The 139,277-nt window shown below is 39.0% G+C and overlaps 18 protein-coding genes and 1 long non-coding RNA gene across 22 annotated transcripts; 9 read left to right on the plus strand and 10 right to left on the minus strand.

Annotated features, from left to right (window-relative positions):
* Positions 1 to 857: 857 nt before the first annotated feature.
* On the minus strand, positions 858 to 7,241 carry LOC131298771 (AP2-like ethylene-responsive transcription factor SNZ). Its single transcript, XM_058324241.1, has 3 exons — positions 7,204 to 7,241; positions 6,104 to 6,184; positions 858 to 1,779 (listed from the first exon to the last, which is right to left on the minus strand). Exons 1-3 carry the CDS (start codon positions 7,239 to 7,241, stop codon positions 858 to 860), a joined length of 1,041 nt encoding a protein of 346 aa, XP_058180224.1.
* LOC131335364 (flotillin-like protein 4) lies at positions 7,111 to 10,999 on the minus strand. The gene is made up of 3 exons (XM_058370689.1): positions 10,213 to 10,999; positions 8,986 to 9,381; positions 7,111 to 7,812 (listed from the first exon to the last, which is right to left on the minus strand). Exons 1-3 carry the CDS (start codon positions 10,741 to 10,743, stop codon positions 7,297 to 7,299), a joined length of 1,443 nt encoding a protein of 480 aa, XP_058226672.1. The 5' UTR covers positions 10,744 to 10,999; the 3' UTR covers positions 7,111 to 7,296.
* Positions 11,000 to 12,398: 1,399 nt separating this feature from the next.
* LOC131335370 (uncharacterized) lies at positions 12,399 to 14,457 on the minus strand. Of its 2 annotated transcripts, XR_009202505.1 has the most exons (3): positions 14,184 to 14,457; positions 13,012 to 13,132; positions 12,399 to 12,886 (listed from the first exon to the last, which is right to left on the minus strand). It is a non-coding gene; the product is annotated as an uncharacterized LOC131335370 (long non-coding RNA). The 2 variants fall into 2 exon arrangements; XR_009202504.1 differs by lacking the exon at positions 14,184 to 14,457 and having other exon boundaries at positions 13,012 to 13,605.
* Positions 14,458 to 16,295: 1,838 nt separating this feature from the next.
* On the minus strand, positions 16,296 to 20,103 carry LOC131335365 (flotillin-like protein 4). The gene is made up of 3 exons (XM_058370690.1): positions 19,329 to 20,103; positions 17,983 to 18,378; positions 16,296 to 17,086 (listed from the first exon to the last, which is right to left on the minus strand). Exons 1-3 carry the CDS (start codon positions 19,857 to 19,859, stop codon positions 16,571 to 16,573), a joined length of 1,443 nt encoding a protein of 480 aa, XP_058226673.1. The 5' UTR covers positions 19,860 to 20,103; the 3' UTR covers positions 16,296 to 16,570.
* A 1,979-nt stretch (positions 20,104 to 22,082) lies between these two features.
* LOC131335368 (3-isopropylmalate dehydrogenase 2, chloroplastic-like) lies at positions 22,083 to 27,687 on the minus strand. Its single transcript, XM_058370693.1, has 11 exons — positions 27,345 to 27,687; positions 26,713 to 26,842; positions 26,515 to 26,626; positions 25,849 to 25,924; positions 25,637 to 25,725; positions 24,013 to 24,099; positions 23,328 to 23,444; positions 23,103 to 23,210; positions 22,915 to 22,968; positions 22,657 to 22,809; positions 22,083 to 22,469 (listed from the first exon to the last, which is right to left on the minus strand). The coding sequence occupies exons 1-11, from the start codon at positions 27,559 to 27,561 to the stop codon at positions 22,395 to 22,397; spliced, it is 1,218 nt and encodes a 405-aa protein (XP_058226676.1). The 5' UTR covers positions 27,562 to 27,687; the 3' UTR covers positions 22,083 to 22,394.
* Positions 27,688 to 38,444: 10,757 nt separating this feature from the next.
* On the plus strand, positions 38,445 to 42,963 carry LOC131335366 (pentatricopeptide repeat-containing protein At1g80550, mitochondrial). Its single transcript, XM_058370691.1, has one exon. The coding sequence runs from the start codon at positions 38,549 to 38,551 to the stop codon at positions 39,977 to 39,979; it is 1,431 nt and encodes a 476-aa protein (XP_058226674.1). The 5' UTR covers positions 38,445 to 38,548; the 3' UTR covers positions 39,980 to 42,963.
* LOC131335361 (putative UPF0481 protein At3g02645) lies at positions 41,149 to 42,963 on the plus strand. Its single transcript, XM_058370686.1, has one exon. It carries the CDS (start codon positions 41,149 to 41,151, stop codon positions 42,823 to 42,825), a length of 1,677 nt encoding a protein of 558 aa, XP_058226669.1. The 3' UTR covers positions 42,826 to 42,963.
* A 4,064-nt stretch (positions 42,964 to 47,027) lies between these two features.
* Positions 47,028 to 52,411, plus strand: LOC131335362 (uncharacterized). Of its 2 annotated transcripts, none has more exons than XM_058370687.1 (9): positions 47,028 to 47,374; positions 47,517 to 47,686; positions 48,904 to 49,085; positions 49,180 to 49,464; positions 49,544 to 49,602; positions 49,690 to 49,726; positions 49,860 to 49,931; positions 50,826 to 51,153; positions 51,867 to 52,411. In XM_058370687.1, exons 1-9 carry the CDS (start codon positions 47,242 to 47,244, stop codon positions 52,248 to 52,250), a joined length of 1,650 nt encoding a protein of 549 aa, XP_058226670.1. In that variant the 5' UTR covers positions 47,028 to 47,241; the 3' UTR covers positions 52,251 to 52,411. The 2 variants fall into 2 exon arrangements, with proteins under 2 accessions (XP_058226670.1, XP_058226671.1); XM_058370688.1 differs by having other exon boundaries at positions 47,523 to 47,686.
* A 13,635-nt stretch (positions 52,412 to 66,046) lies between these two features.
* On the plus strand, positions 66,047 to 66,904 carry LOC131335371 (uncharacterized). Its single transcript, XM_058370695.1, has one exon. The coding sequence runs from the start codon at positions 66,190 to 66,192 to the stop codon at positions 66,769 to 66,771; it is 582 nt and encodes a 193-aa protein (XP_058226678.1). The 5' UTR covers positions 66,047 to 66,189; the 3' UTR covers positions 66,772 to 66,904.
* An 11,115-nt stretch (positions 66,905 to 78,019) lies between these two features.
* Positions 78,020 to 83,472, plus strand: LOC131335373 (protein NUCLEAR FUSION DEFECTIVE 4). Its single transcript, XM_058370696.1, has 3 exons — positions 78,020 to 78,574; positions 80,941 to 81,842; positions 82,583 to 83,472. Exons 1-3 carry the CDS (start codon positions 78,251 to 78,253, stop codon positions 83,046 to 83,048), a joined length of 1,692 nt encoding a protein of 563 aa, XP_058226679.1. The 5' UTR covers positions 78,020 to 78,250; the 3' UTR covers positions 83,049 to 83,472.
* Positions 83,473 to 85,326: 1,854 nt separating this feature from the next.
* On the minus strand, positions 85,327 to 86,635 carry LOC131335374 (uncharacterized). Its single transcript, XM_058370697.1, has one exon. The coding sequence runs from the start codon at positions 86,326 to 86,328 to the stop codon at positions 85,726 to 85,728; it is 603 nt and encodes a 200-aa protein (XP_058226680.1). The 5' UTR covers positions 86,329 to 86,635; the 3' UTR covers positions 85,327 to 85,725.
* Positions 86,636 to 89,742: 3,107 nt separating this feature from the next.
* On the minus strand, positions 89,743 to 94,409 carry LOC131335375 (amino acid transporter AVT6E). Of its 2 annotated transcripts, none has more exons than XR_009202506.1 (2): positions 92,361 to 94,407; positions 89,743 to 90,126 (listed from the first exon to the last, which is right to left on the minus strand). XR_009202506.1 is itself a non-coding variant. In XM_058370698.1 (2 exons), exon 2 carries the CDS (start codon positions 94,090 to 94,092, stop codon positions 92,614 to 92,616), a length of 1,479 nt encoding a protein of 492 aa, XP_058226681.1. In that variant the 5' UTR covers positions 94,093 to 94,100; positions 94,192 to 94,409; the 3' UTR covers positions 92,182 to 92,613. The 2 variants fall into 2 exon arrangements, 1 of the variants encoding a protein (XP_058226681.1); XM_058370698.1 differs by lacking the exon at positions 89,743 to 90,126 and having other exon boundaries at positions 92,182 to 94,100; positions 94,192 to 94,409.
* A 3,950-nt stretch (positions 94,410 to 98,359) lies between these two features.
* On the minus strand, positions 98,360 to 100,029 carry LOC131335376 (triphosphate tunnel metalloenzyme 3-like). Its single transcript, XM_058370699.1, has one exon. It carries the CDS (start codon positions 99,302 to 99,304, stop codon positions 98,708 to 98,710), a length of 597 nt encoding a protein of 198 aa, XP_058226682.1. The 5' UTR covers positions 99,305 to 100,029; the 3' UTR covers positions 98,360 to 98,707.
* Positions 100,030 to 103,231: 3,202 nt separating this feature from the next.
* LOC131335378 (protein SRG1-like) lies at positions 103,232 to 105,664 on the plus strand. Its single transcript, XM_058370701.1, has 4 exons — positions 103,232 to 103,492; positions 103,781 to 104,028; positions 104,765 to 105,086; positions 105,210 to 105,664. The coding sequence occupies exons 1-4, from the start codon at positions 103,232 to 103,234 to the stop codon at positions 105,444 to 105,446; spliced, it is 1,068 nt and encodes a 355-aa protein (XP_058226684.1). The 3' UTR covers positions 105,447 to 105,664.
* A 4,399-nt stretch (positions 105,665 to 110,063) lies between these two features.
* LOC131335377 (jasmonate-induced oxygenase 2-like) lies at positions 110,064 to 112,615 on the plus strand. The gene is made up of 4 exons (XM_058370700.1): positions 110,064 to 110,443; positions 110,733 to 110,980; positions 111,716 to 112,037; positions 112,161 to 112,615. The coding sequence occupies exons 1-4, from the start codon at positions 110,183 to 110,185 to the stop codon at positions 112,395 to 112,397; spliced, it is 1,068 nt and encodes a 355-aa protein (XP_058226683.1). The 5' UTR covers positions 110,064 to 110,182; the 3' UTR covers positions 112,398 to 112,615.
* Positions 112,616 to 114,190: 1,575 nt separating this feature from the next.
* Positions 114,191 to 118,475, plus strand: LOC131335380 (uncharacterized). The gene is made up of 3 exons (XM_058370703.1): positions 114,191 to 114,420; positions 114,968 to 115,037; positions 118,019 to 118,475. Exons 1-3 carry the CDS (start codon positions 114,231 to 114,233, stop codon positions 118,251 to 118,253), a joined length of 495 nt encoding a protein of 164 aa, XP_058226686.1. The 5' UTR covers positions 114,191 to 114,230; the 3' UTR covers positions 118,254 to 118,475.
* Positions 118,315 to 119,426, plus strand: LOC131298772 (jasmonate-induced oxygenase 2-like). Its single transcript, XM_058324242.1, has 3 exons — positions 118,315 to 118,371; positions 118,498 to 118,586; positions 119,147 to 119,426. Exons 1-3 carry the CDS (start codon positions 118,315 to 118,317, stop codon positions 119,424 to 119,426), a joined length of 426 nt encoding a protein of 141 aa, XP_058180225.1.
* A 1,244-nt stretch (positions 119,427 to 120,670) lies between these two features.
* LOC131335379 (pyrophosphate-energized vacuolar membrane proton pump-like) lies at positions 120,671 to 127,625 on the minus strand. The gene is made up of 8 exons (XM_058370702.1): positions 127,204 to 127,625; positions 123,969 to 124,543; positions 123,508 to 123,887; positions 122,879 to 122,965; positions 122,467 to 122,797; positions 121,675 to 122,085; positions 121,257 to 121,316; positions 120,671 to 121,158 (listed from the first exon to the last, which is right to left on the minus strand). Exons 1-8 carry the CDS (start codon positions 127,451 to 127,453, stop codon positions 120,952 to 120,954), a joined length of 2,301 nt encoding a protein of 766 aa, XP_058226685.1. The 5' UTR covers positions 127,454 to 127,625; the 3' UTR covers positions 120,671 to 120,951.
* Positions 127,626 to 134,345: 6,720 nt separating this feature from the next.
* On the minus strand, positions 134,346 to 138,163 carry LOC131335381 (glycerol kinase). The gene is made up of 4 exons (XM_058370704.1): positions 137,744 to 138,163; positions 137,348 to 137,569; positions 135,335 to 136,301; positions 134,346 to 134,757 (listed from the first exon to the last, which is right to left on the minus strand). The coding sequence occupies exons 1-4, from the start codon at positions 137,875 to 137,877 to the stop codon at positions 134,512 to 134,514; spliced, it is 1,569 nt and encodes a 522-aa protein (XP_058226687.1). The 5' UTR covers positions 137,878 to 138,163; the 3' UTR covers positions 134,346 to 134,511.
* Between the last annotated feature and the right edge of the window lie 1,114 nt (positions 138,164 to 139,277).

The following is a 139,277-nucleotide window of genomic DNA, read 5'->3' on the forward strand; positions in this document are numbered from 1 at the left end:
TTCTTGAAATAAATGTATTCACTTTGCTTGGTTCAATTTTTTGAAAGTAACTTTTTACTCTCAGCACAATTTTCAATAAATCTCTTTCTATGTCTCTCCACTCATTATTCCTCTTTACTCTCAAAATAACTTTTTAAATTGTAAACCAAATAAAGTGATAATTTTTGAGTCGTCGTTTTGCAGACCGGACAAATATTTTGGAACGAAGGTAGTAGTTGGGATCATTGGACCAATGGTCGTGAAATTTTACATGCAGCCACAGAAAATAAACACAAGATTGAGACAATAATACTAGCTAGGGAATCATCAAATACACTTATACGCAAAATAAAGATGGCCCCCCCCTAAATACGTCGCAGCGTTCCGTGGGATTTGAGTGCGAGAGGGCGGGAGAGAGTACTGCATGACTATGCGTGAGTTGCATAGTTTAAGTATTTTTCGTTTTCAAAGTACTTTGATTCGAACTCCTAGTAATTACTAGTAACACGCATGAGACTTGGCACAATCCGTGAACAATTCAACATGAAAAGAAACCAAGTGGGAGAGGAGAGAGAAAGAGAGCATCAACATCAAAAGATACTACAAAATACAAATCCATAGCAGTAGTAGTACTACTGCATGTGTCGTTTTCCATGCTATATCAGCAGCTGCCAGGATTTTCCATGTACTGTAACATGGAAGTACAACAACAAAAAAACAATTCTTTCCTCCCCATGCATGTTCTTCTTCATACCCATCTCTCTCTCACTCTCTCTCTCTCTCTCTCTCTAGATATATATATACTATATATAACAAAAAGACACATATTCGTAGTTGTAATTAAAGAGTGATCATATATATATGTATTATAAGCCTACCTAGCAGAATGCATCACTAACTTCACCACTGAAATCAACAGCTCCAAGCTTCAAGTCCAGCTCCACATTATTAACCTTGCCAATACCACCAGGACCATTTGAACTGAAAAGCTGAGCAACAGAGGTCACCACGCAGGGCTTCCCGTTATTCACCGCCGTCCTCTGCTTCTTGTTCTTCTTCTCCGCCCCGGACGAAGAAGTCGGAGGAGAAGTACCCGGCGAGAACGTCGGCACCACGATCTCGAAGTTGGTGCGCGCCTTGGACCCCCTCAGCCGCCTCGCCGCCGAGTCGTAGGCGCGCGCCGCCTCCTCCGCCGTGTCGAACGTGCCGAGCCAGTGGCGGCACCGCCCTACCCGGTCGCGTATCTCCGCCGACCACCGGCCCCACGGCCGCTTCCTCACCCCCCTGTAGCTCCTCTGCACCTGGACCCCTTGCTGGCCCGGCCCTGCCCGATGCGTGGCCGGGTCAGGACCCGGTTTCGCATTGCTCCCAAAGAGCACGTGTTGGCCGACAACGGCGGCGATTCCTTCTAGAACCGGTGGGTTTTCAGCTTCATTAGTCTGCGGGACCAAAGAAGTACTCCATGACGTGCGGGGAGAAACGGGTGCAGGGGTCGGTGGGTCGGGTGGGGTTTGGGTTGAGACCCGAGAGAGCGAGTGAGGGGAAGCGAAGAGTGGTGGTTGGTGGTAGAAGAATTGAGGAAGAAATTCGTTTTGAAGAGGGAATGGGTGGGTGGGTTTGAGGATGAACGGGTCGGGTCTTTGCATGAACGGGATTTGTTGGAGTAACAGTTGGTGGTGGGGGCGGTGGTGGTGGTGGGGGTTCATTGTGTTGTGTTTTTGTTCTGTGGAATTAAGCTGACCGGAGGTGGGTGGATTTAAAGGGCATTCATGGGGGAACAAAGAAGGCCCACTTCCAGTACTTATATAAGCAGAAAAATAATTAGTAACTTAAACTTAAACGAGGCAAGCGACTTTGTTTGGTTGATAGTTTAATTTAATTTAGTTTTGATAGTGCATAGAGAAATAAATATGGTAATAATTAGAGAGAGATATAGAGAGAAATGAAATTAATAATTGGAGATATATGGTAATGATTAGAGAAAGATATAGGGTAATGATTGAAAAACAAAATTAAAATTAAAGATAAATGGCAACCGAACACAGCGGCTAATTTTATGAAATATGAATGTGGAAAATAAGAGTAAGAGCTATAGCGACTCACACTATTGAATAAATTGTATCAAATTGCATGTTGTTCACACTAATAAATAAATTGTACATTTTCATTTTTTTCAATCACAACTTATTCATTAGTGTGAATAATTTGTGATTATGGATGACTAAGATAGTATTTTCACTAATATTTTTGGTTACCAAATTTGCATGTTGTTCACGCTATTGAATAAGTTGTGCATAGAATTAGAGATGCACAACTTAAACTCTATGCACAACTTATTCATTAGCGTGAACGCCTAAGGGTGATATAAGATGTCAGGTCAATTTGTGTGCACCTCAACTATTTAGGGATCCCGAAATTAAATATGAAACGAGTCTTTCAATGACCATAAAGTTTGGAACATTTGACCTCTATTATGTGAGTATTTTGTTTAATCAAAATATGAGGGTATTCATTTCATTCTTTATCTATGAGAAGTACCAAAACTCTTCCATTCAAATAGAGGAAGATTTGGGAGATGAGTTGGAAAGAAATGATACTTAGCCCCGTTCCAGAACACCTTCTAAAAAAAATAAGTATTTATTTCACATTTTTAAACTCAAAAATAATGTAAATAAATTTTTTTTTATATTTTTTTTGCACCGTATAAAAGTTCTCGATAAGATCTATTAAATAAAATTCATATTGCTAGAAAACTTATTTGTGTAAACACATTATTTTTTGAGTTTAAAATTACCTTCTTAAAAATAAGTACTTATTTTCAGTTCCGGAACGGGGCCTTAAGAAAATTAAAATATATAGTGTAAACATAAATGGTGAATTTGCAAAAATTATTCAATGCTTAAGGACTATGACATCAAGTTGGCTAGTTTTGATAAAACACATACGCCTCTATCCATTTTAAAGTGTCTATTACGGTTTTGCGTGTCATTTTTAATGACTTATATTTCTCGACGTATATTATGTTTTTAAAATTATTATTTTATAGAAATAATTAAAATCTATCAAACAATTCATAATGTATATTTTTAGCAATATACATTAAGAAATATAGACAATTGAGAATGACAAACAAAACAAAAAACTGTAGTGAAAATTTTAAAAGGGACGGAGAGAATATTACAGTATTTAGATACTCTCAAACCAAGAAATGACTAAAATTAATAATACTCCAAAATTGAGTATTGGATTCGAAATGCCCTAATAGCAGCCCCATGCAATTTTGGGTAATCAATACAGTATTTGTAGTACTTCGTACAAGATACTCCTATGGGACAAATAAGATATCCCTGTCAGACTCGATTGGACCGCAGTCCCTCAAATTTTAGATACATGCTCGATCTGCAGTTTGCAGGAGGGATATACTCGTCACACTATTATTAAAAGTCTAAACTAGCCCCAAATTAAATCATATCTCCAAACAAGAGTTAACAATAAACACCATTTCGCTAGCTAAAATAAATAAATATTTTTTAAACAAATATTTATTGTTTGAATTAAAGGTGATGTATTGTGAGAAAATGATCTACTTCATAAATAGAAAATAAGTACTTAAAGAATATGAACTTTAGCAAAATGAGGCCTAAATGAACCGAAAACCCAAGAGCAGTCATCGTTGAGACATGAAACTTTGGAGTAAAAAGGTTTTGTATTCTAAGCTTTTCAGGTGTTGTCCACTCTTTTGAGATTAGTTCATACAAAGTTTTAATTTGTTCCGGCTTTAATTAAGCTCTTTAAAAGTAGACAGTAAGATTAATCCAAAATTAATTAAAATGCGTGTAAATTGACATGAATACATAAAAAAAACAACAAATGATACATTGGTGCCATTTCATTGAACAATACAGTATATTATTATTGGGTAATTTGGTACATTTAATTACTCAATATTAAAAGGGTGGGGTTTGCATCATCTGAAGGATTTGATTGATAGCCGTTGGATTGCGTGACTTGTACTACTCCCAGTACTAGTTGTAGGCCAGTAGGGACCGTCACGATTGCGTCAAACGGAAAAGATTGTTTGACTGCTAACCACCCGAGTGTTTATTAGAGGGAGTACTATATTACGGAATAAATAAATAAATAAATGAATCTAATCGATTGCATCGTTTTGTACAGGAATAAGTTTGGGTGTTGCCGTGGTGCACGGTTATAACCGTGGGGAGCAGATTGAACTGTTGTGCAAGAGGAGGATGGCTGCCCTGCTTTGATCTGATGAGATTTTAGGCGTGGGTCAGTGGCGTGCATGGGAACGTAAAGGGTTCTGATCTAATCAATCACCACTCTCCATTTTTTTGCTTGGTCCCATTGAGAGGAGAGAGAGAGAGAGAGAGAGAGAGAGAGAGAAGAGAAGAATTTTGTGGGGGGAAAATCTTTTGGGTGCTGTAAGAAGGGGATTAGTGACCCCACTGTGATGGGGCATGGGTCATGTTAACGTGGAGTGTGTTGGAGGAAACTCTTTCGTGACGTGGAGGTTGGTGATTGGTTGTTTCTTCGGTGCTTTCCAATTGGTTTTGCTCGAAAGCAGTACAAAAATTTCCGTTTGACAAAAAAAAAGAAAAAAAAGATAAGAAAGCAGTACAAATTCCATCAAAAGATATTCGCTTAGCACGAACGGTTTTAATAAGTTTTTTTTTTTCACTTATTACTCAAATCTCTTTTATTCTATTTCTCTTCGCTTATTATTCTAAAAACTTTTACCAAACAAGCTTGCAAATGTATTGTTGAACTCGTTCGAAAGATTATTTGTTAGGAAGTCCACTTGTTCCTTTTTATTTATACTGGCGTCTAGGCACAAGTAATACGTGTATAAGTTAACTTCAAAATTATCGTTCACACTTTATAAAGTTGTGTTCCCTTTATAAATAATGATTAGAAAGGAAGAACCTTATTAATATTTAAATCTTAATTGCGATAGAAAAATCCGACCATTTTCCTATTTGGAGACATAAACTTTTATGGGTTGTTGATATAATTTTTCTCTCAATTCGCCCCTCCAATTTAAAATCCTAAGGGGGGCCCAATTAAAATTCCTTATTAGGAGCATTGGGAAATTAAATACAAGAACTAAAGGTGTTAGAATATAATTACCACAAAGTGGTGGAATTGTTTTTTTTTTTTTTTAAGTTTGATAAAAGAAAATGATTTTCACTCATTTTTGTTTGATAAATGCACTCAATTTCTTATCTTTTAGTGAAAAATTGCTCGTAAAAGATTCACCGAATGACAAAAAATTAGAATGCATTCATAAAAAGAAAAGAAATGAGTGCGAAGATCACCGGTCTTGATAAATTGATTTCTTACAACCGCAATAAGGAAAACACAAAAAACTCCAATTAGGTAGTGAAAAAGTCGGATCATTGATTGGCATTGTTGGCTTTTTCTGGGCATACTTCAAGGTGGTGTTGGAAGTCTCCAAACTCTTGCTACATAAATAAAGAAACATTCGGTAGGAACAAAAGGGAATGTTGGTCTATAAATACACACTCCAAAAACACTAAACAATGAAATCCAGAGAGAGAGAGAGAGTGTGAGTGTTTCCCAAGAGTGAGCTGTGGAGCACGCGAGGTGTTATAGTGTTCTACACACTATTTGGACCGAGAGACCATCTCTTGTAGCCAGGAAGGAGAGAGAGAGAAAGAGAGAGAGAGAAATTGTGCTTTGGGTTTGGGAAAGATATACAGTGAGAATCCGAAGAGTAGTCTAGTTGGTTAGTGAGTTTTTGCTTTTCACATAATTAATTAGGATTCGATTATTAGAATCCGGCCATAAAATCTAATTTATTGTGAATTTTCTAATTCTAACATAAATAACTTGTCTTTGACCGGACCGCAAAAAAAAGAATCAATTGAAATACAGATAAGCCGATCCAACACCAGGAAAAAAGAAGAAGAGAGAATCCCAAAAAGAAGAAAATATACAAAGAAAGTACTCCTATGTTATGATGATATCTTTATGATCTCTGAGTTCTCATGCATTTATGCGTCCGTCAGAAGAGGAGAGTGGGACTCTCTCTCTCTCTCTCTCCGGTTGGTCTTTTTGGGGAACGTGAAGTGGCTCCTAATACCGCAATCCTTTGTATCTTTGCTGTTTGGATTTGAATAGTTCTTGATTCTTTAAAACACCTTTTCCTTCCTTTTGATGGGTACTACATAATTTACAAGCACAGATGAATAAAAAAACTAGTCCTCAAAGGTATTTTCTGAGGGTTTTTTATTTTATTTTTTTTGATCAGATATTTTCTGAGAGTTCGATCAGGAGGCTTTGTGGTCAGGTTCAAGTTGGGCTGGTCTAGAGCAAAGAGAAGCTTGGATGATTGGCCCATTTTGTAGGAAAAGTCAAGTTAATTTACTCCCACTAAATAGTACTACTAAAGATTTAATTGGGAACACCGACATATTTCTTCTTCATTAATAAGAAGCTACTCGAAACTACGGAACAGATTTGGGAAAATGACGGCCTAGGATGTGTTTTGATAATTAATATCCTCTAATGACGTGTTAAGAATAATTGTTAATGCTAAAAATGTCTTTGGCGGGTATTAATTATCAAAACATGTCATTGACCGTCATTTTCCCAAAAGATTTAAGGAAATTGAGCTAATTTCACACATACCGGGTTGGGTGTGGATCAAAGTCGATGCTCTCACAGCCGGCCTAAATATTATCTGGTTCTCTTGACCACCCATATATGTCATTGCTCCCCTAGAACCCTTCCCTGTAATGATTTGGGCATTTTGCCATCCTCAGACGAGTGGTAAAGGGACTCAAATCCCCAAAGTGGATATGAGAAAGTTAACATTCCCAACCTTGGGCCACTGGACGGTTTGTTCGGTCGTTAACTTTAAGGTCGTGAAATTAGTCGAGGTGCGCGTAAACTTCCTTGGCATCCGGTTATTGAAAAAAAAAGGGCCCCCAAAGCCTCCTCACTTGGGTAGTTTAATACACTGCCAAGTAGTTTAATACACTGCCAACACGATCACCATAGCCTTACAGATATGGGCATTCGTATGTGTAAAGATCAAGCAATTGCACGTCATATATAGAGAGAAGGGGGAAAAGAAACAGCCCAGAATTTCTAAACCAGTTTACTCATCATATACTATATTCAATTTAATTAGTGTCTCCTCAAACTACCAGCAATTCTTCTAATTACTCAGTTATAAACCTGCCCCTGCTCATATAGGCAAAAGCCCATATAGCCATTTCTGAAGAATGATTAGAAAAGCTTAACTTAACATTAAGTAATTACTAACACTTTTTAGTTAGATAAGGATTGACTGGAACTAGGCAATGTGCCAAGCCAAGCCGGTGGCAGCATCCCTGTTTGCTCATGCACTGTCTGAAACAGCGGCGGCAACATGCTATAAACTCCGGCAACTCCATTCATTCCGCCGACAGCACCGCTTTCACCACCCCCGTTAGCACCAGACCAAACACTGATCTTGGGCTGCAGCCCTTTCACTGCTTCCGCATTAATCTTTGCGATTTCTTGGAATACACCATCATTGATCATCATGTAGTCTCTGAGCGCAGCATAGTTTCCATTGACTTCTTTGAGGAGGCATTTCAAGTAGAGGCCTTGGGCGTCTGCAATGGCGGCGATTCCATCAGCTTCTTTCTGCTTGGCGTAGAGTGCACCATCTGCCACTTGCTGTTGGGTATAGAATGCGGCATCTGCGGTTGCTTTCTTTGCTTCAGCCTCCTTTTGCTGCTTGAAGAAAACTGCTTCAGCTTCTTTCTGTTTCTTGTATAGCTCCCAGTTTGCCTCTTGCACCTTTTTGTCAGGGCAACAGGAGAGAAGGATATGAACTGAAGTAAAGCAAAGAACCAAACTGGACATAAATTATAATTAAACAATGTCGTAGAGGACTGCTATACATCACCAATTCTAATCACATCACCAATTCTAATCACACTTTTAGTTTCACTTTACACAATGACAAAAGATTACTCACCTTGATTTGTAACTCTCACCGTTTTTCTCAAACATGAAACCATGCATAAACATCCAATCAAGCGTTTACTCTCGTTCACATTCGCGTCATATACCCATGGATCATGATTATGCAGTACTCTCTTAGACAGGGGGAATCTCATTTTGGTAGCAGAGACAAAATTCTCAAAAAAGATGAAAATAAACATATGGGTTGAAGTAAATTATTCCAATCCCTTGAGACACTTGTAAGACTCAGCAATATCAGTGCTCTACAATTCCTATTTTCCATTTGTTCTGATATCTTTCTTCCTACCACCCGTGGGCTTGCCCCAACGGCCCTTTCCTAGAAGTGGGCAGGGTTCGACACTTTGACTCCTCTCCGGGGCTGGTACTGCATGGCAGGTTGGGGCGGTGGTTGCTTCAGCTTGTCTGGAGGTTTACACTCTATGGGCGGGTCCAATTAGTGGCCCTCCTATGGTGTGGTTCCTTCGTCAGCAAAAAAAAAAAAAAGTATTACAAAATCTGTACTTCTCCTTTTAAGGGTTTTTTCATAAATTTCCTATTACTCTTGCATCACCTAATGCTTAATCTTTTTCATAGTAACCACTTTTCACGTTCCTATAACCCTTATTGTTTCTCTCTTTCGTTGTAGTGGCAACTACAGCCAAGCTTACGTTATACTGGAACTGAAAACATGGAATGATTGTTCAATGAATCGGCATCACATAATTTTGACGCAGTTCCTTGAATTGAAAATATAGTATAAGAGTTCAGTGTAATTGCATTGTCAATTTAAGCACCTTCATGATCATGATGAAAAAATATTAAGCACCTTCATATCGAAAAAAATATTATTTTGATGCAGTTCTTTCATGTAAAACTACTCCTTTCAAGTTCAGTGTAATTCCATTGTCAATTTAAGCACCTTCGTGATGAACTTTCAACCTACCTTACTCTCATCTAAAATGCATCAATATGAAATCAAACGCGTAATTGGATATTGTTGCATACCTTTATTTCATATTCGACACTGGCCTTGCTCAGGTGCTCAGCCTTGAGTTTCTCAGTTCGAGTCAACACATTCTTCTGCTCAACTACCCTTTGCAACTCGGCCTCCCTCAATGCCACCGCCTTGGCCGACTCCACCTCTGCCAGTTGGGACAACTGGGCCCAGCCCGCCTTCTTCTTTGCCAACTCAGCATTGGCCTCTGCCACCTCGGCCGCTCTCTGGTTCTCAAATATCTGCACCTCTGCCTTGACCCTAACCTCCTCCTTCTTCCCCTCTCCCTGCCTCTTCGTTGCAATGATCGTTGTCTCAGCGTCAATCTTAGCTGCATTCTGCGTTGTCTGGCTTTCTCTTTGCTTTGAACCAATCTCACCCTTCATCTTTGCCTCTGATACATCAATCTACACAAATTCCATTGAATCAAGTCAGAAAATTAACAACTAAATCATTGCAAATAAAACTGGTGTCTTGGATATAATGAAAAAATGGAACCAACGGCCGAACAGACCACTGTGTTGGAATTCATCAATGTAAAGATAACTAAACAGAAGGCAGCGGAGACCACGTTCGGGTGAAAGAACAATATATTCATGTAGATATCATATCGAAGTTTAAGACGCCAATTAAAAATTCTAGTTGAGATTTTCTGAATGGTGTAAAATTTTTCGACAAATTAGTTCCTAGATATGCATTACTTATTGATTCCAAATATGCATAACTTAATCATTTGAATCTGGGACGCCCCCAAAAGGACCAACACTTGGGAAAGGAGAGGGTAAAATCGAGAATAGACATGGGAACTCGCTGTCCAAAGTCATATTCGCCCTCATTAGAATAAAACTGCAAATTAAATACCACACCATAAATTTGTTACATGATCTGTGGGCCGAGCAGCAAGGTCTTCTCAAATTGCCCCCAAAGTCATTATGCAACCATCATATATTTTGATAATTAACATAAAGAAAGCTTGCAAATCAAGAATATGGAGTTTGTCTTATTATATCACACGACTTATCTTACAAGGCAAAACCTACATATCAGACTTATGTTACATGGACACAATTTTAGGGTTACGGTTTCTTCCCAGAATAGTAAGAACTCGTCACCATGATTTAGAACGATTATTGGACTTATGTCACATGGACACAATCCTAGGGTTAGGTTTTTTTCCAGAATAGCAAGAACTCGCCACTAAGATTTAGAACGATTAAAATTGAAGTTCAGCAACGTACCCTGGCTTGATTAGCAGCCTCCATCTGAGTCTTCTGTCCAAGGTAAGAGAAGTACTCATGTCCAGGCACATCAACCAACTGCTTCACATTGGCATTGTAAATAAGAAGCCCAAACTGATCCAACTCCAACTGCACCTTATCAAAAACCTCCTGCTTAAACTGTTTAGTTCCCTTAAAGATCTCCTCCATGGTCATCGATGCAGCGAGGACGCGGGTCTCACCCTCGATGACACCCTGGACGAGCTCCTTGACGTGGTTCGACAACTTGTCGTGCGGGGAGATGAGCTTGGCAAACTTGAGCATGGCCTCGTCGCTGTTGACGCGCGGGCCGATGGTGAAGACTGCCGGGAGAATGAAGGGGAGCTTTTCCGCACTCATGGCTTGGACTTGGAAGGTGTAGTTGACAGGGGAGATGCCTACTCGTATGACCTTTTGGCCTGGCCATACCCACTTCTTTTTGGCTAGACTTATGTCTGCAATTCCCCAGCCGGTGATGGCTAGGACCTCTGATGGACCTGCAACCCAATACATGTTCAAGAAAACTCCAAGAAAACTCTGTGAGCGTGGTCAAGAAGAAAGAAGAAAAACGTAGAGAGAAGAATTGAAAGACAGGCTAAGGGGACGTGTCTGTGTGTGATTTACATATATAGGGGTATGGGAAATCCGAGAACTGGTGAGGCAGTGGAATCCTAACGGGGATAAGGCAGAACCCTGGTGGGATTATAGAGTTCTACTAGGAAACGGTTAACCATCGCAAGCAAATTCCATATGGGTTTGCGTTTGCATGAGGCTAACGCAAATTACTCCCCGATGACCAATCATAATATCTTGGGCAGTATTTATGAGGTTTAATTTTTTAGTTAATCAGATTTATGAGGTGATAATTATCAAATAAAGAAAAAGATTTGTGAGGCGATAATAAAGTAATTATAGTGATACAACTATGGTTTTGGTTGGATTTCCTTTTCCCTCCTCACACTTGATGTACCTTTTCTCAAGTTTCTTAATATAACTTGTGTTGCCTATAAAAAAAAAACTATGGTTTTGGACCTTTTGGTTGGACCGGTTATTGGCAACTTTGGGCTTAATTTTACCATTGGTCCCCAACATAATAACGAAGTGGCACTTAGGTCCCCAGTAAAAAAAATTGAGTCTATTGAGTCCTCGGTGTATAAATTTTGTTTCTACATGATCCTCATAACTAACTCCGTCCAGATTGACCGTCAAATACAAGGGTATTTCTCCGTCCACATTGACCGTCAAATGCAAGGGTATTTGTGTAACGTCGGTACATATAATGGTAGCTTCTTCAACCACCAAACAGAAACCAAAGTACCCGCTATCATCAAACCCAAACATCAAAGCATCTCCAACCCTTGACATCAAATTGGAGATGTCAATTTTTTTTTGAAGGCTGATGTGGCATTTTGGCATCTCCAATTTGACATCAAAACGTCCTCTCCAACTCTTATGTCAAATTCTATTTATTTGACATCAAATTATCCCTCTTCAACCCTTATGTCAAAATACAAATGGTCATTTTTTGAAATTTGGCATGGAGGATGGTGGTTGTCAAAGTTGGCATGAGAAGGCTTGCCTTCAAATCCACGTGTATTTGGCATCAAAGAAAGATATTAGGTTGGATTGAATTTTGGTGTCAATTTTTACTGTTAAGATGTCCACGTAGGAATTGACATCTCCCATTGGAGATGCTCTCAAAGCCTCTTCCCCTAGGCCTCCTTCTCCATCGCAGCCTCCAAAGCGCACCCCCGTCGATGCAAATCTCATCTCTACCCTCTCCCTCTCTCTATGAGCCAACTCCCATGCTTCGTTGCAGCACCATCGTACCCCAATATGTGATCGCATATTTGTCATCTGTTGTTCATAGAAATTACTGGTATCTGGAATTTGAACCGATGGGGATGGAACATAATCTGATGAATTGTGATGCATATGAAGCATACCTTTTAAACATTTTTCTCGGCAGAGAAAACCAACTGGAAGGAAATACTGTCTAACAGGTACCCTTAATCCTGTATGTATGTTCTAGTTCTTGTAAATACCAGAAGTCACGATGCCATTTGAATAGCATATCAAGTTATGTTGCCTTGATAATTCAACAGAAAACTTCAAGCAACTTCAGATAAATCTCATTTTAATGGTCACTCGTTGCAATTCACCAATAAATCACAAAAAAAGATTCACAAATATGATCTAGGTTCCCCTCACGTATAAAACTTCCATTCTTTTTGGTACAGATGATTAATATTACAACATAGGTCTAGAAAAACCAAGAGTCATTTCAGCTTTGATTTAACTGCAAGACATCTCCACAGATGATTCTAAACGCTAATCTTGTCTATGGCAACTGACCATAGACCATCATAATCATCCCACAGTTTCTTTACCATGTTAACGACCTCCCCTCTGTAGAACTCGAGGTGATTATTAAAGTGCTCCTGGAGCACCGCTACATAACTAGATTGAAAAGAATATTTCATTTTTTTGTTATAGATCTCAATTAACTCCTATAAGAGAAAGGGGTTATTTGAGTAAGAGGCAGTAACCTGGCCTACCTTTTCGGTTTGAACCCAGGCAATGTAGGCATACCATTCTTCAATTACCACCATCTTTGCTTTACATATTTCCTGTTTTCTGAAAGATTCTCATCAATCTGCATGCCAAAGGAGAAAGATTTCAATGTGTTATCTTGACAAAAGAAAAACCAGTTAGTCCGTAGTAACAACAAATGGCACATGCAAATGTTGTGGTGGTTTGGGGCAGCAGCAAGGAAGATACCTAATCAAGAATTCCCTCTCAGACATTTATCCAGCTTGCTTTGCATCCTCGGCAGTTTCTGAACAGAACCTGACAGCCATCCCAACAGTTTCAGATGCTTCCCTTAGAGTTTCTTCTTCAACTTGTCCCAGTAAAACAAAATATACTAAGAGAAAGCTGAGGATATTAATCTGATAAGTAGACAAGAAATCACAATAGACTAGCAAAACCAAACACCGCATAATCTAATCCCAGCCCCAGGAACACTTTATATATATAGATTGGAGCTTCAAGTTGAATGCCAAGCTGAAGCATAAAACTAAATCCAGACTTGTTAGGTTAGAGGAAAGGAAAAGGAAACGTGAGTGTTACAGATTAAGTTTAAATTGAATGTTGCAGATTACAAACAAACTATTGGAACTGAAATCCGAGTCAATAGAACATGATTACACAAAGAGCAAGAAGTAAACATGAAGCTAAGCATCACAGAGTAGAACTACATTTTCAGCTTTACTGTTCAGAGAGCCTCACAAAATCCAGGATGCATACTTCAGTTGCAACTACCACAACTATCAGCAGCACCAGCAGAATAGTGATTCGAGTCAACCAACTTCCCATCAAACGGGTGAACATTGTTGTCTCCCCAATAATCAAGGGAATACACATTGCGTCTCCAACTCAAGGGAACAACAATATTCTGTTTCTTTCCAATGTCTCATATCACATACTTCTTTTTACCTACACAAAAATTCCCAAAATTAATTTTTTAATAACTCGGATTTCCGGGCCAACTTATGTGCACCTCGAGTCTCGACTAATACTGGGGACTAATCCCATTGTCCACTTGGGGGTTCCCAATTTAAAGCTGGGAAAAAAGCTCGTATGAACTGGCCGCAAAAAAGGTTGATACCACATGGGAAGTTTTAAAAGACTTTACGAGGAGCAAACTACTAAGTTCCAAAATTACGATGTTCAGTTCCCAAGTTTTCCTACCCTATATGTTCCGAACAAGATAACAGGCTCAAATTCTAAGGGGTAAAAAATGAATTAATTTGTTGATCAGCTAGGAACAAACCACTAATGAGACATTATCAAGTACTTCAATCCTACATCTTCTCATCAACGAAGTGAAGCATCAAAATGGCCTGTTAAATTGTTCGAGTTTAAGGATGAAGTTCTAGACCTAATCTTACGGGAAAATTCGGAAGACAATGACGCGTCGCTGTTGGGGTAGGTAGAGATGCATGCATTACGCCTCTGGTCTCTTCAAGTCTAGGGTTTCCAGAAGAGAAATGGAAGGTCTGAGTGACATTGTGGTCGGAAGGGGTGGGCTCGCCGGAATTAATGGCGGTTGTCTCCCGGAATGCGTCCACCGGCGATGCTCCAGCGGCTGGGCCGGAGCTTGTTGAGGTGGCCTCTGCCGTGGTATTGTTTTCGCGCCAGATGAAAGACAGGACAATATCATGCCCAATACAGTAACTTTTTAAAGGTATTTTTGTTCGGGAACGTTCCCCTAACTTTGGCTTTTAAATTGTCCATATTCAAAAAAATTACATTTGATTATTTTGTATTAAACTTTTGTATGTCTCGTTAGAATAAATCAGAAAAAATCTTTTAACTTTTGTGGATTATTAGTTTGTCTCATCGAAACAAATCGAAAAAGTTAAAGATTACATATTTTTTATGCAAATTTTATTTTTGAGAGTTCACGAAGCTTTGTGGTCAAGTTGGGCTGGTCTAGAGCAAAAAGAGGCTTGAATAATTGGCCCAATTTCTAGGCAGAGAGATAAACTTATTTACAGTACTACCGTAAACTTGGGATTTGCAATCCCGCTATGTGTGGGCCTCATCGACAGTTTATCGTAATATGAGATTTACACTCCCGCTATGTGTGGGTCTCATCGACAGTTTATCGCAATAATTTGAACCGTTTATCTTATAGAACCTGCAAAATAGTATACATATGCAAAAAATTAGCTTGACCTAACATTGATAGGCATATCAAAAATTGAATTTTTGTTTATAAAATCAACGACTTGGATCTTTTTAACTTAAAAAACTATTGACAGAATCCAAACTGTCGATTTTATAAACCAAAATTCAGTTTTTGATAAGCTTATCCATGTCGGGTCAAACTAATTTTCTGCATATGTACACTATTTTGGGGGCCCTACAAGATGAACGGTCCAGATTACTGCGATAAATTATCAATGGGGCTCACACATGGCGGGGGTGCAAACCCCAAGTTTACAGTAGATGAATGGTCCAGATTACTGCGATAAATTATCAATGGGGCTCACACATGGCGGGGGTGCAAACCCCAAGTTTACAGTAGGACTGTAAATAAGTTTCTCTCTTGTAGGAAAAGTCAAGTTTAGTAATTGAGATTCAATTTTTTACGCCGCCGGTGTAAACATTTGTTTTCTCCAAATCAATTATATTGCGCCACGTCGCTATGTTTTATTGATTGGGACCACTGTTTTATAACGTGACACAATGTAATTAATTTGGAGGAAACAAATGTTTGCACCAACGGTGTAAAGAATTTATTCTTTTTGTAATTAGTACTCTGTTCCAATTTAAATGTCTCTTATGGTTTTTCATGCATTTTCAAACCCCTCCAAAAATATACTTCAACATATTAATTTTTTATTTTCTTACACCAAATTAAAGTGCTCATTGAGTACTCTAATTTGGTGTAAAAAAAATTAAAAAAATAATACGCAGAAACATTTTTTGGGGGACATAGGGGACAATTAAATTGGGACGGAGGGAATACCAAATAAAAATGTAATTGGGAACACCGACGTATCTTCAATAACAAGAAGTTAGTCGAAACTAGGAAAAAAGACCAAGGATATTGAGCTAATTACCACACTGGGTCGGGTATGGGTCGGAGTCGATACTCTCACACCCGGACCAAATATTATTTGGTTCCCTCGACCACCAATATATATCAGCCCCAACCCTGTCAATGCTTCCCGAGAACCCTTCCCAGTTCCCTCCAACCATCTGGGCTTTTTTGCCATCCTCAGACCAGTGGTAATGGGCCTTAAAGCCCCAGAGTAGACATGAGAAAGTTAGTACTAAGATCCTACATGAAGTCACATATTCAAATCAGACGAAAGCCAACATTTCAAATCTAGGGTCATTGGACGGTTTGCCCGATCGTTAACTCTAAAGTTTCCTAATTAGTCGAGTTGTGCGTAAACTGCCCAGACATCCAGTTATTGAAAAAAAAAAAAGGGCCCTCAAAGCCTTCTCACTAGGTAAGTTTAATACATTGCAAACATGATCACCATAGCTTTACAGATATGGGCATTCATATGTGTAAGATCAAGCTTTCACAAGCAATTGCACCTCATATAGAGAGAGAAGGGGGAAAAGAAACAGCCCAGAATTTCTAAACCAGTTTACTCATCATATACATGTTTAATTTGTGTCACCTCAATCTACCAGCAATTCTTCTAATTACTCAGCTATAAACCTGCCCCTGCACATATAGGCAAAAGCCCATATAGACCTATTTGAAGAATGATTAGAAAAGCTTAACTTAACATTAAGTAATTACTAACACATTTTAGTTAGATACGGATTGACTGGAACTAGGCAATGTGCCAAGCCAAGCCGGTGGCTGCATCCCTGTTTGCTCATGCACTGTCTGAAACAGCGGCGGCAACATGCTATAAACACCGGCAACTCCATTCATTCCGCCAACAGCACCACTTTCACCACCCCCGTTAGCACCGGACCAAACACTGATCTTGGGCTGCAGCCCTTTCACTGCTTCCGCATTAATCTTTGCGATTTCTTGGAACACACCATTATTGATCATCATGTAGTCTCTGAGCGCAGCATAGTTTCCATTGACTTCTTTGAGGAGGCATTTCAAGTAGAGGCCTTGGGCTTCTGAGATGGAGGCGATTCCTTCGGCTTCTTTCTGCTTGGCGTAGAGTGCACCGTCTGCCACTTGCTGTTGGGTATAGAACGCAGCATCTGCGGTTGCTTTCTTTGCTTCAGCCTCCTTTTGCTGCTTGAAGAGAACTGCTTCAGCTTCTTTCTGTTTCTTGTATAGCTCCCAGTTTGCCTCTTGCACCTTTTTATCAGGGCAATATGTTAAGCAACAGAAGAGAAGGATATGAACTGAAGAAAAAAGCAAAGAATCAAACTGGACATCATTGAACAATGACGTAGAGGACTGCTATACATCACCAGTTCTAATCACACTTTTAGTTTCACTTTACACAATTACAAAAGATTGCTCACCTCGATTTGTTACTCTCACCATTTTTCTCAAACATGAAACCATGCATAAATATCCAATCAAGCGTTTACTCTTGTTCACATTCGGGTCATACACCCGTGGATCATGATTATGAGGTACTCTCTTAGATAGAGGGAATCTTGTTTTGGTAGCAGAGACAAAATTCTCAAAAAAGATGAAAAGAAACATATAGCTTTAAGTAATTTGTTCCAATCCCTTGAGCAACTTGTAAGACTTAGCAATATCAGTGCTCTACAATTCCTTCCTTCCATTTGTTCTCATATCTTTTGTATATGTGTATTAGATATTTATGTATTAGATTTTAATGGATGAAAAAGTATTACAAAATCTGTACATTTCATAAATTTCCTGTGAATCTTGCATCACCTAATGCTTCAGCTTTTCCGTAGTAACCACTTTCCACGTACCTATAATCCTTGTTGTTTCTCTCTTTTGTTGTAGTGGCAACTACGGCCATACTAGCGTTATTCTGGAACTAAAAATATGGAATGATTGTTCAAAAAACCGGCCTCATATTATTTTGACACAGTACCTTGAATTGAAAAAATAGTACCCAAACATAAAGTTCTTTCATGTAAAACTACTCCTTTCAAGTTCAGTGTAATTGCATTTTCAGTTTAATCACCTTCATGACGAACTTTCAAACTACCTTAATCTCATCTAAAATATATATGAACTCAAACGCGTAATTGGATATTGTTGCATACCTTTATTTCATAATCGACACTGGCCTTGCTCAGGTGCTCAGCCTTGAGTTTCTCTGTTCGAGTCAACGCGTTCTTCTGCTCCACCGCCCTTTGCAACTCAGCCTCCCTCAAGGCCACAGCCTTGGCCGACTCCACCTCTGCCAGTTGGGACAACTGGGCCCAGCCTGCCTTCTTCTTCGCCAACTCAGCATTGGCCTCCGCCACTTCGGCCGCTCTCTGGTTCTCAAATATCTGCACCTCTGTCTTGACCCTAACCTCCTCCTTCTTCCCCTCTCCCTGCCTCTTCGTTGCTATGATCTTTGTCTCAGCATCAATCTTAGCCGCATTCTGTGTTGTCTGGCCTTCTCTTTGCTTTGAACCTATCTCACCCTTCATCTTTGCCTCTGATACATCAATCTACACAAGTTCCATTGAATCAAGTCAAATTAATATCGTGATCAAGCGACTGATGCTGGGGATTTCCGATTTTTAGACACACAAGAATGAAAATAGTAGTCCAAGGAAAAAAGAACGAAAAGCAACTAAAGTGTAAAAATCATGGCAGTGAAAAAGTGGAAGCTACAGCTGAAAAGACAACAGTGTTGGAATTCATCAATGTAAAGATAACTAAACAGAATTGAATAGTATAGTATAATAATCCAAAATACCGCAAAATATGAGTTAAGAATCCTAGCATATACTCCCTCTGTCCCGATTGTTGTTAAAAAATGGCAGCCAAGACCACAGTCGGGTGAGAGAACAGTATATTCACGTAGATATCATATTGAAGTAAAGATGCCAATTAAAATTCTAGTTGAGATTTTCTTGTAAAAGCAATCGAAAAACTAGTTCCCAGTTATGTATGATTCCCAAATATGCACTACTTATTCATTCAAATTTGGGACGCTCCAAAAGGACCAACAATTGGGAATGGAGAGAGTTAAATCAAAAAAAGACACGGGAACTCAGCTGTCCAAAGTCATATTTGCCCTCATTCGAATAAAACTACAAATTAAGCAAGGTCTTCTCAAGTTGCCCACAAAATCATTATGCAACCATCGTATATTTTGATAATTAACAACATAAAGAAAGCTTGCAAATCAAGAATATGGAGTTTGTCCTATTATATCACACGACTTATCTTACAAGGCAAAACCTACATATTGGACTTATGTTACATGGACACAGTTCTAGGGTTAGGGATCCTTTTCAGAATGGTAAGAACTCGTCACTATGATTTGATTTAGAACGATTATTGGACTTATGTTACATGGACACAATTCTCGGGTTAGGGTTCCTTTCCAGAATAGTAAGAACTCGTTACTATGATTTAGAACGACAAAAATTTAAAGAGTTGAGCAATGTACCCTGGCTTGATTGGCAGCCTCCATCTGGGTCTTCTGCCCAAGGTAAGAGAAGTACTCATGTCCAGGCACATCAACCAACTGCTTAACATTGGCATTGTAAATATGAAGCCCAAACTGATCCAACTCCAACTGCACCTTATCAAAAACCTCCTGCTTAAACTCTTTAGTTCCCTTGAAGATCTCCTCCATGGTCATCGACGCAGCGAGGACGCGGGTCTCGCCCTCGATGACGCCCTGGACGAGCTCGACGACGTGGCTCGACTGCTTGTCGTGGGGAGAGATAAGCTTGGCAAACTTGAGCAGGGCCTCGTCGTTGTCGACGCGCGGGCCGATGGTGAAGACCGCCGGGAGAATGAAGGGGAGCTTTTCCGCACTCATGGCTTGGACCTGGAAGGTGTAGTTGACGGGGGAGATGTCCACTTGTATGACCTTCTGGCCTGGCCATACCCACTTCTTTTTTGCTAGACTTATGTCTGCTATTCCCCAGCCGGTGATGGCTAGGATCTCTGATGGACCTGCAACCCAATACATGTTTGATCTCTAGAGAGAGAGAGAGAGAGAGAGAGAGAGAGAGAGAGAGTAAAAACACTAGAAATCCCTGTGAGCGTGTTCAAGAAGAAAGAACAAGAACGCAGAGAGAAGAATTGATTTGTATAGGGATGGGGAAGTGAGAGAGTAGAAAGAAACCCTAACGGGGAATCAAGACCGAGTTTGGTGGGGATTGCAGAGTTCTAGTACTAGGAAACGGTTAAGCAATTTCCATACCACAGGTTGGCGTTTTGCATGAGGCATAGGCTAAACCCAAACGGGAAAATTGAAGAGAGAAAAAGAAGAGAGAAGAAAAATGAGAGTTAAGTGGGGGAGAAAATTTATTATCTAGTGAATTTGAATGAAATTTTTTTTTTCTTCTTTTTTTTTTTTTCTCCAACCAAATAATACTCCTACCTCCCACCCTTTCGATTATCAAAACAAAAAACAATGGAAGAGAAAATCTTTTAATTTTTCTTGAGTTCCAAACAGAGCTTTAGGTCCCATTCTGTTAAGGCTATTGTTTTTTAGGTATTTATTTTTCGTTTTATGAGACAAGTTATTCTTTTACAATTCTTTAATTCAAAAAATAAGCATTTATTTAAAAAATAAGTACTTCATTAACTTATTAGTTTTCTTAGCGGAACGGGGCCTAATATTCTTCTGGTCTTTGTAGGGACATATTTTGTGGCATTACGTGTCATTTTCCATGAAAAATAAACATGGGACGAATATTAAGATAAAATTATTAAAAGGTAATATTAATTTCGCCACTACAAATTGTAAACACGCTATTGAAAATTATATATTTTTTGAATAACCTTATTCAATTACCAATACATAGTTATCTTTTAGTATTATACTTGCATAAAATCATATCCATCCTTTTTCTTTTTCTTTTTTATCAGCAATCATATGCATCCGTATCCGTTTAAAAAGCAAAAAAATCCTATTGCCAAAAAATTAACATTATTTTATAAAAAAAAACTCTTAGTTCAACAAGCTTTGGATATCTGAAACGTGGGCGGTCGCTCGCATTCCATTAAAAATCTTACAACTCTCTTTCTAGTACAGTATAATAAAATATATTTTTTTAGATACGTTTCCCATTCCATTTTTTAAAAAAAAAATTAGCCCATAACTTGTAGTAATATTCTCCCAATCTTGCACCATGTGTCATCAATCAACCAACATACCAGCGCCATGTTCTTATGTCTATGCATTGCTTTACCATGAGCCTGAACATCAACTCTATCAAAACTTGAAGATGACATAAGAGCTAAGGCTTCCAATTTCCAACCCTTGGGTTTTTAACAAGGTTAAAATCCATCTCATTATTCTATTTTCTTTTTTTTGGCCCACAACTTTCCACTAATCCTTGGACGGCCCAATCTAGAGGCTCCTCTCACACTCCAAAATTTCGTATTCAATTCCTTCTTCTTCCTAGTCTTCTTCTTCTTCTAAGTCGGAATCTTCTGTTTCCCATTCGATTCCTTCTTCGAAGTCGATTTCTTATTGTTCCAAATCCATTTCTTCTTGTTCTTGGAGGTCGGCTTTTTCCGTTTCGAAGACCATTTTTTCCTCTTGGAGGTCGGCTTTTTCCAAGAACAAATCCATTTTTTCTTCATGTAAGGAAATTAGTTTCCCATATTCGAATAAGTAGCTTTGTTCGCTAGGCGAGTAAGAGAAATTAGTCTTTCGCAAAACCAAATTTTGAGTCATATTTTTCTCCTATGAATATAATATAAGATAAAAATATATCGATTCTATTTCTTTTATTATAACAATAATAATCTAAACTTTTTATATGGGCATTGTCAAATATATGATCGATCATTTATTTTATTATAATCAATTCTAAAATAATATGGATTCGAATCTAATCACCCTATAAAAATATTAATATACAGATTTCATTTCAATTGGAATTTGGTTATTCACCATGTACGAGGTTCTCTACTAGATATCTATAGCTGAATAGTTAAAGTGCCAAACTCATAATTGGAGCGTTTCAATTCCTACTGGATGCATGCTAATGAGACCCTCGTGACAGAAGCCAATAGACCGAACCGCCCAATGCTCCAATGGCGGGAGAGAAGTCAAACCCTTGCTTTAAGTCCTGGTTTTATTTGCCCAGCTTTCAGCAAGCAAGCTGTCTATTCCTTTCCAACTACGTACTAGGACACAATGGCTGCTACTAAATATGAGCGGGGTGAGAAGAAAATGTGCCGAAATAAGCAAATTCCCAATAGATCTGAACTATGATAGCATCACAATGTCATTGTTACAACAGTCCTTCCGGAAAAATTCTTAAATAAAACTACAGAAACTCCCAAGTGCTGCAGACAATTGCAAGGTTAGCGGTTCAGGGAAGCAAAAGGCAAGGAATTTTCGGGTATCTAACATCCCTGGATAAATATTTAGCACAATGTACTTCAATTTGACCACAAGTTCCGCCTTCTCAAAATCCTCATAGGAGTACACGAGCTATTGTTGGATGTGAATGAGCGCCTTTTTTAGGGTTCATCTTGTTCCAATTTATACTGTGGCGGGAACTTCAGTTTCTATGGACTTCAGCACCTCATCGCCCATCTCCTTGCATCCAACCAGTTTCTGAAGGAAAAAAAGAGTGAGCATACCCATGAAACCTCAATGAAAAACACACCCATTTGAAATGAGATAAGTTCAGTAGCCAGTATTTATAAAAAGAGCTCATGAAACAAAAGGTTTGATAACTGAAATGGGACAATACGAAAAATAGTTAACTGAAGTGAATGATCCACAAAAAGAATTTACATACATTTTCTCCCGAGTATATATCACCCGTCCGGAACCCCCTACTCAAAGTATCCAACACCGCAGTCTCAATTCTCAGAGCAGCCTCCTCCTCCCCCAAGCCATACTTCAAAAGCATAGCAGCACTGAGAATGGTTGCTAGAGGGTTTGCTTTATCCTGCATATTAGACCCACATGACCAATAAATGTTCACTACCACTCATGAGAACACAATAACATTTGTAACCAGCGGAAAAGAAAATAGAATTGTCATGAGTTTAACCCGTCCAGCGATGTCAGGAGCAGACCCATGTATGGGTTCGAATAGTCCAGGTCCCTATAGATGAATAATTGCCCAAAAGAAAAACGAGAAAAAACAATCATTCAACTGTATGACAGCCCAATAATGCTAAAATCAAGAATATCACAAAGAATTGTTGGAAACAAGCATCCAAAGCAAAATGCCTATACCGCTTCACCAAGACTAGCAGACGGAAGCATCCCAATACTTCCTGTGATCATAGAAGCCTCATCCGACAAAATATCACCAAAAATATTATTTGTCACGATTGTGTCAAACTGCAAGAAATTTTAGTTAGTGTTTTAAGACCTCCTATTTCATCAATGTGCTCTGGAAGAGCTGTAAAAGATGAGAAGAGAAAACAATTGCATAACTTTGCAAAAGATGAAGCAAACCTGCTTTGGATTACGAACAAGCTGCATTGCAGCATTGTCAACATACATGTGGGTGAGTTCAACATCAGGGTACTCCAAGGCAATTGCCATTACTCTTTTCCTCCAAAACATTGACGCCTGGTCAATATCACAAAATAATGAACTTCATAAACAAGGGACGAAGTTCAGAATTAGCAGCATGTATTTACCCTTATCATAAGTTTCCAGAGAACGGAAGATGAACTTCAGTACCAATGCACAAGTTTCATTGCTTTAGCTGTAGTATTCTACATGAACTTCAGAGAACAAAAGATGAACTTCAATACCAATGCACAAGTTTCATTGCTTTAGCTGTAGTATTCTACATGAAATTTTGGCATCACTTCGGCAATTATGACAACGTTTTGCTTAGGGATAGAACCATTTAACAAGAAAATCTTCTGGTGATATTGTGGTGAAATTACAGAATTCATTTAAGTAGCTTATTACTGTGCGTACTACAAAAGAGTAGAACAAACAGTCAATTATCCTATTTTTCACCCTATCTTTGGGGATGTGCTATTGCGGATGCTACTTGAATTAATAGTGCTCAGTTCCAACTTCCAAAATACCAGCTTAAATTGAAAAAGGGCCACAATCTGCAGATATGGAAAAGCTTATACATAATAAAATAGGGGGCAAAAGAATTTTATCGCTATGAAGATACCTCCAAGACATTTGCTTTATCAACAGAACAGAGTTTCCCGCGCCTCTTCTGAGCAGTCTCAAATGCAACGCGAGCAATACGATCAATCTAGCAAGAAAGACTCCCATCAAACAAAAGACCAAGTAAATAAGTAGCATACACTAAATAGAGAAAGACAAGGAGAAATGGAAGTCTTTGAGACCAAGGGACTGCTTAGAATCCTTAAATCTTTAATTAAAATAGTCTAAACACACTTATTCTTCCTTTCAAGTGTGTACCAACCTAATTAACCTATAAATTTCCCATATTCCCTAAATACTTTCAAAAGAAATGTATAAACCTACTATAGAGAGAAAAAGACAAGAAAAGATAAAGAAAGAAACACTGAAAGAAGAAACTGGGGTGCAATTTACAATTCCATAGCTGATCCAAAAATAAATAAAAACTACATAAGAGGTAGTATTATAGAAATGGTCAAACAAGAGACCGAGGTGTATTTTGAATTATGCACGAGATATTATCTTATTTCTCTTGAAGCAAAACATAGTTATTTCCCACAATATCCTGTTGTCTTACCTTCATCAGCCATCTCCATATATCATCTGCAGTGCAAAAAGCATGCAGTCCCGAGTGAACTCAAAGAGAGATTTCATTTACCAAGACCATAGGTTACATGATCCCCAATCACCCATTACGTAGCCATGCATCAAAAAGCTAAAAACAATTCACCTAATAAAAATTTCATGTGGTCTGGACCACAGTAATTGGTCATAAAACGAATGATATTGAAGACATAGAAAAACAAAAAATTATGAATGCTGTGAAAATAGCGTGGGAAGTGTACGGTCTTCTGGGAATATGGGAGCCAATTTGAGAGAGTGGGTCAGCCAGAGATTATGCTAAGTGTGTATTCAATGGGGTAATGCATGACCTCAATGATACGCCAACCCCTTTTATATAGGAGCCTTGGTGGAGGTAGAAGCCAACTTCTCATCGGTGCAATAAAATGCAGGTTAACAGGGTTTCTCTTTGAGTCTTGTGATCAAAACTTTGGTTCTGTATCATGGGACTCTCAGAGGTGGTTTAGATGATATATGGAACCCTGTATCATAGGACAGGTGGTAGGTGCAATACGGGCTCCTGGGTGCTAGCTGGTTGTGATACATCTTCTCACACACTCTCTCTCGCTATGGCCGGTCAAGATGGAGCTTGATTAATCCCACTGCTCTAGCCTCTGTGCCACATACCTCCTATGGTCCCGAGCAAGTTACCTAGGCCTTGCTCCCGGCTTAGGGTGATGTTGGAGTGGTTATATGTTATTGTGAGCTTGTGGAGCTCTAGATGTTTAGGAGTCACGCAAGGCCTAATGGAGATGAATGGTGAGTTCGCTCCCTTATGAGGTGAGTGATCGGTTGTCAGCCGCCTGGGCGACCTCGTTATTAGGGGATGAAGGTTTATCCAGTGGTATTTTATGGCGGAGGACTCTCGAATCTCTACAAATGTTCAACACTAGTTGTTTATAAATCACTTTTTATGTGTTCCTCTCCATACGCAAGCCAGGCAGGTAGTGGATTGGGGATGAAAGGAAACCTGACATTTTTACATAAAAGCCAACTAGCTATTGGAAGTTTTATCAGAAAACTACCTCATAGGTTGCATAGATCTCAGTGTTGAAACCAATCTCCTCACCATTTTCATTCATGCCAAAACCCCTTGGCTTTCCAAAATAGATACCTACATTCAGAAAGGAAGCATAACAATCCCGTAAACAAAAATACAACCGAACAAAATTACAAGAAGCCAAATACAGCTTTACAAATCCAACCGTATTAACCTCAGTTGGGATAAGACTCTAACCTCCCGTAAGCTCCCTTACAACCATGAGGTCAACACCTTCAGCAACTTCCTTCTTTAAAGTTGAAGCATCCACCAACTGGAACAGATTAAATGGCAAATTAGCTTGTAGAAGTGACGAATGGCATAGTTTCGTGTTTCATAGACTCATCATGTTACATAGATTGTCACATACAGTCATTCTAAAATATGTGAGGCTGAACGTTGAAATAAACTCAATGAGTGGCTTGTATCTCAAAACTATTACAAGAACTACATGTGCCCTAGTGATGGAATGAAAGATGGAATTAAGCCCTGAAACATCCTGACAATAAAGTTAGCACCTTTCAGTAAGCAATAGTTTAGAGCAAAAAAGGAAAAACAAAACTCACCCATTGTTAGTTTAACAATTTTCTACATACAACTCCGGCTGAACACCTTTACAGCCTATTTGTGTGACCGTACATGAGCATCAGATTAGACTATATATCTCTAGTGACCAAATCTGGTGTTTGGCTGGATAACATATATCCCAGATATATAATCTCACGAAGTGTTTGATATACCATTAATATAATCACTACTAATCTAGTAGGATTGCTCAGTCCCATCAAACAAACTGGCACTAGAGTATGGGGAAAGTCATCAGCAATCTGCAAACCTTAAGCCTAATACAACGGCGTAACATACCTGTGGTAAAACAGAAGCTGGCCTCAAATTAGCGAAGACCTTGAGACCTTCCCGCAACTGAAGTAATCCAGTCTCAGGTTTCAAATGCTTTTCGTTCTTATCCCATTTATACCTGGAAACCCAAAACCATTCATCAAAACAAAATTTTAGAACCAATGGGCTCATCACACAATTTGAAAGATTATCAAAGGCAATCACCCTCCAATTGCACCGAGAAGAACAGCATCGGATTGCCTTGCAGTCGAAAGGGTCTCCTCCGGCAATGGAACTCCAGTCAAATCCAAGGCGGCCCCACCCATAGGCATCTCCTTGAACCCAAATTCAATACCTAATATATCATCACAATCATATCCAGGTGGTAAATAAAGCTTAAACCCAGAAACAAATCAGCTTGATTTGGTTTGTAAAAAAGCTACAAAATTAGAAGCTTAAACTTAACGTTACATCCATCCCACCAATACTAAGAGATTAAAACATCACAATGGTATCCTACTGGTAAACCTTTAAACCCCAGAAAAATATCAGCTTGATTTGGTTTGTAAAAAAAAAGCTAGGAAATTTGAAACTGAAACTTATCCTTACGTGCATCCCACAATATTAGGAGATTAAAACCTCACAATTATATGCAAACTGGTAAACCATCAACCCAGAAAAATATCAGCTTGATTTGTTTCGTAAAAAAGCTGGGAGATTTGAAACTTAAACATATCATTACCTTCAGCCCACCAAGATTTTGGGATTAAATCTATAATGTCAAACTATTATTTCTTCTCTATTTTCCGAGCAACTAAAAGGGAAATCAGACATGTGGGTTTTTGAGAAGAGGGTACCTTCGAGAGAGCCAGTGAGATTGAGGACGTTCTTGGCGACAGAGATGACTTCGGGGCCGATTCCATCGCCGGGGAGCAGGGTGATGGTGTAGCGCCTTTTAGGTGTGTTGGCGGAGCAGCAGATTGTGGCGAATTTGGGGGCTTGTCTGGGTACAGAATTGGAGCGGAACTGTTGGAGTCTGAATGGTCTCAAATTGAGTTGCAGAGAAGCAGCCATGGTCGATTTACGAATGCTCAGAAAAGCGTAGTTAAGACTTGAGAGAAGCTTGCAATAGGCTATTCTCCCCTAACTTTTTGGTACGGTTGGAGATAATGCCACGATCTAAAACTCTCCTGCCACGACAAAAACTAAGAAATGCATTATTTGCCCCTTTGAATGCCGTTGGCCAGTTTCACTAACTCGACAACTCTATCACTCACCGCCCCTCTAATTATCTTTTCTCTAAACTGATACTGCGTTTACTTCTCTTTTTGAAAAATATTTTTCAAAAGATTTCTCCCACTTCCAATTCTTTTTCTCTCCACTTATTATCCCTATCCCTATCACTTTTTCATTTTTTTTTAAAGTGTTCCAAACAAAGCATGAATCTTTTGAATCTCTATAATTATCGTCAACTAGATCATCGAATCATCGACATCACGAAACAAACGCTATATCTATGAGTTTGAGTCTTCATCGTTGCTTTGCTCTTGAGATTACCTTCCTCTGAAATGGAATTATTATCGATTATAGCAGTGACTATAAATCGAATTTCTCACGTGTTGGTATGATTCTCTTCTGATTCTCTTATCTGAAAGTCTACTATGTAAAAATTAGGTAGAATCTCAAGGTATTTGACAACAAGACTATGCATGGTACTAGACTACGAGTGCTATCATTTGACACCCATCAGTGTATGCATCACGCAAGGACTTGCAACGAGCGGCAATCAAATGGGTTATAAAATTTTTAGGCGGGAATATCAGTCGTCGGTCTGGATCTATAGAAATGATAAAAAAACATGTAGAGTGAGAAAAGAAGAAGAAGAAGAAAGGTGGGTTGGGGAGAAATGGCGTGTAGAGAGAGTGAGAGAGTCAAATATAGAAGAAGAGAGAGGAAAAAGAGTGGTCATGATGAAGAAGGGCATTTTTTCTCCATTGTACTGTTGTAGTTTGTTTGAGAGAATAGCAGACGGTGGAGAGAGAGGCCTGCTGGGTCAAAATGAGTGGAAGGGGTAAATAAGGCATTCACATTGTCGTGGGAGGAGAGTTTTAGATCGTGGCATTATCTTCTTCCATTTTCCAATTCCATTATTCCTAAACTATTTGTAGGTTTTCTTAGGTTATGAGAAGTAACGAGTTACTATGATTTCGATTTCTACGTGCGTTTTACAGACATCATAGTCGACAAATGTTTATCAAGACATGTGATGAAATGAGCTGGAAGTGTCTTATCTCTACGGATTATCCCATTCTGATAACAAACAGTTATCAATTCTTACTTCTTTTGAATGAAATCAATTTTTTTTACCCATTAGAATAGCTGTTTAGATAAAAAAAAAATTAATCAATAATATTTTGTTTTTTACCACTCGAAAGAATCATATTTTGTCAAAAAAAGGACAAATTTTATTACTCCAATTCAAAAAAAGAAGAAGAGAGAATGAATTTGTCAATATAAGCCATTTTTTGCTAACATCACGTGTTGGGTGAAATACTTTTGGTGTTGGTGAAATGAACTTTGAAACTGTTGAAAAATGTATGCATTATAATTTGTGAAAATTTATATGCATCTCTATTAATTATTTTGATGATTAATTCAATGATATTTTTATTCGGCAAATACAAAATTATCGAAAAGTCGATTCCCGAATTAAATATTTTCGTGACCTTGAAATATAGCATAAAGTCTCTTGGATTCATGATTTATATTTACAAAGACTTTATTGAGCTCAATACATGCTTTAACGGTTTATTTAGATGAAATTGTGAGCCACAGGTTGACGAACCGGCTGACAAGCCGGCTGTCTGAACAGAAAGCTGTGAGAACCGGACGACCACCCGGATGTCCACTCTATCAAACGGCTAGTTTCCAACGGCTAGTTTCAAACGGCTAGTTTCCAACGGCTAGTTTCAAACGGCTAGTTTCCAACGGCTAGGAAGCATATGGATGGCTATATAAGGCATCAAGAACTCATTAATGAGTACATACACAAGCTACAACATTCCATATTATTGCAAGAGCAAATTCTCAAAAGATCAAAGCCAAAAATTCTCACTGTTCTTCCACTTTCATATTATTCTTGAGAGAAAATTTGTACAAGTCGTGAGCGATAATTTTCATACCTTCTTCACATACTTGTATTTCCTAAGTGAGTGTTTGAGTCAAACACTTGAAAGCTTAGAAGACCAAATTCGGGTTGGAATTTGGGTGTTATTGTTTTTGAGAAGTTTTCGGAGAAAATTCTTGCGGTTGTGCTAGCTCCTCGGGAAAGCTAGAGGCATTCGGTTCTTGTAAGCACCCGCAAGACTTACAAGTTGTAATCTTTTAAAGATTAGTCTAACCTTCAAGTAATTGCTTGAGGAGAAGTGGAGTAGGGCCGGACCGTGGACAAATCCGGACCGAACCACTATAAACGGGTTCTATCTCTCTATCTCTCTATTTTGATTGCATACTTATTGTTTGCATATATTGTTAGAGATAAATTTTTATTGGTAATTATTACTAGCAATCCTATTCACCCCCCCTCTAGGTTGCATAATTTGGGTAACAATTGGTATCAGAGCCTCGGCTCTTGTTTGTAGATTTAACCATCTAAGAGTTAAGATCCATGGCAACCACTAGTAATGTTTCTTGTATCGAAGGTCAATCGTCCAATAGACCTCCCTTGTTCACCGGATAAAATTACTCTCATTGGAAAAATAGAATGATGATCTTTATTCAATCCACGGATTATGATCTATGGAAAATTATCAAAAATGGTCCCATTATTCCTACTAAGAAAGTTGGAGAAGAGACTATGCCTAAACCAGATTATGAGTGGAGTCATTTGGAAAAGGCTTCAATAGAAAAGAACTATAGAGCTATGAACCTTTTTTTTTGTGCTATTACTCCCAATGAATATGATTGTGTTTCCGCATGTGAATCGGCTAAAGAAATATGGGATAAGTTAGAAATGTCACATGAAGGAGATAGTCAAGTTAAGGAGTCCAAAATTGATATTCTTGTGCATAGCTATGAGCTCTTCAAAATGAAACCGGATGAATCTATATCTCAAATGTTTGCTAGATTTGCTAGTATTACTAACGGTTTAAAAGCTCTTGGAAAGATTTACAGTCAATCCGAAATGACAAGGAAGGTGCTCCGTTCCATGCCAACCAATTGGGACACTACCACCTCCATCATCCTACAATCCAAAGATTTCTCAACATACACGATGGACAAGCTCATGGGATCTCTCATGACGGAGGAAATGCATCACAACCTCAAGGGTGAAAAAGAGAAGAAAGTTAAGGATCTTGCCTTCAAAAGTACAACAAGCAAATCAAAAAGCAAGGAGGATTCAAGCAACGAAAGTGAGGATGATGAAATGGCGCTCATCACAAAAACGTTCAAGAAACTCCTCAAAAATAGAGCATCTCACAAAGGCAGAGGATTTTCAAGAAAAGATGGAGGCAAAGAAGAAAATAGTAAAAAGGATCCAATCATTTGCTACGAGTGCAAGAAGCCCGGCCACATCAAAAGTGAATGTCCATATGCAAAAAAATATTCAAAGAAGGACAAAAAGAGAGCTATGATGGCCGCATGGGACAATAGTGACGATAGTAGCTCCGATGAGGACGATGAGCAACAAGAGGTCGCTAACTTGTGTTTCATGGCCATCGAAGAAAACGAGGTAGATCTCGACTCATCCTATTCCTTTGATGAATTATTTATTGCCTATAAAGAATTGAAAGTAGAATTTGAAAAGGTTGTTTCTAAAAACAAATTTCTTAAAAATGTTGCTAAAGATCTTTCACTAGAAATAGATGATTTAATTGAAGAGAAAGATATTTTGGAGGAAGAAAATGAAAGTTTAAGAACCTCTTTGGAAAAAGAAAAAGAGTATTTGAAGGATACTTCCAAAAACGAATCTTTAGAAAAACAAATTGATGATTTAACTAATTCTCTTTCAAAACTCACTAATGGAAAAGAAAGTTTAGACATTCTTCTTGGAAAACAAATGGTTTCTTTTCACAAGGCCGGAATTGGTTATAATCCCACTCAACACAAAAATCTTTTTGAAAAAGATGTTCCTCCTTCTAGCCATTCTAAATTGACATGTCATTATTGTGGTAAAATTGGTCATATTTCTCCTACATGTCCTATGAAAGGATACTCATCTTCTAATGCAAAAAAGGTTTGGGTTCCTAAGAACCGTATCAATGCTAACCTTCAAGGACCCAAGATGATTTGGGTACCAAAAGTCAAGAATTGATGTGCTATTGTAGGTATGCTTCAAAAGTTCTCTCAAGGAAGGAAGTTGGTACCTTGATAGTGGATGTTCAAGACACATGACCGGTGACAAGAGGGCTTTCAATTCTCTTTCGTCTAAAGATGGTGGACATGTCACATTTGGAGACAACAACAAAGGTGAAATCATAGGAATCGGCAATATAGGTAATTCTCCTATTATTGAAGATGTTTTACTTGTTAATGGTTTAAAACACAATCTTCTTAGCATAAGTCAATTATGTGATAGAGGAAATCGTGTTATCTTTGAAAAATCCAAATGTATCATTGAAAATGACAAAAGCAACAAGACACTCTTCGTTGGACAAAGATTTGAAAATGTATATGTTTTTAATCTCAATGATTTAAGTAATTGTGATATAAAATGTTTTTCCGCTTTGAGTGAAAATAGTTGGCTTTGGCATAGGCGCCTAGGACATGCAAGTATGGATGCTATTTCAAAACTCTCTAGAAAAAATTTGGTAAAAGGTCTTCCTAAAATCAAATTTGAAAAAGATAGACTTTGTGGTCCTTGCCAACAAGGAAAACAAACCAAGGTTTCTTTTAAGTCCAAAAATGTTGTTTCAACTACTAGACCTTTGCAATTACTTCATATGGATTTGTTTGAACCAACTCGCTCTCCAAGTCTTTGTGGAAACTATTATTGTCTTGTTGTTGTTGATGATTTCTCTAGATATACATGGGTGATGTTCCTAGCTCATAAGAATGAGGCTTATCCTAATTTCACTAAACTTTGTAGAAGAGTTCAAAATGAAAAAGGCTTTGTTATTTCTAACATTCGTACGGATCATGGAAAAGAACTTGACAATTCTTTATATGAAAAGTTTTGTGATGAACATGGTATTGGTCATAACTTTTCCGTACCTCGTACTCCTCAACAAAATGGAGTAGTAGAGAGAAAAAATCGTACTCTGGAAGAAATGGCCCGCACTATGCTTTGTGAAAACTCTTTGCCAAAATATTTTTGGGCGGAAGCCGTTAATACCTCATGCTATATTTTGAATCGAGTTTTAATTAGGTCTATCCTCAAGAAAACTCCTTATGAGCTTTGGAATGGTAGAATACCCAACATTAATTACTTTCATGCCTTCGGTTGTAAATGTTATGTATTAAACAATGGAAAAGATAACTTGGGTAAATTTGATTCAAAATCGGATGAAGGCATCTTTATTGGTTACTCTCTTACTAGCAAAGCATATAGAATTTATAATAAGCGCACTAATCTTGTTGAAGAATCTATTCACGTTTCCTTTGATGAATCTAATCCTTGTGCTACTAAGGATGTTGTTGATAATGATGACTTAGAGATTACACATAAGATTCATGACTTGACAATTCAAGAAAAAGTTGATGGTGATACTCAAGTAGAAAGCTCTCAAATCAAAGAAGATGAAGTAATTAATCAACCTCAAGATGCCATGGGAGACAACCAAGATCTTTCCAAGGATTGGAGATTCGTGCAAAACCATCCAAAGGACTTGATTCTTGGAGAAGTTTCAAAAGGGGTAACCACTCGCTCGTCTCATAGAAATTTTTGTGAAAATCAAGCTTTTGTTTCTCAAATTGAGCCTAAAAATTTTCCGGAAGCTCAAGATGATGAAAATTGGATTTTGGCCATGCAAGATGAGTTAAATCAATTTGAAAGGAATAAAGTTTGGGCATTAGTACCTAAGCCTCTTGATCACACTATTATAGGTACTAAATGGGTTTTTCGTAACAAGCTAGATGAATCCGGAAATATTGTTAGGAATAAAGCTAGACTTGTTGCTCAAGGTTATAATCAAGAAGAAGGTATTGATTTTGAAGAAACTTTTGCACCGGTAGCTAGATTAGAGGCTATTCGCATATTACTTGCCTTTGCATCTTTCAAAAATTTCAAGCTTTATCAAATGGATGTGAAAAGTGCATTTTTGAATGGGTTCATAAATGAGGAAGTTTATGTCAAACAACCTCCCGGCTTTGAAGATCATGTATACCTCGATCATGTTTTTAAACTCTCAAAAGCTCTATATGGTTTGAAGCAAGCACCACGTGCATGGTATGATAGACTTAGTTCATTCTTGCTTGACAATAGCTTTACTCGTGGAAAAATTGATACTACTCTTTTCATTAAAGCCAAAGGTAAAGATATGCTCATTATTCAAATATATGTTGATGATATTGTCTTTGGTGCCACTAATGATAATATGTGCAAAGAGTTTGCTAAGTGTATGCAAGGTGAATTTGAAATGAGTATGATGGGGGAGCTTAACTTCTTCCTCGGACTTCAAATCAAGCAAACTAATGAGGGGATCCTAATCAACCAAGCCAAATATGCGAAAGAACTTATTAAGAAGTTTGGCATGGAAGGATCAAAGCCAACGAGCACACCAATGAGCACATCAACTAAGCTAGACAAAGATGAGAATGGTAAGGCCGTCAATGAAAAGATGTATCGAGGTATGATCGGCTCATTACTTTATCTCACTGCAAGTAGACCGGATATAATGTTTAGTGTTTGCATGTGTGCTAGATTTCAATCATGTCCTAAAGAATCGCATTTAAAAGCTATTAAACGTATCTTTAAATATGTTGGCGGTTCTCATGACTTAGGATTGTTTTATCCACGTGGAGTTGCATTTGATTTAATTGGTTATTCGGATGCGGATTTTGGAGGTTTCAAAGTTGATCGTAAAAGTACAAGTGGGACTTGCCAATTTCTAGGGCACTCTCTAGTGTCTTGGCATAGCAAGAAACAAAATTCCGTAGCTCTATCTACCGCCGAGGCGGAATATGTAGCGGCCGGAAGTTGTTGTGCCCAAATATTGTGGATCAAACAACAAATGGAGGATTTCAATTTGCAATATGATCATATTCCTATTAAATGTGATAATACTAGTGCAATTAGCTTAACCAAGAATCCGATTCAACATTCTCGAACAAAACATATTGAGATTAGACATCATTTTATAAGAGATCATGTTCAAAAAGGGGATATTGAACTTAACTTTATTAGTACCGACAAGCAATTGGCGGACATTTTCACAAAACCCCTTGGTGAAGAACAATTTTGTTTCATTCGACGAGAACTCGGCATGTCTAATCATTTATGAAAAAGTTGTGTTCTTGATGTCAAAAGTTTTTTTTGGATTCAATGTTGAGTTGATTGAATTCGTAAATATCATACTTGATGGAGAGTACAAATGATCTTGATAAAGAAATCACCCTCCAAACATTTTATCATATGTTTCATTTTCCTGTGTTTGGTATGCAGAAAATCAGTTTTATGGTCTTTAATGCTACTCCTCTTAAACGTTTTCTGGACTTAACCTGCATTTGTCAGTCGGATGTCCAAGCGGATGTCCAACCGGACGACCGTGAGGTTGAGACTTATTCAAGCTTTTGCGTTGCTAACTCTGATTTATTAAGTCTGTTACACTTAGTTTGTATGAACTTCATGGCTTAGTGCTTAAATTGTCTCTTATATACTTCGCCGATATGAATTTCTTGTCTCTAAGCTTGCAGGGATAATCATTCTCGGTAATACCCCTCGCATTCTTTAAAAAGCTCTCTTTTAGGGGGAGCATGTATTAAGGGGACACAACAATAAACACCGGAACACAATTTTCTTCCCCTATTCTTGTCCTATTCGGCGCCGCATCCCCTATCCTATCTCTATTCGGTGCCGCATCCCCTATTATCTCTCTTTCGGCGCAGCAATTCAATCAATTCGGCGCACCATTTCAAACAATTCGGCGCACCATTTCAAACAATTCGGCAATCTCATACTCTATAAATTCAACAACACAATCTCTATCTCCTCATCTATCTATCTCTCCTTCTCTCTCGGCCTAAATCTCTCCAAATCTCTATCCTTCCAAATCGAGCAATGGCAAACTTACCGCAAGGGTTACCGTTTGAGTTTTACGAAAGAGATGCCGAACGAGCAGAGTTCAGGTTGTTTATCCAAACCATTTGGATGCAACTCTTTATCTTCATTCTGCTGTGTGCGTTACTTACCATGAGAATACCACCATGGTTCGGATGGAATGTAAATGTGGATACTCCGTGGTATTGGATTGGCATTATAGCTGCCGTTGTAGCAGCCATTATTCGAGAATACGAAAATCAAGGACGCCAAGCTCTCAATGAACGAAGATAGAGTGCTACAGGGCAAGAGCGGCATGGTGCTGGAACCATGGCCCTATTGTTTTTCTCTTTTTAGTTTTTTTTATGATGTCACAGGGGGAGAAAAAGCCAAGTTTTAATTGATCTATCTTGCCATTTTGGGCAAATTTAAAAAAAAATTTTGCTTGCTATGATCTGATGATTATTGCTATTACTCGTTGATCATAGATAACTGCTTTGGTGCATGTATTAAGGGGGAGATTGGCATAACTCCTACTTGAATAAAAACTATCATTTTGTGTCATCATCAAAAAGGGGGAGATTGTTGAAAAATGTATGCATTATAATTTGTGAAAATTTATATGCATCTCTATTAATTATTTTGATGATTAATTCAATGATATTTTTATTCGGCAAATACAAAATTATCGAAAAGTCGATTCCCGAATTAAATATTTTCGTGACCTTGAAATATAGCATAAAGTCTCTTGGATTCATGATTTATATTTACAAAGACTTTATTGAGCTCAATACATGCTTTAACGGTTTATTTAGATGAAATTGTGAGCCACAGGTTGACGAACCGGCTGACAAGCCGGCTGTCTGAACAGAAAGCTGTGACAACCGGACGACCACCCGGATGTCCACTCTATCAAACGGCTAGTTTCCAACGGCTAGTTTCAAACGGCTAGTTTCCAACGGCTAGTTTCAAACGGCTAGTTTCCAACGGCTAGGAAGCATATGGATGGCTATATAAGGCATCAAGAACTCATTAATGAGTACATACACAAGCTACAACATTCCATATTATTGCAAGAGCAAATTCTCAAAAGATCAAAGCCAAAAATTCTCATTGTTCTTCCACTTTCATATTATTCTTGAGAGAAAATTTGTACAAGTCGTGAGCGATAATTTTCATACCTTCTTCACATACTTGTATTTCCTAAGTGAGTGTTTGAGTCAAACACTTGAAAGCTTAGAAGACCAAATTCGGGTTGGAATTTGGGTGTTATTGTTTTTGAGAAGTTTTCGGAGAAAATTCTTGCGGTTGTGCTAGCTCCTCGGGAAAGCTAGAGGCATTCGGTTCTTGTAAGCACCCGCAAGACTTACAAGTTGTAATCTTTTAAAGATTAGTCTAACCTTCAAGTAATTGTTTGAGGAGAAGTGGAGTAGGGCCGGACCGTGGACAAATCCGGACCGAACCACTATAAACGGGTTCTATCTCTCTATCTCTCTATTTTGATTGCATACTTATTGTTTGCATATATTGTTAGAGATAAATTTTTATTGGTAATTATTACTAGCAATCCTATTCACCCCCCTCTAGGTTGCATAATTTGGGTAACAGAAACCATTGGAGATAGGGCTCATTTTGGTCCAAATTTCCCTTGATCCAGGTTTTTATGCGTGCGTATATAGATATGAAGATATCTTAGGGCCTATGCACATGTGTTTGTGTAATTACGGTTTGAGTTTGGGCTTAATTTTGATTTCGTTCTCATAATTGTATAAAAGCAAACCCGAACTAAAATTTGTCGATCTTTTAAAATTAAAAACTAAAGCCAAACGCATTGTTAAAAAATTGGGAAAAACCCATCTCTATCGATGCGGATCAGTTCGGATGAGATTGCCAATATAGTTTATGCTTCTCTCACATCCCTAAAAAAGGGACTGGATTGTCCACTTTGATAGTGTACTACTGTACTTGAGGGCAGTTCATTTTTTAAAGCTCGATGATTGAAACACATTTATTTTTGAGAAAAGTGAATTGAAATGCTAGATTAGAACTTATTTATCTCAAAATCAATGCATTAGGATAATGTCTTAACTAATATCTTGTTGAAATGTTTTTCTATTATGATGTCGCCACGCTCGAGCCCTTTTAATCGTTGTACACTTATTTCAGAGATCAATAATATCATGTTCTTCGCAATTCAACATAATGTTTCAATTTATATCCGAACGTGAAAAAACATCCCATTTTTACTATCTGTATATTATAAACTTGGTCCCGTGTGTATCTTCAACGACAATAATGTCAACGAAACCTAAACAAGTTCTTTAATTGATATTGTCTTCAAAAGATTTGGATAATTCTCCTTTCTATCACATTTTCAACCCACGTGCTTGGATTGCCTTTTTGAGTGAAATTGCGGGCCTCCAAGCAATTTCTTCTAATTTTAGTTTTCAAAAAAGAAAATGATTTTAAAAAATAATTATCTTGAATTGCTTTTACAAGAAAGTTGTTTTGGGCTAATTAAAAAAGTTTTGCAAGATTATTTTTGATTCCCTTCAATTGTAGGATGGAGGTAGGCCAAGTCCAATCGAGCTCAAGGAAGCTCGATTTGAAGGCCCAATTTCTCACCCAAAAGCCACCATGGATGCATGTCTTTCGGCCACATGATTCAAACTTCGCGTCCCGTAAAAATGTTGCGGCTACTTGATGTAAAAGTTTGCGTTCAATTTTTCAAAGTTTGCGGCTGAAGCTCTCGTAAAAAAGAACCGCCTCCAAAACTCACACACGCAGAGCGTCAATGGCTCATTGCTCTTCGCTCCTCAACCTCTTTCGTCGTCCCAAAGAATCAAGGAACAACACCACCAATCAATGATGCTCTCCCCTGTCCATTCCCGACGCCACTCTCTTCTCTCTCCTCACTCTCTCCTCCTCCTCCGAATCCAATCTTTCCTCACCTCCCACTCTCACCCATCTTCTTCTACACAACCCTCCAAACCCAGGTCCTATTTCCAACCAAAATCACCACCCATCTCCATTCCTCACCTCAACCCACTCCACAACCCCAAAGCCCCGCCCGACTCTCCCAGCTTCGACCAAACCGCAGTCCTCCAAACCCTCTCGTGCTACGCCAACGACTGGAAGCGAGCCCTCGAGTTCTTCACCTGGGTTTCCACCAGCTGCGGGTTCCGCCACACCACCGAAAGCTACAACCGGATGATCGACGTCCTCGGTAAGTTCTTCGAATTCGACCTCGCCTGGAATTTAATTGTTCAAATGGGAAAGAGTGCAGATTCGATGCCGAACCATGTCACGTTTAGAATACTTTTCAAACGCTATGTGTCGGCACACCTTGTTAACGAGGCAGTAAGTGGCTATCATAAGGCTCACGAATTTGGTTTGAAGGATGAGGTTTCGTTTTTGAATTTGATTGATGCGTTGTGCGAGTATAAGCATGTAATTGAAGCTGAAGAAATGTGCTTTGGGAAGAATGCTAATGTTGGGTTGTGTTTGTGTGTGGATACGAAGATTTATAATATGATTCTTCGCGGGTGGTTCAAGATGGGGTGGTGGAGTAAGTGTAGGGAGTTTTGGGAAGAAATGGATCGGAGGGGTGTCAAGAAAGATTTATATTCATACTCGATATATATGGATATACAGTGCAAGAGTGGGAAGCCATGGAAGGTTGTGAAATTGTATAAGGAGATGAAGGAGAAGGGGATTAGATTGGATGTGGTGGTGTATAATACGATTGTTAACGCAATGGGTCGATCAGACGGTGTTGAATTTGCGTTGAGGCTTTATCGGGAAATGATGGAATCAGGTTGTGAACCAAATGTTGTGACTTACAATACTATCATAAAGCTTTTGTGTGAAAATGGGAGGGTTAGGGAAGCATACAAGGTGCTTGATCAAATGCAGGTGAAGGGTTGTGCTCCGAATGTTATAACTTACCATTCTGTTTTCGGGTACCTTGAAAAGCCCAGGGAGATTCTTAGGTTGTTTGACAGGATGACGGGTAGTGGAGTTCGTCCGAGGATGGACACTTACGTGATGCTTATGAGGAAATTTGGGAGATGGGGCTTTCTTCGACCGGTATTCGTTGTGTGGAAGAAAATGGAAGAGCATGGGTTGAGTCCTGATGAGCATGCTTACAATGCGCTGATTGATGCTTTGGTGCAGAAGGGAATGATTGATATGGCTCGGGAGTACGATCAAGAGATGCTGGAAAAAGGGCTTTCGGCTAAACCAAGGGCAGATTTGGGGACAAAGCTAGTGAGTGGAGGATCTGAAAATGGTTGATGCTGTCATGCCGGTGGTTTATCAAAGGTTGGCACTTTCACAATGCATAGTTCGTAGATTGGGATAGTGGGGTGAGCTTGCCAGGATTTGGTTGTTGGGATGGGAATCAAGCAAGAGTGGCTCAGAAGTATGATGAAGAAAATTTAGTCAGAGTGGTGTTTTTGTCCATCTCAATGTTAAATTTGCAGTTTATGCTGTATGGTTTTGAAAAATGGAAGGGGTAGGGGCTCAATTTAAGCTGAAGAAGTTTGGTTCTACCCTCAGAAGTTAAGATTTTAGAGTTGGCTTCTGGTTGGAGAGACCAAAATTTGATGCAAATATGCTGAGACAAGTTCGTTCTCACTGCTGGTAAGAATTCTAAATTCCCGACCTTTTTCTCATCCCATTTATGGTAAGTCTCTGGTTCATTTGTACCGTGGTACAGTTTGAATTATTAAATATTCTTAATAAACTGATCAGAGAAAATTTCATGCTATCAGTAGGATTGGGATTATCTACATAAATTTGATCGAAATCCGAAATTGGGGAAAACGAGAGGTCTGGCTGAATTTGATTGATGCAACTAAAAATTGGTGGTGGGTTTTCGACTTCCTTACACCTAATTTGAAGTTCCAGGTTGCAAAATTGGGGTTCGGATGGGTGCAGAGATGAAACCCTTTTTTTTGGCTCTTTTTATCTCTCTCTATAAATTCTTAGTCGAATTGGATCCTTTTCTCTCTCTCTCTCTGATTTCTGGAATGTGGTATGAAGGTGGGTGTGGGTGTGTGAACAATTTGGAGTGAGGGGGGAATGAGGCAGTAGCTGGATTGTGGTCAAAATTTTCATTTTTTCCTTGAGCATTTTGCACGTATTGAACTGGAAAAATTCTTAGATGGTTCTGCCATATATGATGAAATCATTATTTTTCTCTCTTTTGAAATACATACTATATAGCACGGGTGTATTAATGGTGAGAGACTCGACATATAAACATGAAACTACATTCATGAGGCATTTATGTAGTGAGGAAGGTCCCGTAACACCTAATAAAGCTCTTCTGAAGTGTTCCATTTATGCTCTCATAAAGGCCTTATTCTCTAAACTCCACCATCATTCAATAAACAAAAACTGTCACTCCCCAAAAGAAACTTGTCCTAAAACAACACCATCTCCCCTCTCCTCAACCCACTATGACCTCCACCTCCAACTCAAGTTTTGATGAGGATCGATGGATCATTCATATGCGGCGAACCCTAGATGAAGAGCTAGAAGAGGACACCGAAATCCCCGTCAGCATTTTCAGTGTCCCTAAAAGCCTCTTAGCCAGTGATCCTGATTCTTATGTACCACAACAAGTGGCATTAGGCCCTTACCATCACTGGCGCCCTGAGCTCTATGAAATGGAGAGATACAAACTTGCTGCGGCAAAAAGGACCCAGAAACATTTCCAAACCATCAAGTTCCATCATCTCGTTGATCAGTTAGTAAAGCTTGAGTCAAGGATTCGAGCTTGTTATCACAAGTACCTTGATTTCAATGGCGAAACCATGGCGTGGATGATGGCCGTTGATGCATCCTTTTTGCTCGAGTTTCTTCAGATTTACACGATCAAAGAAGGTAAGATTCTGACAAGAGTTTCTTCAAGAATGTCGCATTTGGTAGATGTTGCAGGGAGAAAATCAGCACATAATGCCATTCTTAGAGACATGGTGATGCTGGAAAATCAAATTCCTTTGTTTCTACAGCGAAAGATGTTGGAATTCCAATTCTCCTCGTTGGAATTAGCTGATGCAATGTTGCTTTCCATGTTAATGGCACTGTGTAAAGAGCTTTCTCCGTTTAAGATGATGGAAGAATTCCCAAATATTCAAGTGCCAGAGTGTACCCACTTGCTGGACTTCTTGTACTGCATGATCGTGCCCAAATCAGAAGAAAAATCAGAAGAAATTTCCGAGATTACTGAAGTTGATGACCAAAGTGAAGGTGCGGAAAACAAAGAAACATCTTTTGCTGCAGAATCAAGTAATGTGGAAAAATTCCTTTATGAAGTTTGGAAGCTCGTCACAAAATTGAACAGAGGTCCGGTACGTACTATCAAAAGGCTAATATTGTCTAGACCGGTTAAAGTTGTATTGAAATTGCCTTGGACAATAATTTCCAGCCTTCCTGGATTTAAGCTCTTGAAACAACCTGTTGACTCTTTCTTCTTTTCAGAAGAAAAAGAAGAAATTAATCCTGGAAATGTGAAGTCCCACTCAAATGATAACTTGATTAGCAAACCTCCACTAGTAGAGGAAATCACAATCCCTTCCGTCACTGAGCTATCAAAAGCCGGTGTACGTTTCTTATCCACAAATGGTAGCATCTTGACTGTTAGTTTTGATGTTACAACAGCCACAATGTGGCTCCCTACCGTTAGCTTAGATGTGAACACAGAAGTTATCCTGAGAAACTTAGTAGCATACGAAGCTTGCAATGCATCAGGGCCATTGGTTTTTACTCGTTACACAGAACTAATGAATGGGATCATCGACACTAACGAAGACGCAAAACTGCTAAGAGAGAAAGGGATCATTCTGAATCGTTTGAAGAGCGATCAAGAGGTAGCTAATCTCTGGAATGGGATGAGCAAATCTGTTAGATTGACCAAAGTGCCCTTCTTAGATAAAGTGATTCAAGATGTGAACAAGTATTACAATGGTAGGTGGAAGATTAAGATTTTGAAGTTCATCAAGTTGTATGTGTTTAGCTCATGGAAGTTTCTAACTTTGCTGGCTGCCATTCTGCTCTTGTTTTTGACGACTCTGCAGGCGTTTTGCTCAGTGTATAGATGTGTTCGATTGATTCGTATCAACCGAACCTTGTGATTTTTCTATTGAACTACTTTTTTAATCTTTTCAGGAGGTGGGATTGTAATAATTTTTGAGGTTGGCCATTGGTGTAATTGCCTTTTGCTATGTTGTGCTTTGTTGCTGATCAACTACTTGAATGCCTTTTCAGAATGAGTCAATTGAGCATTTTCTTATTGTTAATCGGATTGGTTGTGATTTTGTTTTCTTCTTTATTTGCTTTGGATCCTCAAAGCATTAGGCATGGCGATTAACACTAATGTTGTAGCTCTTTTTTTCTTTTTTCTTTATATATATATATATCGGGGCGGTTCCGGGGACCCTTAAAAAAATCCTCCAAATCTTAATCTCATAGTTTCCGATCAAATTTTGATGATCCGAGCCGCTCAATGTGTTCAGAACATGATTTTAAGGGTGCCCGCGAGAAACTGACAAAAAAACTAACCGGGAAGGGCTTGATTTGAGCAGTTTTTTATTGAACCGTTCAATAAAGTTCAATAAAAAACTGTTCGGATGAAACCCTTTCCGGTCATTTTTTTTGCTGATTTCTCACAAACGCACTTAAAATTACGTTCTGATTCCATTGAGCGGCTCGGATCATCAAAATTCGATCGGGAACTTGAGGGTTTTTTTTTAAGGGTCCCCGAAACCGTCCCGTATGTATATATATATTGGGTGGGGGAAGGGAGGACACACTATTGTTGTAGTTTGAACTATTGCGTTTGGTAAAAAAACATAATAATAATAATTTCTTACTACGTAAATGTTACTACGCTTACGTTTGTTACTACGGAAATGTTACTACGTTTATGTAATGAGTAATATTGGGGTTTTACTTTCAACTATGTGAATCAAATAGAGACAAGTTCAGGTGAGATCCTATAAAGTTGATCTCACGTTAACCCCAATGGGTCAAGATTTGAGATTTATGGGTTTGCTATCTCCTAAGGCCTCAAGTTCGAAACCTCACTGGTATTATTATAACTCTTTTGGAGCTAGTCTGTGGAGCCTTGCTCTAGCTTTAATTGGACTCTCTGCAAGTGAGCGGTGAGATTGGTAAACTTTTGAACTATTGCGTTTGGTAAAAAATAATAATAATAAAAAATTCTTACTACGTAAATGTTACTACGCTTACGTTTGTTACTACGGAAATGTTACTACGTTTATGTAATGAGTAATGTTGGGCTTTTACTTTCAACTATGTGAATCAAACAGAGACAAGTTCAGGTGAGATCCTGTAAAGTTGATCTCATGTTAACCCCAACGGGTCAAGATTTGGAATTTAGGAGTTTGTTACCTCCTAAGGTCTCAAGTTCGAAATCTCACTGGTGGTATTGTAACTCCTTTGGAGTTAGTCTGCGGAGCCTTGCTCCAGCTTTAATTGGACTCCCTGCAAGTGAGCGGTGGGATTGGGCCCCTCAGAAATAGTCGAGGACCTTGAAGTGCGCGTAAGTTGGCCCGAACACCTGAGTTATTAAAAAAAAAAAAGTTGATCTCACGTTAGACTCCATAAACCTAAGTTTCATGAAAAGAGGAGACAAAATGGCGGATTTAGGAATTAGGACAAAAACATGAAAGGAGGAGACAAAATGGAGGATTTAGGAATCAGGACAAAAGCGTTGTCAACCTCCCTCCCAAGTTTTGCTCCATGTTCTTCTTTGTACAAATTATAAAACTCAATTTGACCAATTCCAACGAATATACCCGAGAAAATATGAAGGTAAATTGATACAAATCCTAACTATAAGGAACATGCACACGAACAAGGTTTCCATTCCCAGGATTAGTAGCTGCATAATGTGAAAATCAATCCAAACTAACGGTTCTTTTCTGTAATTTTCCATTTTTTTTATTAGGTTTATGGTTAGGTCGACAAAAGAAAAAGTCCACAATGCAATTTAGGATTGAAAATCTCATGCATCACCCACATGTAATCAATAAGGGCATGACATCTTGAAAGATTAGTCGAGACGAAACTCGGAACATTTTTAATTTTTGGTAAAAAAAAATAAAGAAGCTGAAAATCTCTTGTACGTACCAGCTACTTGTCATCGGTCAAGCCATGACACATGCATTTTGAAAGATTTGCCGGGGCGGAGCAAAAAAAAACATACAGAAATCTCTAAGAAAAATTTTACGACATGTACACCACATAATTCTCTTGATATTTTGCTGGCCAATAAACGCAAGCAGGGGTGAACTGAGGGGTGCAAGCGGGGTTCGGGTCCCCGCACACCTCCCCAATTATTGCAATATTTTTATCGTATTTTAGGTTTTGTTTGTAAAGATTATGAAAAAAGGTCCCTTCAAAATTGTATTATTATTATATGAGTATGATAGTTTGTTCTTAATTTATGAATATATGTAATTCGATCCCCCGCAATCAAAAATCGTCCGCCAGTGAACTCAAGGAAACACTGTACTTTTATGCTATTGGTAACAGCTCACACGTTTGCATACGAGTTTTGCCCTCATTATACGTTTTCAAGCTGAAAGCTAAGTGTTTTGTTTTTTTTATCGGAAGCCGAAAGCTATGTTTATGTGTAAGAAAACGAGTAGAGAAAGCGAGTAATTATTCAATAGTCAAGAAGTACCACCACGTGGTATTCTAGATCACTTTCTAACTACACATTTTTGTAGAGTCCAAACATTTAGTTGTAGGCCCCACAGAAATGTGTGGTAGTAAAGTGGTCCAGAGTATTACTTGGCGGTACTCTTGGACTATTGTATAATTTCAAAGAAAAAACGATATATACTACAATACGATGATTATTATTGATGATTCGATGTTTTTTTGTTGTTTTAGAAAAGTTGGGCCTGTTTTTTGGTTGTTTTAGAAAAGTTAGGCCTTAATGCCTTGGGCTTGAGTAATTATTCAGTAGTCTTGGGCTATTGTGTGGTGGTTTCAGACGGTTTTTTTTCACTGTACATCTTTTAAAGATTCATATACTTACTAGTTAGCTCCACAAAATTATGGTACATAATGGTGTTGGAATACCACATAGCAGTGTCCCATAACCACTCAGTAATTTTTTCTCTCGGGTTGTTGAAGCTTGTAATATTTGCCAATGTAATTTTCTATAGAATAAAATATCGATTTTCAAACTAGTGGAAATTATTTTTTGAGAAATGTCATTTTAGGTTGATAAAAAAAAGAGTGCTCATTTTATGTCGACAAACTAAAGAAAATTAAGTTCCACCTAATCCAATCTGGTAAATCTAACAAATTGATAGAAATCAAGTTGATAATGACTATAGGGTCTCGTGTCTAAGACATAAACGCGTCCTTTATCGGAAAAGCGTTTCCATTGTGCCTTGAGATACAACAATTGTCCCTTTAATATGGGACTCGTTCCAAGTTCAAAAATTTAGTCCGATCCTTTCAAAATTCCCTAATCAATACCTCCATTACCTAAATGACTATATAAAGGAGTGAGTCATATTTTATAGCATGTTTTGTGATTAAAAAAAATATTTACATTTTATAGTAGTACTGACTTTAGATTTAAATTGCGAATACTATAAATAAATCTATTCAGGTTGGACTCGGGACAGTGTTACCTCCACATGGAGGACAATGCCTTGGAATAGGTCAACCCTAATTCAAATTTTGGTAAGAATTTAATACCCAAATCCACGGACCTGGAGACCCTGCCAAGCAGGGGTGCCGAGCACATCTAGGCCGTCCAAAAGTGTTTTGGACGGTCCAGATGTAAAGGTACCAAACAGATTTAAAAAAAAAAGAAAGGAAAAGGAAAAAGATGTTTCGATTCGGGCCGTTGATTCCGAAATGAACGGCGAGATTGGCCGCTCGACACCCGCTTGGTAGTGGTGCTGCTCGGCAGGGTCCCCGGATCCCAAATCCACCTCAAACTCGGAAACAGCAGGGACTGGGCTGGGGGCGGAGCACTGGGGCCAAGTATTGATTGTTGGGTTTGCTTTGTGCACAATTGATCAGGGTAGGGTTCGATTTTCGGAGTTCGATAGTAAGAACAATTTTTATTATGAATTCACTAGGTTCGGCATGTACGCCTTACCCTTAATCGGACAGAGAAAGAAATTAATTTTAAATGCGCGTAAACTGATTCGAGCTGTGCAAAGAAAAATACGGAGAGTGTTGCGTTGTCTGAATTTCGAGAGTTTTCTTGTTTTGATTGGTAACGCAGGCTTCATCGATGCCGGTACAAATATCCTATCACTTACGGAAACCAAAACGCGGCATTCCAACAGACGCCCAGCTCGCCTAAAGTTACGATTCAAAAAACACACTTTGAGTGCCCAAGTCGGCAACACGCTAAACAGTAAACACCTCTCTCTCTCTCTCTCTCTCTCTCTCTCCTCTAACCAGAGGCAGAAGAGAGCCACCATATTCCATATATATTCGTTCGGAGAAAGAGTAACCGAAGACGAAACGAAAGTCAATACCCCATAATCATGTCGCTCCTGATCAAACCACTACCCTGTCTTCTCCTGCCAATCATCTTCATCCTCTTCTCTTCCACCCTGCATTCAATCTCTCATGGGGCTCCTTCCACTGATCTTCACTCTCAAACCAATCACATTCCAGGTAATTCCGTCAACTGGGTTTCCCTTCATCTCTCTTTTTTCTTCCATGAAAAGACATCCCGTCTGTTTCTAGAAAGGTTTTCTTTTTGTACTTTTCTGATTATTCCTGTGGTGATCGAAAAATAAAAACAAATTTGTTGTAGGAGCAGTCGATGAGAGCGAAAACGGCGTTGTTGGGTGGGGTGTTAGGAGGTCTGTTCTTGAAAATTCATCTATAACATTGGCTGCTCAGAGAACAAGGAGGAAAGACCCACTTAACAATTTCAATTACTATATTGGTGGATGGAATATCCGTAATAAACATTACTTCGCTGTAAGCCTTCTTCACCCTATATACTTTTTTCCCCCCTGATTTTGTGCTCTTAAACTCTTGTTTTTTTCATTTAGAAGTTTGTTTGTTTGTTTTAATGGTAAATCATTTTGAAATCTCTAGATTGCTTGTTTGATATGGGTTTTGAGTTTCATTTAGTATTGACTTTTTAGTCTATTTGAATCTTCAAATTTGGGGGGGTTTTTTGCTGTGCCTAAAGGGAGGGGACAAGGGAGGGGAGATCAAAGGGACTATGGGTTAGTGGATCATAGGACCAATCACTCATAGGTTTCTACCGCCCGGTGCCCACTGAGAGTTAGGGGTTTGTAGATCACAGCCGGACTTGCAAGAGGGCAAGACAGGGGCTTTGTCTGCACGCCTCAAACCTGCGACCACCTGTGCACAAATCCTGTGGGAATTAGCCATTTACCATTAGGCTACCACCCCGGTGGTAACAAATTCGGTACTGCAAATGTGGTTTTAGCTGGCTTAGTGATATGCTGTGGGATTTGTATTCCTTGTTCTTCCAATTTGGTTCTTTCTTTTACATTATATGCGATGTGGGGATCCTCAAGTTTATCGCTCTGCTGGATGTTTTGCCTGTTTGTCGTCTTGGATTGGTTTTTGGCTTTTTGCTATGTAGTTGTTAGATACATGGACGGACACAGGACATTAACTTTAGGGAGTCGCATGTCGATGGGATTGCTCACTATATTAATTTTGGGGTAGCATATATTATATTTTCAGGAAAAAAATGGGTGGCATACCTTTTTGCAGAATTTTTTGAAGTCTCTCGTGGTTGATATTGCATCCTGTTCTTGTAATTCTCTTGAAAAATATGAATTCAATTCTCCTATCGTTTTAGAAAAATGAGCAATATGTAGAGCATACTACTATAATCATGAGATATTTAAAAGATTTAAAAAAAAAAAGAGAGATTTAAAAGATTTAAGATGAACTTCCAAAAAAAATCTGAATGAGGAATCATATTTTGAACCTGAATTTGCCGTTCTTCTCATTTAGATGTGGTTCTAAGCAGTTAGCACTCTAAATTCCTAGATACCACTGACGCTAATATGAAAAAAAAAAAGTTTCTTGGTTTATTATGTGCATTCCAATGGCTTCCTCTCATAATTGGTATTTTGGAACTCCTTCCAATATAAGTTTTCTGTTTATTATCAAATTTCTCAATGGTTTCTAAAATGTTGCTCTGACTGCAGTCCGTGGGCTTTACTGGCATTACCTTTTTTCTCATTGCTGCAATCTGGTTTGTCGGATTTGGCTTGTGTCTGCTCCTCCTCTGCTGCTGTTTTTGCTGCTGCCGCCGCGAACCTTATGGCTATTCTCGAGCTGCTTATGCACTCTCTCTTATTTTACTTTTGTTGTTCACCGTGGCCGCAGTGTATGTATCCCTCACACACCCACATATGAGTTTAGGGTGTCTCTTTCATTTGACTATGTATGACTCCTTTGTTGTTCTATGTTGTGATTTTCAGCATCGGATGCATTGTTTTGTACACTGGGCAAGGGCAGTTTCACAACACCACATCGGATACGTTGGACTATGTTGTGTCGCAAGCCAACACAACTGTTGCGAATCTTGAGAACGTATCGGATTATCTTGCTGCAGCTAAGAGCATAGGAATTGACCAAGTTTCTTTGCCTACTGACGTTCAAAACAACATTGACAATGTTGACAACGAGATTAGTTCTGCTGCCACAACTCTTCAAAGTGAGACAAAGAAAAACAAGAAAAAAATAGAGGATGTTCTGGATACAGTGTGAGTAGATGCTTCTATGCGAATTAGTTTTTGAGGGGGATTTGTTAACGATGGTTAAATATCTCATCGTGTTGTGCAGGAGACTTGCACTTATCATTATTGCTGCTGTAATGCTACTCTTGGCCTTGTTGGGTTTCCGTAAGTACATTGATCCTCTCGAGAAATGGCATAGTTTTATGTGAATGTTGATATTTCCTTTCTGTGTGGTTTTTATTATTGGTGCAGTATTCTCAATTCTCGGATTGCAGTTTCTTGTATACGTGTAAGTGAGGAGAAGGCATGCCTTGACATTTTGGTTTATTGGTTTCAACACTATACAATATATTCTGATATTTTCATCTTCAAGATCTTGTTTTGGAATTTTGTAAAACTAAGCGCGTATCAAAATTTTGCAGCTTGGTGATCGTTGGGTGGATTCTCATCGCTGGCACGTTTATCTTGGCTGGGGTATTTCTTGTAGTCCATAAGTATGTTCTACCAGAATACATTCTTTTATTTGTCCATCTTAATATCTAGACCATGCGTTCCAACATTCTTTTATTTGTCCATCGTAATTTATAGACCATGCATTCCATTGCTCAATTTTCCCCCTTTTTTTCCACGTCAACCTACAATAACGATTTTTGTTCGCTAAGTCCCAACTTGATTGCTTTCCCAAAACACACCAACATGGACTCTTTCTTCTTTGCAATTTTTTTTGGTTACCCAAACTTTTGTTCACGTTGGATTCTTACATTGTTGTCCTAATGCAATGATGATGAGAGAGGTTTGAACTTTGAAGACAATTGTCAGAATAGCTTCACGATAATTACGAGGGAAAATGTTTGTAAGTTCTTTGACTTGGTAAAATGATTGCTTATCGAGGCACGATTAGGTGTTGTAAAATTGATTCTTATGAATCTCATTCAGATGCAGCTCAGATTTGTTAATCTTTATTTTGAAGCAGTAGCTTCTCGTACAAAGAGAGAAGTTGTACACAGTCTTGATCATGCGTTAGAGTTAAATAAGTACCATTCTGTCCGCTATGTGTTGATTTAAGTCTAATCTCAACACTGTGTTGTTCATACTTGTTTATATAAAGCTAACCGATTGCTAAAGAAAAGCATACGACATGACTTTGGCAATTAATACGTTCCTCCTATGTTAGTTGTCGTTTTTAAGATAAGTGTAATCTGATCACTGTGTCGTTTCATAGTTGGTTATACTATAAAAGAGATTGCTATGGAAAACCATACGAAATGACTTTGGCAACTAATGTGTTCTTCCTATGTCAGTTGTTGTTCATATCTAGAATGTTTGTTTTGCCAATTTTTTTGTATCTTTTGAATGAACATCTAACATCTTTTTCCGGTGAATTGAAGTATGGTAGGGGACACCTGTGTTGCAATGGACCAGTGGGTCCGGCATCCCACAGCTCATACAGCTCTAGACGATATTCTCCCATGTGTGGACAATGCAACTGCGCAAGCAACCTTGTCTCAAAGCCAAGAAGTTACCTACCAATTGGTCGGAATCGTGAACGGGGTCATCGCCAATGTGTCCAATGTTAATGTACCACCCAGTGTTCCTCAACCTCTGTATTTCAATCAGTCTGGACCTCTTGTGCCTCTCCTCTGTAACCCATTTAACGCTGACTTGTCTAATCGAACTTGCGCAGCTGGTGAACTGGATTTCGAAAATGCAACACAGGTAAGTTTATGAAATGCTTAACATTTTGATCACCAAGTTAAAACGCGAATTAACTATATAAGCTTTTCTCCATAATGTTCTGGTTATACTTGTGCTTTTCTCCCTTTTTAAGCTTTTCCGTAATGTGCCGTGAGGTATTTCATAAGGGTATGTTTGGATCAAGGATTTGTGGAAGTAATTGTTGACGTAAAAAGAGGTGAGGGAAGCATAACTTCAATTTGTGAAGTGAAACTTCCTACATTTTCTTTTCCATCCTCAAATCCCCCTACAAATGCTTGATCCAAGCACGGCCTAAGAGAAGCATTCATTCAAATTTTTGTTATGTTTCGTGAAACGCCTATTAATTCATCCACAGATGATTTTTTTTCTCTTCAGTTTTCTTGTAAATTCAACTTCTCAGATTGTTGATTAGTAGTATTTAGAAATGGCAATCTTGTGCTTTAGCTTTCCTCGAAAATAATATCATTTAATTCCAGAAAAGAAAGTATTAGAGGTTATCTACTTTCGCACCTGTTTTAGCTGATGTTAGAACCAAATATTCATAAACAGGATTTGCTACTTATGAACATACCCCTGTAGCTGCTTGTGCCTTTTTGGTTGGTGACAACCACAAGGAAAACCGCAAATTTTGTTATTATTTTCTCGCAAAAACTAAGCTCAATGTCGAGCAAATTAGTGGAGATTCACAGTCCAGATTTTCATTCCTATTGCAGGTTTGGCAGAATTATGTGTGCAAAGTTTCAAGTAACAACACTTGCACTACAGTGGGCCGTTTGACTCCCACTATGTATTCCCAGATGATTAATGCAACCAATGTGAGCTACGGTCTGTATCACTACGGTCCATTCCTCGTAGATTTACTTGATTGCAGCTTTGTGCGCGAGACCTTTGCCGGCATAACCCAGGATCACTGCCCTGGCCTGAAGCGATACAGTATGTGGGTCTACATTGGCTTGGCCATGGTCTCAGCTGCAGTCATGCTTTCTTTGATCTTCTGGGTAATCTATGCCAGGGAGAGGCGACACCGGAAATATACGAAACTCGTCAATGCTCGACATGGGGATCAGCATGGTTCTTTTGGAGAGAAAAGGCCATAAATGGAATTTTGAAGTCTCTGTCTATAGGTTTGGTTTGTTCATTCATAGTTTTATGTACATGGTGAGTTTGAATATTTGGAGTTTTATTTGTAATACATAGGGGTTTTATTTGAGATCATACGGTATAAGATAATTTATTTATTTTTCTCCATTTTTCTTTTCTTCTCCTTCCCTATTCCATCTGATGGCCATGATTTTGTCGAAAACAAGAAGGAAGAAGATATATACCGGCTGGGCAAATTCTCAGAAATCCTAGTGGTATTGACCATGGACGGAACTGATGAGTGGTGCAACGATGACTTCAAAACTTAGAGAGAGAGAGAGAGAGAGAGAGAGAGCAGGGCAGTTGCATACTCAGGCCTTGTTCCACTCAACTTTTTCTAAAAGTTAACGTTTGTCCTAATTTGAATTTTTTTTGCGTTTATTAGTTTTGCAACCAATTTTTTGTGGATTGTTGATTTGTCTTGACGAAACGAATCAAAAAAGTTAAATTTTTTTACTTTTACTCAAATATTTTGAAAAATAATCACATTTAATTAAAAAAATAAAAAAAAATTATTTTAATTAGTGAAACACACGTCTTGAATCTATTGGCGTATTGAACCAATCCTCCTAGAAGTGTAGGCTACATGAGAGAAGGTTGGACAAAATCGTAATCAACCGCCCAAGGAAAAATAGGAAAAGGTGGACAATCGCAATGTTGGCCATGACTCATTAAGCATGGAGTCAAAGGTGGCAAGTATTGACGACGGCCACCTCAACCATTTGGAAATATTTTTATTATATTAGAATTTTATTTTAATTACCAAACTATATATGGATGCCGTCATAACTACATTTTTCTAGTACTAATTTATGTTATATATTACTCCCCATATGATAAATTGTGAGGACTAAATTAGAAGTAATGAAACTACAATACGTCAATACATAAAGAAAGAAAATCAGCCGTTCAAAAAAAAGAAAGAAAGAAAGAAAGAAAATCAAAGAGGCTAACCACAGAAAATCCACAAAATAAGAAACTCGTGATAGGGTTGTGTTGAGCGTTGAACACAACAATAAAATCCACAATTTATCTTCTTGCTGGTAGATTGTAAATTCCTCTCGTATTGATTTCGATTGTTTCAACGGCTACAACAAAGCGTGTATTTTCAATTACGAAATTTGTGAAGACAAGACTGCACATGAGAACTATCGCTTATTGTAGTGCTATTATGTTATTTTGATTTTTTCAAAAGCGGTAAATAAATATTATTATAATTCATCTTACTATTTTTACTTGTAATATCCATCTTGACTATCACTAAGGCTCTGTTTGTTTCAAAGTAAAATATTTTTCGATGTAAAAAATTTTCCATGTAAAATGATTTTGCAAAAAATAAAAGTTTCGTTTTTATTTTCCAGTGTTTCATTGATAGTTGTAAAATGATGCATGTATGTATGTACGTATGTATTAAATACAAAATTTTTTTGACTTGATGAGAAAGCACATGGTTAGGTCACAGGTGGATGAGATTGGGGCTGTAGGAGAGCTCAGCAAACTAACGTAATTATTAGTCAAGCAGCGAAGCCAAGTCCGGAAAATAACTTACCACATTTTCAAGCGAAAAACATTTTCAACCATATGAAGTAAAATGTTTTACCTGGTAAAATATTTTTTTGTCTTTTACACAACCAAACACCAAAAAATAAACAAAACATTTTCAAAAAAATATCTTATTACGCCCAAACAAACGAAGCCTAAGTTAAAATTCCGATTCCATCACTTCTCATAATCAACAAGAAAGTCGACCTGACGTGGACCCATTGGATAGTTCTTGTTTATTTAGTTCTTGTATATATATGGGGTAAAATTATTCGACAGGCTTGACCCTCTATCTATCATCTGGTTCTAATAAAACTCTATAATTTTTGCATCTTATTATATCAATGTAGAGCCAATTAAAAAAGTAGGAGGGGAGGATTTTATGAGTTAATTAACACAACATAGAATTCTTGATTGTTACTTCTAAGTTTAACAATATATGATCAGTGATTTTTCCCTCATGAAATCCCTTCTAAGTTTAAAAATTGAGGCGGTGATCATATTATTGATCACCGCCTCATTTTTCTAATCAGGAATTTCGTATCGGCAATTCTGTGAGACTATCTTCTTTTTTGCTGCCAACTAACCTGCCATATCAACTTACAAGTGTGTATTTTTTTACCAAATAAATTCTAAGTTATGTGGGAGGTTTGATTTCTCTTTATAAAAAAATAAATTAAATAACACAACAGAATTCGCAACGTGTAGAGGAGCCAAGCCAGGATCTCTAAAAACGATCCAACCAAACATCTACGCAATACGTATTTGAAAAAAATGATAGAAGGTGGTGGAACGGGGATGCTGCCAAGTGCCTAGCATCCTCTGCCAAGCGGCCGACCCCGACCGCTCATTTCGGTAATAGCCGGCTAGGATTTTAACCGAGTAATAGACGGTTCAGATCTATATATGCTCAAATTGAATCCGCGCCATCTGTGCCAAGATGAACGGTCGGATGCCGCTGAGCAGCCCTGCCAACACCCCGCTTGGCAGGGCTGCTCAGCAGCATCCGGTGAAGTCAAAGGACTTCACTTGCCACAATGTAACTCCGCGCTTACAAAAATGTTACTGAAAAATACACCAACCACGGATGGCTTTGCAACCGTACGTATGATGTGGATTCTACATTAATCGGACAGTTACACAGCTACACGGCAGGGCTGCTCGGCAGCATCCGACGAAGTCAAATGACTTAACTTGCCACAATGTAACTCCGCGCTTACAAAAATGTTACTAAAAAATACACCAACCACTTATGGCTTTGCAACTGTACGTATGATGTGGATTCTACATTAATCGGACAGCTACACGGCCATGTTTATTCGGTGTCTGTGTACGTAGCACTTCTGCCGTGTTTAAACGGTGTGAGCCTTTCTCATGCGTTTTGAATTTAACCCCCCAAATCCAGGGGAAGAGAATCCCATATTCCCAACCATTTTCCTTTTTAAAGTACCATGCATCAAGCATTTAAAGAAGCTATAAATAACTGAAGACTCTTCACATAACTCCATTTGCATTGCTTAGCACAAAAGGAATTTCCAATGGCTTCCAAAAACACATCTCTATCAAAATCACCACCGCTGCCGCCGCCGCTGTCTTCTTCTTCTTCTTCTTCTTCTGCTCGCACGTGCCTCTGTTCTCCGACGACCCACCCGGGTTCTTTCCGGTGCAGCCTCCACAGGAACTCCCGGGGACTCTTGAGCAGATCGACGGCCCGTATCAATCGCCTCGACCCAAATCAATCCAAGGCTTGCGTTCTGAAGTCGTTTCTGATGCAGATTATTAGGCCGTCGAGCCACGATCAGAGGAGAAAGAAGTTTCGGCCGAGGCCCACCAGGTTTGCTGCCATGAATAGGGCTGGAGATGGGGTCCCTGTTTCTTGATCAAGAAAATCTATCTCTCTCTCTCGATTGTAGGATGTTGATTATGAGAAAGTGGGACTGTTATGCTGTATATAATTAGGTGTATATATATGGTGAAGGCTAGTGGATATGTAGGTGTACATATTCTGTGAGGCCTGTGGCTGTAGGTGCATTAGGAAATCCCTCTGTCTGTGGGATTGCTCTGTTGATTAATTAGCTTTAATCTTGGTAGCTAATATTAGCTATGACAACCTTCCAGTTTTGCAATTTTTCTTTCAATTGTTTTCCAGTAGCTTGAGATTTTTGGCTATAACAAAGGAGCTTGTGGTAGTGTTTATATTGGATTTGGGGAAATCGCGCAGTGAAAAAAGGGAGAGACATATGAAGAAAATAAAGTATATTACACACCCCGGATGCCCAGGCTGGGAATTGAGAGTACTCTTCAAAGTCTGGTTTTCAATTTTCTATCGGGTGAGTATCCTGAAGTAGGTGGAGGGCTGTGACTGGTGTGACTATACTAGCTCTCTCGGAGGTTTGAGTTGCACAGTCAAATCCATATAGTGGCTGTAGGGTTGTTTCTTCGTTAAAAAAAAAGAGTATATTAATTCCTTCATATTCAAGCTGTTTTTCCCTTTATATTTTCCTTTTCTTATCTTATCTTAGTCTAAATAAAGACTAGAGAGCAGGGTAAAAGGATAAGAAAGCGAAATATCCTTCCTGATGGCTCCTGATAAACTGCAATGAAGTGTGTCCAAGATTCATGCTTGGTGGTTGGTGTCGGATAAAGTATTTAGCTTTGCATGTTCGATCTGAATAGAATCATGTCATGTGTAACATGCATAAACAGATTCGGATACTGATGTGTTCGAATTGTCTGATACTAGTGAGTTTCGCAAGACAACAAAAGGCGCACTTGATCATTTGTGTTCAAATTTGTGCACAAATCTGCGCACAAACTTCCCAACTTGTATGCATTAAAGCACCCTAAAATTCTTCCATGTTAGAAATTGAGGTGGGTTTAAGTGGTCCAATTGTCTTTCATTCTATCTAGATTCTAGATTATGCGTCCTTTTGACTTGTGGGCACCAAAAATTTATATGGGTACTAAAGATAAACTCAAATTTGGGAAAAGAAGTCCACTTTTTGAGGGCCCGCAAGGGCCTGGAGGCATGGGATTGGCCTTTTCTCAACTTGCACAATTGCCAAATCAAAAAGAGATTTGATAAGATACATGAAACTCATCCATGAAAGTGTATATGAAAGGGGAGTAAACAATGTTGTGAATTTGAATTATTCATTCTCATTTCATGTATATTTCCATGGATGAGTTTCATGTATCCTACCATTTTTTTGAATAATAAAAAAAAAACTTTCGCAGTGCAATAGATGTTCAAATTTAAGCCCAACTTTCTTTGGAGGGAAGACTATTCAACCCAATTGTTTAGATTCCATTCAGTGCGAAACCCACGTTACAAAGCCTACATTAGTCAAATATGTCACTTTATGTTTTGTCCAAAAGCACACTACATTATAGATCAAACATGCTGTAAAACAACGCGGGATTATCTGAATACGATTTTCATAGATGAACCCAACCCAAACGTGTGATTCTCAAAAGTATTTGGTGATCTCGAAGAGTACAAATTAAGTGACTCCTCACGCATTAGTGTTTAAAGTGGAGTTTGATTTTTTTTGTTTTCCCCCCTGTGGTCCTGCCCTGTCCTTTCAATGCCAAATGCGTCTCTATAATTTCTTCTTCTATGGAGTATGATGGGTGCAAGTGGGTTTGATAGTTGGAAAAGGGAGTTGGACACCTAGCTTACCAAAAAACAAGAAGTTAGTTCACATTATCAACTTTGTGTGATTACCAACTTGTGGAAATTATTCACTGCCGACTTAGGCCACTGAACGCTTGCGGAAAATGAGCTAAAGGTTGAATAACAAGTGCACGTATGCTCCTTAATAAGATGGTACCTTGTTAGGAATTAAGATGCGTGTACGTTGCAAGCATTTTTTCCTTTCATACTAGTAGGCCGCAATACTCGTGAAAAGTCATCCTGCAATACTATATCGTATAGAGAGAGGTAAAGTATTTTAATTTAGGGAGGCGTCACACATATATAAGTTTGCAAGAAATAAATTATGTAAAGTAGAGAGGTTTTTAAAATGGAATATGTAGGTGGCTAGGTGCATTCGTTTGACGGGTCTCACATGTCATCCGAGGACCATGTCAATGGATGTGAGGCCCATTGGTCCAATAAGTGAGGTTCATTGAGCCGATTGACCAGTATTTTTGGCTTGAGTGATTAACACAATTTAGGACATCCCTACCATGTGATTATGTGAACAATGTTCTTCTTTAACAAACACTCCATGTATAATCAGCTTCAATTTAGGTATTGTACGTTAACGCAATAAACAAAAGTAACCTAATCACTTGTTTATTGAATTCAAATATTAATTCATATTCATACGAACAATTGAAACGAATGAGTTGAGTTCAAAGCATCTAACTACTCATCATTCTCGTCCATATGCCAAAACCATAATGGCCAAGTATTTTGATTCGTCTCATCAAAAGTAAAAAAAAATTCACTTTTACCCAAACATTTTGAGAAATAACCAATTTTTAGCGCAAAAAGTCACAAGTATTTTGAGAAATAATCAGTTTTTAGTGCAAAAAGAAAAGTGGTTATTTCTCAAAATACTTAGATAAAAGTAAAGAAATTTTACTTTTCCGATTCTTCTCGTCGAGACGAATCAATAGCCTACAAAAGTTTAGCGTAAAACTAACAAATGCGAAAAAAATTCAAATAAGGACAAAATTCTCATTTTAAGTTTGAGTTTAAGTTAAGGCCAAAAGAATGCAAAATGATGTTTTTAGCTTCAACAGTTAGTTCAATTGGTTGGTGGGTTTGCCCTCCACCCAATTTATCAAGGTTTGATTCTTGGATTTAGGTTGCAAAAAACTAATCTCTTGCAAGTTCTCTAATTTCAGCGTGGATAGCTTGCCTTTGATCGAACCGAGGAGGGGATTAGTTGAGGAGTGCCTAAGCTAGCAAGGACATCCTTGACCGTCAAAACAAACTAAAAAAAAATGATATTGTCAGAACATGCATGAATGTTAAGTCTTACATTGGATAAATAGAAAAAGAATTGGACTTTAACATACAAGTGGAGGAGTCACCAGTTATAAAGCTTAGGCTTAGTCTGCCGTTACTCCTATACAAATTGGGCTGTGACCACGCAGAAGCAAGTTGATGCATCGTACAAACTCGTCGACAGATTCTCTTACGCTTATTTCTTTCTCTACTATTTACCCAAAAAATCAAATCCAAAAATTTTCAAATCTCCATACAAATACTCTTTCTAGCTCAAACTTCCACACTATTCTGGCCGGGCCTAGTTCATAGCACATTATGTGCAATTTAGGCGAGGGCTGAGGTAGCAAAGTACAGGTGGGGTCACCTTCCCCACTAATTTTGATTTCTCACGATGATATTTTGTAGTAGTTTGGAATCGGATAGAGTTAGATAATATTATGAATGAATTTATCATGCATCGTTTTTAAGATATAATAAATCTTTAGGACCGGTTATAATGTTATGTATATACTTTGTTTAACCTCTTAATATAGTTATTTTTTGGATTACTAAATGGAAAAAGTATCTTGCATATCGAACTAGTTTTTTAATTGATTGGCCAAAATTTCTAGCTTCGTCCCCAGATTTACAAGGGTGGAGAGAGACAGCTATGGGTCATGGTTGCCGACTTGCCAGGGTCAATAGTCTTTGGCCTAACCTCACATTACCTTGTCGTATTTGATGGTGCAAAAAGAGCAAATGATTTTGAAGTCATAATTTGAGCTAAAACTCTTACTTGTTAGTGTGGAGGAGAGGACATAGGGTGTGTTTCACGAAGAAGAATAAGTACCTATTTTTTAAATTAAAAATAATATATTGTAGAAGAATAATCTGTTTCGTAAAATGATAAATAAGTACTTCAAAAATAATAAAAACTTTAACGAACCGAACCATAGAAACAAAACAAGACCAAATTGGTCCAATAACCGGATAAGGGAACTCGGATAGAACATGAATTGTACACAACCCCACAAACACCGGGAAATTCGGTTCTGACATGCTACTAACCCACAGTCCCATACTTATCAAAACTTGTGGCAACAAACCAATGAGAACGTTCTAGGCTGGCAAATAAGGTGCGGAAGCGCCAGCGCGAGTAAAGAAACGTTCTCCAAAGGCCTCTCAAACAACTAAAATTCATGGAGTGTGGTGATTAAGAGCGCAGAGCGAGAATTGTGTGCAAGAACAAAGATTATTTTGAAACATTGACCCAAACCCGAAGGGTACTTCTCAAATTTTCTCGGGTCGACCCGTAGGCTCCACCAACAACTGGCAACAAACGCGTCGCTGCGTGGCGCGTTGTTGCGAAACGGGGGCTGAAACGGACCGTCAGAAAATTCCAAATTACTTTACGGGTGTCGTCAGATGACCGTTACACGAGCCGTTGGCCCAACGAAGAAGGAAAGGATAATGATAAACCAGATAAATTAGATAATGATAAACCAGAGCTTGCGAAATTACGTACTCCCTCCGTCCTATTTTAAATGTTTCTTACGTAAAGTCGTGTCATTTTGACTTTAAAAAAAAATCGTATTGTTCATAATTTTTTTTGGAACTTTTTTGCACCGTCTTAAAGTACTCATTGAGATCTTTTGAACGATACAAAACAAAGTTAAAAATTAATTCCGTAAGTATTTTATTTGGGAAGAAATGCTAAGTGCCAAGAAAATGGATAAAGAAAAGACTCTTAAAGTGTACATGAACAGCTCAGATGCACCTCAGATGCACTGCACAGTGAATCTGAGCCCTTCATGTACGCTTTAAGGGTTTTTTTTTGCCTATTCTCTTTGTCCTTAGCACTCCTCTTTATTTTTCAATGTCAAAGTTATACGGTCTCCCGTAGGGAGCATTTAAATTAGGACGGAGGGAGTAGTTTGCACCTCCCCGGGTTCACATGTCATTGTCTCAGTATCGCTACCTTTTCGATCACCGGAGGTCCGGATCAATTTGCGTGCTCCTCGACCAATTCTGCAGTCTTGAAATTGATGACCGACAAACTCTCAGTGACCCCAAGATTTGAAATGTTTTGCCTTTATTGAATTCAAATGTGCAAGCACATCCAGAGCATTTTCTTTCTCGTGTCTATCTGACTAGAGTTGTCACTTTTCCTTTTAATGGTTGGGAAAACTCATTTCTTATTTGTAATCATGTTGAAAGTTGGCACCGAATAAATATTTCCATCCAATAATGAAGTCTGAAGTATGGCTTTAAGATGTCAAATGGGAGTAGGGCGAAGGATTTGGAATTTATTAATTTTTTCTCCAAAATTTGTTCCAAACACAACACATGGAAATAGTTGTCTTGGTATGTCATGCAATAGCTATTTTCTAAAAATTTATATATTGGAGTATAAAAGAATATAGGTATATAAATGAGAACAATCTTTACAACAGTTAGGACTGCAAACGAGCCGAGCCGAGCCGAGTTTTAGAGTGTTCGAGCTCGGCTCGGCAAAAATTTAGTTGGCTCGAGCTCGGCTCGAGCTCGTGACGAGCTGCAGGACTCTAGCTCGAGCTCGGCTCGATATGTATTTACGGAGCTCGAGCTCGGCTCTTTCGGCTCGTTTATGAAACAAATATATATAAATATATATAATATAATCGAGCTCGCGAGCCAATTCGAGCCAAGTTTCGACTAGCTCGAGCTCGGCTCGTTTATGAAACGAGCCCAGAACTCGAGCTCGAGCTCGTTCGTTTTTGTCTTGAACCGAGCCGAGCCGAGCCGTTATCGAGCCGAGCTCCGAGCCGCTCGCGAGCGGCTCGGATCGTTTGCAGCCCTAACAACAGTTAGATCACTTCCTATTAAATTTTTAGCCATCAAATTTATTATTTTATTTTAGAAGATACAGTGAATATTCTCCTAATAAATTGATCCCTTTCTATTCTCTCTTTTTAAGTAATGTATCTTTACGTACATGTTGCATTTTATCATCAAATAAGAAAATATCTCATAGTAGCAACTGACGATTTGTGCATATCCCATTTATCGCGTAGAGTAATTGGGTTAAATATATAATCTATTTAAATTAAGACTATGTTACATTAATCCGACATGCCTTTAGGCACTGAAATCCACTAGTGTTACGATTTGCATGATGCCCCATATCCATTCCGAATATCTAAGAGAGAAACTGTACGGCAGAAATTCATTTAAAAAATATATATACATATGTATTTTTTAGGTAAGATTTCAACATCATAATTACGACAGCGAGGCAGTAGACTAACCTTGTGTTGGGAATTCTCAATTAATTAATGTAAATTAAGCCATTAAGGTGTTCAATACTCTAAATAAGTTTAGAAAGTTAAATATAGGGGGAGTGATTTTCGTACTCTCCAAATTGTTAACCGCATTTCCAAGGTGGGTGCGAAAAACTAATTCCATATTGCTTTTCCGCATTCTCCGTGGGAGTGCAGTAAGTCACCTTAAATATACTTTAAGCTTTAGTACGTTCAAACATTGTGACCCTGTTTGATTTGAGTTTTGAAAGAAATTTTTAAAAATAATGAATGAAAAAAATAAATAATTTTTTTTATTAAAAGTGCACATAATTTTGAATCTCTCAAACGAACAAACCCATACTTTCTATACCGTAACCAACACTCAATAAAGTGATAAACTTTAGCTGACATTTTTACCAAATGAATTCTCAAAACAATTCCTACATTAGATGGAGCAAGTATTTTCAATCAATTTTGTAGGTGGCATATTTTATGTAAGTGGGTGGGAGCCTGCTATCACTTGCCCACTACCATGTGTCATCATTGAAAACTAGACACCTACTCAATTGAAATGGTTTTGAACATTTAAGAGTTGTGCTACCTCCACACCCATTTGCACACCCATATACACACCCACACACACAAGTGTGTGCCCCACACACTTGTGTGTGTGGGTGTGTATATGGGTGTGCAAGTGGATGTGGTCCTAGAATTTCCGTTTCTGAAATCAATCATTCTACTGTTGCATACACTATGCACAAAAATTGATTTTGGAACCACAAACACTTTAAGCACATATTTATATATATATTTTTTTGTAGGTTTCACATGCACCGGAAATATGGTGTGTGTGGATCCCTATGTTAATATGAGTATTTATGTAAGTGTTTGTTATTGTAGAATAATTAATTGCACAAACAATTAAACAAGCGCGTGGGCATCGCACATTTTGTACATTTATGTATGCAAATTGGAGGTAGGATTCCTGTGTCGAAAATCCCAGTACTTCTGCGACGATAGATTTTTCAGCCGTTGAATTTAAAATATTAAAAAATCACACACTTTAATGGCTGAAAAACCTTTCGCCACAGAAACATAGGGTATTCGGGACAGGCAAAATCGAACCCCTGCAAATTGGGATGTGTTTTAAGACTTTCCCCTCAAAGAAGGAAACATTTCATTCAAAGTTTAACGACAATGAAGAGCCAATGGTTTTCAATGATGTATAATTATGTTGAAATATGAAAATTTCTTAAAGTGGTGGGATCTCTTTCCATTTCTTGTTAGAATTGTGATAGAAATCAATAAATGAAAAGACGCCGGAGTAACACCAGAGATTGGATTTGGTGGTCTTACCTTATAATTTTTTTTTTGATCCGCTCTTACCTTAGAATTTAGAAGCGAGTTTTTTTCTACATGAGATATGAGATGATGAAGGGTGTTTTCACTAAGGCTCTGTTTGTTTCGAAATAAATATTCTACGACGTAAAATATTTTTCATGTCAAATATTTTTGCAACACATAATCTTCATGTTATTATTTTCTTGTGTTTGGTAGCAGTTGAAAACATATTTTCATAAAAAAAAAATCCCCAAAACCCAGGCAATTGGAAATTTAACACCTCTCAACTCTCTTGTTTGAATTTCCCCCCCCCCCCCCCCCCCCCCCCCCCCACAAAACTTTTCTTTTCTTTTCTCTCTACATACAACTGGTAGGGTTTCTTAACAGGGGGCCAGGGGCTGCCGCCTCACCCCACCCCACCCCTCCATCACCGCCCCTCCACTCCCTGCTATGATGGGTTGTTGGGCCGCTTGTTGAGATCCTTCGGCGAATAAGCCCTTAGAACCGAAGCAGCGGTTTGTCCGGTGACATGGTGACGGCTGTGGTTCTGTTTCTTCCTACTCTCTCTCCAAATCTGTGCCTCCCTGAGTTTGGTGCTCCCCGTCAATGGCGTCAATCGTCCGCGTGAAGTCCGCCTATGTGCTCTCTTTTCCAATCTTCCTCACCATGAGAGTTTTGTCGGTGTTATCAAGCCGACCCGACCTTGTTGTTTGGGTGTCGCTTGTTCGAACCCTGACGAGGTTGTTGTTGTGGGACGGAGATAGCTGTTGGTGTTGCTGGATGGTGGCGTGTGGTTGCTGCGGTGATCTGCGATCCCAGTGACCGAATTTAGGAGTGTAGATTTGTTTCTGTAGGTTTTGGTTTGTTTTTCTCTGCTGCATTTGTTTTTTGGATTTCCTAATGGTGCTGTTTCCTCCCCTTTGGGGTTTTCTTTGGTTTGAATATGCATTTTTCCGCGGTCAATGTTGTGCCCAGAAGATTTGTGTGTGGGAGTGGGGTACTTTCTTACTGGCCTCTCCTTTGTGGCTTGATTCGCGCCCTTGTGTTGTGACGATCTTGCTCTTCTTGATGTACTGTTTTTTCTATCAATGGAAACTCCAAACATTTTGGCAAAAAAAACACTCTCCTGTTGGGATTTGATAACGGGGAAGACTCCAATCCATTGTCGTAAAACAGCTTACTTGAAAATTTGGGATGAAATCATTTGTGCCCATATGATAAAAAATGTTTTAGTACTACTTTCTTTTGTCTAACCAAACAACGGAAAGTGAGAAAAATATTTAAATACTGAAAAAAAAATTTACATCAAAACAAGTGTAGCCTAACTTCAAAGTTTTGGACAATAATTTTTTTATTTTATCATTATTCAGATTTTTTTCGTGTTTGTTAGTTAGATCAGATTTTCGCAAAGCTAACTCAAGACACTCATGTCTTGTTCACTTCACAACTCTATTCAAAAAATATTTATCAACTCGATTATTACTCTCATTTCTCTCTCTAACTATTCAATCATTACTCTTTTTTCTCATTCTATCTCTTTCTAATTTTTACCTCTCTCTAATCATTACTTTCATTTATCTCTTCACTCATTTTTTAAAAACACTACAAATCACAAACCAAACAGAGCATCAACATTATTAAAAAATAAACTTCTTAAAAGTAATTTTGGAAAACAAAAAATAAGGATAAATACATAATCTCGAAAGTAATTCTAATAGTAAGAGAAATGGAGTTATACTAGTATTTTGGCAAATTCATGCCAATCTAATCTTCCCTCCCCATATGAAGGAACACCACATGTCAGCCGTCTGACAACACAACGAAAAAACCAAAGGATAGGTGTATTTCTCTCTCTACTTTTATCAAGCAAACGGGCCCCACCACATAATAGATTAACCCCACGTGTCAGCCGGTTGAGCGGCCATCAAATTTCCAGTGACAAATGGCGCCAAATTCCGCGCCCAATGTATTTCCCTATTTATCAACCATATAGTAAATTTTTTTGGGTGCAAATAGTATAGTTTACTTGGTACCTAGGCGAGCATTCGAGCCGTTCAAATGTGTTTTTGACGGTCAATATTTAAAGGCCGAAAAAGAGGAGAGAGAATGCTCGAATTCGAGCTGTTCAAAACACATTTAAACAACTCAAATATGCGCCAGGTAACATACGATAAATTCTTTAACACAGAAGGTAATTGCACTAGCAGCCCAAGGGCAAGTTCGGTTGGTTGGTACATTTAATCCTCGAACAACTAATTAGAGTTTGATTCATAAGGTCTGGCTATAAGAAAGTAATCTCTTGTGAATTCTCTAGTCTTAAGAAGGCCTACCTTTTCCTAGACGGGGAGGTGATTAGCTAAGATGCAAGTAAACCGGTCCGTATACGCCAAAAAAAAAAAAAAGTTTGCACTGGCAAAAAGGAGCGTGGAGGTAGAGTTCCACCCCGACAGCCCATAGCTTGTGGTGGGCCTTTTCAAGCCCACTGGATGCCTGGCCCCACTTTTGCAACCCCTATCCCCACCTCCGGTTTGTCCAACCAACGGCCGGTCTATTATCTTAATCAAACTGAACTTCCCAAACTACCCTCAATCAACATCCGTAACCACAACGCTGCCCTCCCCTTCAACTCCCCTATAAATACCGTGCTTGAGTTTAGCTAGGTTTGCCGAATTGGAGACCCAATCGGCTTTCATTAAATTAATCAAAAAATCAATTTCCTTTGTCACTCTCTCTCATCATCGTCACCACCACCGTCTTCTCTCTCCACTCTCTCTCTCTACTGGTACAACAATGGCGGACTCATGGTCCAGAACCAAATCGAGCCGACCGACACTCCACAGTTTCCAGAGGTCGATTTCACCCTCGGGTCGGTTCTGCTCCTCCTCCATCTCCTCCTCAATCTCCAACTTCTCTTCTAATGGAAGGTTCTTGACCCGAACCGAACCCGCCTCGTCTTCCTCCCCATCCGTCCGATTCTCGCTCGACCGACCCACGTCTCCCAGCCGTTCGATTTCCTTCACCCAGAAACAACAGATCAACAACAGCAGCCGTTCCATTCCCGGCCAGAAAAAGACGTGCATGTGCTCGCCGACGACACACCCGGGATCCTTCCGGTGCAGCCTCCACAAGAACGTTAGCAGTCGAAATCGGTTTAATAAGGACAACACGGTGTCGTATCATTCGAATAGGTTGTATGCGAGGAGATCGGCGATGACGAACTCGTTGGTGAGGATTGGGACGGTGGAGGGGGATTTGGTGAAGAGGGCTCTGGCGGCCTTGATACGGCCGTCGTCGCATCAGCAGCGGAGGAGGGCCGATTTCCAGCCCAGGCCTAGCCGGCTTTCGGTCATGTCGAAAGCCGAAGGATTATGAGAGGGAAAGTCGACGGATCAGTTTTGATGGATCCGGGGGTTTTTTTTTGGAATTTTCATAGTATGATAGATTTATTCAAATTATTTGTACCATAAGTTTGTTGCCTTTATAAAAAAAGGATTAAAGCTACAAATTAAGATGTTACCGGAGTAGATCGCAGGCGATAATCGTTGTTTTCGTTGCCGAAAAGTCTAGGAAGAAAAAACTGTTAAACACAATTCCGGACCCAGTTCCGTGTGCGTGGACTGCAGACCCAAGTGCATCTTACGGCTCTGGACATGGCTGTGTTCAGAACCCAAACACAGTTGCGGTTGGAGTTATGTTTTAAAATTGTGTCCGCATCGTTGATTGTTTGTTGCTTTGTTCTGTTTTGTATGGTGGGGTTTGTGATGTGCGTCCTCTGTTCTTTTATTGCAGAGAGATGGGTGCGTTTTTGGCAAATCTTGGGTGGATTGTGGATTTTTCTGGAGTCTGTGTAAGGATCTCCTGTGTAAGTACTGTTGGGAGTGGTGCTTGTAAACACTCTCTCTTCTCTCTCTCTCCTCTAATATTTGTTCAGGTTGAGTGTTTTTGACGTTGTATTGATTGAAATTGATGATTTGTTTCTCTGGATTGTTTTTGGCAGGTTTGGTATATCGACGACAGATGATGGAAAATCTAGTACAGTAATACCTTTTCTATGGAGTTTTACAGGGAAAAATCGTCCATAGAAGAATATCACATCAGATACTCTGTAAGAATTGGAAATTCAACCTGTAAAAAATACAGTAGAAATTTGGAATGATGGGACCAAAATTGCTGTTAATTAAATAATGTGAAGGATCCTGTATGTAAAAGTATGCGGTTTAGCTGGACCGGTTGGATTATCAGTTTGACTGGAGAGTATTGAAACTTCCAGGACACCTTGGCTTGATTCACTTAAAGGGCAAGGGAATGCCCAAAACAACAATAAAAAATTGGATTGAGGGGGAATAAAAGGAAATAAATGGGCGAAATGATAAGAAGACGATGTACTGCTAAGATTATTGAGGCTTTTTTTAATTTAATTTAATTTAATTTATTTATATATTTGTTAGTTTTGCACCTAGCTATTGTGGATTATTGATTTGAATCAGAACAGTAAAAAAAATGACTTTTACTCAAATATTTTTAAAAATATTCAAGATAAATCTAAAAAATCGGCTTTTTTAATTTTTTTGGGGATATTTTTAAAAATATTTGGGTAAAAGTTATAATTTTTAGTTTTCTGATTTCTTTTTTTAGAATGAATCAATAATTCACAAAAGTTAGGCACAAAATTAACAAATTTTTTTTTTTTTTTGAATAAAGAGAAAACAAGAAAAAGCTCCAGAAATTCTAGCAGAACTTAGCTGAAATGCAAAAAGAAATGTAAAGCAAGAATTGTGCTGAAAAAAGGTGAGAAAATAAAACTTGTGAAATGCAGATTGATTTTTCAATTTATGGCACGCTTTTTGTGTCCTTTTAGCTACCACCTAAATTTTAAATGGTATGGTGGTTAGCAAAATACTATTTTCAAAATAAATGTATGGGTCATTTCATGTTCCCTTATTCGGTTTTCAGTTGACAAATCAACATTCAAATATGATACCAACAGCTGGTGCATAACTTAAAGTAAAGGCATGGCGGAGGGGTTTATACTTTTTTTCGGAAAAAGTTCAAATAATGTTTTGTTCTCTTTGGTCTTTTCTTTTTCTTATTGTTACGAAGAGGAGGAGCCGAGGCCCTCCAGCATATGCTAAGGCCTAAGGGTGTGTTTGACTAATTAAAATACTTATTTATTTTTTTGAGTTAAATGTGATGTGTTATAAGAGAATGATCTGTCTCGTAAAATAAAAAAAATAAGTACTCAAAAAATAAGAATCTTAGCAGAACATGACCTAAAAAGCTTATGATGCTATCCAGGGCCAGATTGCTACGTAAGATACTATCCAGGACCGAAGCTTTGGATTTACAGTAATTTTTATTTTCTTGATAGTGTTTTTGGTTTTTTAATACTAGTATACTAGCAAGTACTCCAGTAAAAGTTTGCACTGTGCGGAAGCTCTAGACATAATTTTTCATCGCATACATTGTATTTATCTAAACCTATGCTTGAGAGAATAGTTGTCCATACACTGATGAGGTATGTATGGATTCTCGAAAAGGAGGAGAACAAACTCTTCTTTCTGGCTTTTTGATTGTCTCTGTTTTCTCAGTATTCGATTTTATTGGTGAATCCAAACCTGTCGAATCTCCTCCACAAAAGAAGACCTTAGAAATTTCTTTCCATCCATGGCTGAGTGGTTAAAGTGCTCAACCTATACAAGAGAAAAATTGCGGATCAAAAAAAAAAAAAAAAAAGTACAAGAGAAAAATTGTTTCATTCAAGCAAGATAGCTTCTTAGTTCTTACGTGCCACTCTTTTGTTTCAAGAAGGAATTTTGTTTTAGTTGCTCTTGTTTCTTTTTTGGATTTTATTTGTCATACACTTCCAACCCACTACCCCATTTAATTCTCTCTCTCTCTCTCTCTCTCTCTCTCTCTCTCTCTCTCTATATATATATATATATATATATATATATATATATATATATATATTTCAAAAGATTAAAACATGAAATTTCAGGAATTTAAGATTAGAAATTTTGGAGGTTTTGGAGGCACTAAACACCCAGTGCAGGGAAAATTGGCCTTAATTCAGCTGTTTGTTTAATTAAACCGTGGATTCGTTGGGAAGAAGAAAGTATCACGTTTCTTTCCATGTGCATGTGGCCATGTTTCAAGGAGGGGATCATCGACCGGTTATCTTGCTCTCTGCGGGCCCTCTTCCAAAGCTTCGGTTACACCTGTCCAAATACACCACTATTCATATCCAATAGTAGTAGAGTTGTACAAGTACTTTGCTTGACAGCATTCTCGGGTCCCATTGTAACCATTAGGAGATGTTGTGTCGAGCGATCAATCCGGCCGCTCCGCTCCGTTTGGACAACTTGTCCTATTTCTAGAACTCTTTTGTATCTTTTCATACTTAACATATGAGCCACAATTCTAACGGTTCTCCGTCTCCAATCACTCTGACACAGCAGAGCTCCCCAGTCCCCACCTCTATTTCTCTCTCCCCCTCACCTACCCTACCCCATCTCCCTGTCTTTTTGTTTGTTTGATATTCCTACTACAGTTGACAAAACACTTGAAAAATGTTAGGAGCAACACCTTTGGAGCTCTGAAAGAGTACTCCTATTTGTGTATATTAATCATTTCTCGGCTATTTTTCTGATCATAATATGCCATTCAACATTTGAGATGGCCTTAATTAATGGGTACTCTATACATTGCACACGACAGCAGCTGCAGCGCATAACTTTCTTCTCCTTTTGTTTTTTTCGTAAAAATGAAGGGACGGATAATTATTCAATGTTGTTTACGCATTACTAGACTTTTTTTAAGCACCACGAGATCCGATTAATATTGTAAGACTCATGTCTTTTACGTTGGACGAAACAATATACCATGTGACAAATAGTGCAGAGTAATGCCGCAGGACAATCAAATAATGTTCGGACAAACACCCAAAAGTGGCGACTAGCTAGTTTGATGAATGCTAGAAAAGCTACTGCTTGTAAAATGTGTGGAACACGAAATGTCATGGGATTTCCATGCTTTCAACACCATCCAGGTCCAGTGAGGTTTAGTTAGTCCAATTTTAGGTACTTATTTTTTGTTTTATGAGATATATCATTCTCTCATAATACATTATATTTAGTCTAAAAAATAAGTACTTATTTATTTCTCTTAGCCGAATGAGGCCGCTACACCATATGAAAATGACACAAACAATCACACTAACCAAGCTGCACGCATATGAGATGCCGAACTGAGCTCTTTTGGTCAAAAAAGCCCACGTCCCCACATGATATTATGTTCCAAACGAGCAATTAAGCAAGCCCCAAGGGTATGGCCAAATGAGAAAGAGGAAAGCAATAAAAAGTGATTGTTCACCATGAGTTCACACCTTTGAATCTCATGGAGGTCAAAACATTCCAAATCATGGAAACATTAGAGTGTTTATCCGGTTGTTAATTTCAAGGTCCCGGAAATTCGGAATTATTCGAATTGTGCGCAATCTAATTTGGAGATCCGATTATAAAAGGAAAAAACAAGAAATTAAGCAACCCATAAGGTACCGAATCTTTTTGTTTTAGTTGGCTTATTTATACGCAACAAGTACGTAAAACAATTGCAACCGGCAGTCATGCATCCAAATGAGCCCTTATGCTAGACCAGGGTCATCCCTAAATAATGGTTCAAGGCGAACTTTAAAGTTTCGGCCCTTCGCATACTTTTACGAGCAAACAAAATAATTAGTAAATCAATCTCAAAATGACAAAATAAAAACATGTAGTAATAAGATAGATAAAATCTCCTAAAGTAGTGACCATTACTAGAACGTAAAAAGTATCGCTTTACTCACATTTTTGACAGCAAACGTAGTAATTATGCTAGCATAACAGGCTACCATTTATAGTACCTATTATAACACCTTATGAAATTTGGCGACTCAAGGTGCAAGCTTTCCTCGCCTCTTCTCACGGACGGGCCTGGGGCTGGACGAACACGGATGAGAGGTATATGTCCCTTCATTCGGGACTAGGGTGATGGACCAATCTGGGCTCGGGGCATTTTCTTTTTTGGGCTAGGACTAGTTTTATAGTCGGCCCCAATTGCAGATCCTATGTCCACAATTCACTTTGCTCGCAAAGCTCTAGTAATACCTGTTGTTAAATGGCCCATTATCTTTGAATATGTTAATGGCGCTTTTGCGTTCCTCTTTCTTCAACCGTCTGGTGATTGAGTATTGAGGGGGCCTAGGAGGCCACCGAGGTCGGGTTCGAAGAACCCTCCCTCTAGCGGACATCAATATCCATTGCAATTATAAGATCATGGACGCAAAAGCTATTTCCAGAGTAATCTTCACTTGCATATGGCATGAGTTGTTGAGTGGTTAGAAACTTAGATTTCGTTGTAAAATGCCTAGGTTCAAGTTTTTATAGCTTCTTATCGAGGATAAACATACTTCTAATACCACCACACATATTGAAAACTTAGCTTCGGTCCCAAATCCCAATATAGGTGCAGTATGGTCCTCTATAAATAGTGTTGTAGTGTGACGGGACAAATCCTCCCCAGGGTCCCATACTGGTGCAGCGGAGTCCTCTACAGGTGTTGATCCATCTTTCAAGTTTTCATTTAGAATTTAGAATCTTGAATTCTGAATGAAAACATAGAAATTGTACTAACCACGAGCTAATTTTTTCCAAGACCACTCAAGAAATCATTTCAAAATTAATGAACAATCGGATTACTTTGTGTGAAAAAATTGGAACCGGGGGAGTGTGCTGCACAGCTACGTGCTGTGCAGCATGCTGTGCGGCCGTCGACGCCGCCTTGCCGGCATCGGCCCGACAATCAGAGACGTCCACTGCGTAGAACTCGTTGAGTACTAGAAGTGTACCAAAAATCAACCCGATCAAATATCGTTAAGTACCTCATCGAAACACATATAATTCGAAAAGAATGGATTCAATGGTTTTGATCTAGTGTTTTGTATCTATTAGGATTCATTTTTTTCCAAGTTATATGTATTCCGATGAAATACTTAACAATATTTGATCCGATTGATTTTTGGTACACTTATAGTACTCGACGAGTTCTACGTAGTGGACATCTCCGATCGTCGGGCCTATGCCGGCAAGGCTGCTCCAGCGGCCGCACAACACGTGGCTGTGCAGCACACTCCCTCGGTTCCAAAAATTGGAGTGCAATTTTTTCCACCTTCCTTAAAAGAGGGTGAACGTTACCCTCTCTCCTATTGGTTGAAATGGTGTAGGTCACATCCTTGCAACACACTTTTTAATAAATATGACATCACTTTGTGGTGAGATCCACTCCATTTCCATCAATAGAAGGAGGGTAATAAGAGGGTGAATAAAATTAAATTCCAAAAATTGGAACACGCATGCATCTCCATATTTGGCCCCTAGTATTTCTGGGGCCGCTAGTGTGAGCGAAAATGCTATGGGAACCAATGGATTGTGCACATACGGTGCACAGATTAGTTTTCAGCACTACGGGTTCCATACAGATAATCTAATTCGTCCAATATTATCAAAATAAATTTTCAAGTGGGCCTATCCCGCAATAGGATCTGAATGAAAACTTGAAAGATTGAATCAAACACCTACACTTTTCCAATCGAGTTGATTCCACACTTAGAGCATCCACGCTAGGCTCTACAAATGCTCTTTTTAGGTAGAGTGGCGAGAAAAAACCCAAAAAACCATGCTTTCCTCTCAGTATTTTAGAAATGCTACACTGACTCTTTAGTTTAAAGGGTAAAGAGTTACTGTTCACTTGTTATTTGTTTTTTTATTCAATTTTCTGTACTTCTAAATCTTTCTTTCCTCCGTCTTTCTGAATTCTCGCACAAATTTTCCTTCGGCTACGCAATCCTCGTCTTGACTCCATCATTATTTTGCAATTTATTTAAGCAATTTTAATGGTTCCAATATCTTCCACCGCTACTTTCTGTTCAAGTTTCACTTTTCCGTCGTCGTCCTCCGATCCACGAATAGGGATCTCGCTTCTGCTCCATTATTGGAGACCATCTATCTTCCACCCACCCGTAGGCCTCAAACACATAAACCCAAAGATTGTTACCCCTTTTACGATTAATATTTGAATTTCTCGAGAAAGGTTTAGATTTGCCCAACTGCTTCATTTTTGATTGTTTGTTGGGGTTTCCAGTGATCACTCTGTTTTTTGAGGGAAGCAATTTGAGAAGAATATAAAGAAGAGAGAGAGAGAGAGAGAGAGAAAATAGTGGAATCAATAAAAAAGAATATTAGGGAATATTAGGTAAAATAGAGACTGAAAGCTACAAAAGTGACCTGCACCAGATTAGCAAAAACCAAAGGTAAAATAGCTTTGATAGAATTGGTTCGGTATTATTACCGAGGAACTGTTCATAGCCATCCTTTAAACAATTATTGATTCTCTCTCCTCCTCCTCCCCTCTCTCTCTCGTTCTTCACTTCTCTCTTTCATATGCGGGCAACCCAACTCCTCCAATCACAAATACAAGAAATCTTATCCTCCTGCTGAAGCTGAGTATGAAGAAATCGCTCAAAACCCATAATGTTTTCAACGAAAAGCTCAAGGGTTTTCATGAATCATTCGGAACCAGGTTGAAGTAAGTTGTGGATTTTTTTTTATTTGCTCTTTTTTTGTTCTGGGTTTTCAAGTTCTTGTTTGATGATTGATCATTTGCGGGGTGTAATTATTGGGTTTGATTTCAGGTAGATACAAACAACACCCAACAACAACAATCGACAAACCGAAGCTCGCAACAACAAATTGAACTTGAACACACTCGATTGGGCTCCTAAAATCAAGAACAAAATCGATTTCGAGACAGAAACTGGTTGATTAGGGGGGGTTGGTCGACGGGAAGGAGCGGGTGCGGTAGAGGTTGGAGCGGATGGTGCGCAGGGAACGGCCATGGCCATGGAATGGTGGGTTTTCGGGCAAGGGAAAGAGGAGGGACTGTAGAAGGGGGGGAGTGAGAAAAATATATATTTTAATTGAGGTTAAGCAAAATAGACATTGTTGGTGTAGGTGCAAATAAAAAAGTTGATAGCTAAAACTAATATTGTCAACTGTTCATCAATGTTATGAATACCGTACCGGTCAAGGTACCGATTTTCCTACTGGTACGGTACGTATCGGTACCGGTCAGATATCGGGTACCGTTTCGAATTTACCGCAACTACAATATATATAATCATAATTCAAAAAAATCCCCCATACTATGCAATTCATCATAAAATACCAATGTGTTTGCATCTTGTCTCACATTGCCTAATTACAAAACTCTCTTCCATCTTAAATGACTTTGCATACTAGTGGACTTGTAAATAAGGACTCAAGGAGAGGCTTTGTGCGCTCGGCAAAATGGGTTGTGGCCGACGGCAATTTGAAAAAACTGATTCGGAAACTAATTAACCGGGTGCGCGTCACGGGTTATTCGTGTGCAGGGGAGTGCAAATCTGGGATTTGAGCCTCACGCTTTTTTTGGGGTTAAGATAACCCAAAAAAATATTCTGAAACGTTTTTTTTTTTGGACCATAGAATGATTAAATGACAGTAAAAAAAAAAATCTGCAAAATCTCGGCTGGAATTCCCAGTACTCCGATACCGGCCGGTATTTTCCGAGATGACCGGTACTGGGCGGTAACGACCGATATTTGGTCCGGAACGGTATTGGGGGGGTTAGGGTACCGGTTTCTCTCAAATCCGGTACGTACCGGCCGGTACTGTACGGGATTGATATCATTGCTGTTCATAGGTAATTTACCTCCACATTGGTGTACATGCTCTTACATATCAAAAAGTCACTTTATTACTTTAGCTATTCACTTTAAAATGTCTACTGTATGAGACTCTCTGTATTAAAATTATCCCATTTCAAATATTACTCCTTTCTTTATTCCAGAAAAAAAAGACGGCAAAGAAAAAAAAAAGGACAGCAAAGAAAAGAAAGGAAAAAAAAAACAGCAAACCAAAAGCCCTCCTCTCTGACTTTACTATCTGATTGAGAGGCAGAACAAAGAAAAGAAAGAAGGCCTGTCGCCGTTGATCAAAGAAGGCGTCGGAGGCCCGTCAATCAAAGAAGGCCCGTTGCCGGCGATCAAAGAAGGCGTTGAAGAATGAAGACCAGTCGATCAAAGAAGGCCCGTTGCCGGCGATCAAAAGAAGGCGTTGAAGAATAAAGACTAGTCGATCAAAGAAGGCCCGTTGCCGGCGTCGATCGAGGCCATGCTGTCGTTGAAGACCATGTCGTCGGTGTCGGTGAAGGTAACCGCCTCATAGTCTCGATCTGGTGAAGCTAATAGATTAAGAAATAAAATATTGTCTACCGAATGAACAGTGACTCGCGGGAAGACGCGAGGTACTGTAGCAAAACTACAAAATTGTTGAAGTAACGATGGTGATAAAGAGTCTGATGCTCGCGAATTTTACATGATTTCCTCGCTAGTATAGTTGCAGAAGGGTATGACAAGGGAGATGCGGATGCCCTCAGTGGGCTCTGAAGATCGGCCTAAGGCCCCGTTCCAGAAACTTTCTTAAAAAATAAGCAGCTTATTTCACATTTTCAAACTCAAAAATAATGTAAATGAAAAATAAATTTTCAATTTTTTTTGCATCGTATAAAAGATCTCAATGAGATCTTTCAAACAAGATCCATAGTGCATATTTTTAGATTTCAATAAACCTCTCATTTTTAAGCTTGAAATTGCCTTCTTAAAAAATAAGGGCTTTTTTTTAGTTCTGGAACGGGGCCTAAGCACCATGTGTCCATGTGTGCACAAACCATCGATTCCCATATGTTCTTGTGTGAGGGAGACTGAGACCCGACATTGACAAGGTCCCATGAAGACCTCGGATCCATCATACCAATTTATTTGGAGTGGTGAGAAAATTTTATTTAGGGAGCTGTTGTAAACAGCTATAAATACTCCGTATTTGTTTGGTTCCTCTATCTATAGTCAACCTAGTGGGCTCATGATGGTGTCCTGCACGCGTCCAAAAAGGTCTGTAGTTCCGTCCAATTTCAAAGCATTGCCAGCCTTTTCCTCCCATGTGATTGACTGATGTGAGTTGGTAAGGCAAATTAACCCCATTACCCTTTTTCCCCATAAGAGATGCACCTCCTTTTTAACCATTCCAACGACCAATGGTTCATTAATTTTCTTTCCACAGCTTCAGTGTGAATATTTTTTTTCGACTTTTGAATATAAAGCTATTTTGCCAAACAACACAGCTAACCACACAGACATTTGTGTACAGATTGTGAAAATATTTTATCATGAGGTCTATCACGGATCCCACACAAACGATCCGATTCGTTTATTAAATGTAAAATATTTTTTCAACGGTTTTCGTGAAAAATCAACTAAATCCAATACTTATAGATGCTCAATCCAATCATCCAACTTTTTATTCAGATTTTCGACTGTAACTATAGGTATCGGATTGAGATGATTTTTCGCAGGAACCTTTAAAAAAATGCATATTTAATGAACGGCTCGGATTGAGCTTATCTTAGATATTACAAAAATAAAAAATAAAAAAAATTCATTTTTTTGATTTTTTTATCGAGCTAAATCAATAATCTACAAAAGTTTGTTGCAAAATTATCAAATAGAGAAAAAAATTTAAAGGAGACCAAAACAAAAAAAACCCAAGAAACCAAAAAACTCCTTGGCGGAATTTACCAGGGTATTTTCGGTAGTTAAAATTTTTTAGATTTTTATTTGTAGTTGAGAAGTTATTAGGTGTTTCTTGTAGTGAATAAATTGTTGAGAAATATCAAATTGTTTCCGGTAATGAATAAGTTGATGGATTATGAGTAGGCTACTGTAGTAATTGTAATATCTGGGTTTTTTAGACTCATAGGAGTGTTCGGGCTTTGGCTCAAAGGATGTCCTTGATTGGCTTCTTGCCAATCGTAGGTTTTAGGTTTTGGATGGGGCAAATGATTGTTCATTGAGCATGATGCTATTTTCTTACTCCTATTAGTCTTATAACAATTTCAAGATTAATGAAAGTTTTTGCTATTAAAAAAAAGTTACTGTAGAAAAATAGTGTTTGTTGACAACTTTTTTATTTTTAAAAACGAAATAATAAAATGCTGAAATTTTTTTATTAGTGAAAACGAAACATTATTTACAAAAGAAAAAAGAGGAAAAGTTGCTTTGGGAACTGTGGTCGTCGTTTGGTGGTAAAAGTCCCATTCTAGTTTTGTTAAAGGGAGGGGAGGGGTTATGTTCGTCATTTTCATTCATACAATCTATGTCCCTTTTACCTGCCTCATTTTCAGAGGACACGTATAGAATTTTAAAGCTACCGGACCCACTTATAATCAGCCCTAAGGGCGGACAGTAGATTTTGTCATCGTCGTTTACAACACTCAATGCTTATCATTTAAAAGCATTTTCGATGGTCAGGATATTAATAAATTTTTTTTAAAGAAGAGTTAAACTTTTATTTGAATTTTTTTATTAAAATTTGAACCAACCAAAATACTTTTGAACAGTTGTGATTAGAAGATGATTCTATTTCAAACATGCTATTTACCGCACATCCGTAAATAAGTATATCTCAAGCAGAAATCCTGACAAAAACACCTCGGATCCCCCCCTCCTTGTCTTCCTTTCGAGAACAAAAATTCTTTTTTGATCTCCCTCTCCATCTCTTTCGACTTCCCAGTCAAATTCTCTCTCTCCTACTCCTATATTGTCTTTATGCGTCACCTCGGACACCTATTAAACAGTAATAGTAACACCTAAGGACCTATCCTCTCCCCCAACCTGATCGCCACTGCCTCTTCTCAAAACTCAAAAATCAAACAGAAAGAAAAAATGTCAGCCCTGAAAGCAGGGAGCAGGCCGCCGTGGGTGGGACTAGGAGCCGCCGTCTGGGTCCAAATCGCCACCGGAAACGTCTACACCTTCCCCCTCTACTCCGCTGCCCTCAAAACAGTCATGGGTTACAATCAGCATCAGCTGACCATACTCGGCGTCGCCAACGACATCGGCGAAAACATCGGCATTCCGGCCGGCATCGCGTGCAACAAGTTCCCCCCTTGGATCGTTCTTTCAATCGGCGTCTGTGTTTGTTTCTTGGGCTACGGTGTGCTTTGGCTCGCTGTTAGCCAGACTGTCCAGTCTATGCCTTTCTGGTTGGTTAGTACTATTCACTTGATTTTGGGAGCAATTTTGTTCACTCTAACTTTCTTCCCCCTCGCGAGGGTATGCTCATTGCTTCTGTTTCCGTTCATGTTCTTTCTTTCACCATTTTGAAGTTTAACTGCAGGGGTGGCTCTAGGATTTTAAGTTAGCTGTGACAAAATAGTAAGAGTAATAAAAACTTTGAATATAAAATACTATGTAAAATAAAAATATTTATTATGATTGAAAGTTTATCGGACTTAATTTACTTCGCTTTGTTGAGCTATATATATGATCTACTAACTCATATATTAAAGTCATTCCGGCTTTGTATGAATAATCCAACGATATAAAACAAAAATCAAATTAATGTAGAAAAATGTAAAAATTTTGTTCATTTGTTTTTAACCCTGGGGAGGGGGGCGGTGGTGTTGCTTGAACCCCTGAAATACTACTACAGCCTGCCCTGAGTTTAAGGAAGACCAACTGGTGGCAAAACTTTTTTCTTTACCTATTGGTCAATGGACGTCAATTGCCTTGCTTTTGTGAAGAGCAGAACAACCTGTATTCAAACAGGAGTCACTTTCCTTTTGTTTTCACAGCGAATAGGAGTTGAATTGAATATCAGTAAGTATTTGATGTAAAAGTTTAATTTTTTCGTCGAGAATTTTGATGAAAATGATAAACTTCTAGATGAAGTACTTACCGATAAGCAATTGAGCTGAATTTTTGATTGGTCTCATAACAAATGAATCTTGACAGAATGAACAGTTTTGGTCATGGAAGTGAGAGTCACACAATGAGCATACTCCCGCCAAGGGTGCACAAAATCGTTCTACTTCATTTTGGACTCTGTTAAGATGACGTTTCAATTTTTAGTCATCTAATTTGAGGGAAAGTCTTCAATACACACCCCTTTAAGATGTGTACCATATGCACTTATTGTGTAGTTCATATTGTGCCACCTCATAAAAAATTACTTGTAGGATTGGTCATTCATAACATTTTATTTCGTATCGTAACTTTTATACTAAAAATTCGTAACTTTTCATCAATATTCGCAACTTTTTTGCAATACATTCATAACATTTTGGAAATCATAACATTTTGGCGTGTTTCAATGAGGGTGCATATGATACACACCCAAATAAGGGGTTTGTATTGTAGCACTTCCCTTTGTTGTTGAACTATCCTTTGTTGTTAATCAACTGTTCTGATTGAGCTAATTATGCTTCTTTCCGTCGCTTTTGGCATTAACCATTTCTGTAGTAACCTTCTACTTTTTCTCTCTTCAGTCTTGCTTTTCAGTGTAGTCATTTAATTTGATTGGGTTGACTACCCTTAATTGTGGATTAATTGCTGTGATTGAGCTAATTCTGCTCATTTCCTTCACTTTTGATAATACCCATCTCGTAGTATTCTCTTAATTTATTTGTCTTAAGCTGGTTTTTCACCTTTCAGTGTAATCATAGTTTGAATTCCTTGTCTTGATAAGTTGCCGTGATTGAGCTGAATTCTCCCTTTTTCTTCCACTTTGGCTAATACCCACTTGTCAGTATGATTTCACTCGAACTACTTGATGGTGATCTCATCTATTTTCTGTGAACTCTGAAGAAAAGTGGGTTGTTCTTAATAGTTTGTATAAGTTTTGGGTAGATTCAATTACCAAAAAAAAAAAAGTTTTGGGTAGATGACCGTGACAGATTTTGAACTGGGTTGGTTTGGGAATTTGGAGACGTGGGGTTTATAGCTTACCTGTGAATGGGATTGACTGAGCTTACCTCATCTTTAATAGGGGGCATTTTACTTGTTCCCTAGAACTCTGATCTCACTGGAGTTCCTACTCGTTAGGCAGTGGCTTCCCATGCAAATGTTTGTCTATTGGACTTAATACAAGTACCTGTAAGTGTGGAAAGGTTTGTTTGAATCTAGTGCGTCTACAAGATGTCTAAGCAGCCGTACTTAACCACCACCCCAACACCCCCACTCGGACTAGGAGCTTCTTTTGGATATATCAATGCAGTTTATGAGGAATCAATAGGACATCAATTCGAATCCTTGATATCTTGGATTGAGAGAGATGAAGAGTTCTCAAAGTTCGTAATATCCATGGACCAATTTTGTCTAGGTCTTTGAGCCCTTTATTAAGAGTATTCTAGTTTCACAAAATTCAAGTCGCATAACAGTGCACAATCGCCCCATCCTAATTCAAGCTGGTTTTACATGAAAATGAATCGGCATATTTTATTCTATCAAAAGTAGAAGGAGAACACAACTCATTATCCTACTTTCCGCTCTCGAATGACTTGCTCAAAGTTTATGCTGCTTCCATCCCAGTATCAACAATTAGATTACTAAGCCAAGTATTATAATTGTGGCAGTTATTTATTGCACTTTGTGTTGCCACCAATGGCAGTTCTTGGTTAGGCACAGCTGTGCTTGTAACCAATATGAAGAATTTCCCTCTCAGTAGGGGTACAGTTGCTGGCATTCTCAAAGGATATATTGGTCTCAGTGCAGCTGTCTATACTGAGGTGTACACTATGGTTCTTGGCGAGTCTGCTTCAAAACTCTTGTTATTCCTCACTCTTGGGATTCCCTTTATATGTTTGGCGATGATGTACTTTATTCGGCCTTGTACTCCTGCTTCCGGGGAAGACTCCTCTGAGCATGTCCATTTTCTCTTCACCCAAGCTGCAAGCGTTGCTCTCGCCATCTATCTTCTCACAACTACAATCTTGAAAGATATATTATCTATAAGTGATACCATTTCCTACGTACTTATTGCCATAATGATTATCCTTCTAATGTCTCCTATAGCGATTCCCATAAAAATGACCTTGTTCCCGGCAAATCCCAAGAAACCTATGCCACTAATTGGCTCCTCCAATGATTTGGGAGCAGAAGAAGGCGATTCAAGCCAAACGGGATCTTTGTTGGTACCATCCTCATCGGAACCATATCTTGGAAGTTTTTATGAGAGTGAAGATGTTTCAGAGGTTGACATACTTCTAGCTGTGGGAGAAGGAGCAGTGAAAAAGAAAAGGAAGCCCAAAAGGGGAGAAGATTTCACGTTTCGTGAAGCTGTTGTGAAGGCTGATTTCTGGCTTCTATGGCTTGTGTACTTCCTAGGGGTTGGTTCCGGAGTAACTGTTCTAAACAATTTGGCACAGATAGGAGTTGCATTGGGTGTGGATGATACAACAGTATTGTTGAGTATCTTCAGCTTTTGCAATTTTTTGGGCCGTCTTGGGGCTGGTGCTGTCTCTGAACATTTTGTCAGGTGAGTACTACTTGAACATTTCATTTTTCTTTTATTTGCAATATGTCGATTTGCTGGGAAATTTGTACACCATGTCAACATATTGATGAATTATTGGATTGCCAAATTCATTTGCTGAGCAATTCATATGCTCTACTCTCCTTAATTAAGTTAATAGAAACAGGCACCTACAAAATCTCCCCGACTTTTGTCCCTCAGCTCTTTTCCCGTATTTATTTAGAATGTTATCTCAAATAGTGTTACCTTCCAAATGGTGGATATTTGTTCCGTTGCTTTGGTTTATGATCACAAACGTCCTTGATTAATTCGTTGGATTATAGACAAGAAAGCCAAAGCTTTTTATGATTGTGTTTTCTTCTCAATATTCTGAGTTTTTGGGGATTGAGCTCAACGCAAGGACCTTTGAGGATAAAGTTAATGATTTCAAATCCTTCTGGGACAGGATGTGGTATTTTCTTCATTTCGTGCTTCGGTTTCTTCCTCTTGTAAGGGGATTCTGTTGTTTGTTGGAGGGCAATTTGTGACATGTAGTTCGAGATATTGTTTGGTCTTACTTTTTCCTCTGGACTGTTTTGTCTCATTTTCTGTATTAGATGATAGTACCGCTCTTTTTGCTGATCAAAAGCTAAAAAAACTTATGCCGAATTCCTCTTGTTTGCGAAATAGGTTGTTTCTGCTCTCTTTTTTTGTTGTATGGTCATACCACTTAGTGTATATGATATATATATATATCATTGCAGGTCAAAAACGATTCCTCGCACAGTTTGGATGGCATTCGCGCAAATAATCATGATCGTAGCATTTCTTCTATATGCATCAGCTATCAGCGGCACCCTTTATGCTGCAACAGCATTGCTTGGAATCTGCTACGGCGTTCAGATAGCGATAATGATTCCAGTTGCTTCGGAGCTTTTTGGTCTAAAACATTTTGGTGTAATCTTCAACTTTATGGGGCTAGGAAATCCTTTGGCCGCACTTCTCTTCTCGGGTCTACTCGCTGGTTACGTATATGACATAGAGGAGGCTAAACAAGGAGGGTCATCGTGCTTGGGTCCGAATTGCTTTAGGCTCACATTCTATGTACTAGCCTCCATGTGTGGACTTGGCTCTATTTTGAGCATCATTCTGACTATAAGAATAAAGCCGGTTTACCAAATGCTTTACGCTGGGGGTTCCTTCCGTATTTCTCAAAGTTCAGACCATTGAAGAGCAGAGATCAGAGATTTTGAGCTTGTGGCTTAAAATCAAGGATGGATATTCTGAAGTGGGCATCTAATAAAGATATTTCAGCTTTAGGTAAAAGACCCAGTCCGAGTCCTACATTTTTACCGTTTCAGACTCTTCAGACCGGGCAAAATGAGCGGCTTGTGTCCGGTATGTCTTACTTTTGTGCTGTAAAATAACCGAGCTATGATTGCATTTCAGTTGTGTGCCCAACTGCTCATAGTTTTGACAAAGCTTATAAAGCTTACTATTGTGCTGTGAAATAACTGAGCTATGGTGGTATTTCAGTTGTGTGCTCAACTGCTCATAGTTTTATTGACAAAGCTTATGAAGCTTTTGTATCTATCTATTTAGGCAAGATACATTTCCGACAATGAGATATTGGAAGAGATATTATGGAGCATCATTTATAACGTATCTACAATTATAGGGATTTTTTTTTTTTTTTTATCTAATGTCGACAGGTATCAGGATCACCATTCTGATGCACATCCCAATAAAAACAGAGTTGCTGAAATTGATAGCCCATCCCTCTTCTAAATACAGTAGTCTGAATTAGGGGCAATAGACGAGCCAAGCAGGTAGTTGATCAAGTTTGGTTTGATAACTTAACGAACTTCAAAAATATGTTGAAGTCTAGCTTGTTTATAAGACGAGTCGATCGTAAACAAAGCTTTAATCAAGCCAAAACACAAGCCAATCTCAAGTAAGCTTGAATTTTTATAACATAATAAGCCGAATGAGTCGGTAGCAACTTAATCAAGCTTGGCTTGAAATCTTAACGAGCTTAAAAAATGTGTTCAAGCTTGGTTTGTTTATGTACCAAACCAATCTTGAATAAGCTTTTAATCAACGAACACGAGCTTAGACTAGAGTAGCTTGGTTCGTTTAGCAGCCATAGTTTGAATCATCGAGGTTGGTGCTTTACGAGAGCATACATGCTAAGATCGAATAGCATAGAAACATAATCCTGGCCCAATCCCACTGCCCAATTTCAGGGGCCCTATTAAAATTGGAGCAAAGCTCCGTACGAACTAGCCTCAAAGGAGTTGATAACACTTGATAGATTTTGAACCTGAGACCTTAAAAAGAAGCAAATCCCTATGTCTCCGGCCTTACCACGAGGCTAACCCCTCCAGCCTTGAATCTCTGCACTTAATTGTCATAAATTGCTTCTAACATTGCTACATGTCCATTCATAGCATGATTTTGTACTTGAAAAAGGACCAAGGTGCTTCCTTGGGTGATGAATTTCTTCTTCTGCAATTCTTTTCCACTTTATTTAATTCCTTGACCGGAAGGGGAAAAAACGTTAACGGAAAAGATATAGGTACCGACGGATTTCCCACCGAAATCGTACCGACGGCCTCGTCGGGCCGTCTCCGGCCACCGGACGGCCGATCCGAACCGTCCAATAATTCTAAAAAAAAAAACCGAGGGGCCCTATTTACATATATACACGAAAAAAAAAGTGCTTGATCCAACACCCCACACACATCGGATGCCGTTGTTTCTCGAGTAGGGCCCCTCGGTTTTTTTTTATAGAATTATTGGACGGTTCGGATCGGACGTCCGGTGAGGCCGTCGGTACGATTTCGGTGGGAAATCCGTCAGTACGGATAGCAGCACTCTACCATGTGGGAATTGAATCATTCCACTTTGTTTCCCAAAGTATTTTCACAATAAATCTCCGATTCCCTTAACTAGGCACACAAAACCAAATAGAATGGAGGGAAAAGCCATAAGAAGGCTAACCAGTTGGCAGAATATATTGAACAAATTCTTCAACAAAGAAAAAGAAAAGAAGAAGATGATTTTAAATAAAGATCCTTTCACCACATTAGGAAGTCATGTGTAGCTGAAACCCCAACAATTAGCGCAGTGGTAGTCATTCGACAATTAAGAATCTTAGAAAGCCCACCAATGTATTTTTTAACGTATATATTGGGCTGTTCATACAAAACTTTGGTCTAACTTCAATCAAATCTCACACTATGGGTCGCCGACTCGCCGGTCGGTGAGATTGATCTTCCGGATTAGTCAGCCAGTGGAGTCAAGTACCATGTTATAAAATAATTGCTCAAGGTGGAAAAAAAAAAACAAAGACTAACAAAAGCGAAAAAGCACCTATAGGAGGATATAGGCCTAGTCTTTTTGGCAGATCCATCACAAGGATTTTCTTCACATGAATGCTGTCACCTGGTGCTTTCTTTTCTACCCAAAGATTTGAACATCGCAAAAAGAAAGGGAGACAATCTCATCACTAATAAGGAGACTCCATCATAGAATAAAGTAAGCTTGTCCTTGACCCACCATTAAAGAGAAAAGCTAATTCCAAGTCCTCAAAACACACCACCAAAAAACTGGGGATGGGAGATGCTGCCAAGCACCCGTACTTGGTAGCGGTGCCGAGCGGCCCATCTAGCCGCTCATCTTGGCACAGACGACTTGAATCTAATTCGAGTGTATAACAATCTAGACCATCAATTACCGAAATAAATGGCCGGATGGGGTCTAAACTGCTGCCAAGCGAGGTGCTTGGCAGCATCCTGGGTCTAAACCGGTAAAAGATCCATGAAAACACCATCTCTCACCATTCCAACTAAAACCCAGTAACAAAAATCACAGCAAAAAACAAGAAAACAGAAAACAAAATCTTTTAAGTAGGCTTCAAATCCTGAAACATGGCATCCCACCTGATCTCCTCGACTCCGGCCGACCAATACGGATCCTCCTCCCCCTCCTCCCCCTTCTCCTCCTTGTCGTCGTTGTAATAACTGCGAACCATTAACGGACTCGAAAAGCTGTTCAACCTCGGACCCGAAAGCACCATTGGAGTACTACTTCCATTTGTTAGCAGAAGCCTGTTCCCCTGGTTAGAAGAAGGCACAACCAATCTCTTGCTGTTCCTCTTCATCATTGCCCCTTTCCACCTTGCACTATGACTCCTCTTGGGAACAAGGACCAAAGCCGAGTCCCGGTCACGATGAACCCACGTCTGGATGCACTTGGCCAGGCTCCTCTTCGTTCGCTTGATCGCGACAAAGAGCCTTGACCGCAGGTTGTTCCCTCTGTCTCTTCGGGCCAGCTTGAGGATCTCCAGGCGGTGCTTGGCTATGGAGATTCCCATGCTCTGGAGGAATTCGTGGTTGAAGTAGGCTATGTCATCTTCTTCGAGCTCGTTGTGGTTGAAAATTAGGCCGTACTCGTAGATAAGTGAAGGGTCTATGCCAGTTTTTGATAGCCATGAGAACCAGTCCATGGCTGCTTAGAATTGTGATATGTGCTTGTTAAGAGAGAGAGAGAGAGAGAGAGAGAGAGAGGGAGAGAGGGAGAGAGAATGCATATATGTATACAAAGTGAGAGGTAAAGAGAGAGAAGAAAAAGGAATAAGATTCTCTTCAGTAGACTAGACCAGCCACTAGTCCAAAATCTCGGTTGTCCATCTAAACAATAAATGGCTTCGATTTGTTATAATCTCTTTACCGGTAAGGACGATAAACAATACTAAACATAGGTGGGAAACAATGGAGGGTGGAGGAGTTGCTGGGGTAACCTGACTTTTCTTATGGTTGATTGCTTTTTTTTTTTTCCCATTAAAATGGTAGTTGAGACTTGAGAGTGACAAAAGGAAAAAGAGTGGTGGGGTATTAAGGTCACGTTCCCTCCAGAAAAATTGGCCAAGTAATTTTGATCACATTAAATTGAATTTGGAGTGAGAAGTAAGGCATGCTATTTTTCCACATACTCCACATAATTCCATCAATCACGGCTTGGGAAAAAGTTTCTCTGGGTCATAGCACACCCACTATATATATATATAACATAAAAGTTAACGAGGGAAATGGACGGTTAAAGTTCAAATTAGGTAGCCCTTTTGTTTTAACAGTCGGGTGTCTAATTGGTGGATAATCAAAGGGTAGCTTCTAGTACCCGACAATTTAATTTCTGGGTCCTGAAATTAACGACCGGACATTTAGACAAAACCTCTAATGAGACTTCAAGGGTTTTTTTTCTCTGGCGATGAGCGTTGAAGCTTCGTATTTAGAGAACAAAAAATTTTACTTGTCGTCATGCTCTTACTTGACCAATTCCTTTCCTTCTCGGTGCTCCTTTGTATTGCAGGGTTAGTTAGCCTAAAAGCAAGCAACCTCTTTGAAGTCTTTTTCTCACTATGCAGCCAATTAAATCTTTTTGTGGGGCTATCCATGGGATCAGATTTTCGTGCATAGTTGGCCTAATTTAACTGATAAGTTGCACTTAACTGTACTTGTTTTGAATCCTTGTTCATTTTACACGTTTCCTTATTTTGGAATATTTCTCGGAAAAATTCAGGGGTTATGTAAAGTTCACGGAAAAATGAAAACCTTATTTTACGGGAAATTACACTTTCTGATGGGGGCAATTAGGCTATAATAAGTTGGCCAGAATTTGTTTAATCACAATGCCTGATCTGATCCCACCACTATTTGCAACAACTAGTATATTTTCAGAGAGAACAACTTTCCTTGATTTGACTGAGAATCTACTTTCTCTGGGCAATAGAAAATGTGGGGAGGCTCGAAAAATATGCTTGGTTTGACTTGATTAATACCAAATTTTGTATTAGGTTCTGCCTACTATCTGTGAAATATACCAAGAAATATTCAAAAGTAGAGATGATTTCATATTGGGCTGAACTGCAGACTTGTTTTAAGCATTAATCAATGACAATGGTGTAGGTCTACCATAGGAGTTCATTCATGATAATGTTCTCACAAAATACAACTAGCAAGCACTAAATTCCGGATTGTAGAGGTACAGTTTCGGCCTAACTAAGCTCGTGAGCATACGAAAGAAAACCGATTATAGTGTACTGATGAGAGATCGTCACGTAAAACAAACAAGATTTACTTGGTTCACCCAACTAGAGCTATGGCCGCTCTTGCTACCGTTGCTCAATATGATGAAGAAAATATATGTGCCTGAAGCCATTATCCTCTAGTATTATGTACGAAGTTAGGGTTAACTAAGTCTTAAGAAATACTGAAGGACAAGTATAACTTCATGTGCAGTACCATCTAAGCGGACAGTATAACAACGATAACAACAGTAGGAGAGACACTCCCGAGGTCTTATCATCACGAATGGGTGCCCGAGTCGCATACTTTCCTTTACACACTGGCGTTTTGGCACATCCAAATAGATTTCTTCAGTACTGTGGAGTTGCAGAGCTCAATAAACCATTCCCAAAGTTTGCAATTTCACCTCATGGCTTCCATCATACTTACAAACCAAAGGCTAAAATCACAAAAATTTGCATCCTTTTAAGTCCATAATAGTTATCAAAAACATCCTGATTTGGTGAGAGACTGTGCCCCCATCAAGTGTTCCCCGGACCAGAAACACATCACGGGCACAACTGAAGTATTCCCACTATGCCCCCATGTGAGAAGTGAAAGGCAATAGTCTATTTGCTATGTATAATCCACTTGGAGTTTTTGCAACAAACAAAGAGTATGATTGTGGCTTCTGTATCAGCACACGAGGAGCTGTTTAAATACCCTTGTTTTCTGTAGTCGTTGCTTAATGCAACTGGAAAATTGCTCTGTTTTCAAGAAAACATGATTAAGAAGACTAAACAATATTTTTATTTGGGAAATGATTTTGGCACTCCAAATTCTAATAATCACGCTCCAATATTTGTCTTTTGATGCCTTGATGGTCATGTTATTTGGAGTGTGGTTATCAAAAAGTGGAGTGCTGGAATCGATTACCAATTTCAACGGAGGCAACTTTTCTGTAGCTTGTCCATTGTGGACACGCTCGGATCTCTTCGACACATTCATATTGTAGGGGTGGGCGAATAGAACGTCTAAACAAAAATTCAAGTTGATAGAATATTTTGCACCTGTTTTTAATTAGTGTTCCAATCGAGTGGTTTAGGGTTTCAATCAACTTGAATTTTCTTTCGTGGACAGGCCCTGCAATGTGAACCGCTCACAAGGATCAAGGTAAGTTCTTAACAGGCAATTTGTAAATAGGGCCGGTTTTGACTTTTCGGGGGACCAAAACCGAAAATTAAAGGTCGAGACCCTGTTTTGTTGGACTATTATAAGGGATATCAAATGAGGAGAAGCCCCTAAAATTCGAAATTTTTTGAAGGCCGACCATACCTCGAGTTTTATCTCAGGGCCAGCTTTGCCTGCAATTGAGTGCAAAGAAGCTGCTTCCTATTTTAAATCCTTCGTGTATTCATGTCGCAACAAACATTGATCACGGTTTCCCTAGTGAGGTGGTTAGTTGTTGAGATTATAATAGTGTTTAAGAGTTTACTAGGGGGAAGCCTTCATCATTCTGCACCTAATTCAGAGTTGTTTAGAAACAAAGACTGTTGACAATGAGATGATTTGATCAACACTTGTTTGTCATGCGTAACAAACCAGAATACATAATCCCGAGGTTTGGCCTCCACGCCTCCACGAGGTCGCATGTTCAAATCACACAAAAGCCAAATATTCCGAATCTTATGGTCATTGGAGGTTTGCTCGGTTTTTAGTTTCAGGACCCTGGAATTAGTCATGGCGTGCACAAATTGGCCTGGACATCTAGTTACGAAAAAAAACTGAAATGCATAAACAAGTAAACAGATAGCAGAGAATACACATGCTTTGTCTATTACCTATATGAAGAGAAATAAATAGACCTCAGACTGGGGCACGTGAGCCATAGGACCACAAACTTATCATTTGAGTATCGCACTTGCAAGTTGCAAGCACTCTAAACAAAGGCCCCTTTACTATTTTATCTTGATCATTAATGCCCATATCATAGAGAGGTACTTTACTCATTATTTGTTGACGTGGGCATAAATGCCCACATAAATATCAAGGTAGTTCTAGTGGCAACAAGCCAACAAGGATAAGCTGTAAACCTAGCGAGTTCGAAACTTGCCAACCTCTTGGGGTCGGGCTGCAATAGAGAAATCTCTTGTAAATCCTCTAGTTTCGGCACTGATGACTTGTCTTTTGACCGGACAAAGGGAAAGAGTTGAGGTGCGCGTAAGCTGGCCCAGACATTCCTGACACACCATGAAAAAAGAGATGAAGAGATACAATGAGCATTTGTGAGAACCAGGGCCTAAACGAACCATATATATACCTACGACAAAAGGTAACATGGGTTTTTGGATTTACATTATAGTTTGCCAGATCTTAAGAACTTCATTCATGAAAGGAGAAAGACACAGAGAAGCAAGATATGCAGGAGCAGAAAAGGAGAACCCAGTAGAAAATGAATATCCGTAAATAATTTGAAAATTAAGCTACAAGACCACAACGTAGGCACGAAGTCACAGTAATAGGCTGAAAACTAAAGACAACCGTCTGGGAAGGATCCAAATGGGCAGCATACCGAAGCGCAGTAGGAAGCCACATCCTTCATCATTTCTCAGCATTTCAGAAGCAAAAAATGAACGCTCAATAACCAAATAGTAGTATTAAATTGGCAGCACTTGTGCTGCATCTTTCTAAGAAGCCTCTTCAAACAAGTGTAAATAGTAAATAGAAGTAATGTGACTATGTTCTTCCCTAACATTGGCGTTCGAAACAAGTGTAAATAGTAAACTAAAGGATACAGATCCTCTTGCTTATGAGGTTTGAAGAGCTTATGATACTTTAAGACACATAAAACAGTTCTCAGGGCACACAATAAATTTTACACCACCTTGCTCCTGGCTGAGACAACTCAAAACCCTATGCTCCATGATCCTCCTAGAAGTATAAAATATTTGTGTCGGACACTCGACCCTCAGATAAGGATGTGTGATCCTGACATACTTAGTTGGACATATGCCTAGCAAGCATTATTTGATGAATCGAATTCACCATGAACGACGCAGTGAACTCCTCTATTATCCATGAACTACCCTAAGGCACTATGTAAACACCATGTATCTGAGAATTGATAGAAATATAAAAGTAAATTAGAATATTTTGGTGTATCCCTGAGTGGTTAAGATGGAATAGGATAAAGCGGACGCTTGGACACATACCCTTACCTGATATCCGTATCTGAGGCCATGTAACATAGCTCAATAGTAATTTATGCTAGCTTGATGTAAACAGTTTCAGTGGAACGAGCCCAATAGGATATCATGCGGCATCAACACCGAACTGATGCACATCTCTGATAAACCACATACTCAAAAACGTTCCAATTTTGCAAAAGGAAATATTTCTTTCCTCAGACACTTCTCTGGTTCCAGCAGTTCATCTTCTATTTCCTGTTCCAGATGAGCATTCTCATGCTAACATACAACTGTTTTACAGTTCTGTGATGAATCAGATTCTCTGGATGGCAACCTACGACATTGAAGATTTTTGTTTTTTGTCACATGAAATAGTTGATCCCTCAGACACTTCAGAAGATCATCTTCTATTTTCTGTTCCAGTTCAGTATTCTCTTGCTAAAATTTAGCTGTTTCACGGTTCTATCATGAATCAGATTTTTTATGCCCAATGGTTATCTTATTATCTATGACAGAGATGATTTTTCTGTCACGGAAATATTTCATTCCTCAGACACTTCTCTGGTTCCAGAAGACATTCTTCTATTTCTGATTCCAGTTGAGCATTCTTGTGCTAACACTAACTGTTTTATGGCTCTCTCACAAATCAGATTTTGGATGGCTATCTACGACAGAGATGATTTTTTTTTTGTCATCTTGGACCCAGTAACAAGTTCTATAACCTTATATCTTGATGTTGAGTCGTTTTCTATGGCTATGGCTGGTGTGTGTGTGTTACGTTGTACTATATTATTTGATATCTATGAAGTTTACATTTTCTCGAAACCTTATATCTTAATGTTAGTTATGAGAAGGAAAAAAAGTTGATGTCAAGAAGGAAAGTAAAAGAACCTAAGACATAGATGATTTCCAATTATAGTCTCTGATGCCCAAAAAAGGTGAAAGAAAAAAATCTTGCTATCTTGTGTAATTAGTCTGGGTGTGAAGTACGCAATATCCAGAGGGTGAAAACCATGCAATAAATGGTTTTTCTTTCACTCACACGATTCTGTCTGACTGTCTCCTTGTTCTAATTGGTACTGCACAGAAATTGTGATAGAATGCATGAACAAGGAAATATAAGCTGGATTTATATAGATCACGCTTAGAACTTAGAGAAACAATTTCTCATAAAAAATGAGTGTGAGTATTGTTCTATACAGACCTAGTATCTCACTTCTTTGGGTGGAGAGAAAATGAGAATAAACTCGTGCAGACTACGCAAAATTACAACACAAACAACTTACATGTGGTAGTTACGTTACGAGAAATACAAGGCCTTATCACCAGTTCCTGATCAAATCAGCACATATCGACATGATGTGTTGCAACATTCATCTCATTGGTGAACTGTCTACTTCATGCCAAATTATCTTCACTTCAGTGAACCGTACAAGGAGGGCAGCAACAATAAGAATTAGTGAAATTTACCCTTCCATTCTGGGGCGTTCATCAAATTGACACAGAAGTAAAGAATACCCTCGTTTGAAAAGGAGAGAGTTATTCGGATTTGCTTTTGAGACTATAGATATTTCCAACAACCCCAACGATGCTGACTATCATTGCCAATACCAACATGAACCAAGACAAAAGCTTCTCGATGTGGGTCAAACCATGCCCTTGTTTACCTAATCTTAACGCAATAAGCGACGGGAATATAAAACCCAACGAGACAGCCGTAGTTGCCCCTGTGAACTTAAAAGCAGTCCAAATGTTGGGAATCACTGTCGATCCGAGATATATAAGTAACAGAAGTACTGCAGTTAAGCCCAAAGACCTCTTCCTACTCTCAGACAGGGGAGCTGATCCCTCAAACACCAAGGAATCCACTGTTTGCCGGAGGGAGAAATGGATAACAGGGAAAACAAGAACCAAGTGGAAAACGTACCCGATTCGGACAATGTAGTTCAAAGCCGTGCTAAAACGAATTCCAAGGTCTTTATCGAAGTTAGTCAGCACATCGGCTTCAGTGTTCTTTCCAAAGAGTAGATAACCTGAAATGGCAGTTGAAGCATAAATCACAACGCAAAGAACAGTAGTGATCCTTCCAACTTGATTCATCTTCTGAATCGACCGTCCTTCAAGCTCATTATAAATAGGCTGAACATTGAAATGGCACACATAAGCATTCGACATGATTGGAATCACCACAAGCAAATCCAAAATAGCCTGCTTCGACCCAAAATCAGGTGTCATTCTTGGAGCCTCAATAGTGCCTTCAACAAGCTTAATAATCGCGATGAGGAAAGCAACCAAAACAAAGACAACAGCAAGAGCTACTGAAGCAGCTGAAGTCAAGCTCAACGAATCAATCTTATCCAAGGCACAAAGTGGTGCAAGAAAAATCACAAGGACAACTAAAATCACCAGCTTTCGATGATCCCACACACCATTTCCCAACCACTGATCAAATACCCCAACATGATGCAGTGAACCAGACATAACATCACCGATAATAATCAAGTAAACTACCAAAACACCGGCATTGTTCACAATTATGCAAATTTCGGACAAAATCCTAGCAGGCCTACCACACGCAGCTTGTACAACCTCACCATAAGAAGCCGCCTTACACTGAGCCGTAAACCGAACAAGCAATTCAACACTAAACTCAGAAAGAATACCCATCAAGAAAATCAAAACAACCCCTAAAACCAAACCCAAAACTTTCATTGTGGCGGGGAGGGCCATAATCCCGGCCCCGATAATCGATGTGGTGAGGTTAAAAACGGCCCCGTAAATCCCGGACCCGGTGTTGCTACCCCCGAAAATAAGGGGCAGGTTATCAAAATCGATGTCGTCGTCCATCTCCGGATCTACATTGTGTTGTTTCAAATGGTTTTGGTCACCATGTAGAGGGAGGAGTTTCAGAGACGTGTCTTTGGGAGAAGATCTAGGGTTTCTCGATCCAAAGTTATCATCTTGCAATTGTAATTCTACAAATGAGTTCTTGGGAAGAGCTGAATAATTACTTTCCATTTCTATAGCTGGTGAACAGATACAGAAAAATTCAAAATTTGTGCGTGCAAATGGATGTCTATGAATGCATAGAAATGGTGTACGGAAAAGATAACTTACGGATGGATTGGATGAACTTTTGTAATTTAGATTGAAAATAGGGAGAGAGATTGAAATTTGAAACCCTAGATCTCAGAGTCAACTGTTATCTTTCGATAACGTCCGAGGAGAGAGAGAGAGAGAGAGAGAGAGAGAATTGGAGCGGATCTATCTTATTGGACGATTTGGGCGTTGGAGTTCTGCGCCGTCTATTGCGAAAAAGCAGCTGAAAGTAGAGATCGTGTGGTGCGAGTGTAGTGTAGTTGTGTATGGTCGCAGAGCAACGATTGGCTGCCGGGACTCGTGACCCCACAAAAACAGTTGGATTTGTGGGGTTGCGTTCCGTTGACGAGTGATCAGTTAAAAGGCCGTTTTGCGCTCTCTCTCTCTCTCTCTCTCTCTCTCTCTCTCTCTCTCTTTTTAATTTATAATAATCCCTAAAAATGTAGATGAAATAAAAACTAAAAAATTGAGGTCATCTTTGGATAAGAAATTAGAAGAAAAGATGGAAAAATAATAGAAAGATGAATAGTTCGTTCGTTTTTTCCCCCTTCATAAATCTCACCATTCTTTTTTTTTTTTTTAATATAGAAAAAATATGTTTACTTAATAGAGCACTCAACAGGAGTAACACTACAATCGATGAGTTTGTTGAACTTAACTTGTGTTAGAACTCTCTCAAACAATAAATGTCTTGACCCAATGAAGTAGTCCTACTAGAAGATTAACCTTTTGAATCAACCTAGAATAATGAATATGGGGCGTGTTATGCATAGACCAACCGATGATTATTCCAGGTAGTCACCAAGAAAATTGACACATCTCTTCATAAGAATGCATCCGTCTAGAGCAAACACGTGTTGTTGAAAAGATACGACTCCAAATCAAATCAATTTACATTCGCACTCAAAATAAAAAAAATATGTTTCTAAAATAATTTCCATCATTTGTTTCCTCCCTTTTTCACAATCTACTTGAACAGAATGGAGAACCTTGAATTTGAAGTATTATCAGTACTTTTGGGATAAGGAAATTGATATTCGCACTCCACTTTTTACTAATAGCGCTCTACTTTGTTCATGAAGTTACTAGTAATTTCACGTTAAAATTAGAGCGCCATCAGTAAAAAGTGAAACGCGAAAATCAGTTTCATTGGGTTAAATCAAAACATTAGTAGTCCCTTGTGTCCACAGAAGAGTAATCCCACCCGACATAAAAATTAGGGAAAATAACAGCCAAGAACGTGTTTTGATAATCAGAAATGATATTGGTACCGACAGAGTCGGTACCGATATCGTAAGGACGGCCGCGCCGGGCCATCTCCGGCCACCGAACGGCCGATCCGAGCCGTCCAAAAATTCTAAAAAAAAAAAACGAGGGGGCCGTTGCGAGAATTAACGGCATCCGAGGTGTATAAGGTGCTTGATCCGAACACCTTTTTTCGTGTATATATGTATATACTTGTGAATATACATATATACACGAAAAAATGATGTTTGGATCAAACACCTTACACACCTCGGATGCCATTGATTCCCGCGAGGCCCCCTCGTTTTTTTTTTTTAGAATTTTTGGACGGCTCGGATCGGCCGTCCGGTGGCCGGAGACGGCCCGGAGCGGCCGTCCCTACGATTTCGGTACCGACCCCGTCGGTACCTGTAGCATCACTCTTTGATAATAAATACCCGCCAAAGACATTTTCAATATTAACAAATGTTCCCAGCATATCCTTGGCAGATATTAATTATCAAAATATGTACTGAGCTGTTATTTTCCCTAAAAATTATACTCCGTACCACACTAAGAGTGATCGGTTCAATAGTACCTCTCCTCTCATGGTATTTATATCCCACATTTTGTGAGGCATGTTTAAGCGAATCATAACCTCTTTAACCAATTCGTTGGTCCGCTGGATATTGGGTCGCTTCAATTATATAATCCAATCCGATACTCATATTTAGTTTCTGTTCCAGAACACCTTTTTAAAAAATAAGTACTTATCTCACATTTTTAAACTCAAAAAATAATGTAAATAAAAAATAAATTTTCAAATTTTTTTGCACTGAATTAAAGATCTTTAAAACAAGATCCATATTGCATATTTTTAGATTTTAATAAGCCCATCATTTTTGAGCTTGAAATTGCCTTCTTAAAAAATAAGTACTTAGTTTACGTTCCGGGACGGAGCCTAGTCAAATAGATGGGCTCTTTCGTTTTGAGTTTTGCAGCAATTTTTAAAATGGAAAATTCTAAAATCAGCGCAATGGGCTGACAATAGTGAGTGTGTGAATGTATATATGTGACCGCGTCGTTCCGTGTCAAATATATATTATAAAAGTTTGGAGTTAATTACTACTCTGCAAAATAGTAGTCAAAACCGAGTGTTGATCCGCAATGACAAATTGGCTAAGTTACTATAATTTCGATCAACTTCTAGATTAATTTGGAAAAGTTTAAAATTTGCAGTACTACTACCAAATTAGAGTAACTGAAGGCTGAAACAACTTGAACTGTGTTCTACTAGAACTTTTCCTTCGAATTTTATAAAGATTCTTATCCATTTCCAAAAGTGTTTTCAGATACGAACTCATCGATAACGTTTATTTTTATCCACCTACAAAATCAAATTCACCTTTCCCTTCTTTTCTATACCTTTTTTTTTGTTTCGACTTTTTTTAAGTACTTTGTTCATCTCAACAAGGCTCACTTTGTCAAACAGACATTTACGCAAATTAGCAAGGCTAGTCATGTTTTTGTGTAATGCTTTGTGTAGGCTTTTCAATGGACCGGATTCTATCCGAATCCGATAAGACTCGAATCCGATAGTGGTAATTCGAATTCGAAAAATTTGATCGGATCCAAACTTTTTTACTTCAAAAAGTTTAGCAAAAAAAATTATTTTTCTTTTTCAAAAAAATACAAATTTATTTTCCAAAAAAAATTTAAAATTATAGTTTAAAAAAAAAATATAAGACTGATAATGGATTTAATCCAATCCGTATTTGGATTACTGGATTCGGATTATTAGATTATTGGATTGACGTTATCGAATTCGGATTGGGTCCAATCCATTGATAGGCCTAGCTTTGTGGCCTAAACTCATCTGTTCACAAATTTGTGGTTCTTGAAATAAATGGATTCTGTGTTTAATTAGCTGGTTTTACTTTTCCTTCTCAACTTCAAATTTGTTCATGTCCAGATTGGATTGTGATGATACATTCCGGGATGACATTGGATCAGATAACAGGAGGATGGGAGTTTCTCAACATTTTTTCTTCTGATTTTAGTTCTACATTCACTTTCAGAAAGGTTAAATATCGAAGTTTTCGCAATTGGCTATTTGATTACCCCACAGATTTCCACTAACTTAACTGATTGACCGAATGCTGAAAACAAGGTCGCTGGCAAAACTGAGGATGATGATGAAGCAAACGACGACGATGCGGAGAATGACGACAACAGTGATTTGTCAGGAAACTGGTGATGATGATGAAGGGATTTTTGAAGATGATGCTAACGCACACAGTGATGAAATGATGACAACGACGACAATGCTAAAGCAGATGAGGCAGAGGATGACGAGGAAGATGGGGGAAAACAAGCTCAACCTCTTCAAAAGTCTGAAAAGTTTGAGAAACCTAATCGTTCCGAATTTTTACCCCTTTTGTCTTGCTTCTCATGTTGCTCATGGGAAGGCGGCCAGGGCGCGTTTCCCTTTGGCACTCATGGCATCTTTGCGTCTTCCACTTTTCAGAAGAACAAAAGGTTCGGCCAAACTCAATAGCAAGGCATGTTCAATGCAAGATCAAACGGGGTTCTTGGGACACAACTTCGTGGAAAGTTCATTTCTCTCATGTACACTAGGAAAGTTCCCAAGTTCATAGTGGCAGATGACACTGCCAAGTCAGAATTCTTCAAGTTCAGATTATTTTTTTTATCAGCTTTGATATTAGGCAACTTCTAATTATCTGTACAACTCCGAAACTATTGGTACGAGCTAAGCACGTATTTTTGATTGAGCGAAAACTTGAAAACGTCTTTCGAGATCATTCCATTTTTTAAATAAAAATGCGTTAAACTGAGGATTAAGAGCGGGAGGAGTGGAAGATCCCCCTTGAAACTTTTGTGACCGCGGATGTGACCGTAAACAAGACAAACGACAGTAACAAACAAATATGAGAAAAGCAGATCGCAAAGCAATAATCTGTTTTATTCCAATAAAATGAGCAGTGTCTTCGTAACAACAGCAACAAATTATCTCAACCCATGAACCACCAAATCCCAAATCAATACTCCAGATTATTGCCTTGAATCACATCACATTATTCAGAGTAAGTTATAGAATTGCCCTAAATGTATCCATCATGCTGCCAATTTGAAACAAAAATTCACTAACTGAGCATTGAACACTTACTGGGGCAGCTTCCCAGACCAAAAACAACAAACTTTTTGTTTTGTTTTGTTGATAATCGGATGTTCAGGTCAGCATATACGCACGCACCTTGACTGTACCATTAAACACCGAGGGTTTAAACACTTACTGGGGCAGCATCCCAGACCGAAAAACAGCGAACTTGGAAACCTCCGAGTACGAATACCCGATCCCATTCGCATTCAAAAACTCCTCAATCATCCCCTTAGCCTCGCACTCAATCTCATAACTCGTCCCGAACCCATAATCTGTCTCGTCCACCTCCAACTTCAAGCCTTTCCAATCAAACACATTCCTCACATTCCTAAACCCGCCCAGACAATCGAACCCATTTTCCCCAACCCCAAATTCCTCTTTTACCCTCTTCATAATCCTGGACGAGGATAAGGATAGGAGGCGCCAGGGCTCGGCGACAGCGGCACGGGCGACGGTGGGGTCGATGGGCTCCTCGTCTTCTTCGATGCGGGCGATGCCAGCGGAGAGGTGGGGTTCGGATTTGAGAGAGAGGACGCAATGGGGGGAGGAGTGGCCGGTGTAGAAGCGGAGGCGGAGGGCGGAGCGGGTGGAGGAGATGTGGGAGGTGGGGGTGTCGAAGAAGATGTTTTCTTGGAGGAGGGTTTTGGTGTGGAAGGGGGAGAGGAGTTGGGTGAGTTTCTGGTGGGAGGTGGAGTCTGGGAGGCGGAGCTTGACTTCGACTTCCATGGGGTTGGTGGAGTGGTGGTTGTGGGTGGTGGAGGGGACGCCGGAGCAGTGGTGGCTGTGATACTTTGATATGTTTTGCTAATCGTCGTATCATATATGCGCCAGTGTTGGTCTTTACTCGGATGAGTGGTGGTGGTGATTTTGAAGAGATCAAACACAATGAGGTATTCTTCCCTTTTTCCAGATACTAACTCACAAGGACCGGCCAGTTTACGTGCACACAATTACAAACACCTTGACTAATACTCAGGATTAATCTCACCGTCCACTAAGAGTCAAATTAAATTGTGATAAAGTTCGTAAAGACTGACCCCACCAAGAGTTGATAGAAGGTTTCAAATATGAGTCTTCACCTCTTCGGTACCACTAGTTCTCTTGCTGTACAACTTTTAATTCAAATTAGTTCCATAAAGTAAAAGGGATCACTGGGTGTTCAAATAGTTCGTATCAAGTATTACTATTACTATTGAAACCACAAAAAAAGAGATTACTTTATAAAGATATAAAGAACAACGAATAATTAAAGTCTTTAGAATTCTGCATTCGTCGCGATATTGACTCTGTCCTAACTTGTTATAATTGGGTTTACCCTCCTAACATGTGCTAAGCGTGTCTCCAACTTATTTCTTGTCGAGTTAAAAGAAATATGGAAAAGAAACCCGACACATACTTGGCCTTGTTCGATACTATGTGTTTAGGGCGTATACGATATGGATACTTGAGGCAGGTTAACGTGTCATGCTTCTTGCCTAACCATTAATCGTGAGTGTAGAGAGTTTTGACCGCAGATTCATATTCTTTGCCCAGCTTATCATTGAATCAGACAGACATTTCAGGAAAACTGTAGAAAACAAAAGAAACAGTCAATGTGTTCATTGAGAAAACCAAATCCGAAGAAAACACAATCAGACTTAAATTTCCTAGTTAAATCCATAACATAAGAGTAATAATGAGGAAAAGAGATACATGCTCAGGATCTAGCAAAAAGGCTGTCATGTATGTGAGAATTCATACCTATCATACATATCAGCAGATTCCTCAAATCCACCCATAAGTAGCTTTTCGATTTCTGATTACAAGAGATGGATTGGTTTCCTGATGTAAGACCTGAGACAGACCAGTAGTTACTGGATTTCTTGATACCCGATAACGGCTTATAACCCGAAACTGGTGAGATATTTCATTGATCAGCTTCTTCCTTTCTTCCAAGCTCTCTACGAAAGCATGATTCATGACCTCAGCTTCTTCCTCAAGAGATCTCAATCTACCACTTAGCCACCGCACTTGATCGCTAGCATGCATCAACTCCTTACCCTTGCGAAGTTTAGCTTCTGAATGATTGGCGGATGATGTTTCAGCCACGAGATTGGAACCGGAACCTAATGGAAGGATTGATGTCATTTTATTATCAAAACTAGCCATCTCAATCAGTCCTTTCTAGTTTCTACATAGCAATCTTCAAGTTTCAATGTTTCATAGGTATTTTGGTTTCCAAGAAAGGTTAATGATGTTTGCTTGCATGACAGGATTGCAGAAACTAGGGGCATGATGAAATCTTGTTCAAAACACAAAGAGCAGTGCTATATACGAACGCAGAGGTTTGGATACAGATGTGTCCAAAACTGTTCGATACAAGTGAGCCCACACGCAATGGACGGCTGGGAATACAAATTTGTCTGAATTTGTGTCCAAAGCATTTGTCACACACACATAATAAAAAAAAAGCTCTCTTGCTTCTCTCTCTCTCTCTCTCTCTCTCTCTCTCTCTCTCTCTCTCTCTCTCTCTCTCTCTCTCTCTCTCTCTCTCTCTCTCTCTCTCTCTCTCTCTCAGAGATGGTTGGTGTGAAGGTTCTTAGAACTTGCAAAGATAGATGTCCACATTCATGATTTGTCTTTTAGAAAGCCATTGGAAGGAAACTGCGGCTCTAATAATAGGCATTTGTTATGGAGATACAGAAACTGATGTAATAAAGGCTGATGCATTGCCTTGCCTCTGAAGTTTGGAGGGCAAATTTGGCTCCATTTAAGCAGACTTCTGGCCTTATTGGTGAATGCTAACAGCCTTTTGTTTACATGCAGTTAATTTTTTTTTTCCCGGAACATGCAGTTAATTTTTAAAATTATTACACTTTCTTAATCAATAAAGTGGCGTGGACTGTGGATTACACTAATTTTTCACAAATTAGTGTAAACAACATCAAACTTAGTAATAGGGAACATTTTGAATTTGAAGGCCCCTTGGATAGTGGGAAAAGGGAGGAAAAAGAAAAGGTTGTGTTTTCTCACCAAAAGTGATGAAATTTGGTGAGAAACAAAATGGACCATGACATGAGTTCATATTTTTCCTGCATTTCTCACCCTTTCTACCCATTTTTTCCATCTCTTTTATGTTGAGAAATCAATCACACACAACGCGTGAAGAAAAATCAAGATGAGAGAACAAACAAAAGAGACATGAAGATTTTTACTTAAGTGATTTTCTAGTTGTAAATGGAAACCTCCACCGCTCCAAAGCTCATATCAATTTCAAATATGTACAAAATGAAGAAAGAGAGCACATAATATATTCATAGGGTTTACATCGCCAACAACCATAATACTCCTATTTAGGTTCCGGTATCTCTATCCCCTAAACCATCGCAACCTGACTGGGTAGGTCGAACGCCGACATAGTCAAAGAAGTGGCAGACTTTACAAACCCAACATTAGCTATCCAAACAAGTGAAACGATTTTCATTTCTTTTATTTTCTCACCATTTCTCACCATCGAAATCTCTCTTTCTCCCTATACTTTTGTCTTTCATCATTCCCATAACTATCCAAACAATTGCCGATAGGCCACCATGAATACCACAAGACCAAAATGGGACCTTTATTTGGAACTGTTTTTTCCTTGGAGGCAACTCTTATACACATACAAAGAAGAAGAAAACTCTCTTATGGTCACACACATCTTCAAAGACTGCTAACAAAATATCTCCCATCCAAACCATATACATTGCCAAGAAAAAAAAAACCAACTGGGTGCGTCCAGAAGCAAAAGCCCATAAAGCAATCATCTGATGCCACATTGCTGGTGCAAAAGTTGTCGTAGCTGATGAAAGTGGATAAACAGAGATGCTTCAAGTCACATTACTATGTCGCTGTCTTTAAGACGATATTCGCCCCCCCAATTAGAGAGAATTCGGTGTGCACTGGCTTACAGCGAAGCCCCCTCCAAGATAAAATGAAGCCCAGTCTCCAACTGTTGTCTAACTGCGTTATGTACAAACGAAGAGAGACCCAAATACCTTTGGATTTTACGAGCCCCTCAAGAATAATCGTAGGAGATAATTCTAGAGAGAAACAATAATCAGAATGATTCTGATTATCTTTTTCTCTTTCAATTGGTAGAACCATTTGCCTTTTATAGGCATAGATCGTGACCGTTGGCCAAAGATTACACCTCTTTGATTAAAAGCAATAGTCATGTCTATTCATTCCACCCCAATTGTCACACTTTTTGGTCTGATAATATCTATTTATTTAACCTGAGTAGACACACTTTTTGTGCATAAATTCCAATGTTCACATCTATTCATTTAACCTGAATAATCACACCTCTTGAATTAAAATCGTTCACCAATATTCACATTTAATATCCGTTAAATATTTTGGAAATAGTCCAACAATCATCAATGTAATTGGGTAAACCATCGTTGTCCTTATCTTATCACCTTTGCTTGCCCCATGGAGTTTAGTGTTCTGGCCACTACCAAAAAAGAATATTCCAAAGTATGCCCCCATCATTGTCCTTGTCACCAGTCACCTTAAAACACAGAAACTGACTTCAGCAACTTCTCATATACCCTATGGTCATCTTCATGTTTTAAAGTAATCAGAGAAGTCTGAATCTTCAACTCTAAGTGCTCTAAACCAGACAACAACATGGCAGGAGCTTCAGTTCTTCCTCCGGCAGAGGTCTTACTGTCGAAGCGCGTACAAGAAATGGCGCTCAACGGTGAGCAACCGCCGGCACCATATGTTTCCAGAAATGATTACGATGCCACTGAAGACGATTATTCAACCGTATCTGCGATACCCATAATTGATTTGGGAATCCTCTCAAGTTCAAAAGCATCCACCGAAGAATATGAAGAGGAATTGATGAAACTTAAATCAGCACTTCAATCATGGGGCTGCTTTCAGGTTTGTACTTGAACACTTCCTCGATCTACTGTATATCTTTTGTTGTTACCAGCGATATTTCTACTACCCAGTATCTGATATTAAGGAGATCAGAAATATGTCGATATTGTCAGTTGTTTACCCTTTTCTTTTCCTGTGAATTCAGGAAAAACAAAATGGTGAGAGAACCAAAATTCAAAAGTCATACTTGAGTATAAAAGAAAAAAGTGAATGAAAATGAACTTTCTAAACCATGAAATTATAACCTTTTCTGGTATAGTATTAAGGGGTTAAATGTGGAGTTTTCAGGCAATAGGCCATGGGATTTCAAGTTCATTCTTGGACAAGATAATTCAAGTTGCTAGGGAGTTCTTTGAACAGCCAATGGAAGAGAAGAAGAAATACTCAAAAACAGTTGTGGAGTTTGAAGGGTATGGGGCCGACCCTGTCCCAGAAGAAGGTCAATCTCTTGACTGGTCCGATCGTTTGTTTCTTGATGTGGACCCTAAAGATCTTCAAAAGTTCAAATTCTGGCCAGAAAGTCCGGCTTGCTTCAGGTATGTCCACTCACATTCTTGAACCAAGAAATCCCGTCTCAAAAAATCATGCTTAAATGCACTTCCAATCTATCGTGGTAGGAGTTTTAAGATACACGAATCTCAAAGTACAATCGTAGAGTTACCAATGCATTAGGGTCCTTTGCCAAACCTCAAAATCCGAGGTGACATTCTTTGCCCCAAAGATTTTGTCCCATGTGCGTCTTCTCTAGACAAGGATCTTCTATCTCAAACTACGTATGTCGTTCCATTTCAATCCACTCACAGTTGCACAAGTTCATTGGGATATTTGGACGCATATTTAGGGACAAAGGATTCCGTGTCTTTTCTTTTTGTGTCTTTCGAAAACGAAGATAAAAATAACACAGCTGATGGACAAAATGAGTACAAGAGACATGGACCAAGTAGTCCACGAAAGAGAGAACAAACGAAAGAACAAGCTACAAAACATGCACCGTCCTCAGATCTCAAGAAACTAAAACCAACATAATCCCTTTTAAATGGTGGAGAAACTGAATCTCAAAATGAAGACGAAGTATCTATCCCAAAGGAAGTAGCATCATCAAGTTTATATCCTCAAGATTTCTCGCATTGCACTCCTACCCAAATCACCCAAAAGTTGAGAAGAATGCATGATGACGGGGCATCTTAAAAGAGAGGGGAACGAGAGATTTTTACCGCCATATCCAAACAAATTGCTGGTAACAATAAGCAGGAGTCATTTGCAATTATGCAGGGAAGTCTTGAAAGAATACACAGAAAAGACGAAGATGTTAACGGAGCTCACTTCCAAAGCAATGGCAAAGTCTCTGAATCTGGACGAAAACTGTTTCCTGAATCAGTTTGGCGAACGGTCAATTCTGCAAGCAAGGTTTAACTACTACTCGAAATGCCAGAGACCTGATATCATTCTGGGCTTAAAACCCCATGCCGATGGATCTGGGTACACTTCTCTTTTGCAAGATGACATCGGTCTTCAAGTATTCAACGAGGATAAATGGCATACAGTCCCCAAAGTTCCTCACGCCATCCTCATTCTCATGGGTGACCAAATGGAGGTACGTACAGATACGCTACATATATCGTAACCTGCCCTTCGTTTTAAAAGTAACGGTGACGTAGAAGCAGGAAGTGAGGATGTATAATGTGGTTCTGATCATATATTTGTGTGATAATACCAGATAATTACAAACGGAGTGTATAAGAGTCCCGTGCATAGGGTGCTGAGTAACTCAGAGAGAGACAGAATCTCCATAGCTATGTTCTATACACCTGAAAAGGGAAAAGAGATCGGACCGGAGGAAGGCTTGGTTGGCGGTGAAAGACCAAGGTTGTTCAAGAAAGTGAAGGATTATGCAGACATCCACTGGGGATATTACCAGAGAGGAATGAGAGCACTCCATACAGCAGAAGCTTAAATCTATATATGTTATCATGATGTGTTTTTGCTTTGTACAAAAGAACTAAAGAAACCTGTCTTAAGATCTTCATGGTCGTGTTTTTAGGGAGACCTTTTGCTTCCTCTTTTTCTCCCCCATTCCCTCCTGTATCTGTTTATGGAAAAGTAAAACTTGTGTTGGTGTGTTGAGATGTGATACTACCAGTTTCTAATGGAGTGAAAATCTTTTAAGCTCAATTTGAATGACAAAAATCTTGAGAGGAATCAGAATTTCATTCTGGAACTTCGAGATTCTTACAATTGGAATTGTTGAGATCAGAGAGTGATTGCAGATTACTTATCTGATTCATTCTGGACCAGAGCGCTTTTTTTCATCCAAATGGCTCAATTCAGACAGGTGAGATCCTCCTGCATGATCTACTCCCTGATGTGTCTCCCAGCTTGGAGATTTGCTATTATGGTCGGAATAAAAGAAGTTTAAGAAAGATCAATATCGCAGGGATTCCTAATGATGATTTCATAAGTGTCTTTAATTGTGTTGAAAATCTGTTTTCCTTGTGAGATATTTAAATTTTTATATCCTTTCGGTATTTTCCCTTTTCTCTATGTAAGTGTTGTTACTGCATTCTTTGTACGAGACCTTTCTGTCGAGCCATCTGCATAGGTGTATTGATTCGCTTTTGATTGTGAACGTTGTCCAATGAGTAATTTATGGGCATTTGGATTATGAGTCCATTACGCTTATCTGGGTGTTTAAAAAAGTCATTTTAGTCCCAACGATATCCTATGATACCATGGCTTGCATCTGTAAATTTACTTCTTGGTCTTATCCTTCAAATCCACGTTTCGCACCTATCCAGTCCAGTTCATTCCACTAACCGAACAATAAGTTATCATTTTATAGGCAGAGGTACAGAAACTCATGAGGACTATGGACAGTTGAAAATATGGCGAGGAGTAACTTTTGCTTGATTTGGAGGGAAAATTTCAAAATTACACCTGAACTTTGCACCAAATGTCACAAAGACACCTGAACTTAAGTTTATTTCAATTAAACACATGTACTAACAAAATTTCCAAATTTAGACACCTGAACTTAAGTTTATTTCAATTAAACACCTATACTAACAAATTTCCAAATTTAGACCCCCGCCGTTATACTACGTTCCAAAAATTGCTGACGTGGCACCTCCAACCCGTTTAAGTTGCCTTATTGCACATGTTTTTTTGCCCAAACCCAATTCTTCTTTCTACTCGACATACTTCTAATGATGGGTTTCGCTTGGGTGCATCGTCCCCTGTTGGAAACATGTGCAATGGGGCAACTTAAACGGGTTGGAGATGCCATATCAGCAATTTTTTGGGACGGAGTATAACCTGGGGGGTCTAAATTTGGGTATTTTGTTAGTACAGGTGTTTAATTGAAATAAACTTAAGTTCAGGTATGGAGATTTTGTTAGTACATGTGTTTAATTGAAATAAACTTAAGTTCAGGTGTCTCTGTGACATTTGATACAAAGTTCAGGTGCCATTTTGAAATTTTTCCTGATTTGGAAGGGAACCTGAGCAGAGTAGGTATATTGCCTTGCTGATTGGGATCGGCCGATTGGGCTTACTGTGCAGCAGGCAGGCATTGGTTATATTTCCTATGTGTTTTAGAGTGTTGTATACTTGTATGTCTTGAAGATAGATCATAAGCTTGGTTATCAGGTTAGGGGATTCGGGAATTCTGTAGCGAGGCAACTTTGCTGCCACTAGCCCGTCAATGTAACCCCATTGAACATATATTTTCATGGTAAAAACCTAATATCATTGTCAAATTAAACACATATTTTCTGGTCAAGGTGAGGAGTTTCTCCCAGAGATTCAACAAATTCGATCCGACAATGGTAGTGAGTTTTTATCCAATGAAATGCAACATTTTTTTTTTCTTCTGAAAATGGGATTATTCACCAGCGTAGTTGTGTGTCTACACCTCAACAAAACGGTGTTGTCGAACGCAAACATCGTCACCTCTTAGATGTTGCTCGAGCATTAAGATTTCAAGCCAACTTGCCCCTTTCTTTCTTTTTGGGAGAATGTATTCTCACTGCAGCTTATTTAATCAATAGAATCCCTACACCCTTACTTCAGAACAAATCACCCTATGAAGTACTATTTTGCACCCCCGTTTCCTATTCACATCTTCGTGTATTTGGTTGTCTAGTTTTTGCTCACAACGCTCACATAAAACACAAATTTGACCAACGTGGAAAGCCCGGAGTTTTTGTTGGATATCCTTATGCCCAAAAAGGTTACCGGATTTTTGATGTCAAAACAAAAAGCATATATGTGTCAAGAGATGTTGCATTTCATGAAACAATTTTTCCCTTCAAAGATATTTCATCAGACTACACTCCACCAGTGGTCATTCCTTTACCTATCGAGGATCATCCACAATTTGATTATGCACCAACTCAGCCCATCTCTTTACCAAAACCAAATTTGATTCGCCCGAACAGACCACCCATCACCCAAATTTACCAACGCCGCTGCCAACCTACCCAAAATGAACCTGTTGAGGTCCAGACTCCTTCATCTCCCTCAGTTCCAGCTGCCACAACTGAACCTACCACCATGCCTCATGTTGCTGATAATTCCTTTAGCATTGACAATTACCATGACACCAGTCATACCAATTGTCCTCCTCGTGAGCGACGGAAACCATCTTATCTCAAGGATTTCCATTGTTCTGCAGTTGCTAATGTTACACTCCCAACTCCTACGTCTTCGCAACGGACAAGTATTCTCTATCCTCTTGAACAATACATTTTCTACACCAATTTTTCTGCTAATCATCGAGCCTTTCTATCTTCACTTACCTCCACCGAAGAGCCAAAGTCCTTCTCCCAAGCAGTTAAACTCCCACAATGGCGTGAAGCCATGGCTGCAGAAATCAATGCACTCGAAAAGAGCCATACTTGGACTCTGACTCATTTACCACCCAACAAAAAACCTATCGGGTGTAAATGGGTTTATAAGGTCAAATTTCAATCTGATGGGACCATTGACCGCTACAAAGCTCGCCAAGTTGCGAAGGGATTTACACAGGTACAAGGTCTTGATTACCACGACACCTTTGTGCCTGTAGCAAAACTTGTTACTGTTCGTGCTCTCTTATCAATTGCTTCTATAAAACATTGGTCGCTTCATCAACTTGACGTTAACAATGCATTTCTTCAGGGTGATTTAAATGAAGAAGTGTATATGATCCTTGCACCTGGGTTTGCTCGACAGGGGGAGACTCAAGTGTGAGACCCGTATCCCATTTTTCTACTGGGTTGAGTCATGGTGGTGGTGGTTGACACGTGTATTAAAATTAATCTTTTCATTTATAATCTGAAAACGTGAGGCTATGCACGTGGACCGTTGGATGTGTATGTGTGTGAACGTAAAAAATTGAGCTGAAAAGTGAGACTCATTATTGGGACAAAAACAAAAGAATGCTGGTGGTGCATGCTTGTGTACGTGTAAAAGTTTAGTTATGGTACCTTGGCTATTAAGAAATTTTACATTTAATTAAGTGCATAACTTGTACTTAGTATAAAGAAGTCAAATTAATGGAAAAGAAAAATATCAATTTGAGTGGTGGCTGGTTAATGGTGGGGTGTGTGCACGTGACATGCTTTAATGGCATGGCATGTGGTTTTGTTTCCTAGTATTGTCAAGGAAATGGATAAGAAAGAACAAAGAGAAAATGAAAGACAAAGTGCAAGGTGTTAACCGGGGAACCCATTCTAGGGACTCATGAATTTGTATAAAACAAGGAAAGGAGGACTCCTCCAAGGGGGCTTCTACGGGATTTGCTCCAAAAAAAAAAAAGGTTTTGTTAAAAAAAAAAAAAAAAGAAGCGAAGGAAGGGAATCGGATTTGAGAGGAGAGAGTGGGGCGGTGCACAGGTTGAGTTGGGTTTGTGCTACAAGTGAGCCATCTGAGAATTTTTATTGCTTCCACTTGTTTCTTTAGTGAAAGATTGCAAACGAAAAGTATGTAATTGTCTAAGGAACTGGTTTGGTGATTCTTATTTGTTGGGTTGAGTGGGTGGCGTATAACGGTTAATTAATTGTTTTGTGGTAGTTGTGGATCCGGGTTGTTACATCAAGTTTGCAAGTTACAACAATCAAAATGATTCTGATTATCTTTTTCTCTTTCAATTGGTAGAACCATTTGCCTTTTATAGGCATAGATCGTGACCGTTGGCCAAAGATTACACCTCTTTGATTAAATGCAATAGTCATGTCTATTCATTCCACCCCAATTGTCACACCTTTTGGTCTGATAATGTCTATTCATTTAACCTGAATAGACACACCTTTTGTACTTAAATCCAATGTTCACATCTATTCATTTAACCTGAATAATCATGCCTCTTGGATTACAACTTTTCACCAATATCCACATTTAATATCCATTAAATATTTTGGAAATGTTCCAACATTTAATGCGGTTCAAAAAAAAAATCATCAATGTAATTGGGTAAACCATCGTTGTCCTTATCTTGTCACCTTTGCTTGCCCCATGGAGTTTAGTGTTCTAGCCACAAACAAAAAAGAATATTCCAAAGTATGCCCCCATCATTGTCCTTGTCACCAGTCACCTTAAAACGCAGAAACTGACTTCAGCAACTTCTCATATACCCTATGGTCATCTTCATGTTTTAAAGTAATCAGAGAAGTCTGAATCTTCAACTCTAAGTGCTCTAAACCAGACAACAACATGGCAGGAGCTTCAGTTCTTCCTCCGGTAGAGGTCTTACTGTCGAAGCGCGTACAAGAAATGGCGCTCAACGGTGAGCAACCGCCGGCACCATATGTTTCCAGATATGATTACGATGCCACTGAAGACGATTCTTCAACCGTATCTGCGATACCCGTAATTGATTTGGGAATCCTCTCAAGTTCAAAAGCATCCACCGAAGAATATGAAGAGGAATTGATGAAACTTAAATCAGCACTTCAATCATGGGGCTGCTTTCAGGTTTGTACTCGAACACTTCCTCGATCTACTGTATATCTTTTGTTGTTACCAGTGATATTTCTACTACCCAGTATCTGATATTAAGGAGATCAGAAATATGTCGATATTGTCAGTTGTTTACCCTTTTCTTTTCTTGTGAATTCAGGAAAAACAAAATGGTGAGAGAACCAAAATTCAAAAGTCGTACTTGAGTATAAAAGAAAAAAAGTGAATCAAAATGAACTTTCTAAACCATGAAATTATAACCTTTTCTGGTTTAGTATTAAGGGGTTAAATGTGGAGTTTTCAGGCAATAGGCCATGGGATTTCAAGTTCATTCTTGGACAAGATAATTCAAGTTGCTAGGGAGTTCTTTGAACAGCCAATGGAAGAGAAGAAGAAATACTCAAAAACAGTTGTGGAGTTTGAAGGGTATGGGGCAGACCCTGTCCCAGAAGAAGGTCAATCTCTTGACTGGTCCGATCGTTTGTTTCTTGATGTGGACCCTAAAGATCTTCAAAAGTTCAAATTCTGGCCAGAAAGTCCGGCTTGCTTCAGGTATGTCCACTCACATTCTTGAACCAAGAAATCCCGTCTCAAAAAATCATGCTTAAATGCACTTCCAATCTATCGTGGTAGGAGTTTTAAGATACACGAATCTCAAAGTACAATCGTAGAGTTAACAATGCATTAGGGTCCTTTGCCAAACCTCAAAATCCGAGGTGACATTCTTTGCCCCAAAGATTTTGTCCCATGTGCGTCTTCTCTAGACAAGGATCTTCTATCTCAAACTACGTATGTCGTTCCATTTCAATCCACTCACAGTTGCACAAGTTCATTGGGATATTTGGACGCATATTTAGGGACAAAGGATTCCGTGTCTTTTCTTTTTGTGTCTTTCGAAAACGAAGATAAAAATAACACAGCTGATGGACAAAATGAGTACAAGAGACATGGACAAGTAGTCCACGAAAGAGAGAACAAACGAAAGAACAAGCTACAAAACATGCACCGTCCTCAGATCTCAAGAAACTAAAACCAACATAATCCCTTTTAAATGGTGGAGAAACTGAATCTCAAAATGAAGACGAAGTATCTATCCCAAAGGAAGTAGCATCATCAAGTTTATGTCCTCAAGATTTCTCGCATTGCACTCCTACCCAAATCACCCAAAAGTTGAGAAGAATGCATGATGACGGGGCATCTTAAAAGAGAGGGGAACGAGAGATTTTTACCGCCATATCCAAGCAAATTGCTGGTAACAATAAGCAGGAGTCATTTGCAATTATGCAGGGAAGTCTTGAAAGAATACACAGAAAAGACGAAGATGTTAACGGAGCTCACTTCCAAAGCAATGGCAAAGTCACTGAATCTGGACGAAAACTGTTTCCTGAATCAGTTTGGCGAACGGTCAATTCTGCAAGCAAGGTTTAACTACTACTCGAAATGCCAGAGACCTGATATCATTCTGGGCTTAAAACCCCATGCCGATGGATCTGGGTACACTTCTCTTTTGCAAGATGACATCGGTCTTCAAGTATTCAACGAGGATAAATGGCATACAGTCCCCAAAGTTCCTCACGCCATCCTCATTCTCATGGGTGACCAAATGGAGGTACGTACAGATACGCTACATATATCGTAACCTGCCCTTCGTTTTAAAAGTAACGGTGACGTAGAAGCAGGAAGTGAGGATGTATAATGTGGTTCTGATCATATATTTGTGTGATAATACCAGATAATTACAAACGGAGTGTATAAGAGTCCCGTGCATAGGGTGCTGAGTAACTCAGAGAGAGACAGAATCTCCATAGCTATGTTCTATACACCTGAAAAGGGAAAAGAGATCGGACCGGAGGAAGGCTTGGTTGGCGGTGAAAGACCAAGGTTGTTCAAGAAAGTGAAGGATTATGCAGACATCCACTGGGGATATTACCAGAGAGGAATGAGAGCACTCCATACAGCAGAAGCTTAAATCTATATATGTTATCATGATGTGTTTTTGCTTTGTACAAAAGAACTAAAGAAACTTGTCTTAAGATCTTCATGGTCGTGTTTTTAGGGAGACCTTTTGCTTCCTCTTTTTCTCCCTCATTCCCTCTTGTATCTGTGTATGGAAAAGTAAAACTTGTGTTGGTGTGTTGAGATGTGATACTACCAGTTTCTAATGGAGTGAAAATCTTTTAAGCTCAATTTGAATGACAAAAATCTTGAGAGGAATAAGAATTTCATTCTGGAACTTCGAGATTCTTACTATTGGAATTGTTGAGATCAGAGAGTGATTGCAGATTACTTATCTGATTCATTTTGGACCAGAGCGCTTTTTTCATCCAAATGGCTCAATTCAGACAGGTGAGATCCTCCTGCATGATCTACTCCCTGATGTGTCTCACAGCTTGGAGATTTGCTATTATGGTCGGAATAAAAGAAGTTTAAGAAAGATCGATATCGCAGGGATTCCTTATGATGATTTCATAAGTGTCTTTAATTGTGTTGAAAATCTGTTTTCCTTGTGAGATATTTAAATTTTTATATCCTTTCGGTATTTTCCCTTTTCTCTATGTAAGAGTTGTTACTGCATTTCCTTTGTACGAGACCTTTCTGTCGAGCCATCTGCATAGGTGTATTGATTCGCTTTTGATTGTGAACGTTGTCTAATGAGTGATTTATGGACATTTGGATTATGAGTCCATTACGCTTATCTGGGTGTTTAAAAAAGTCATTTTAGTTCCAACGATATTCTATGATACCATGGTTTGCATCTGTAAATTTACTTCTTGGATCTCCTATCCTTCAAATCCACGTTTCGTACCTATCCAGTCCAGTTCATTCCACTAACCGAACAATAAGTTATCGTTTTATAGGCAGAGGTTCAGAAACTCATGAGGACTATGGACAGTTGAAAATATGGCGAGTAGTAACTTTTGCTTGATTTGGAAGCGAACCTGAGCAGAGTAGGTATATTGCCTTGTTGATTGGGATCGGCCGATTGGGATTACTGTGCAGCAGCAGGCAGGCATTGGTTATAAGTGTTTCGTATGTGTTTTAGAGTGTTGTATAGTTGTATGTCTTGAAGATAGATCATAAGCTTGGTTATCAGGTTAGGGGATTCGGGAATTCTGTAGCGAGGCAACTTGCTGCATGCCACTAGCCCGTCAATGTAACCCCATTTTGGGTGATTTTATTCCAATCCCTGAGCAGTCAAAACTACGTTTTTTTACTACGTTGTCCTGATTGCTGGTAACCAACCGGACTTTCAATTTCGAACATCGATAGAACAGATCTCTAAATGAAGTTTATCTAAGATAAAACGAAATTCTGCTTCTTAAAGGTTTTTTTCCTCTTTGTATTCGGCACACACGAGAGCTGAACTGGCCAAAGTTCCATTAGCTATGAGAATAAAGCATGAGAGCTCATCTGCCAACACCAATTCCTAAATTGCCTAAAATTACAAAGAAAATGCGCAAAGATCTATGTATCTACTGCTACTATATAAGCATTATAGAAGAGGCAGCTGGGTCGTTTCTCATGCATCATTCAAAAGACTGTCCTTCAAAAGACCAAGACAAACCGTTGTACTAATATACTAACTTAGTCCTACAAAGTTGAAGTATTACGAAAAGACAAAAATTGAAGTACATCAGTGTATAATTTTCCAAATTTGTTTCCACTATATTAAAGATCTCAATTAATTCTTTAATTTGGTGCAACGACATGTAGAAAATAGCGGACTATCTTTGCGGGACAGAGGGTGTAGTTAAATTTCACACATAAACATAAGCCCTACCGCAATCCCCCACTCTCGCAAATGGCAGAACAAAACCCCCTTCTCTCTCTCGCGCCCAAATTCTCTTCTCTCTCTCTCTCCCACTCTACGATGGGGGAAGACCGTGAGGCGCTACAGGCATCTGAACAGTTTTTGTCTGAATCGATCAAAGAGATATCCGTCCTCCTTTTGTGCCGGGCAATGGCCCGTATAGGGATGAAAAATTACGAGGGTAATTCACCGATGTTTATTTATTTATTTATTTTGGGTAGGTAAAGTTTATTTGTGGATCACTGTTGCATTATGGTTAGTTTGAGGCATTATGGTTAATTTGTGGATACTATTTGGTTCTGATCGATTTTATGCGAAATTCTCAACATATTAAAACCTGGAAATTTCAAGAATAGAGTAGCATATGCCCCCCAAAACCATGATCACGTCTACTTAATTTCATTCTATTTAGATGAATCATGTTTATAATTTCTACAGTAGTGGTTTATTTTATAGGAAAAAAGATTCTTTGTGACAACCGCCTGCAGATAAGACTTACTCCATAATTTGTATTTTCTGTAGTTGCTGAATCATTGCTTCAATCTGTTTACTCTCTAATTATTTGATGGGAACTTTTCTGTCTGTTGCATGCAAATACAGCATATTTGGCCAGTTTTGGTTTTCCTTTCTATCGAGATATTCTTGTAGGAACAATCATATTAGAGAGTAAACAAAATTACAGTGTTTTATATGCGTGATGAATTTGATACAATTTCACAGATGTTCAGGTGCCATTGGAGACTGTTTGCAAGCCATAAAGCTCGATGACTCGAGATGGCAGCCGCATTACTGTATGGGGTGAGCAACACGATAGTATTTCTTTGTTTAATGCCTTTTGTTTGGTCTGTGGTGGCACCTTAGTCACATAATCCTTCAAAATGTCTTACATTCCCGCACTCAATCCTCGCACTACACTTGTGCTCTTTATAGAAGTTTTCACGCTCACGCTCGCATAAACGCACATGGGGATCTCTTGGGCCTGGCCCTAGGGCAAGGCATTTTGGGCCAAATATAGCCCTCACACACACACACATACACCCAGGTTAGGAATAGTTATGGTTACACAATTTTCACAGTTTAGGATATATAGATTGCTGTCCACATACATTTTCAAGGTGAAGTTGTTAATGAGAGACGAGTGAGATATGGAAGCGAATCATTTTAGAACCAAAAATCATACAATTTATGTTCAGTGTTTTCAACAATATAAGAAACATAAATAGCATTTGATTTACAATGGGATTTAATTTGGACTTTTAAGATCAATATTTATAGGTCCATGAAACATGTTTGACGAAATTTTCCAAAGGGGAAAAAAGAGTTACTGCATAAGATGAATATACAGATTGTTTTATTATTATTATTATTAACTTGGCACGCAAAGCTCTTATGCAAATGCTCCTCTTTGCTTCATGGACATACTGTTGCAAGGAAGGTGTTAGATATATTGCTTCTTTGAGGGTTAGATACATAGTTTTCTATTTGTAGTGGAACGTTAGACTTGTGAGTAATACGTGGTTGAGTAGGATATTGCATGTATTCTTTTCATATTTTTTCCTTTGCATTCAATGAAGAACATAAAACTTTAGACTGCTCTTTTGACCAAAATACTTTCGATCAGGTATAATCTTATTTCTTGTGCTGTATGCTTCTATGGATTACTGTGTGATTTTCAATTCAAGTATCTGGTGTAATGTTAAGTCCTATAGTCTTTGACTCTTTGTTGGGCAGGTGCAACAGTATTATCTGAAAACTATTATGGAAGTTATCGATTAGGCTTAGTGTTTGCACATTGGGTATATATCATCTTTAGTTTTTGTTGGCACCTCAGTCGACTTCAATTTTCTTTTCTGTTCAATTATGATGCAGCCATTGTATAATTCTTTGAGAAGTAACAGTCTGATTCCTGATGTTATAAAAAGCACATGTTAGCAAGTGTCTAAAAGTTAATGACAATGATTCTATTATTTTTAGTCGTTTCGTTTCTTTTCTGTTTTTCTTTTAAAAGATTTAATTTGAATCGTACTATCCTCCATTTAGCAATTAAATATCTCCTGTAAGTGTCTCATCAGTTGGTTTAGCATTTGAGTATGTACCGTTAGTGTTAGGGGCTATTCTCATAATTTGGCTAATGATTGATCTTCAGAGCAGGAACTTGCATCTATATTTTACAAAACAGCGCTGGGAATCCTCGTCCACTATTTACATGTCATGAATTTTCTCTGTGCTTTTCAAAAGAGTGGATTTGGATTTTAGGCAATTGTTAAGCAGAAATGATACCCACACAGACTTTCTGTGTACAGATCGTGCACAGATTGTTATGTGAGGCCCACTACGGGTCCCACACAAACAATCCAAGCCATTCATTAAATTCAAAATATTTTTTCAAGGGCCCCGCGAAAAATCAGCTCAATTCGATAACTATAAATACTCGATCTAATCATCTAACTTTTCATTCAGCTTCAAACCTGAATGAAAAGTTAGATAATTAGATAGAGTATTTCTAGGCATCGGATTAAGCTGATTTTTTGCGGCGGCCCTTGAAAAAATGTTTTAAATTTAATGAACGGTTCGGATCGTTTGTGTGGGACCCGTAGTGAGCCCCACATCGAGATCAGTGCATGATCTGTGCAATATTTGTCTGTGTGAATTTTACCTCTGATTGTTAAGTGAATATTACTAGTTTTGAATGGCGTAGATTTTGCAAACTTCCTATGCACGTGGACTCTACTATTTTTCCTCAAATTGGAAGACCTTATATGCATGTGTCGCGGTGTCGGTGTACCCTATGGGTAGTTTCTCCCTTCCATAGGAATTGCATGCCCTATAATTTTCTGATATGTACAGCAGCTATATTATGGGGTAGAGGTGTTTGTGAACAACTTTCAACCAATAAGTTTTATGTTCTCTACTCAACACCTTCTCCTTGTGTTCCTCACATGGGCTTCATTCACGATCCTGCACTCTTTCTCGAATTATTTCTAGCTAGAAAAAGCCTTGACTTTTTGCTAACAGAGAAATATGAGTTCTTATATAAGTAGCTTCAACTATTTGTGTATCTGGTAGGGTACCCTCTGCTTTCTAGAGCATTTTAGAGAGTTAAAAATGGTGAAAACAAAATAAGCTTTATATTCTCTGTGACCGCAAACATTAGATACAGAACCTTTTACTCCATGTAAAATGGCAAATGTTTGCACCTATTAACAAGGGCTTCCAACATTTCAATGCATGTTCCCAATGCACATTAAGTTTCAATCTTCTGCCCTTCAAGCTTCAATTAAAACTACAAGATTTAATTGTGTGCAATTGACAAGCGAACTTCTCGCGTTGTTGCATAGGGTTTCATACGTTCCCCCCTTTGCTTTTCCAGAATTTGGTTTAGAGGTTTGTATAGGCGATGGTGGTGTACATTACTTTTTTTGTTGTTCTTTCTCTTTTAATAGGCAAATCTTTTCTATTGTAGAGTTTTTCCTCTATATGGCTGAAAATATGATATTCGTTCCTTCACACAGGATAGTGTCCCTATTGTTTTTGGCATCCCTTGCTACTAGCAGTATTATGAACTCCAAATTGGAAGGGGTTACTTGTATTGCAAAAATTATCAACGTCTAAAGACCAAATGTTCAGGAATGTTTGAAACCTTATTTGTTTTTATTATCAACGTCTAAAGACCAAATGTTCAAAATTGACTTCCTGTCTAAGAAGTGCGAACTTGGCTGTGAGTTTATTGAAACATTATTTGTTTTTATTGAAAACTTATTTGTTTTGTGAGTTTACAGGCTTGCATACTTCCATTTGAAGAAGTACAAGGATGCCAAGTCTGCCCTCTTCAAAAGGGCGGACTTGGCTGCCGGCTACAGGTCCTGGTTTGATGACCTGATTTTAAATTGCAATGATGCGGATGCTGAACTGCCAGTTGATGCTGCAGCAAAGGAAGTGGTCCCCTTGGTAAACGAGCTTCTGAAGATGCTGGCGTACACAATCATCCCGGGAATAAATAGCAACCTTGTTTGACCGCTGGAGATAAGGACGCACACACACACTTTACTGGCATGACTTTTTGAGGGATGAATCAATGGGTGGACTTCTCCTACTGGTGGGAGATAGCAGGGAAGTTGAAGGAATGCACTTGGTAATCTTTCCTGGCGAAGTTGAAGACCCAGCGTAGAGTGTCGTTCCACTTTTATGTAGCGGCACATGATTTAAATTTCTTGTCTTAATACTTATAATGTGGAATTATGCTACGGGGCATGATCAGGTGATGGAAGGCATTGCAGATGGTGTTAGAGATTTCCTAAGCACAAGGAGAAACGTAAAGCAATCTCTGAAGAATCAACACCTATGCAGGCAATGGGGCTTACCTAATAGGATTTTCTTCCCTGTATAGTTTTTCTTTTGGTTTTCTTTTGTTAGATATTGGCTGTTTTTGTGGTTATATTTTTTGGTTGTTGTATAGGATTCTATCCCTAGAATGTGATTTTTGTGGTAGAGCTTAATCAGATTCGCACTTATCAAAAAAAAATAAAAGATGTGGAAAATGTGTTTTGGGGTTAAAGTAAGTGGATTTTATCACGGAGAAAGTATTCTGGGACAGAGGATTCCTACTTCCTAGTGTCGATCCCATATGGGTATAGAATCTGTGTCCATCATGTTTTGCACCTTGCAAGCGTATTGTATGATTCAAATTTAGTACGAAATATGCATAGACTCCTACCGTACAATCTGGCGCACCTTGTAAACATGATATACCACAGAAAATTGGACAAAATAGACTAAGGAATGTGAAGATTAAGGGGTGTCCCTATGTCCTTGAAATAGAAATAAAATGAATCTGATATATAAACTCGTACGTGCACCCAATAACAGATTTTTGCATCCGTATAGCATGGCTCTGCAAATAATAGCAGAGATGCCCTGAAAGAATACACAGACAATACAAAGATAGTAACAGAGATCACTTCCAAAACGATGGCCAAGTCGTTGCAACTAGAAGAAGACCGTTTCCGGCATCAGTTCGGTAAAGGGGCAATGCTGCAAGCAAGGTTTAACTACTACTCGCAATGCCAGAGGCCTGATCTCATTACGGGCTTAAAACCCCATGCAGATGGATCAGGGTACAGAGTCATTTTGCAATATGAAGTTGGTCTTCAAATCTTCAACAAGGACAAATGGCATACAGTCCCATAAATTCCTCATGGCATCCTCATTCTCATGGGTCATCAAACGAAGGTGCAAATGTACACATTAGATATATCGCAAACTGTCATTTGATTTTGAATTTAACGTGGCGTAGAAGCAGAAAATGAATACATTGTTGTTGTGATTGATGTGTGATAATTACCAGATAATGACTAATGGAGTGGTCGAGAGCCGTGTGCGTAGAGGGTGCTGAGTAACTCGTTGAGAGTCGGAATTTCCATAGATGTGTTCTGCACACCCGAAAAGGGAAAATAGATCCGACCGGAGGACAGATTGGTTGATGGTAAAGAGAAAGATCATGCAGACCTTCACTGGGAATATTTCCTGGGAGGAATGAGAGCATTCCCTCCTGTGTCTGATTGTGCAAAACTAAAATGTGCTTGTTTGTAAGACGTAAATGGACTGAACACGTTTTAAGCTTAATTTGAATGACCAAAATCTTTTGTTTTCTTTCTCTTGCCGAGTACAGACCGACATCTTGAGAGGAATAAGAAAAATTGGATTCTAGATCTCCGTGTTTCCCACTTACGAATCGGCTGAAATCGGACTGGGATACCTGATTATATATCCATTCCAGAATCATCTTCGCCCAATCGGCATGAGATCCTCCCACGAACGGAAATATGAGGTTCTAGACTCAATCCTACAAAAAAGAGTATCTAACTCTGAAAATGTTAAAAATTTCCCCAGGATAAAGATTCACGAATTAAGCTAACACCGAAATAAAACTATCTCAATTTGAAGTTACTGGGTATTTGACACCTAGTAATCAGATTATCCATAATGTTAGTCACCAGTAGGATACGTTACAAGAGCAGTATTCTTCTCCTTTTCACAATCTCCACTGGGTTAGAGCCAGGAGAAAGTAGCTTCACTCGTTCAATAAACATCATCGCGTTAATTGCAGCCAAAGCTATAGAGAGTCATTGATTCGGTTTTCTCGAAATCAACGAGTGGACTTGAAATCATAGGGCCAATTTGTGATCCAGCGACTCAGAGAATCATCCTATTTCTTATTCACCCAGTGCTGTTCTGATTGAATTTCAGTCCCCCTTTTCACAGAAAATGGAGATGAATCGATGTATTTTTGAAAACCGTCTGGGACTGACGGGGATCGAACCCGCAGCTTCCGCCTTGACAGGGCTGTGCTCTGACCGATTGAACTACAACCCCAGGAAAATTAGGTGTGTAGCCGAAAAACTCTCCTCAAAAAGAAATGAACACCAGAAAAGTTTTAAGAAACCCTTTCCGTCCTTGCTCTCCTGCCTTCATTACAAGGAAACAGATGCCAATACAGGGAATTAAATAACTCTGTTCCAAAACAGTGCAAAGAAACTACTACAAACAAGCTCCGAACTCTCATCTAACTACAATGACAATTATCGTTGTTGTAACCATCGCAATTATCATCATCATCAGCTCGTCAAAAATTATTGTTCACTACTTCACTAGCTGTCCCACTCGGGACAAGTTGAACCACCTCCCGCCTCTATTTCTTTTCATCCACTCCCTCTCAGAAGATCTTAAACAGCAGGCCACCATGAGTGGCAAAGAAGGGAGCAAACACAAGTGATTCCACTGCCATTAGCTTGATAAGAATGTTGAGTGACGGGCCTGATGTGTCCTTAAGAGGGTCACCGATCGTGTCACCAATCACAGCTGCCTTGTGTGGATCTGACCCCTTGGGGCCAAGGGTCCTAGCATGTTCTGAGGCACCGGCCTGCAGTAAAATTTACGAAGTGCATATCGTTACTTAGCAACATTCACCTGATAACGTGCTTACAAAAACCAACTCAACACATTATTCTAGATTATTACCTCAATATACTTCTTGGCATTGTCCCATGCACCACCAGTGTTGGATGCAGATATTGCTATCTGTAAACCACAATTAATAAACGGAAAACCTTCAGAAACAAACTCTGGTTACAATTAATCAGTTATTCATGAAATGTTTCAGAAAGTTACTGGTTGACAGTTTTTTGAACTTGCTTTTTGGATTTTGTTTTTGAACGCAAACTTGTTATGGGGAAAGCAGTAAAAATATGTTATCAAATTTTCGGGAATCATTTTCAGTAACAGAAATGAATGTGTCATGAAAATGAAGAGCATTTGCATCTTCAACAACTATCTCTAAAAAGAATTTCGCAAAACTTATTCTGGAAATTCGAAGCGAGTAGAGATGTACTCCGGCTACAAGTCATTTTGAAATTTCCAATGTAGTTTTCAACATTACCTGGACGCCAGAAACAAGGGAGCCAGCAAGAATGCCAGAGAGCGTCTCAACACCAAAGAAGGTTCCAACAATGAGGGGTGTAAGCATGACAAGGGCGCCAGGTGGAATCATCTCCTTGATTGAAGCATCAGTGGAGATCTTGACACAGGTGGCATAATCGGGCTTGGCAGTGCCCTCCATGAGACCCGGAATAGTATTAAACTGTCTTCGAACTTCCTCCACCATCTTTAATGCTGCACTTCCCACACTCTTCATTGTCATGGCAGAGAACCAATAAGGAAGCATAGCACCAACAATCAAACCAATGAACACCTTCGGTGAGAGAACATCAACTGTTGAAATTCCTGCACGGCTAACAAATGCACCGAAGAGTGCCAATGACACCAATGCGGCAGATCCAATAGCAAATCCCTGGAAACAATAACTCATAAACAGCAATAGGCAAAAAACATAGGACAATAAAGAGGAAACAAATGCTAGATTAAGCTAAACAATAAAACTAAAACTTTAGTATCGCATGAAATGTCAGGCTTAGGTCATTATAAATTGTAATCAGTTGAATATTCTCTAGCTAAGACCATCATAGCAGCTTAAAGCTGAGTTGTTTATAAAAGTGGCATGACTGACATAATTATTGGCTCAAGGCTCCCATCATTTTGAGAAACATAAAAAAAAGTTCAACCAGAAAATTCAAAAGCCTAACTCGTAAAAGGTATTACATCAAGCCACTGCCCAGTACTATAATCACATGCATGACCTTTATGGTTATAGCCAAAAAAAACGTTTTAGTACCTTTCCAATGGCAGCAGTGGTGTTCCCGGCAGCATCAAGGGCATCAGTTCTCTCACGGATTCGGTGGCTCATACCAGCCATCTCGGCAATCCCTCCAGCATTGTCACTGATGGGCCCATAAGCATCAATGGCCAACCCAGTAGCAATGGTGCTAAGCATGCCAAGGGCAGCCATCGCAATACCATACATAGCAGCAAAGCTAAAACTAACAAAAATGCTGACTGCAATGGCGAAAATTGGGATGATGACAGATTTGTATCCCAAGGCCAGGCCAAAGATAACGTTAGTGGCAGCTCCTGTCCGGCATGAATCAGCAACATCTTGCACAGGACTACATTATATAAAAGCAAAAGATGCATGAGAAATGATGCATAAAGAGAGTAGATGTGAGTTAATTTGCAATGTGAGATACCTGTATGCATTGCTGGTGTAATACTCTGTCACAAACCCAATAATAAGTCCAGCCCAAAGCCCAACACCAACGCACAAGAATAGTTGCCTGCAGGCGAAAATCAAACGCTTTTGAGACAAATTATATTACCTCAAGATATATGAAAAACAAGCAAATAGAAGTTGATCAACTACTTCTCCCAGGCTAGACAACTTTGATTTTACAAATTCTTTTTGCTAACATCTCATATACTCAATGCGCTATACAACGAATCTAAACTTGTGTGTGTGAGTGAAATTGGAACTTGGACATTCATTCAGGAGAAACAACTAGTGATGAGGGTATGTGAAACTCTCATATTCATGGAGTGCTTTCACCTTATAAACACAAGATTCATTTAAACATTAAAGAAGACTACTAAGAAATATGGAACTTTAAGTTTCTTTTTGTCCTTGAACAGGAAAACAAGATAATCCAATGCTTAGATATGGTTAGATATATACCTGCCACAGAGTCCAAGTAAGATAGGACTCACTTGGCACATTGTCGAATAACCTTTTTAAGTATCAACATTACATCCACTTTTATGAAATTATCTGGAAACGAAGGACACTAAGACATAGGGGAAGGAAGATAAAGGCAAAGCTTACCAGTTCTTCACAACTTTCTGGGAACCAAAATTGTAAATTGTGAAGGATGATGGAAGTGCAATCCAAGAGACTACTGCAATTGCAGCAGTCATTAAAACAGTGGAGATAATAAGCTGCTTTTTCAATGCTGGTTCAATCTCCTTGACAGCCTTGATTTCGAAGAAATCAGTTGCAAAGAGGGTGGTGATCAAACAAACAATGATGCCCACAGAACTAATTAGCAAGGGATAACACATTGCCGTGAACTCATGGTTGATTCCAAAGGAGGAGATAGAGGCCACAACAAGCGCAGCACAAGATGATTCGGCGTATGAACCAAATAGATCAGACCCCATGCCAGCAATATCTCCCACGTTATCACCAACATTGTCTGCAATTACCTGCAATAATAAAGATACCTGAATTTAACAAGTCCCAAATTAACATGTACATTTTTTAATTCAAAAGTGAAAGAGTCTCACAGCTGGGTTCCTTGGATCATCTTCTGGAATGTTCCTTTCCACCTTCCCAACAAGATCAGCACCAACATCAGCAGCCTTAGTGTAGATACCTCCACCAACTCTCCCAAAGAGAGCCATGGAGGACCCACCCAGTCCATAACCAGTAATTGCCTCAAAAAGACCTTCCCAGTCATCACCATAATAGAGCTTGAAGAGATTGATGACAATATACAGGACCAAGAGGCCATTAGCAGCAAGAAGAAAACCCATAACTGCACCAGATCTAAATGCAGTGATAAAAGCTTTTCCAACACCTTTTCTTGCTTCTAAGGTTGTCCTCGCATTCGCATAGGTTGCAATTTTCATGCCAAGGAAACCAGACACGACAGAGGTGACAGCACCGAGTAAGAAGGAGATGGTGCTGAATATGGCAGTGGCAAGTGCTGGCTTGCACGTCTTATGCTGATTATAGGTGCAGGGTTGGCTTTCTGTGCTAAAGCTCTCAACAGAGCCCAAGAAAAGGAAAATCAAAATTGCAAAAGCAACCATGAAAACGCCCACATACTGATACTCAGTAAACAGAAAAGATGTTGCACCTGTTACATTCAGATGTAATTAATTTACAATCCCACGTGATACCATATAGAGATTCAGAAAAGCACCAGGCTAAAAGTAACAGTCCTGTAGTGGCACAAAGATAAAATTAACTTAACCACAGAGATCAATACTTAACATGACATGGAACAGGATAACATTGATATCAGGCAAAAACCAAAGGGTAGAGCTTGAACCAGAAGAGAAGCATAGGAAGGGAACAGGAAAACAAAAGGTATAGCAATAAAACAAGACATGATGAAAACATAATACAAACTTTATCATTCTGAATACTAAGTTTGGCATTGTTTTCCATGTTTCAGAACCAAAATGAGAAGTTCAAAATAACTAGGTCCTTTTTTTGGCAAGAAACTGGTTTTGGTATGGGAAAAATATCTTTCTGGTGTTTCCTGAAAGTGAGTTGCTTTCATAAAAACTACAAGGAAATCAGATTTCGCAATCAATTCACCAAGCAAATTACGAAAACCGAAAAATGTAAAAAGATACCAACCACGAAGGACCAAGTCTTGCAAGGAGAAATATATTGGCCATTTTGACAGTCTGCAAAAAAAGGTGTAAAAGATATCCTTCCAAAAAGTGAAATTCTAGGTTCCTAATAACTGCCTATTGCATGTCTAGATTACCTGGTAACAAAATGGTGGAGTTTAGCCATGGACTATGGTCTCCATTGCAAAGACTGTAATGCATAAGAAGTTGTCAATTAGCGCCTCTAAAGGCAGTGGGAATGGTGGTAGGAGATGAGTTTGGCAATGAAATAGCTGTAGCTAATGGAAGTGGATGTTTGGTGGGCAGTGAATGGATTCCAACAGTTACAGTTAGACTCCCTTCACTCCATAATTTTAGTTCTTTACGTGAAAGTCACATCATTTTCGGACAAAAAAATAAAGCATTTCTGTGACAATTTTCTGATTTTCACCCCAATTTAAATAACTAATTGAGATCTTCAAAATCGGTGCGAAAAAGTTAGAAATTATGCACAAAAGTATGTTATCTCTTATCAACAAATGACGTGACTTTTCATTCTACGAGGTTAACTTCCATTGGCTGATATTAGATCATTCATACGCATTTCAATCTTCATTCTTCACATGGTCCACCTACTTGAATTGATCTAGTAAAATATTGTTCCAGGCAATATTGGCATCCCAAAATTTGAACTTCAGATATCAACTTTTTTTTGTTGACAATCCTTAATGAAGGGGATGCATCTGCATATAGTCAAAGGAGTACAGGGGGCCAATATAATTTCAAGAGTCATAGGACGGTCAATGCAATTATTAAAAAATCTTGAGGGTGTGTCTGTATAATATTTTATACTCCAAGTTTTTAAAGCAAGCATGGCCCCACACTACATGACCGTATATGTTGTATTACTCTCCACGTGCAGTGCACGTGGATGAACAAGTGAACAACTAATCAAACCAAAAGTATAATAAAAGCCTCAAAACTTTACTCTAGTGGGACAAAAATAATTACAACCTCCCAGCCAAACCACAGAACAACGAGGAGAGAGAGAGAGAACAATAACTGCTCTTCCCAATATCAAGATAATCATTAACTTTTAAAACAAATTCTGTAAATAACCAACAAAGACGTTTATTGCATTGCAATGGCAACAAATCAAACCGCAGAAGATCTCGTAATCGCAAAAAATAATCCATGTAACAAAACACATCATTGGTTTGATATGTCTAGAGTCTAGACCGACATAAAAGTAGATCTGAGCCTCTTTTTTTCTTTTTTAAACGGGATCTGAGCTGGTAACCAAAAACAAAGCAAAGTGATCGCACAGACCCCTAAACCCTGTTCGGCAGCTAGGAAAACGCAGAGAGGAAAAGTAAGACATGATTTGGTCGTATTCATTATCCATTTTGAAACCCTCGAAAATCAAGAATGTATCTGTCATCTATCACTTGAACAGCTAGACAACACCAAACTCAAAACATTTTCACTTTGCTTCCATTTTTTTTTTCTCATTCCAACAGGGAAGAGGACAAGGGGGGGGGGGGGGGGCGCGGGAACTAGAAGTAGCAGCCCCGGGACTCCATACCCATGGCGGGCTCTGGAATGTACATAGAGCCAAAGCTTCTACCGCCCTGCCAAGATTCTACCACCCACCAAGGGGCAGTGGAACATAGCCGAGCTTCGTAGGAACGCAAAGTTCGAGGGGCATCAATCGCCCGACTCGAACATGGACCTCTTGACCTGGGGCAGACAAGGGGTGCAAGTGAGGGCCAAGGTCCCCACACACCTCCCGATTATCCCCATTTTTTCAACGACATTTTGGTTTTGTTTGTAAAAATTATGAAAAAAAGGTACTCTCAAAATTGTTTTATTATTATAGGAGATGATGATATGTTGCCATTATAATATGAATAAAATTTGGTCCCCACAACAAGAATCTTGCGTCCGCGCTCTTGACCACTCAAAGCTCAAACCACTTGGCTTCCATTGTTTAAAATTCAATACCCCTACAGAAACATATCATCCAGCTAAAAAGATAAAAACTTTCCCGTCCCATTTTACCCTTCACCGATAAATACAATCTAGATAAACAGCTGCACATATAATTATCACCAAAAAAGAGAGAAAATAAGATCTAGCATAGATGACTAGAGATCTAGGGTTGTATATATATCACCTTCAGAAATAGCATTCTGTATTTCTGCACATTTAGCCACGACGCTGTGGTCATTAATGCCATCCTCTTCTTCGATGAGGTAGTCATTGTAACCGTTCTTCTTGCTCGACGGCGCCGACGCGGTGCGGTCGGGCGTGAGCTTCACGCGGGAGACTAACAGCCACTGGACGAGCGAGAACACGATTCCGACCACCGCGCACAGCGGAATAAGAATCTCCGTCGCCAGATCTGACATTAACGTGGACCCCATGGTTGTATGAGATCGACGGAACCCTAGATGTGTCGAGATTCTGCTGGCTGACACGGCGGTATGCGGAGGGGCGGAGGGAGAGAGAGAGAGAGAGAGAGAGTGACACAGTAGGGGGGAGAGTATGGGCGCTGAGGGATGGGGTATTTATGTACGTGAGGATGGGGAATATCCGAGGATAAGAGGGTGGGTTTGGGTGTGCTTGGGCTAGTTGTTGTTACAGTACGCCCCCACTCAAAGTTAGCAGTAGGAACAGGGCTGTAAACAAACCACACATAAACGAGCTGAGCCGAGCCATTTGGTTCAACTCAATTTGTAATCAAAAGAGCTTGAATATTAAGTTCGTGAGTATATGGGACATTCACCACTCTAAAATCTGACTCAACTTGAAAAAGCTCGACTTGTTCAATATATGAATTAGGTTATAAACGAGTCAAACTTAACATTTCAAAATTCGGCTCATTTTGCACTAATTAGGTGACCCTACCAATTTAGAACACACAAATAGTGTAGTAGTAGAGAGATGAGAACGAATCCAATCAAGAGAGGACAGTATGGTGGTGCTAGTGCTACTGCATGATAATACTGTGGTGAGGCCAGAAGCATTGGATACTAATCTACTACTGTACTGTACTATTCTAAATCGGGGAAATGGGGGACCAGAGTACAGTCACTCCTGCCGTGCTTTCGCGTGTGTTGGATAGCGTGCCCAACGGATAATACCTTGCTATTTCCCCTCCCCTCCCTCCACCCACAATATTGCTTCTTCCACTCCTGCAAACAAACACCAATGGGAAGAAAACACTTCTTCGTCGTAAACCCCACCGTTCCTCACTTTCCGATTTCATTTCCGTAACACAGTTTTTTAGTACTGTAAATTTTTTTGGGTCTTTGTCCTGATTTTGGGTTTGAGCGATATTACCGGCATTTAAGTATAACCAACCATTCGAATTCGATGCATCATGCAATGGAATGGGGGTTTCATACACTAAATCTGAGATTCATATTTCACTAATTAAAATAAGTACTTATTTTTTGAATAAAAATTGTTGTATTAGTAAAGAATCATCTATCTCGTGAAATATAAAATAAGTACTTAATTGCGCGTGCGAGCATGAAAACGATTTCCCGAAAACTTCTCATGTAAAAATTCACAAGAGCACATAATCAGCGTGCGCGCGCGTTAAAGCGACTTCTAAAAACATCTCATGCTACTAAAATTAGTGATAAAACAAAGATTAAGGGTGAGTTTAGATTAAAAGGTTGAGTGACTTATTTTTTGTCCTCATTAAAAAAAATTGCATTTGTTTGTTTTGCGTCAAACTTCTATAACTTGTTGATTCATCTCGACGAGAAGAATCGGAAAAGTAGAAAATTTTGATCGAAACTCATAATTTTTTGAATAAAGACAAAAATAAGTCAATAAGTCATATTTTTTTACTTATTCTCGTCTTTTTGAAAACAAAATTATGAGTTCGATCAAAAAATTTTACTTTTCGGATTTCTCTCGCCAAAACGTGTTGAGATAATGATTGTTGAGATAATTATTGTTAGATATTCAAATTCAAATGTACTTCCATGTGTATCTATTGTAACAGATTCTCTTATATAAATACAATACTCTCAAGCACAAATTGTGTGAGAGAACAGTTTATTTCCCAAAATCAAATTCAACTTGGTATCAAAGCTATGGCTTCCCCTCCCAAATCAACCTCTTCTTCTTCCACCCAATCGTCCCTATCAAATTTCTCTTCTCAACCTATCACTCTCAATAATGCCCATCATTTTATTTCCCTCAAACTAACCACCAAAAATTACCTCTATTGGAAAACTCAAATGGTTCCTTATCTTCGTGGCCAAAATCTTATGGCCTATGTTGATGGTTCTTTCCCGTGCCCTCCATCCACTGGTGATTCCCCTAGTCCAAATTGATTAGCATGGACTCAACAAGACCAACTTCTCATGAGTCTTTTAATTTCATCTCTCTCTGAAGAAGTTCTCCACATTATTGTCGGTTCCACAACCTCTCATGAGATTTGGGACACTCTAGAAAAATCTCTTGCCTCTACTTCGCAAACCCGAGTGCTTCATCTCACTTGTTGTCTTCAATCCATTCGGCAAAAAGACCGCTCTGTTACTGCATTTCTTCATGAAGCCAAAACATTGGCTGATGAACTCAGTGCTGCTGGAAAACCTCTCTCTCGGGTTGAGTTCAATCTTTATATTTTCAAAGGACTTCACTCAAACTTCAAGGACTTGGTCACCACACTTGCTTCCCGACCGGATCATGTGTCCTTTTCTGAACTTCATAGCTTGTTGCTCAGTCACGAGTTTCTACATAATGACACCTTCTCCTCTCTTCAGATCTCATTGCCCATTGAATCTCCTCAGGCGCATTTCACTTAGACTAGTCGTGGTCGTGGGTTCCACAATCGCGGTCGCGGTCGGAGCTACCATAATTCCTCTGGGCATCGCCACCCACCACATGCTACTGGTTCATCATCTGCCATTGGGATTCTTTCTCTCCCACCCAACGCTACCCGAATTCGTTGCCAAATTTGTGGTCGCACAAATCACACTGCCGCTCAATGCTATGATCGCTTTAATCAGCGTGTGAATTATCCTAGTGCTCATTACACTACTGTTGATTGGTTCCCGGATACAGGTGCCACCCATCATGTCACTCCGGATCTTACTAGTCTATCGACCTTTGACGATTATCATGGCAATTCACAGCTCCAAGTTGGTAATGGTACTGGTATACCCATTTCTCATGTTGGTTCATCTATTCTCCATTCTCCTAACTCTTCTTTTCAACTTACAAATGTTCTTCATGTTCCTTCTTTTACTAAATCATTATTATCTGTTCATCAATTTTGCAAAGACAATAATGCTTTCTTTGAGTTTCATCCATCTTATTTTCTTGTCAAGGATCAAATTACCAAGAAACCATTCCTCCACGGCAAGAATGAAGGTGGCCTCTACAAACTCTCTCCTACGGGTCTTCATGTCTCTCCACCTTCCTCTCCTCCGTTGGCTCTCTCTTCTGAATGTGTTCCTCTCGATTGTTGGCATCGTCATCTTGGTCATCCCCATGCCCGTGTTTTACATCAAGTTTTGAAGTCTCAAGCTCTTCCATTTTCAGCCAATAAACAGTGCACTACCACCATTTGCCATGCATGTCAACTTGGCAAATCCTCTAGGCTTACTTTGTCTAGTACGGGAAATAAAAGTTTACATCATTAGATTTAATTTTTAGTGATGTATGGGGCCCTTCCCCTTTTCTTTCTAGTGATGCTCACAAGTACTTTGTAATCTTCTTGGATGATTTTTCAAAGTACATTTGGTATTTTCCCATGTTCAATAAATCTGATGTCTTCAATGTATTTCCCAAGTTTCAAGCTATGGTTGAGTGCCAATTTTCATCTAAAATAAAATACTATGTTCAAACCGATTGGGGTGGTGAATTCCGAAAACTCAATTCTTATTTTGCAACTCTGGGCATTCTACATCGTTTGCCATGCCCACATACTCATGAACAAAATGGTTCCATTGAACAGCGCCATCGTCATGTTGTGGAAACTGGCCTCGCTCTCCTTGCTCATGCTTCTGTTCCACATAAATATTGGCATCGAATCAATAAGTCACAAAAAATTCAACGCAAAATTAACAAATGTAATATATTTTTTTGAATAAAGACAAAAAAAAAATATTAAAGTTTCACTTTTAAAGCCAAATGAGTCAAGCGATAGTGCAGAGTGAGAATGGATCATTGGAGTCTCAGATAACATTGGAACATGGAAGGTCCTTTTGAGTAATATTGTAAGCATTAATTCTAGTTGGGAAGTGGACATAGCAAATACTCCAATCATTCATGTAGGTGTAGCTAGCTGTGTGGTTTTGTTCGCTACTTCGCTTCATCTTCAAGGACAGGGGGGTGGTGTACGAAGTTGGTGTGAAGTGGTCCATCATTATGATTTATGAGCTAAAAACAAAGAGCCCTGCTATTCAGAAAGAAGATTTGCATAGTCGTCCCTGCGAATTTAAAAATAATACTTAGCGATATTTGTTGAAGTTGATTTTTTAGAAGGTTCTATAAAATAATATTTAAAAATTTATAATTATTTTTTTAAATTTTTGTGAGACCTGAAATGAGTCCAAATACGTTTTTTCCTTGTATTATTCCCTACAAATCTTCATTGCGATTAGAATTTGTACCAGTAACCAGAGCAGTTGCCTTGGAGAGTTTTGGAGAGAACGGTACTATGTTGCCCAAGCCCAATTAACCTTAATTCAAGCCCATCCCATGAAGAACGTTTAGCCCATGGCAACGACTTCGGTTTACAATTCACCAAACATATGTCAAGTGATTCCAACTTTTCATAGTGAAGCTTTGTGAGATTTTCATTACGTGTGTTATTGCAAGCGGCAGACGAGTCTAGTCAAGCCAAGCTTTAGAATGTTTAGGTACGTTTGTCGAGTTTTTAGAGAACTCAAAGTTAAATGAAAATTGAGCGAGCCGAGTTTGCCTAGATTTGATTCAAACTCGAGCTTGTTCTTGAGCTAATGAGCAAAAGGAAGTATGTATTTAAGCTCTTATGGGAAGTGCTACAATACACACCCTTTATTTTGGATGTGTATCATATGCACCTTCATTGAAACACACAAAAATGTTATGATTCTTAAAATGTTATGAATCTATTGCTAAAAAGTTACGAATTATATTAATGAAAAGTTACGAATTTTTCGTATAAAAGTTACGATACGAAATAAAAGGTTATGAATGACTGGTCCTACAAGTAATTTTTTTAGAGGTGGCACAATTTGGACCACACAATAGGTGCATATGGTACACATCTTAAAGGGGTGTGTATTGAAAACTTTCCTAGCTCTTATTTAGGTCTAGAGCTCAAAAGGAAGTATGTATTTAAGCTCTTATATGGGTCTAGAGCTCAAATAAATTTTTTATTACATACATATAATTATAAGAATATATTCCGTGCATGTATAAGTTTATATAGTACTTGAAAAGTTCATACAAGTTTTAAAATTTGTATTGTGTGCATATATTAGTTACTCTATAATTTATGCGTATTCAAGGGTATATACGAAAGTCACACGACGATAATATGTGTATTCTAGGTTTGCTAGTCTAGTCAAGTGGAATATTGCCAGGTTCAATCGGCTCGTTCATTAAACTAAAATTGAGATTCGGATTTGTTTCGTTTAGTAGACAGATCGAATTCAAATGAGTTTTTACCGAGCCAAATTTTAAATGGTTCACGAACTCGGTTTCATTTGCTGCCCTAATTACAACTCGTTAGTTTATATAAGCTTTGGGACTAAAGTCATATCCGACAAGGTGAATTTTCTAAGATCGTTGTTTCAAATTTTCAATACAGGCTTTGAATTATGCCTTAGTGGATGAGACGCTTTATTATATTACTGTGTATGATATGAGTTCGAATCTTATCATGCGACTTATTTTCCCCTTGATTCTCGATACATGTAGAAATGTTAGTTATCCACATCTATTCGGTGACAGACGCAAACTTTGTAGTCAACAAGGACCGAATCACATGTATCTCTACATTAATAACAAAAAGTAAAGTATAATCTATTCAGAAATGATAGAGGTACCGAAAATGGGGGAGGGATTTCGTACTGACGGCCGCCGGTGGGCCGTCTCCGGCCACCGGACGGCCGACATATACACACGAAAAGGAGTGCTCCGATCAAGCACCCTACACACTTCGAATGTTGATTCCCGCGTTAGGCCCCTCGGTTTTTTTTTTTAGAATTTTTGGACGGCTCGGATCGGCCGTCCGGTGGCCGGAGATGGCCCACCGGCGGCCGTCGGTACGAAATCCCTCCCCCATTTTCGGTACCTATAGCAACACTCATAATCTATTACTTATATTGCTACTAGTAGTAAGTTATAAGGAGACGAGATTGTGTGTACGTATGCATCTTACCACCATTTAATATTGCACCTATAACCAAAAATTGATTTGTAAACTTGAATTTTTTGGAATTTTTTTCACCCATATAGAGAAATTTTATAAATTTTTGTCCCCTCAAGAGACTTCCAGGAACAGGAGCCAATCCTATAGAAAAATTAACCTCTAAAACTAATTCAATTAGTGGGAGTATTTGGAGTTGTGTAGGGCGGGGCACCCGGCACCCCTTGTGTCCGCCCCTACATCTATTGGTTGTAGTCTAGTCTAGATAAGAATCGGAGAAAATTGTGGCATCCTCAATCGTGTAAGAAAATGCCCATGGAAAACGGCAGCTTCGGCTCGAGTTTACCATGTTGGACTTGCGTTGCGATCCTAGGGTGCATCAAAAAGTCGTTAAGCTGATAGAAACTTTTCCAATATAAAAGGTACATATCGACAACCGACTTATTTGGCTACTCTTTTTTCTTTAAATAACTGAGTGTATGTGTCAATTTACGCGCGCCTCGACCAATTCAGGGACCTTGAGGTTAACGACTGAGCAAATACTCTAATGGCCCCGACGTTTAGAATATTTGGCCTCTGTGGGATTCAAACATATGATCTCATAGAGGACAAGCACTTATTGCTTTCTCATTCTTACCTGGCCAAACCCCTCGGGGTTGACCTATCAGACCACTTTGGGGGAACCAATGGCGATTTGTGGATTAAATAGGATTGTCCAATGTTCCTCTTTCAGTTTGGTTTCTTGATTGTCCAATGTTCTTCTTTCAGTTTGGTGTCTTGAATCTGCTTTTCCATTTGATCAAACTTTTGAGGAATTCATGCCACTTGACTAAACAGCTTAAATGGATCTATTCGCGTTAGAGATCGCAACGGTAGAGATCTTAGACCTTTTCTCACATCAGCTTAAATGGATCTGATAGCAAAGCAGTCAATACCTTAAAAAGAGCAATTTATTATGATTAAACTTCAAGAGTGCGATAAAATTAAGGTTTCCAGCACACGCAGGTGCATAAAGCAAACAGACGGTGGACAGAAGGGAAAAAGGATAACATGGGAAGGCAGATAACAGAAACATGGGGGGACAAGGAGTGAGTGAAGTTACAAGGAAAGATCAGCCAAGTCAAAAGTTCTTGAAACGGCTTTGCACCAAGAATCCACCTTCTTCTTCCTCAGTTCTTCCATCAGGGTTGGATGGAAGAATGTCGCTTTATCTGTCTTGTGCCCGGCAGCAAAAATCTCGTCTTCTGTCCAAACACCGACAGCCAACCCAGCAGCGTAGGCTGCACCAAGCGCTGTTGTCTCTATGTCAGCTGGTCTTACCACTGGGCTACCCAGCAAGTCTGCCTGTAAATCATTAGTTTCAAAAAAAAGTTATCTAAAATAGTTATGAGAGGGAAGGAGTAAACAACAATTAGCATCCAACTATTTGTACATGACTCAAAAGGGACAAGATGGCAAAAACATTAAGAGAATTGAGAATACTTAGAATTAAGCTATCAAACGACGATCCTGATTCATGACAGAATAGTTGCCAAAATTATAGGAGTACGTAGTAGTAAAGGGGGATACTGTTTACCACAGAAATATTTGTAGTCATCCAATTATCTAGTCAATCGGAGAATTTTATGAGGTGCTACAGAAGGGTTAACCATCTATTTTATTGGAAAACAATATTTTTTCTTATTATCGAATTACTTGGTTAATGGGAAAACTAATATTGAGTCAAGTTTGGCTCATTGACTGTGCAGAATCGATATGATCCAGAAACGGTAAACTTCCAACAGAAATAAATTTCTTCAAAGGTCAAGGCAAGCAAATATGGACATAGCCACTCATCCTCATCCTCATCTTCAGCTGAACTAGTTAATTCAACAAAGCATTGATGAAATTGCAAAAATTTCAGCAAAGGGGTAAAGCTAACCTGAATCTGCATCAGAAGATTGTTAACGGTAGCCCCACCATCAACCCTAAGCAAGAACTCCCCCTTTTCGTTTTTGACCTCACCCTTTTCCCCTGCGTCCTTGTGCATTGAATCCAGCACATCTTTCACCTGGAAACACATACTCTCAAGCACAGCTCGAGCAATGTGACACTTGTTTGTAAACCTAGTGATCCCAATACAAACACCACGAGCATCATCACGCCACCATGGAGCGAACAACCCGTTAAACGCTGGCACAAAATAAACCCCACCTGTGGAGTCAACTTGCAATGCCAATTCTTCAATCTCACTTGCACTCTTGATTATGCCTAGACCGTCTCTGAGCCACTGAACAGCCGCTCCAGCAATGGCAATAGAGCCCTCGATAGCATAGTTTGCTGGAGCATCTGGACCGAGCTTGAAAGCTACAGTGCTTAATAGACCATGAGTAGACTGAATTGCCTCTTCACCGGTGTTGAGAAGGATGAAAGCACCAGTGCCATAAGTGCTTTTTGCCTCTCCTTTCCTACAAGCTTGGCCCACCATTGCTGCATGTTGATCGCCAAGGCATCCAGCGATTGGGATTCCGGTGATTGGCCATCCGGTTGTTATATTTCCAATAACCTCGGAATTGCTAACAATCTTGGGAAGGATTTCGGGAGGAATTCCTAGTGTTTCCAATGTGGGTTTATCCCATTCCAGTGTTTTAAGGTTCATGAGCATAGTTCGTGATGCATTTGAAACATCGGTGACATGTAAGCCGCCGTTTATGCCTCCAGTCAAATTCCAAATCAACCAGGTGTCTATAGTTCCAAAAAGGGCATCCTTTTTCACCACAGCTTCTTTGACAGCATCCACATTCTCCATCAACCATAGCAATTTCAGGGCACTGAAATAAGTGCTTATGGGTAAGCCACAAGTATCAACAAAATGGGTCCGTCCACCTTGTAACTCTTTCTCTAATCTCCTGTATAAGATACAAAACATTGCGGTAAATACTTCATTGTATAAGATACAATGAACTATCAGTTCAGTTGAGACATACTGACATAGGCTCCCCACCCCGTGCAAGTGATCAATGGCATAGCCAGCTTTATAACAAGAAGGAATTCAAGGAACAAATTCAGGCACAGGATACAAAATTCCACATGAGTGGCCCATTAAAATCCAAACATGGCAAAATTGATTAAGAGATAGACCATTTCATAATTAGGTCTTGATCAAAGATGCAAAATCCTTAATGAACACCCAGAATAGGACTAGACTCCGTTTTCTAAAACAACCACTTATCCCCCACCATCTCTAGAATAACGAAGAGCTAGTTGAACTAAGAGCCCCATTTGAATGGCGGTTTATGGTAAGAAAATAAAAGATTTTGATTTCTCACCAAATAACAAACGCCATTGACATCACTAAGCTCCAATTACCGAAAAGAACCAACTATTGATCTAACCGCCCTTTGGATTGTGTGAAAGGGTCTGATAACATAACTAGCCAATCCAAAAATATTACTGTATTTTGTACTTTTCTCTCCATTTCTCACGAAAGTACTCAATCCAAATGGGTGATTTGTCAAGAGTTAGAGCATCTCCTGCCCTAACCCATTTCTTTACCAAAAATCTATTTGTGTACCCCATTGGTACCTATAGTCGGCCTCCTTTTGTAAGTAATAAAACAGTAAAAAGAGGTGTTGAGATACTTGGGTCTCTCCTAATTTGGGTAAGAGAAAGGGTAAACTAAAAAATGGTAGGCATAAAGGGTGGGCCGGGTGCCATGGCTTTAGGCCCCCAAAAGGGCAGATTTTTAAGGCCCCAAAAAATGTAATAAGTCATATGTAGTATGGAGTCTACATATATGTGAGAGATTGTGTTTGGTGTTGTGTTTGGATTGTTGTGTGAGTATAATTTTTGTTTTACATAAACCAGAACAAGCAAACATACTGATCTCCGACCGTCGATTTCTATAAACGAGAAGTGAAATAAAGCACAAAAATCAAATGAATAAAAATTAGACCTGCAGATCGAAGTGGTACGGACATCCATCCAAACAATGGCGTTGTGAAGAGGGCAACCAGTAGATTTGCTCCAAACGACCGTCGTTTCTCTCTGGTTGGTCAGCCCAATAGCCTTGAGTCCACTGTCCACGTTGTGCCCATCGGCAGTTGCTTTGTCAATGGCCTTCGTGACACAAACCCTCACACTCTCCACAATCTCCATCGGATCGTGCTCCACCCATCTGTAGAGAGACATACAATATTTCAAAATCAAACTCCCTCTTCTTCTTTTTCGCCCCAACCCGAACCCACAACAATGATATGAACAGTTAATCTCGTAGATACTGGATGTGTGTGTGTGTGTGTGTGAGAGAGAGAGAGAGAGAGAGAGAGAGAGAGAGAGAGAGAAGGGGTACCCTGCTTGTGGGCAGAACTGAGTGAACTCGACCTGGTGAGATCCGATTGGGCGAGCTTGTTTGTCATAGATGATGAACCGGGTGCTGGTGGTTCCTTGATCGATTGAACCGATTAGCACTTGCTCTCCCGACATCTCCCTTCCTCCTTCAGTCGGATTCCGAGTTTGACTCAGAAACAGAGCAAACAAAAACAGAGGACAGCAACGCAACCGAGTATGGAAACAGAGAGAGAGAGAGAGAGAGAAGGATTCGATTGTCAAACTGAATTGGATTGTTTCCTCGGGAATGCAGTCAAGTTTATCCCATAATTTTCTTGATTTATTAAATATTTTTTGTATCTTAAATTGATGGAATCAAGTCGTTGTATCAACCCCCATCTAATTGGAAATAATGCACTGGTCAACAGAAAAAATAATTGGAAAAATAAATAAAAAGTCATCCTTCTTATCTGTTAATAAGTTTTTTTTTTTCTTTTTTTGGATTTTAGGGCCACAGATCCTGCCTGCTTTTCCGGTGATTTATTTGCCACGTGGAGGCCGTGATCTTGCTTGCGCTTACTTTGACGGAGTGCACGGTGGTCCCGTGCACACGTTTATGGATGGTGTTTTTTTTTTTATCCGATTTATGGATGGTGTTTGAAAATGATTTTTGCAATCCTTTTTCCTGTTCTTGCAATTTCTGAAATTTCTTTCAATTTTTTTTTTACTGCTACTATAATTTAAAGGCTTTAGATAAGTTGTTTCTGCTAAATAATTATTTTTCGTAGAACTCGACCCACTATTATAGATGGCACTTAAAAAGTTTCAAACCTAAATTTTACGAGGAAGATAAATTTTAAGGCATAAGCCTTAACCACTATACTAGCCCCTTGCGAGTTTTGCGGCTGTTTGACGGGTGGAGATAAGGACATTTGGAGGAAAAACTAAACCGGTAGAGAAGGAAGGAGATAATTAAGGACATTTGGAGGAAAAACTAAACCGAGTCCACTATTATCTGGTGTTTTGGTTCCTTATTTTGCACTCGAATTGCTTCTCTGATGGATAAACTAAGACCCATGTAGTGAAACCCACCCCACACTCTAGGATAAGCTTATCCGAGGCGGCGTAACAATCAGAGTGTCCCAAAACTCTCCCAACCCTTCTTGTACTAGTGTCGTTCTCGTTTGATGCACGAGACCAACAACAAATTTTGTGTGAACTCCATATGTTGTAGCGGAGCCACACAAATATTTTGTCGCATGCATCGAACGGTAACGACACTAGTTGATAGAAAAGGTACCCGGGGTGCATGTTGTCCCTCAAGAACATGAGTGTTGGGCCAATTCGGGCCGTCCATGCTCGGCATTGAACGACTCAGATTGCAACAAATATTAAATCAAATTAAATTTCTTCAAAAAAAATTAAATCAAATTAATTTGTAACAAGAATCAAATATTGTACCCGTTCAATGCATGTGATAAAAAATTAACATTGGTTTTTTTGACCCTGTGTATCGAACGGGTACTACGCTAGTGATAAAAAATATAATCTAATAT

Source organism: Rhododendron vialii, chromosome 8a (genome assembly GCF_030253575.1).
Source record: "Rhododendron vialii isolate Sample 1 chromosome 8a, ASM3025357v1".
In the NCBI taxonomy this organism is placed as follows: Eukaryota; Viridiplantae; Streptophyta; class Magnoliopsida; order Ericales; family Ericaceae; genus Rhododendron; species Rhododendron vialii.

Excerpts from the sequence above, each read along its gene's own strand:
- LOC131298771 (XM_058324241.1), bottom strand. The coding sequence starts at position 7,241 with ATGGCTATATGGGCTTTTGCCTATATGAGCAGGGGCAG. Across the intron at positions 6,185-7,203 it reads GCCTATATGAGCAGGGGCAG|TACCCATCAAAAGGAAGGAA; the intron begins GTTTATAACTGA and ends TAAATTATGTAG. Across the intron at positions 1,780-6,103 it reads CAAAGATACAAAGGATTGCG|TACTGGAAGTGGGCCTTCTT; the intron begins GTATTAGGAGCC and ends TGCTTATATAAG.
- LOC131335364 (XM_058370689.1), bottom strand. The coding sequence starts at position 10,743 with ATGTATTGGGTTGCAGGTCCATCAGAGGTCCTAGCCATCACCGGCTGG. Across the intron at positions 9,382-10,212 it reads AGGCTGCTAATCAAGCCAGG|ATTGATGTATCAGAGGCAAA; the intron begins GTACGTTGCTGA and ends GAATTTGTGTAG. Across the intron at positions 7,813-8,985 it reads GTGTCGAATATGAAATAAAG|GTGCAAGAGGCAAACTGGGA; the intron begins GTATGCAACAAT and ends CCTGACAAAAAG.
- LOC131335365 (XM_058370690.1), bottom strand. The coding sequence starts at position 19,859 with ATGTATTGGGTTGCAGGTCCATCAGAGATCCTAGCCATCACCGGCTGG. Across the intron at positions 18,379-19,328 it reads AGGCTGCCAATCAAGCCAGG|ATTGATGTATCAGAGGCAAA; the intron begins GTACATTGCTCA and ends GAACTTGTGTAG. Across the intron at positions 17,087-17,982 it reads GTGTCGATTATGAAATAAAG|GTGCAAGAGGCAAACTGGGA; the intron begins GTATGCAACAAT and ends CCTGATAAAAAG.
- LOC131335368 (XM_058370693.1), bottom strand. The coding sequence starts at position 27,561 with ATGGCTGCTTCTCTGCAACTCAATTTGAGACCATTCAGACTCCAACAG. Across the intron at positions 25,925-26,514 it reads CAGCTTCTGTTTTACCACAG|TTGGTGGATGCTTCAACTTT; the intron begins GTATGTTACGCC and ends AATCTGTTCCAG. Across the intron at positions 22,810-22,914 it reads CTCCTGACATCGCTGGACGG|GATAAAGCAAACCCTCTAGC; the intron begins GTTAAACTCATG and ends TCTAATATGCAG.
- LOC131335366 (XM_058370691.1), top strand. The coding sequence starts at position 38,549 with ATGATGCTCTCCCCTGTCCATTCCCGACGCCACTCTCTTCTCTCTCCT.
- LOC131335361 (XM_058370686.1), top strand. The coding sequence starts at position 41,149 with ATGACCTCCACCTCCAACTCAAGTTTTGATGAGGATCGATGGATCATT.
- LOC131335362 (XM_058370687.1), top strand. The coding sequence starts at position 47,242 with ATGTCGCTCCTGATCAAACCACTACCCTGTCTTCTCCTGCCAATCATC. Across the intron at positions 49,465-49,543 it reads GAGGATGTTCTGGATACAGT|GAGACTTGCACTTATCATTA; the intron begins GTGAGTAGATGC and ends CGTGTTGTGCAG. Across the intron at positions 51,154-51,866 it reads ATTTCGAAAATGCAACACAG|GTTTGGCAGAATTATGTGTG; the intron begins GTAAGTTTATGA and ends TTCCTATTGCAG.
- LOC131335371 (XM_058370695.1), top strand. The coding sequence starts at position 66,190 with ATGGCGGACTCATGGTCCAGAACCAAATCGAGCCGACCGACACTCCAC.
- LOC131335373 (XM_058370696.1), top strand. The coding sequence starts at position 78,251 with ATGTCAGCCCTGAAAGCAGGGAGCAGGCCGCCGTGGGTGGGACTAGGA. Across the intron at positions 78,575-80,940 it reads AGTCTATGCCTTTCTGGTTG|TTATTTATTGCACTTTGTGT; the intron begins GTTAGTACTATT and ends TAATTGTGGCAG. Across the intron at positions 81,843-82,582 it reads GTCTCTGAACATTTTGTCAG|GTCAAAAACGATTCCTCGCA; the intron begins GTGAGTACTACT and ends ATATCATTGCAG.
- LOC131335374 (XM_058370697.1), bottom strand. The coding sequence starts at position 86,328 with ATGGACTGGTTCTCATGGCTATCAAAAACTGGCATAGACCCTTCACTT.
- LOC131335375 (XM_058370698.1), bottom strand. The coding sequence starts at position 94,092 with ATGGAAAGTAATTATTCAGCTCTTCCCAAGAACTCATTTGTAGAATTA.
- LOC131335376 (XM_058370699.1), bottom strand. The coding sequence starts at position 99,304 with ATGGAAGTCGAAGTCAAGCTCCGCCTCCCAGACTCCACCTCCCACCAG.
- LOC131335378 (XM_058370701.1), top strand. The coding sequence starts at position 103,232 with ATGGCAGGAGCTTCAGTTCTTCCTCCGGCAGAGGTCTTACTGTCGAAG. Across the intron at positions 103,493-103,780 it reads AATCATGGGGCTGCTTTCAG|GCAATAGGCCATGGGATTTC; the intron begins GTTTGTACTTGA and ends TGGAGTTTTCAG. Across the intron at positions 105,087-105,209 it reads TCATGGGTGACCAAATGGAG|ATAATTACAAACGGAGTGTA; the intron begins GTACGTACAGAT and ends TGATAATACCAG.
- LOC131335377 (XM_058370700.1), top strand. The coding sequence starts at position 110,183 with ATGGCAGGAGCTTCAGTTCTTCCTCCGGTAGAGGTCTTACTGTCGAAG. Across the intron at positions 110,981-111,715 it reads GAAAGTCCGGCTTGCTTCAG|GGAAGTCTTGAAAGAATACA; the intron begins GTATGTCCACTC and ends GCAATTATGCAG. Across the intron at positions 112,038-112,160 it reads TCATGGGTGACCAAATGGAG|ATAATTACAAACGGAGTGTA; the intron begins GTACGTACAGAT and ends TGATAATACCAG.
- LOC131335380 (XM_058370703.1), top strand. The coding sequence starts at position 114,231 with ATGGCAGAACAAAACCCCCTTCTCTCTCTCGCGCCCAAATTCTCTTCT. Across the intron at positions 114,421-114,967 it reads AGGGATGAAAAATTACGAGG|GTGCCATTGGAGACTGTTTG; the intron begins GTAATTCACCGA and ends ACAGATGTTCAG. Across the intron at positions 115,038-118,018 it reads CAGCCGCATTACTGTATGGG|GCTTGCATACTTCCATTTGA; the intron begins GTGAGCAACACG and ends GTGAGTTTACAG.
- LOC131298772 (XM_058324242.1), top strand. The coding sequence starts at position 118,315 with ATGGGTGGACTTCTCCTACTGGTGGGAGATAGCAGGGAAGTTGAAGGA. Across the intron at positions 118,372-118,497 it reads AAGTTGAAGGAATGCACTTG|GTGATGGAAGGCATTGCAGA; the intron begins GTAATCTTTCCT and ends GGGCATGATCAG. Across the intron at positions 118,587-119,146 it reads AAGAATCAACACCTATGCAG|AGATGCCCTGAAAGAATACA; the intron begins GCAATGGGGCTT and ends AAATAATAGCAG.
- LOC131335379 (XM_058370702.1), bottom strand. The coding sequence starts at position 127,453 with ATGGGGTCCACGTTAATGTCAGATCTGGCGACGGAGATTCTTATTCCG. Across the intron at positions 122,966-123,507 it reads CAGAAAGTTGTGAAGAACTG|GCAACTATTCTTGTGCGTTG; the intron begins GTAAGCTTTGCC and ends TTTCGCCTGCAG. Across the intron at positions 122,798-122,878 it reads TACACCAGCAATGCATACAG|TCCTGTGCAAGATGTTGCTG; the intron begins GTATCTCACATT and ends TATATAATGTAG.
- LOC131335381 (XM_058370704.1), bottom strand. The coding sequence starts at position 137,877 with ATGTCGGGAGAGCAAGTGCTAATCGGTTCAATCGATCAAGGAACCACC. Across the intron at positions 137,570-137,743 it reads CAGTTCTGCCCACAAGCAGG|ATGGGTGGAGCACGATCCGA; the intron begins GTACCCCTTCTC and ends GTCTCTCTACAG. Across the intron at positions 134,758-135,334 it reads ATCTTCTGATGCAGATTCAG|GCAGACTTGCTGGGTAGCCC; the intron begins GTTAGCTTTACC and ends AATGATTTACAG.